Below are 141,610 nucleotides of genomic sequence, written 5' to 3'. Positions count from 1 at the left end.
GCAGAGGAGCAGGTGACGTTTTACTCCCAAGGTTTGTGTGAGTGATTCTTTGGACAGGTCTATGCTACAAAATTTGGTGGGTGTAACTACATTACACAGGGGTGTAAAAAATTCACACACACCCTGAGCAATGCAGTTATATCAACTGAATCCTGATGCAGATTCAGCTGTGTGAACAGGAGGGCTTCTCCCAGCAACACAGCTTGGGGAGGGGCTTGGTTAGTGAAGACCCAGAGAGGTGGCCCGTGACTCTTGCATGTGGGGAGGCTGGACGTGAGCGCTGGAAGCTCCCTAGAAGCTAGTCCGCCTCTTGCTTGCTCCTCTCCTCCCCTGAGGCCTCCTGCCTGCTGCTCGTGCCTCTACACCCTCTGCCCCAAAGTCTGCCCACCACCCGCACCTCTTTGTCCCCTGTCCTGCCCACCACCCACACCTCTTTGTCCCCTGTCCTGCCCACCACCCACACCTCTCTGCCCCTCCCCTGAGACCTGCACTGTCCACTACTCACACCTCTCTGCCCCTCCCACGACACCCATCCTGCCTGCCACCCACACCTCTCTGCCCCTCCCCTGACACCTGCTCTGCCCACCACCCACACCTCTTTGTCCCCTGTCCTGCTCACCACCCACACCTCTCTGCTCCTCCTGTGCATCCATCCTGCCTGCCACCCACACCTCTCTGCCCCTCACCTGAGACCTGATCTGCCTACTACTCGCACCTCTCTTCCCCTCCCCTGACCTGCACTGCCCACCACCCACAGCTCTCTGCACCTCCCCTGCCCAGCCCAGCCCAGCCCACCGCTTGCACCTCTCTGCCCCTCCCCTGAGACCCGCTGTGCCCACCACTTTCTTCATGCTGCTGTTGTTATTCCATGAAACATCAAGGATGGAATAAAGAGCTGAGTTTACTCCAGGGTGAGGAAAGAAAGGAGCCACCAACCCCCTGGCAAAGCTCAGTGCCTCAGAGAAAACCTGCCCCCTGCTATTGCAATCACTGATGTGCTAGGGATATGATGGGAAAGGGACTGTCTGAATTAAGGCAGGCCCCAGGGGATGGGGGGAGCAGGGGGGAGCACTGGGGGCGGGCAGAGAAGTGACTCTTCTCAAGTAGCCCCTCCTCAGCCCATCTCTGCCCCCCTGTGTCTGTGGCTCCCAGCGCTGCTGGCCTCACTGACATCTCCCCCCCTCCCCGGCTCTGGTTCCCCTCAGGAGCAGCCGACCAAGCTCCAGGAGAGCACGAGCCCCCTGGGAATGGGACAGGGGTCAAGTGTCCCAGCCAGAGCGGGAAGGGGGCAGCCCAGGAGTTCTCAGACTGGGGATTACAGCCCCTCGTGGGGGGGGTGACGTTATTATGTGGGGGGTCACAAACCGCCCAGCTCTGCAGGCAGCAGAAATGAGGGTGGCAATGGAGCAAATTCTGCTGTGAAAAGTGATATTGACAAATGTCTTCACATCCCCAGTACTGAACAGTAACTATTTTAAAAACCCTTTTCTGCTTATAACAATAATTCAATCGAAGTGTGTTCTAGGCTGAATTTAAAAGTGGTGAGAAAAGTTAAACTCATTTTAAAGAATTGGGTTATAAATTAAGCATTTAAAATAATATTAAATATGAAAAAATGTGTTTTGAATTGATGGGGGGGGTCGCACTCAGCACCTTGCTTTGTGCAAGGGGTCACCAGTTCAAAAAGTTTGAGAACCACTGGGTTACACAGGGAAAGAGCAAAAAGAGACCCTGAAACAGGACTGCAGGGGAACTATCTGGGGAGAGGAGTTCCCAGCTCACAAATCTTCCCCGCTCCATTTATTGCCCCATCCCTGGGCTGTATCGCCAGTGCCGAGGACATCACAGATCCCCCTCTCTGCCAAGGGTGCTTGCACAGGTAGTTCCTTCCTGCCAGGCCTCTGCCTCACGGAATAATTGCATAAATTAATTGGTGCTCCTCCCCTCCCCCTGCTTCTTTCTGTGACCCTTCTGCCAATTGGAGTCAGCAGCAACATGGCCCAGGGTTCAATATCTTGGGGATCCTTTTTAACAACACAACACAGAACCCGCTCGAGCCCACACCACCCCTGGGTGACTCTAGAGGCAATATTTCCCCTCCCCAGCACCGAGTCTGAGGCTGTGTCTACACTACCAGTGCCAACAATGGGTTCCGCTTGACAACGATCCACAGCAGTGTGGCCCGACACACATTCATTTTCATTCTCTGAGTCAGGAAACCCACAAAAGCCTCTTCTTTTGTACTGGGGCAGACAAATATAAGGTGACACTAAATTATTCTGATTGCTAAAAGCAGGTTTAGGGGGTTGTGTATTTTTGAAAAAAAAAATCAGTACTGATCCGTGTAACTAGCAGCATGAGCTAAAGAAAAGAACGCAGACAAACCTTGTCAGTAACGGCTAATGTCCTAAATGGGAAATCAGCAGCGGGGAGAACGTACAGTCTGAATGTGCATGACCAGCCCCCAGCCCCCACCCCCACATAGCAGTAGCACTCTCTGTGCATTGGTGTGGTGGTTGAGTGGTTAACCAAGGAGTGACAATCCAAGGAGGTTCCCTGAGTCAGTTTCACTCCTGAGGAGGTTCTGCACCAAAAAAATAAAAATTCTGTGCACAATATTTTAAAATTCTGCAAATTGTATATGCCAATAAATAAATGTGGAGGCTCCAGCATGGTAGAGGGGAGCAGAGGCTCCTGGCTGCACAGAGGTGACAGATCACTCTACAGTCCCCTCTCTCTTCCAGGGAAACAGACTCTGTGATGAGGCTGCACCTCTCTGCCGCCTACTCCAGGAGCCCCAAAAAGACTCCCCAAAGCTGCTCATGAGGGGTGCATGACCACTCCTGTGGCTTCCCTATCAGAAAGTCAGATCAGCTGGCTCTGGGGGCTCCTGCCATTACTATCAGCAGCACAGTGGGGCTAAAACGGATTCCTGCCCACCCTCGCTCTGCACGGCGCACCACTCCCAGAAGCATCTGGCATGTCCCTGCGGGGTGTGTCTCTCACACGCTGCCCCTGTCCCAAGCGCCAACTCTGCCATTGGAACTGCAGCAATGGGAGCTGCAGGGGTGGTGCCTGTGGGTGGTGGTCCCAGGAGATACCCCCCAGCCTCCTCCATGTAGAAGTTGCTGCCAGATGTGGATGCAGGTCACTTTCAGGAGCTGCCCAAGATAGGTGCCACACCCCAACACTCTGCCCCAGCCCAGATCCTGCACCCAAACTCTCTCCCAGAACCTGCCACCGCCTCCCTGGCCCATCCCAGAACCTGCACCTCATGTACCCAAACTCCCTCCCAGCACCTTAGGCAGAGGTTGAGGGAGGGGAAGGGGGAGGGGCAGGACTTGGACCCATTCTGGGCATCACCAAAAGTTACATAAATCTAGCAACTCTGAGCTGGTGCCCCAGTCACTGCACTTTCTTACCTTCCAGGAGGGGACTCTGTGTGGCAGGGGCTTTATTCCTTCCTTTAATCACTGTGGAAGGGTGAACAGGGAGATAATTTGTTCTTTTCTCTGCAGAGCAGACTGCAGGCAACTGGATTATTGCCAGGGCTGTAAATAAAGCCCAAGCTAGCAAAGGACAGTTTTGATCCATCCATCCCTGGGTTATGGGCCCAGCACGCTCCCCCTGCACCACTCTGCTGTTGGGACAGGGGCTTCCTGCAGGATCTATTCCCAGTGTAGCTCCCAAGCGGTGCCCTGGCGAGCTGTGCCCAGGGGATTTAGATGCTTTAGAGGCAGGTGATTGACACGTGCTGGGCCCCATCTCCAGCGCTGAACTGACACGTGCTCGCTGCATTCTCAGCCGGGGGCTCCTTGGGCTGATGGTTCAGCAGCACCAGCCCCTGCCCCTGCTTTTCCCCTGGGGAGCCCCAGCCCCCCTCCTGCCCCCTTCTCAGCTGAGGCGGGTCCCCGCTTCCCCGCCTGTCCCAACCCCCCTGCAAGGGGCCCGGAGGCGGGGGCAGGGCCAGGCCCGGGGAGGAGCCGCCCCTTCCTGCCCCCCCAACCCCCCGCACGGCCCCGCCCCGCCCCTGTGTGCCGGCAGCGGGGCCATGGCCGGGGCAGGGAGCGCAGCGCGGAGGCTGCTCCAGCCCTGCAGCCCGCGGGGCAGCGCGGTGGGGCCGCGGACAGCGCGGGGCTGGCAGGGCCCAGGGGGCGGGGACACGCGTGGGGGGGACACGCTCCTGTTCCTGCCCCTGCCGGGAGGGGCCGCCCCGAGCTCCCCGCGGCCGGAGCGGGGCTGCCTGGGGCTGCGGGGGGCGAGTGGCCCTGGCGGAGCGGAGCGGCCCCTGCTGCGGGGCCGGGGAGACGGAGCCCGGGAGCGGCTGGGCCGGGAGCTGCAGGAGGGGCCCGGAGCGCGGCTCGGCTGCAGAGCTCGGAGCCCAGGCTGGGCCCGGGAGGGGGAGAGGGAGCCGGGGGGGATCTGGGGTGTCGGAGCCGGGCTGGGGGGTGACTGTGGGGGAGCTTGGAGTGTATTGGGGGGTCAGGACTAGGAGTTCGGGATGTTGGGGGCTCCATGTTCAGACATGGCTCTGCGGGAGCTTTGGGGTGTATTGGGGGGTCAGGACTAGGAGTTCGGGATGTTGGGGGCTCCATGTTCAGATATGGCTCTGCGGGAGCTTTGGGGTGTATTGGGGGTCAGGACTAGGGGATGGGGATGTTGGGGGCTCCATGTTCAGACATGGCTCTGCGGGAGCTTTGGGGTGTATTGGGGGGTCAGGACTAGGGGATGGGGATGTTGGGGGGCTCCATGTTCAGATATGGCTCTGTGGGAGCTTTGGGGTGTATTGGGGGGTCAGGACTAGGGGTTGGGGATGTTGGGGGGCTCCATGTTCAGACATGGCTCTGCGGGAGCTTTGGGATGTATTGGGGGGTCAGGACTAGGGCATGGGGATGTTGGGGGGCTCCATGTTCAGATATGGCTCTGCGGGAGCTTTGGGGTGTATTGGGGGGTCAGGACTAGGGGATGGGGATGTTGGGGGGCTCCATGTTCAGATATGGCTCTGCGGGAGCTTTGGGATGTATTGGGGGGTCAGGACTAGGGGATGGGGATGTTGGGGGGCTCCATGTTCAGATATGGCTCTGCGGGAGCTTTGGGGTGTATTGAGGGGTCAGGACTAGGGGATGGGGACGTTGGGGGGCTCCATGTTCAGACATGGCTCTGCGGGAGCTTTGGGGGCTGGAGCTGGGGAAAGTTGGGGACTGTCTGAAGTTGGCTGCCTGGGATGTGGGTGAGGCCCCGGGGAGCAGGGGGTTGGGCTGCAGCCCTGTCACTGCAGCCTGGGGCCCTGTGTTTTCTCTGGAAAAGCTTCTCCCTGTTTCACCATCTCCTCTCAGTCTGAGTCCCAGGGACCCTGCACAGGCGTCTGCAGGGCAGGAGGGGCCCTGAAATCTGGCAGCTGGGAGGTTTGCAGCAGTTTCTAACCCTTCCTCCCCTGCTTCTTCCAGGAGGTACCACAAAAGTATCTGGCCCCTCTGGGAAAAGAGGGAGAAGCAGCTAAAGCCGAGGAGGAGCGACAAAGTGAGGAGCTGCTGGTAGGTGCCCAGAGACCCCAGCCACTGAGGTTTGCCTGGCATAAGAATGATCTGGTGAATGCAGGGCCCACCCTGCCAGCCTCAGCCAGGGACCCATCCCCACTGGAGTCCAGGGAACCTGCAGGGTCAGACACGGGGATAACATGATGCCCTTAGGATGCAGGAGGCTGCTGGGCAGGAGAGGGTCAGTCTGTGTTAGCCAGAGCCCCTGCCCACGGACTGTCTGGATGTCACAGTGACCAGGGATCCTTTCTAGCTCCTGGGGGGTTGGGGAGGAAGGAGATGAAATGTGGGCTGCAGAGATGGAGGATTTGGCTCAGTGCAAGTTGATGAGGTTTTGGGGAGAAGTGTCCCTCCTGTTGGTGATGTACAGCTCACCCCGGCCCTGATCCCTCCTCCCTTCCTGGGATAAATGAACTTCCCATCACTCACTGCAAGCGATCTTGTGTTCTGGTAAATAACTCTGCCACCCGCCTCGAGGCGCATTTATGATGTTCCCCATTTACCGAGCAGATGAATTTCGGTGTTGATAAATGCAAAGTAATGCACATAGGAAAAGATAATATCAAATGGACATAAAATGATGGGGTCTAAATTAGCTGTTACCACTCAAAAAAGAGATTTTGGAGTCGCTGTGGATAGTTCTCTGGAAACATCCACTCAATGTGCAGCGCCAGTCAAAAAAGCAAACAGAATGTGGGGAATCATTAGGAAAGGGATAGACAATAAAACAGAAAATATCCTATTGCCTCTATATAAATCTATGGTACCTCTACATCTTGAATACTGTGTGCAGATCTGGTCACCTCATTTCAAAAAAATACATTGGAATTGGAAAAGGCTCAGAGAAGGCCAACAAAATGATGAAGGGTCCAGAACAGCTTCCGTATGAGGAGAGATTAATAAGACTGAGGCTATGGCTACACGCCGCAGCTTTTAGCGACACGTCTGTGCCACTACAGCCGTGCTGCTAACAGGCACGCAGCGTAGCTGCTGTTTGTCAGCAGGAGAGATGTGCCAGTGTAGACAAAGCCTGAGACTGTTCAGCTTGGAAAAGAGACTACTATTGGGGGGAGGGGAATATGGTAGAGGTCTATAAAATCATGACTTGTGTGGTGAAAGTAAATAAGGAAGTGTTGTTTCTGCCTCATAACACAAGAACTAGGGGTCACTCAGTGAAATGAATAGGCAGCAGATTTAAAACAAACAAAAGGAAGTATTTCTTCACAAAACGCACAGTCAACCTGTGGAACTCCTTGCCAGAGGATGTTGTGAAGCCAAGACACTAACAGGGTTCTAAAAAGAACTGGAGAAGTGCATGGAAGATAGGTCCATTAGTGGCTATTAGCCAGGATGAGCAGGAATGGTGTCCCTAACCTCTGTTTGCCAGAAGCTGGGAATGGGCGGCAGGGGATGATCACTTCATGATTCCCTGCTCTGTTCATTCCCTCTGGGGCACCTGGCATTGGCACTGTCAGAAGACAGGGTACTGGGCTAGATGGACCTTTGGTCTGACTCAGTCTGGCTATTCTTATGTTCTGTGTTCCCCTGTTACTGAGCCGCCCTCTCCCTGTTGCAGAAACAGACGGCAGCCGAGAGGCAGAAGATCGTCAGGGAGTGGCAGGAGCTGCGAGGGTGTCTGGAGGAGCAGGAACAGCATCTGCTGGCCCGGCTGGAAGAGCTAGAGAGAGCCATTGTCCAGAGAAGGGATGAGGGCGTTTGCAGCCTGTTGTGGGAGATTTCCCTGCTCAGCGAGAGGGGAGGAGAGAAGGGGCAGCAGCCGCTGAGCCAACCCCTGCAGGTCAGGCTGTCATTGCAATGATCATACGCAGCATTTCTATGGGCGCTTCTGAGCTCTAGACCACAAAGCACTTTACAGAGTGGGGTCAGGGGCATTATCCCTATGAGACAAATGGGGAAAGTGAGGCAGAGGGAGGGGCAGAGCCCTGCCCAACATCACACAGTGAGTCTGGCAGCGGCGCCATGGATGGGTCCTGGGAGTCCTGGATGCTGCAGCCCCAAGACCTTCTCTCCTGGAAATTACTCTCTGCATTGGCACTTGGAGGGTGAATCCCCTCGACCACCATGCTGAGGTCGCAAGCCAGGCCCAAGGCCCTTGCACTGCAGGTTAATGGGTTTAGTGGGGCCAGGGGTCTTCTGGATCTCTCAGCACTGGGTGAAATTTGATTCTCAATGCAGAGAAATATCTTCTGCCTGTAAAGTGCCTGGGGAGAAGATTCCTGCAGTGGTGACCTACCCACAGGGATTGCTGGGGCTGCGTAGGGGAAAGTCCCTGGTGAGGGGGGCAGCTGCTCTGGGAATGTCAACCTGAAATTCCCCTATTTCCCAAGGCCTCAGTAGTGACCCCTGCAGAGCAGGAGGCTTCCCCACCCAGGAACCCCCACTTACAGCCTCCTCTTTCTCTCCCTCTTTAGGGTGTTGGGAGCACTGGGGGCAGGTAAGTCCTGGGCTCCATTTCGCTCCCCCTCATGGGCCGTTAGGTTTGATAACTGCACTGAATAGGAAGCTGCCCCCTGCCCTTGGAGCGTGTGATTCTGTCTCCCCTAGCGGCTGACTCAGGTAGGAGAAGAACCGTTTACTGTCCGATCGCTAATGAGGTCACAGCAGGGCTGCTAGACACAGGGCCGATGGGACAGATCAGGCCCGTCTCCTGGACTGATGTGGCCACCTCATGTATTCCAAGGGTGCAGAATCTCAGCTTTCACATTTGTTAAAGTGAGTTGCTGGCCCTCAGCACCTCCCTAGTGTAAACAGAGACAGCGTTGCCTTGCTGGGGTTGCCAGCAGCCTGAAACCATAGCTCTGAGAGCGTGAACTCTCCAGTCTCCTGTTAATGTCATCGGGGTGTCAACTGAAATGATGACACTTTGATGTCAACATTGAATGTTCCCTGGTGATCACCTGAGCAGGTGGATCAGGGAGAGGACGGGAGTGAAACCTTTGCAGGGTGGGAATAGGGGGTTGCTGTAGGGAGGGAAGAACAGAGGAGAGACACAATGACAAGGAAGCAAGAGAGAAATGGAGAAAGGAGGGTGGGAAAGGAAGGGAAGAACCAGCAGGGCCCTACAGGGTGTCCGGGAAGGGGCTGTTTTCCTCCCGAGTGACACTGAGTGTGACAGAGAGAGACTTGGCAAAATACTAAGAAGTAAAATTTTTTTCTGATACGAAGGGCAGATTCTCCCCTTGTTCCTTGTATATGAGTGTCCCATGGAGAGCAGTGGGTGTTCTGCTGTGAATGGAGCAGGGCACAGAGTCCTAACCGGATGCCCTGGCCACTGGCCGTAACGGACAGGGCAGTCTGGCCCTCTCTGCGAAATGAGCTGGACAGCCCAGGGTTACTGCTTCAGCTGAAGGGCTTGAGGGTTTTGGTGTTTAAGGGCCCATGTTCATTCTCTGCTGGAGACCTGAGCTCGGTCTGTGGCCACTGTCAGCATGTAGGACCTGTCCACTCTTTGGTCTGTGTCTCCTCTTTTTCCACATAATCCCAGTGCTGGTGGCCCTTGTTACTGCAGTAAACCAGGTAAGGGGGTGGCTCTGCCCCCCACAGAACCAGAGCATCCCTGAGAAAGCTCCTGAACAATGTCTCTGTTCCTTGCTCTAGTGTCTCCCCACTTCCCGTCTCTCTGGGGAGCACAGGGCTGAGGTGACTCACCATGACAACGACCATCTCAGGCTACAAAGCGCAGATCCAGGTTTCCTGGAGTTTGGGGGTTGCTGGGCTCAGGATCTGGGGCTCAGGCCTATTTCTCACCCCTCCTTTCCCCAGCAGGGAGGACAGGACATTTTGGAAGCTAGAGCCGTCGTTTGCGGAGCTGGAGAAGAGACTCAGCGATTTTTCTCTGAAAAGTGCCATGCTGCAGGAGGTGGTGCTGAGATTGAAAGGTGAATTGGAGTCTGGGGGTGGCGTCTCCTCTGGTTAGAGTGACCCTGGCCCTTGGGAGGAGCTGGGGACTCTAGTGATGTCACTGATCCTCGGCTCTATCTCACAGCCCAGCTCAGCGAGTCGCTCCTTCCCCATGGAGCAGCCCTCGGAGGCTGGCTCTGTCTGCAGCGGCTGCCTTGTTGGCCTCTGATCTCTGTCACCATCTCTTAGTTAACAGCAGTTCCATTAATAAGCAATGGGGATTTCTCCATGAATGCGAGGGCCTGAATTCTCACCTCTTCCATCTTCTCCTTCCCCTAGAGACGCTGCGACGGGGGCTGGGGAGCGACACAGGTACGTGTCTGTCTCTGACTGGCCATGGGGAGATTTCAGACCAATAACCATATTAACGACAGGGAATCACAGCCTCCAGCACCTGGAAGCTGTGTAACAATGGGAAGGGATGTTACTTTCTTCTTGCACCACTATATTTTCAACTGACTTGTCTCTTAAATATTTTAGCTCAACAATATCACATAAGCATTTAAAGTGTTTTTCAGTTTTTTTTAGTACTCATTTTTTTGCCTTTGCTTTCTTTAATTATTGCATTTTTAACACTACATTAAATTTAAGAATTTTATTTTGCAGTTTTAATTGCAGTAATATTAATAGTGTTTTTAATTAAGTTTACATAGTCTGATTTTAAAGCTTTTTTTTAAAGACCACTAAGGTCTTTGACAACTTTTCCTGTGTTTGAGTGGTTGCTTGACACTTTTTGAAAAAAAATACAAAGGCTGAGGTTTTTTTAAACATATTTATTTGAAAGTTTGTTAGTATAGTTAGAGTTTTTAAAAAAAATACAGACTTTTTTTGTTGTGACTCTAAATTGGTAATGTATTCACATTTTTAACCTATAATTATTTTAGTGCACTATTTACCTCTTGTGAGACAGGTTGTAGCTGATTTTTACACTTTAAATAAATAAAACAGCTATTAGCATCTAATTTGGTTAAAACAGCAATTCAATATATATATAAATATTGGTATAACCTGCACTACTTTAAGAATGCAACGTTTGTTTGGTTCTTTTAATTAACTTTTTGCTCTAACCTTTTTTTTTTATGCTTACATTATGCCTTACATTAATTTATATTTCTTGGAATTATTTTATTCATTTAAGATAGAATCTTAATTTTTTTTCTCCCAATACATTTCTAGCCATCCTGATGATAATTAATTTCTGGGAAACATCCTCAGCAGAATTATTTGAAGGTGTTGTACCAGACAGTAAAGGCACAGATGCAGTGGCTTGTGGGAAAGAGGGTAAGTTTCACTACTAATCCTGCTCTTAAAAAGAGGCTCTTTTTAGAAAACTAGTTTAACTTACAAGCACTGAGAGACTTTAAGAAAGTCACTAATCACAGGAGCAATGGGTCCCTTTGGAACGTATTTTAACTGACAAGCCCTTAGAGCCTTTCTGAGAAACAGGATAGAACTATGGTCAAAATGAAGTGCAAACTAATGAACGTGCATCACGAGGAGAAAGAGAAGGGAACACAAATTAAAATATAATGAAAACAAAGCCTCTCAGAAAGGAACTGTATCAGTTTAGTAGCAGTGTTGCCATGTCAGGGGTGAGGTGGGAGATGATTTTCTCCCCCCACCCCATCTCTTTTTAAAAGTCCCAAAAGGAATAAAAGTAGGTGGCATAGTTAATTTTTTATTATTTTGTTTACTAATTAAATCCATGTCCCTAAGGCCAAATTTGGCCTAGGTAACTTTATTGCCACATTTTCTTGTTTACCAAGCAGAGGGCTTAGTACTGGCCCTGAACTACATCATTAGCCCCCTTTTGTTTGGACTAATTTAATTTTCTGTAGTTGGTCATCTTGCACCTGTGCATGGCATTCATGGCTGAAAAGAATTTAACCTACTTTTCATCAACTTGTTGCTATAGGGTATTGTAAGATCTTATGAACTTTTGTCGTCTTTTTACAGTGAAGTAAGGCAGAGAGTTCAAAACGTGGGTGTTACTGGAATTACCAGTTCCCAGGGTTGGTCCATGTATGCCATTGCACTGGGCTCATTCACGCTTTGTCCGGGTACCATGTAGCACTCTCTTCCCACGCGTAGTCAATGCTGATACAAAAGAATGCTCTAGGCTTGTGTTTCTCAGCTGGTGGTTTGTGACCCTCAGGGGCTCAGGAAAGGCAGTCAGGAGGCTGTGAGATGTTGAGTATTTCATTATGATCTAAAGCAAAGAAAATCTCACTCCCCCACTCCTGCACTCCCCTGTTCATTATGATCAATGTTCTCTGTCAGCCTCTTGAAATATACAAGTTATATATAGACTCAGCACGGATACATGTTGTATTCTTACTTTTATAGTAAATGTTCAGGAGTCAGAAAAGATTTGGCTTCCAATAAGTGGTGCTTGCTTACTTATCTCAGCTGTGAAATGAGGCAGTTTGCAGCTGTGCACAGTAACCCTTTCATTGCCTGTATCCCAGCCAGCGAGACTGAAAGCCCTGCGGTGGTTAGTAGAAATGGGGATGAAGCAGAAAGTTTTGATGCAAACCGGCATTGAGTGCGGTCAGCGATCGCAGGAGAGCAAAGGAACCCAGGGATCGTTGGTCACTAAGTCTCCCAGGCAGAGGGAGGGGAGTGGGGGAAAGAGAAGACAGAAAATGAAGGAGAAATAAGTGGGGGGTTGGAAGTTCACAAGCTCCCAATCCTGCGCAAATCCAGTCATAGAGTCTGTCATGGTATAAATCCCCACTCTGAAGCTTAGCGTCCAAAAGATGGGGTACCAGCATGAATTCCTCTAAGCTCAATTACCAGCTTAGTACTTGTAGCGCTGCCACCAACCAGGAATTCCAGTGCCTGGTACACTCTGGTCCCCCCAAAACCTTGCCTGGGGACCCCCCAAAACCCAGTCCCTCTGGATCTTAACACAAGGAAAGTAAACCCTTTCCCTCACTGTTGCCTTTCCCAGGCTTCCCCTCCCTGGATTACCCTGGAAGATCACTGTGATTCAAACTCCTTGAATCTTAAAACAGAGAGGAAAATTCACCTTCCCCCCTCCTTCTCTCTCCCCCTCCCAGACTCTCCCTGAGAGAGAAAGTAATCCTAACCCAGAGAGAAATTAACCTTTCTCTCCCCCTTCCCTCCTTTCTCCCCACCAATTCCCCTGGGGTCTCCCACCAGAATAAAAAAACAATCAGGTTCTTCAACAAGAAAAGCTTTTAATTAAAGAAAGAAAAACAGTAAAAATTATTTTTGTAAATTTAAGATGGAATATGTTACAAGGTCTTTCAGCTATAGACACTGGGAATACCCTCCCAGCCTAAGTATACAAGTACAAATTAAAATCCGTTCAGCAAAATACAAATTTGAACTCCTTCCAGCCAAATACACATTTGCAAATAAAGAAAACAAACATAAGCCTAACTCGCCTTATCTAGCTAGTACTTACTATTCTGAGCACATATGAGAGACTATCAGGGAGATTGGAGAGAAACCTGGTTGCTCGTCTGGTCACTCTCAGAACCCAGAGAGAACAACAACCAAACACTAACAGCACAGCACAAAAACTTCCCTCCCTCAAGATTTGAAAGTATCCTGTCCCCTGATTGGTCCTCTGGTCTGGTGACAGCCAGGCTCACTGAACTTGTTAACCCTTTACAGGCAAAAGAGACATGAAGTACTTCTGTTCTATTAACCCTTAACTATCTGTTTATGACAGAGTCATAAAGTCATAAAGTCTAAGGCCAGAAGGGACCACTGGATCATCTGGTCTGACCTCCTGTCTAGCACTGGCTGCCAACACCCCCCAGTACCCGCCCACTAAACTCAACAGCTGGAGTGAGACCATGGGACAGGGAAGGGAACTGGCTGTAGTGGAGCCAGTCCAGGTAGGGATTATTGCGGGTTGGCTAGTGGGTTCCTACTGGAGGGGGAGGGGCAGGAAATACTGAGGGCTGGGATCTGTGGGGAAGCTCAGTGTGGAGGTGGGATGGGGGCAGGAAATACTCAGGGTGGAGAAAGGGAGGGGGACAAGGCATGTGACAAACTTGCTGGGAATTGTTTAACCCAAGTCCTGGATTCTAGGAACAGACCCATGGGGTTTGGGGGAGGAAATTACCCTATTTGTGGAATGGGGCTGGTGGGGGAACCCTGGACAGCACTGGGGAAAACGTGTCAGATTCCCAGTGCAAGAACATGAACCTACTGGCCAGAGGCTGCTAGATTGGAAGGAGGGGTGGGAGGTGACCCACCAGTGGGGCTTAGAGTAGATAACCCCTCCCCTTCCTTCCAGCTGCCGGCAATGGGAAATCTGTTGGGATTCCTACTGGGGAGCTGACCCTGGAGCCTGCTGGGGGCCCCATCCCCCGCATCAGCCTCTGGCTTGTAGGTGTGTGATGGATGAGAAGACCCTTCCCCCTCTGTCTGCTGGGGGGGGTGAGGGGATCTCTATCTCCCCTCCTGTTTTGCCTCCTGGCTGCTCTGAGCAGGGTGGGGGTGGGACCCTGCTGACTGTGAGCCTGCCAGAGCTTCCATTTGATTGGCTACTCTCCCCCATGAGCAGTGGGGCTGTGAGTGGGGCAGCAGGTTGTGAGTGGAGGGCTCTTGCTCTTTCAGGGGCCGGTGACCTTCGAGGAGGTGGCTGTGTATTTCACCAGGGAAGAGTGGGCTCTGCTGGACCCCTGTCAAAGAGCCCTCTGCAGAGACGTCATGCAGGAGAACTTTGAGAATGTGACCTCGCTGGGTAAGGATTCCCATCCCCTCCGTTTTTAGAAGGGGAAATGAAGAGTTAAGGTTCACGCCACCCCCACAATGCCTCCTCTGCTCTTCCCTGTCTCAGCAACAGCCCACTGAGTGCATTGAAATGGGGCAGACTAGGTCTCTCAAGGTTCCTGTGCACCTCCCTTCATATCACAGTCACACCTCTGCCAAGCTGCTCCAACTCCTCCCTTCACCATCCAGTTACAGCTACGGCTGACCCAGTGCACATGGCTGGAGGATGTGGAGAAATGCTGGGATTCCCATCTGTGAACACAACACAAACAATGGCACGTTCTTAGTCCTTCATAGCTATATTGGAATCATAGATTTTATGGCCAGAAAGGACTATTAGGTCATCTAATCTGACCTCCTGTATGACCAGGTCATAGAATTTCATCCAGTTACTGCTGTACTGAGCTGAATACCTTGTGTTGGACTCAATCCGCCCCCAGAAAGGCATCCACTGCGACTTGAAGACTTCAAGAAATGGAGAAACCTCCACTTCCTTTGTTAGTTTGTTAACCTTTGCACCAGACTTACTGAGCCATTCCTAGTGGCTAGTACCAGCTGCAGGGCCAGAGGCAGAGTTAAGGTTGCATTTTTGGGGTGATGTGTATGGTCTGCATGAGAGAGTTTTCCAGCATAATTATATCAATTAAGGATGTGTTCTTTTGCATCCCTAACAAACAGAGCTATGCTGACAAAACTTTGCAGCTCAGAAGAGGCCAGAGTGGATTTTAAAACACTTTCCAAAATTTCAGGGCTGAGAGCAATATTTTAATCAGGGGAAACGTCTAAGAGGAACTCCTTCAGAATGCAAACAAAACGCACAATACACCTAGTCTGAAAGTAAACAGTGGTACGGCTCCGACTCAGATGAATGAGTGTAGCTCAGAGGCAGTGGCCGCAGCATGTCCTCTTGACCCAACCAACCAATGACTATGAGAGCAGTGTGAGGTTCCTATTCAGGAGTTCTTGGGGGGTAGGGGAAAGGAGAGCAGGGAGCAGTGGGAGTGGAGAAGATGATGGGAGCTAGTGCTTGTGGGGTGCCACAATGTAGGGAAGGCTGAGTGTAGTGGGAGGAAAGGGATAGGTATGTGGAAGACTACAGGGAATCAGGGAGGGATGGGTACCATGGAAGGAAGCAGAGGTGAGGAATCAGAGACAGAATCTCCTGGGAACAGGGAGTGTGGTAGTTTGGGGGAGTGGGAGCCTGGGAATGGAGAAAGGTTATGGAGGTCCCAGCAGTGGTGCTGTTGGAGTGGGGGGTATTGGGTAGGAGATGTGGGATACTTGGAAGTGGAAAAGACTGAGGATAGTGGGAAGAGGATGGGGAGTGTTTACTCCAAGGAGCAGGAAGGATCTGGTGGCAGTGGGAAGGGAAGGTGTCAGGGAGGCAGAGATTTGGGGCCTTCCACTGAGAATGCTTTTGCCATAGTCTCTAATGACCTCTCCCTAAGCAAAGCTCAGAACCAATGCTCCACCCTTATTCTTCTTGACCCGTCAGCCGCCTTTAATACCACTGACCATGGTCGTCGTCTTGACATCTTGTCTGCTTCCTGGTTCTCCTCCTACCTCTGTAACCACTACTTCAGCGTGTCCTTAGGAAGATCGTCCTCACCCCCACTCCATTTTTCTGTGGGGGTTCTACAGGGCTCAGTCTTTGGTCACTTCCTCTGTACTTTATCTCTGGGAAATCTCACCCCCAAACACAAATTCAGCTACTGTCCGTATGCTGATGAATCACAGATCTACCGCTCTACTCCAGACCTGTCTTCCTCTGTCCAAACTGAAATCTCTGCCTCTCTCTAATGACTCCTCATGGATGGCAGGCATCAACTCAAGCTCAACAGCTCAAATGTTGATAACAGAGCTCTTAATCCCCCAAGCCAGCCCCCCATCTCCTTTCTTGCTGTTCAGCCTAGAATTAGCTGATGAAATCTCAGAGCCTCTGGCAATATTTGCAAACTCAGATGACAGAAGGGGTCCCAGAAGACTGGAGAAGGGTTAACATAGTGCCCATCTTCACAAAGGGGAAAAAGGAGAAGCTGGAGCCTAGTCAGCCTGACCTCAGTACCAGGGAAGCTACTAGAGCAATGTATAAAACATTCAATTTGCGAATACCCAGAGGATGAAGGGGTAACCGATAGCAGCCAGCATGGATTTACTAGGAACATAGCATGACAAACCAGCCTGATATCCTTCTTTGATAGGGCAGCTGGTTTGGTGGCTAAAATGGACCTGGACTTCAGAAAGGCTTTTGACACAGTCCCATGAGTAAGCTGGAGAAATGCAGGCTCAACAGAACTCCCATTAAGTGGATATATAATTGGTTACACAACCGCAAACAAAGAATAACTATTATTGGAATGATGTCACATTGCAGGGATTTCTCAAATGGGGTTTCACAGGGATCTGTTTTGTGTCTGTTGCTATTTAACATCTTCATTAATGGCCTGGATGTAGGAATAGAGAGCATACTGATCAAATTTGCAGATGACACTAAGCTGGGTGGGCAGTTGTTAACACTTTGGAGGATAGAGCAAAACTTGAAAGAGGTTGTGATAAACTGGTGACCTGGGCTATAGACGTCAATGACATTCAACAAAGACAAGTGTAAGGTGCTACACTTCGGGAAGAAAAACCCAGTGCACAAATCCTGACTGGGAGATAACTGGCATGGCAGCAGCACCGCTGAGAAGGATCTGGAAGTTGTGGTGGATCACAGCCTCAACATGAAGTCAACAGCGTGATGGTAATGCAAAAAGAAGCAAATGCATTAAGAGAAACATAGCATGCAAATCACAGGTGGTGATAGTACTGCTCTACTCAGCACTGGTTAGGCCTCAGGGGGAGTCCTGCATCCAGTTTTGGTCACCAGTAACTAGACAGGATGTAGAGAAACTGGAAAGAATCCAGAGGCAAATGACAAAGATGATCAAAGGGATGGAACACAAACCAGTGAGCAAAGGCTGATGGAATTGGATGTGTTTAGTTTGGAAATGAGTTAATCAGCGATCTTCAAATACTCAAAAGGCTGTGTGAGCGTGTGGCCGTTCCTCCTGGTCTGTCTCAGGACAGAGCTGCAAAGTCTCCAAGCCCAGGCCCTCAGACAGGGTGGAGTAGCAAACAATTAGGGGCATTGCCCAGGTCAAGCACCAAACAGTCTAGCATCCTTGCTTGGCGGCTAGTCGACCAACACAGGCCTCCTGGCCAAAGGCGGGTGGCAGGAGGTAGGGGGATCCTGTCCCACCTGACTCCACTGGGTCCCAGCCCCTGGTCCTAACAGTGGCAGTGTAATCTGCCACTGGATCAGGAGGGGTCCACCACAACACCCTTACTTAGTGTCAGGCCAACACTCAGCCAGACGATTGTCTAATTTCCCTGGGCTACTTCCTACAATCCCCAAGGTTTGGTACCTCTGGCCTCCATTTCCCCAGGGATTGGTGGTCTGTGGCAGCCCCATCAGCTCATTGGCACCTCGACTGGCTGGTGATCCTGGGAGCTTTGGCCAGTCCTCTGGTGGCAGCCCTAGTGGGTCGTCAGTGTCCCACTCTGGCAGCAGGTGATAAGCGTCTCTCTCCTTCTGCAGCTCCAGCCCAACTGAGCTGCAGGGCCCCCTCTTGTACTTCTGCTTCCTGTCCTCATCTTCCAGAGGGGTAGAGGTGGCTTTCCTGGCTCTGTAGCCCAACAGGCAGGTTGTGCTCCCTACTGGTCTTCCCCGCTACAGGCTGCCATACAGAGGATGGAGAACAGTTCTTCTTTCTTGTCACAGAGGGCAGGAGAAGAAGCAGGGGGTTCAAACTACAGCACAGCAGATTTAGATTAAATCTCAGGAACAACTTCCTAACTGGAAGAACAGTAGGACTATGGAACAGACGCCTAGGGCGGTGGTGGAAAGTTATTCACTGGAGGCTTTCAAAAGGAGGCTGGTTTAGTCACAGCAAATCCTGCACCTTGGCAGGGGGTTAGACTAGATGACCTTTGCGGTCCCTTTTAACTCTATGGTTCTAAGAGGAACCAGGGTTCACCCTTGGAAAAAGCTAAAGCGAGCGTGTCACTCATTAAGGGTATGTCTGCACTGCGTCTGGAAGCTGCCTCCCAGCCAGAGTCCATGCTGACTCACTACAAATAACGATGTAGGCGCTGTTGGTTGGGTTGTAGCTTGGGTTCTAAAGCCAGAGGTTGAGGGGGGTGTGTGGGCTGGATGGTCTGAACTCCAAGCAGAGCGCTAACATCAAAGCAATGTCTCCACAGCCATTTTTAATGCACTAGCATGAGACTCAGCCTGGAAGGCGGCCGACTCCCTGATGCACCTTAGACGTATCCTAAAGAGGGCGGTCCCAAGGGAGACTGTATGAACGTTGGGTCACCTAACCCTGTAAATCCATGACCCAGCCCCCTCCCTTGGCACCCTGTCACCGAGCCTTAGCGAGTCACAACTGAGGATGCCAAATTCAGGACGAACTGCTGAGAAATAGGGCAAACACAACCCGTAACTGGTGGTTATTCTTTTATAAGTTTCAGAGTAGCAGCCGTGTTAGTCTGTATCCACAAAAAGAACAGGAGTACTTGTGGCACCTAAGAAACTAACATTTATTTGAGCATAAGCATGCATCCGATAAAGTGGGCTGTAGCCTATGAAAGCTTATGCTTAAATAAATTTCTTAGTCTCTAAGGTGCCACAAGTACTCCTTTTATAAGATAGATCAAACCAGCCACAAAAGTAACTTCTGTTTCACCACACTGGCTAACAAGAAAACATAAAGGCAGTTTTCTCAGGCATTCTGGTTCTTATAACACCACCAAACACACTGGATTCAGAGATGAGTGGTTCTTTACAACCAGTGTCATTAAATGATAGTTTCTTCTGATCCCAAAGGGCCAGCCACTCCCACGTCAATATACAACTTAAAACTCACCCAAAAATCATGCTGGTGCCAATCCTTTAGTATGTAATATCTAAAGGTTTATTCATAAAAAGAAAGAAAGATGAGAGTTAGAATTGGCTAAGGGAATCAATTACATCCAGTAATGGCAAAGTTCTTGGTTCAGGGTTATAGCAGTGGTGGAATAAATTGTTGGCTTAAGTCAAGTCTCTGGAGTACATGCACAGCTGCGATGGGTCATTCAGTCCTTTGCTCAGAGCTTCAATCTGTAGCAAAGTTCTTCCAGAGGTAAGAAGCAGGATTGAAGACAAAATGGAGGTGTTTCCAGGACCTTTTATAGCTTTTGCCATGTGGAAGGCATCCCATGGTTCTTATTGTGGAAAATTAGAACAACAGGATGGAGTTTGGAGTCACATGGGCAAGTCACATGTTCATGCCCAGTTTCCCTCAGTCATTGCAGGAGGCCATTACCTAGATTCCAGACAGCACATTTCCATGACGGTCCACTCAGTGTAGATGAGCTTCTCCCATGATCCGCTGTCAACCAAGTGTGTCTTGATGAACCACTTAATTTGAAAGTCCCTCCAAGATGTGCTGGCTAGCTGCCTTGTGGGCATTACCCCTTTATGCTTATAAGAAGCATACAGCATCTTTTACAGGGGAAAAGGCAATACGCCGCATTTATTGAAAATAGAACAATTTGCATAAGTGTTCAGTCACACACCACACACACTGTCCTGCCAGTCAGTATTACAGTTACCAGTCCAGAGTCTAGAGCAACCTAGTGGCCAGCTAGGTTGATCATGGGTAGGAGGAGCTGGGTTCCGTTGGTCATGACACGATGCTCCGGGGAAGTCTTGGCAGGATGAACCCAAAGTTTCATGGCAAGGCACCTTGTTTATATAGTGATTTTCCTTCATTGGGAGCAATGAGTTTTGCACCATCATGCTGTATTCAATTGTTTGACGAGTGCTTGTTATCTTAAATTGTCCTTCTCATCCTTTATCTTATTCTTTCATTAAGTCCCTCAGGGAGTTCTCCCAGGCTGGTTTTGATCACTGATAGGTGCCTGTCTCATCTTTAGAATCATCAGTCTGCCCTCCTCTGACATTTCAATAGGAGCGTGTTGCAGCCTCCTGGTGCCCTTGCGTCTTTCTTCAGTTCTTCCCTCATACATATGGTTCAGCGATGACCTTCACACTTATCTCTTAACATGTACATTCCTTATTCACACATAAAACAGAATTAATTTACACAGAACATTTTACACAGGAACATCAAATTGCCATGCAAAAGAAAACAACCATGGCATTCTTTTACTTATTTTAAAATGCTAAACCTACAACAAATTGGTGACCCTCAAAGGTCTGTTACTGCCTTGAAATCAGTCCAGACACAGATTCTGGCTGATGTATCTCTACCCACTGGCCCATTAGCTATTCCTTTCTGTTACTCAAAAAGAGTGGCTGGCAGGATGTGCTCAGATCATACACCAATACACTTAATGCACGCTACATAATTATTAGTTATCCTTCATTCCAAATTATATAAAATACAAACATAAAATCCTACTACAACATTTGGGGGAAGAGTTTGGGGGAGTTCAGTTCCTGATTTTTATTTGACCTCTCTCCAGTACTTGTTTTGGTTTGGCCTTCCCCTTTCCATCCCTGTCTGAGGTTTCTGTCTCTATCACAGCAGGTGATGCAATGGTACGTGAGAAAGAGGAGCAGAATTCTCTGCAGGAAAATGTTGAGCAAGTGGATAAACACAGAGAATTATCGCAACGATCGAAAAGGAATGTGTCCAGGAGTCATGAGCAGGGAAACTCCTGTGAGAGTCAGCACAGACCAGAAAGAGAGTGGGGAAACCAGCCAGGGGAGAAAGTGGGTAAATTAATTTCACGAGAAGGAACTCAGAATGACCTCAAGGAAACCACAACACAGCAGGAAATCCTTATGGGAAAGAGCAAAAATACATGCACTGTGTGTGGGAAAAACTTACGTGACTATTCAGCCCGTAAAGAGCATCATAGAATCCACACAGGTGAGAAACCCTGTGAATGCAGTGTGTGTGGGAAAACCTTCAAGCGCAGCTCACATCTTATTTCCCATCAGAGAATCCACACAGGAGAGCGACCCTATGAATGCAGTGAGTGTGGGAAAACCTTCGCTTGGCACTCAGCCCATGTTAGTCATCAGAGAATCTGCCAGGGAGCTCAACACCATAAAACCCTCTAGGGCAGGGCTGCACAACTCGTAAAGCAGTGAGGGCCATATTACTCCAAAGAAAACATCTGAAGGCTGAACTCCCCTCCCCGCTCAGCACCGACAGAACACCACCCCCACCAAAACACACACACACCCAGTGCTGCCTGCACTGTGGAAACAGACCGTCCTTCTCCAGTGCCACCCTGCTGAAACAGCTGTGGGCCAAAAAGGAAGATTGGGGGGGATACTTTATTAAGAATTTTTCAATTAAAGCAAACAATTTTTTAATTTTTTTTTAATGAATCAGGGAAAAATGAAAAACACCTGTTTTGTTGAAAGAAAACTTTGTACTTTTCATAATTACCTTGCAAATTTAATGAGAGATATTACATCTCTTTTGGGCAACAAGCTTGTCGTATTCAGGGGTCATATCTGAAGTGGATATTTTCATTATGTCTTCCAAATGGTCGTCAGTCAGAGAAGAACATTGCTTGTTTTTATTCATGTTCGTGGTGGAAAATGATTTTTCACATATGTCGGTGCTTCCGAAAATGCTGAATGTTTTCAGTGCAACTTCAATAAGATTCTTGTATTTTTCATCATCCAGACTTTTGTAGAAGTCCCACAGGCTGCTTTGTGCTTATATCGGTAAACTGCCGAACATTGAAGTTCAGTAACCTCCAAATGCAAATCTACTGGCACTTCCTCTGGATCCACAGAAAAGGGATCTTCAATCAGCTTCAACTGGACATCGTCGTCTTTAGACAAAGTAAGTCTTCTGTCAAATTCTTCAATCAAAAGATTGATGTGCTTTGCATATTTTTCACCTAACTCAGCGTGTTTGTGCTGAGGGATACACTGTGCACAAGTGGGAAAGTGACACATTTCACCTTTTGACAGCCGACTTCTGAAAAGTTTCAATTTCATTTTGAAAGCTTTCACTGCTGCACACATTTGAAATATAAGTTGATTTTTTCCCTCTGAAGTTGAATGTTGAGATCATTCAGGTGTGCTGTAATATCACAAAAGAAAAAGAGATCTTGATTCCAGGACTCATTTTCAAGCTCTGGGAATTTTATTGGCCCATTTTCTACGAATTTTGCTACCTCCTCTTTCAAAGGAATGAAACGGCGGAGCACTTTTCCTCGACTCAACCACCTCACTTCCGTATGACTGCACTCAGTGTTTACCCCTTCAAGAAGGGCTCGGAATGTCCTATGTTTTAGTCCTCTAGAACGGGTGTAGTTTACAATGGAAACTATCACTGACGTTACATGCTCAGATTTTAAGACTTTCTACACAAAACCTGCTGATGTAAATGCAGTGATGTTTGGTTATTTGTCTCCCAATAAATTCTTCAAGAAGAGTAACTGCTCCAACATTTTTTTTCCACACATAGCTGGGGCACTATCAGTACAAATGGCCATCAAGTTTGTGAAATCTAAGGCCTGACATATCATTCATGCACTTTATCACTTCACTGGAGATTTCTTTTCCGGTTGTGTGACCTGTCATGGAGCACATGCCAGCAAGTTCTTCAGTAATTTCAAAGTTATTATCAATATCTCTAATAAAAATAAGAAGTTGGGCGGTGTCTTTTAAATTGGAGCTTTCATCCCTAGCTAGGGAGTAAAAGCAGAATTCACTGACTCTCTGCTTTAACTGATCACTTAGATTGGTAGAAATGTCAGCTATTCTTCTCTGTACAGTCATGCGTGCTAGACTGACATTCTCAAATATTTTCCTCTTTTCTGGACATAACTCAGATACAGCAATCAAGATACACTTTTTTAAAAACTCACCTTCTGTGAAGCATTTCCCAACAGCAGCAATTTCTTTAGACATTTGAAAGCTTACTTTAGTAACTGTATCATTCTCAGTATGTACGTATTTCTTCGTCCATTCAGTGTTGAAGACGCTGTGCTCTGATTCTCTTTTTCTCTTTTTCTTTTCACTCGTGGTAGCCATTATGAAGCTCAAGATTTTATTGAATAAATTCACGCACAAGGGAAACGCTCACAGTCACACACAAAGAGAAGAGATCTCTCACGGTGTATGGCCCACTAGCAAGGCACTGACTGTGTGTGGAAGCCTGTAGTGGGGGAAAGAAACAGCGCGCTTAGGGTGACCAGATCACAGCAGTAAAATAGGACCCACCCCCTCCCCTCTCAACCCCACCATCACATCCCTCTTCACTCCCTAACCCCCCGCTGGCTTGCTGCGTCCCTCCTAGTCAGTGCCCCACTCACCTCTTTTCACCTCCTCTCTCCCCTGCCAGAAACCCCCATGCCCGCCCCTAGAATCCCTGCTGCCTCACTGCTCGCCTCTTTGCCCACTCGCCCGCCTCCGACTTGCTGCTCACCCCAGCTCGCCCCCCCCCTCGAAGTATAAAGCCTCATTCAAAGACCCAGGGATCACTATATTACTGCACACAGCAGTCAATCAATGCAGTTGTAGATACATCTCTGCATTATCTATTTTTGTATAACTTGTATATCACTTTGCATTGAACCTTGGTAGTATGTTATAGCGAGCCCTAAGGTAGTATAATTAAAGTAAAAGAAAAATGTCTTTTTGCTAGAAGTAGAATAAGATCTTCCCTCCACTTGGTAATCAGTTGCCCTGTTGAATGAATGAGGTGTGAATGAGAAAGGCATGGAAGGCAGCACTTCCAGACAGCTGCAACTCTTGTAGAGGGGCTGGGAGCCAGAGCAAGGGTTCATATTACAAATAAGGCATAAATAGTCAACAGCGAGGATGATTCACCACAGGAACAAGCTACCAAGGAAAGTGGTGGATTTGCCATTTCCTGATGTCATTTAATGAAGACTAGATGCCTTCTGGAATATGTTTGCCCCCAAAGTAGCTCTTGTGTCATACAGGAGGCCTGTGATATGCAGGGGATCAGATTAGATACTGTAATGGTCTCTTCTGGCCATAAAGTTGACTAATGTCTGAGAAAACAGTGTAGCATTGAGAGCAGTGTCTGATGTTTTCCTGTCTAGCCAGCTTGCTTCCTAGAACGAATGCTCCTTGAGTGGGGTGATCCACAGGGAGTAGCTCAAACCTCCAAAGTGCCTGGCCAGGGGCAGGACATTAGCACAGCAAGGGAGGGGTGTGGCAGTGACATCACAAAGGCCTTTTGCAGGACCTCAGAATATTGGTCAAAGGTGGTGGGGAGGTGGTGACCTCACAGAGAGATGCTGACATCAGCCAGGCAGGACAGGGGCGAAGGGCCAGGGAAACCTCAGAGACCCCTGTGGCTTTGCTTCAGCAAGTCTCCTTCTCCAGGTCTCTCTTTGAGGACTGAGAGAGTATTCGGGTCCACGGATGTGAGTGCCAGGAGGAACCTCTTTTAAATTTTCTCCTTCCCTTTTGTCAAGGTATGATTCCCCACTCTGAACCTTAGTGTCCAAAAGATGGGGTACCTGCATAAACCCCCCTAAGCTTAATTACTAGCTTAGAAATGGTAGAGCTGCCACCCCCAAAAATATAGTGTTTTGGGACACTTTCTGACCCCCAAACCCTTCCCTGGGGACCCCAAGACCCCAAACCCCTTGGATCTCAAAACAAAGGGAAATAAACCAATTCCCTCCTTTCTTCTTCCCAGATTCACCCCTCCCTGGGTTACACTGGGAGATCACTGTGATTCAAACTCCTTGAATCCAAAAACAGAGAGGAAATTCACCCTCCCTCCCTCCCAGACTCTCCCTGAGAGAGAGACAGTGATCCTAACACAGAGAGAAATCAGGCTTTTCCTCCCCCCTTCTTTTCTTTCTCCCACCAATTCCCTGGTGAGTCCAGACCCCGTCCTCTGGGGTCTTACACAAGAATAGAAAAAACAATCAGGTTCTTTAAAAGGGAAAAACTTTTAATTAAAGAAAGAAAAAAAGTAAAAATTATCTCTGTAAAATCAAGATGGAAAATGTTACAGGGTGTCTCAGCTTATAGACACCAGAGAGAATTCCCCCAGCACAAATACAAACTGCAGCAAACAGAGATACAATCCTTTCAGCAAAATACACATTTGCAAATAAAGAAAACAAAATACTAAACCGTCTTTCTAACTGGTACTTACTGAATTGACCAGAAGAGACTGTATCAGAGAGATTGGAGAGAAACCTGGTTGCACATCTGGTCCCTCTGAGCCCCCAGAGTGAACAAGAACCAAACACTAACAGCACACACGAAGACTTCCCTCCCTCAAGATTTGAAAGTGTCCTGTCCCCTGATTGGTCTTCTGGTCAGGTGACAGCCAGGCTCACTGAGCTTGTTAACCCTTTACAGGCAAAAGAGACATGAAGTACTCCTGTTCTATTAACCCTTAACTATCTGTTTATGACACCTTTTAGTGATTTTACTAGAAAACAACCGTCCCTGTTTAGAAGGTAAGAGCTTCCTCAAGGTTTGAAACCTGTTCAGTCTGATCCATCAGGTGACAGTTGAATTCTAGGCATGGAAAACACGAGCTTAAGGAGGCAGAATTTTATTCTGCACCTGGGATTTTGTCCCTCAGAGTCACTGGGGACATTAGGGTTTGTCCTTTTTGTTTCACCTTTTTCTCCATCCATGCCTTCCTCCTTTCTCTTTGTCTCTTGCTTCTAGTGTCCTTTCACCTGTTCCCCTCCCAACACCAAGAGTGAGGTGTGTGTGTGCGTGTTTGTGTGTTGCGGGGGAGTGCTCTGCAGCTCCCACTGTGGGACATCCACCCAAAAATGTGGGGCTGAAATAGTGCTCGGGTAGTGATCCCCACCGGTGACCTGGGCCATCCTTTGGGCTCTCTGGTGAGAACCCTCGGCCTCCCGTCCTCAGTCTCTACCCTGACTGGCTGAGCAGGGGGTTATTGACAGGGAGGAGACTCAAGTCCTTGTTGTTCTCTTTTAAGACCAAGTAAATAAGTCATAACCACTTATATGTTTGATGAATTTTGCTGCTTCTCTGCATTAATGGTCTCTGATCAGTTCATGATTCTCTCTAACATTGCAGTTCTCCTAAAATACTTGCTGAATAATTAGTATGCATTGTTGTTGGTATGCAGCTCATTCGAGAACATTTCATTCAGGTTGTTCAATGTATGAAATTCAAGATCCGATGGTTAGTTTGTGAATCAGGGGTCCTATTCCCTCTTGGGTCCTATTCCTAACTCTGCCAGTGACTGGCTGTGTGACCTAAGACAAGTCAATTCTTCTTTCTCAGCCTTAGCTTCTCCCTCTTTCAAATAGGGATAATAATGATCCGCTCCTACCTACCTCACGGTGGTTGAAGTGCGGGGATCCATTGGAGAGTGTCACTAATGTAACCCTTCTGCCCCTCTGAGTTGGCAGCAACAAGGGCCGGGTTCAGTATCCAGGGGTTCAGTTTCAATAACACAATGCATAACCGGCTCGAGCCCCCACCCAGTGACCTGGGACAATTACATACCACCCCCCCGGGTGCCTCTAGGAGGCAATACTTCCCCACTCGCAAGCACGAAGTCCGAGTGTAGCAAAATCCTTTTAATAAAGGAGAGAAACAATGCAGCATCCTATTGGAGAAACACCACAAACAGGATAACATAAACCATGAGCAAAAAAACCCCACCTCGAAGTACATTTGGCAATGTCTAAAATCCAAATCACCTCAGAGTTCAAAAGTTCATCTACAGGGTTCTGCCCCACCCCCAGCCTGGGTGGAAATGGGGGGGTACACAGGGTGTAAAAGGGGCACCTTACGTGGGCCGAGGCCGACTGCCCCGCCTCTCCGTGGAGATCTGCTGCAGCCTTCACCACGATCAGCTCTGCTCTGCTCCTCCAGCCATCCCCGCAAACTGCTCTGCTCCACTTGCTGTTCCACAAGCTGCTCTACCATATGCTCCACTCCACCAGCCGTCCCATGAACTACTCCAGCTGGCCCTACACATTGCTCAGTTCTTCTCTGCTGCACTAGGCCACTCCAACCATCCTGCAAACTGCTCTGCTCCACTTGCTGTTCAACAAGCTGCTCCAACCATTCCACACACTGCTCCGGTCCACCATATGCTCCACTCCACCAGCCATCCCATGAACTACTCCAGCTGTCCCCACACATTGCTCAGTTCTTCTCTGCTGCACTAGGCCACTCCAACCATCCTGCAAACTGCTCTGCCAGCCACTTAGCAATATATCTCTTAAGCTCCCCCACTAGTTAACACAGCACTCAGTGATCTCAGCTCTTACTGATTTCAGCTTGTAGTAGTGGAGCCCCAGTGCTGGTGCAAAGTGAATTCAGCTCAGCAGCCTCGAGCTAGGTTCCAGAGAGAAGGAGGTGCAATTGGTATGCCAGGCACTCAAAGGTGCCCCATACCTATCCCCAACCTCTCTCAATTCACTGGGTTTTGGCATCCATGTCCCTTGTGTAGCGAGTGCTACTTAATTGATGTTGAGACTTTCTGTCATAAAGCAGTCTCACAGTTCCTCATTCACGTAATCAGGGTGACAACACTTTATTCCTCCTGCCCCAGTAGTGAAGAAATTGGGGATCTTAGAGCTGTCAAAATAACCATCTCAGGCTGCCATGGGCTATGCTAGGCAGGGTGGGTGTGCCAATGCAAACCCCTGAAATTCCTTTCCACACTCCCTGAAATTCTTTCCACACTCCCCATAGTTCACCACCAGATGTCAGGGTAGAGCTCATCCTGACTCTGCTCACTTCCTCCCCCCAGTCGAGAATTTGTCGTCCCGACAAATCACATTCCCTAATATACCAACTCACTGGTCACCTCCAAAGGGCCTCAGATAGCCCACTTTAGCTTCCACAAACCTGTGTGCTAAATGTATTGGCTCTTCACTAGTCACCCCAGGTGCATCGTAAGTTAACCGTTTCACTGGTCTTATTACCCTGTCTCGCCTATTGAGAATCCCTGTTGATGTGATAGGGGGGACATCCTCTTGAGTGATGGATGGAGAGGTTTCCCGTGAGGTCCCCTCAGATACTGGCATAGGCCCCTGCATTTCTAGTTCTAACAGTGGAGGGTCAAAGGTGCTCAGGACATCCTCCATCTGTATGTCACCACTGTCCAATAACCTGTGTATGTCATCACACGGGGGTCCCACCAGTGGCTCAGGAGTGTCAGGAATGGGCCTAAATACTTCTGCCATGGGGTTTAGGGTGAAAGAGGAGGTGCTCTCTTTTGATTCAGCTTATCGAGACTGAAGTCTTGTCTTCATCCCAGGTTACACCACTGTTGTGTCTTCCTCCTCAGACTCACTCTCAGATGTGCTGAGTAGGTGTAGGTTAGCTGCAGGGGGCCATCTGTCACGTTGGAAGGCGGCTTTGGTACAGCACCTTCGTTCTGCCCAGTTGCCCTCTTGTGGCCCATCTCATAAGGGGTGCCTACCAATTCCCCCACAGGGAGCAAAAGGTTTCTATGAACGGTCTTTGTCTGCTCTGGACCCTCTTCAGGTTTGATCTTGTAGACCGGCAGGTCTAGCTTTTCCATCAGCAAGTAAGGTATTGCCTTCCATCTTGCAGACACACCCTAGCATCATGTTGATGTTTGTTGCAGTCTGTGTACTTCCAGGCTGCAGATATAGCTAAGTGATAAGCATCCCGCAGCTTTTCTCGTAGTCGGGATACATATTGCTGATGAGTTTCATAGCTGTCGCCATCCTCTGATACACCAAAGCACAGGTATATGGGTAGTCTTGCTTCTCGCCCAAACATCAAGAGATATGGGGTGACTCCCGTAGCATCGTTCTTTGTGGCGTTGTAGGCGTGCCCCAGAAATGCGACATGTTGGCTTCCGGTTGCCTTCTGCTCTGGCCGCAAAGTCCCTAACATATCTAATAGGGTTTGGTTGAAACTTTCGGGTTGAGGTTCACCTTGTGGGTGATAAGGCATTGTCCTCAACTTTTTAATTCCTGCTGTCCTAGCACCTTCTAGTGCATAATATGAGGTATCCTATCACATTTACTCAGAGCAGATTATGACATAATAGACTAGCTGAAATAGTCTATTATATTTGTATTTTTTTATTTTGAAATTAAGAGCATCAACTACTTAGCTCAGATCGAAGCATCTTAGCTAATGTTTGTGATCTAAGTGTCTCCTCTTTGTGTGCGACGAGACAATTTAACACACTCTGACAAACAGGAGATGCTTTTGTTTTGCAACAAAATATTTTTGCAAAGAACTTTCATCCCACTTGTTTTGATTTCGAGAAACAAACTGGTTTAGTCTGAAGGGGATTTTCTGACAAAAATGGTTTCAATGAAATTTCCCCACCATCTCGATTCCTGGGCTCTATCCCTGCCTCTGGGGGGGTTTGCTGTTTGTTAGAACAGGAGTCAGGACTGGTGGCTTCTCTTTCTGACTCTGCCACCGCCTTGCTGTGTAGGCCCTTGGGTAGGTCACTTCCCTTCTCTGTACCTCAGGCTCCTCCCCATCTGTCCAATGGGAACAGGGACAATTCTCAAACTCTGGGCAGTCATGAGCTTGAGTGAGATAAGGGGCATTAAAACCCTCTGTGAAGGAGAAAGGGGAGTTTCACGGTGTTTAGCACCAAGGAATTCTAAAGTTTGCTAAAAGGTCTAGTCTGTGGAAACAAGAAATGGTCGGGACCAAACTTTTTAACCACTGCCTTTTTTAAGTCCATTCAGGGATGTGAGTCCCTGTCTCTTAGGTACCTGGGGTTCCTTGCCAGCAGGAGAGAAGAGGTTCCTGCCTCTGTTTTTGTGGCCTAAACAAACCAGGTGTTGTGCCCCAGGTCTCCTCTGAGATACCTGAAAAAGAACATCTTCCCATCCATGAACGGGACAGGACCTATCTTAGAAAGGGGAACAAAGAGACCCCTGAGACTTACAGACTAGCTAGCCTTACTTCCATAGCTTGAGAGATACTGGAATACATTCTTAAACAATCAGTTTGTCAGTAGCATCTACAGGATACTTTGGTACTTAGGATTAGTGAGCGTGGATTTGTCAAGAACAAATCATTCCAAACCAATCCTCTTTCCTTCTTTGGCAGGGCTCCGGGCCTAGCAGAGGCCGGTAAACAGTAGATGGGATCTAGCTCGGTGTTATTAAGGCTTTTGACAGAGTCCCGTAGGACATTCTCACAAGTAAACGAGGGAAATGTGGTCTAGATGCAATCAGTGTGATGTGGGTGCAGAGCTGTTGAAAGCTTAGATTCCAAGAGCACTTCTCCATGTCTGGCTGTCCAACAGAGAGGGTGTACCTAGTGGATCCGGCAGGGATCAGTCCAGGGTCGGGTACTATTCAATATTTTCATTACTGATTTGGAAAATGGAGTGGAGAGCATGCTTCTAAAATTTGCAAATGACACCAAGCACTTTGGAGCACAGGACTGGAATTCAAAACGCCTTTAACAAATTGGAGAATTGGTCTTCTTGAGCCAAACTCCATAGCTGGGCCCCACTCTCTAAACTGGGATGAAGTGAAACCCCAGAGCCAAACACTCCTCTTCCTGGACAGTGCGCTCGCCCTTGAATGGTCAGTTGTTACTTAGCACTGTCAGAGCAGCTTTGGCTGGGGGATTCTCCCAGCAATTTCCAATAGCGAGAAAGTATGAAATCCCCATCAATGAAACTCAGGAGTCTTGACTCCCAGTCCCCTGCTCCATTAACTCCAGCAGAGCACACTCCCTCTCAAAGGCAGGGGGAGCGGCCATGAGGGCCTGCTTGTAATTGCCAGCTGTGAGAGGGAGTGTGCAGCAGTGGTTAGCAAAGGGGCCTGGAAAGAAGGACTGCTGGGTCCCATCCATCCTTCTGACACTTGGTGTGACCCTGAGCCAGTAGCTTCCCCTCCCCAGGCCTGTTTCTCATCAGTAGGGTTGGGGTCGCAGTTCCAACAGCCCAGGGGGGTTGGGAGGCTCCATGAAGGTGTGTAAAGTGCTGGGATTTCAGGATCCCAGAGGCGCTGTCACCCCCACGCTAGGGTGATGTTCTGCACCCCCTGCTGCTGGCCAAGTTTCTCCTTTCCCTGGCAAAAAGACAGACTCTTGTTTTCCCAAACAGCCGATCACCCAGTGTCATCACCCTGCCTAAGGAGTAGCTCAAACCTCCAAAGTGCCTGGGCAGGGGCAGGACATTAGCACAGCAAGGGAGGGGTGTGGCAGTGACATCACAAAGGCCTTTTGCAGGACCTCAGACTATTGGTCAAAGGTGGTGGGGAGGTGATGACCTCACAGAAAGATGCTGACATCAGCCAGGCAGGACAGGGGCGAGGAACCAAGGAAACCTCAGAGACCCCTGTGGCTTTGCTTCAGCAAGTCTCCATCTCCAGGTCTCTCTCTGAGGACTGAGAGAGTATTTGGGATCACGTATGTGAGCACCAGGAGGAACCTCTTTTGAGTTTTCTCCTTCCCTTTTAGTGATTTTACTAGAAAACAGCCGTCCCTGTTTAGAAGGTAAGAGCCTCCTCGAGGGAATGGATGTCCTGGGCGTGTCACAGTTCGGGTGCCAGTGGCTCCCCCACACTGTAAGGAAGCTCCCGCCATCTGCTCTGTGTTCGCAGTGCAGGAGAGAGCAGCATTCCACGGCAGTGATTTGCTCCTGGCTGCCGGAGCAGAGCAGCAGGCTCAGCTGTCAGAACTTCCCAGAGCAATGAAAGGGGAGGGGCCCATGGCTCTGTAGCAGGAATGCAGGGCAGGCGAGTTCACGGCGAGCATTGTGGGATACTGGAGGAGTCCAGTTATGGTGATATAATGAACAGCAGCGTCTACTCTGTCACTTCAAGTTTGCTTCAAAAAGCTCTAGACCTCTCATCGAAGTTGTTTTATTTTGTCAGCAAAACAGGGCAGTTTTGTCGCCAGACGTGGCATTGCAGTGTGTGCACCAGCCACAAGCTGCCGACTGAGGTACTGTTGTGTGTTTTTCACACACCTGAGCAACATAATTCTGCTGAAACAACTTTGTAGTGCAGACCTGGCCAAAGATTCACTCACAAACAACTTGTAAGGAAAACGTCACCTGCTCCTCTGCTTTGCAGAATCCAAATACAAGCAAAGCTTGTCAGGCCCCAGTGGTGATGGCAGGGAGTCAGGTGTGGGCAAACACTGTGTTTTAGCCGCCCATGGGTTAGCTGGCTAAAGCATCTGTTTTGTAAACAGGAGATCCTGGGTTCAACTCCTGGTGGTGCCTTGCTGACTGGTTGTTGGGGCACCTGCTATTGGCTACTGTTAGAAGAGAGGATTCAGAGCTAGATGGGCCTTTGGTCTAGCCCAGTGTGGTTTTTCTTATGGTTTAAATAACACTCACAGGCACTGATAATAGAGTTACTGAAAGTTTGGGAGATAGCAGCGGGTAGGTCACTGCTCCAGTCCCCACACAGATGACACTCTCCCTCTGGGACAGGGGCAGGTCTGAGCTCTCACCCGAACGCTCATTGTGGCTGTCAGAATCTGTGAGCAGCTTGTTAGTTTATGCCAAAGGTTGAGTCCTGCTTTGTGCACTGTGTGTGAGAATGAAAATCCTAAACTGCCTCTTGAAATAACGAATGCAGCAGGACGTGTTATTGTCCCTGCTCCAAGGCAGACAGACCAATGGAGAAATGCCATCAACTCCAAGGTAATAATCCACTGCCGTTTTACATTTTTTGCTTGCTAAACTCCTTATCTGCCTGGCCCAGGCTGTCCTCTGCCTCAGCTGCTGCTCCCAGCCTGCTCTAGAGTCAAACATGGAGGGCTCCCAGAGGAACAGAGACTGGGACGGGGCAGCAGCCTGGGTTGGGCTGGGAAGATGCTTGGAGTTCTGGTTCCCTGAGAACTGGCCCGGCTTCCTTCTCTACAGCGAACAAATCAATTCCACGTCCCCTCCCCAGAAAAATCAGCCTAGAGCCAAGGGCAGCCGGTGACGATTCCCTCTAGTTCCCACCGAGGCAGGAGAGAACCCAGGGTGTTTCTAGGAGAGCTTATGGAACTGACGTGGGGAAACCAGCCTTTAATAACGGCAGTTCCAGTTTAAGATAAGTGTTTTTAACAATTTCTACAACATTAAAAAACCCTTCAATCGTAGTGTCACCACCCATAAAATTGCTTCAGCCTTATAGGTTCCTAAGTGCACAACTAAACATCTCTTCAAATCCAAGGGAGTGGAGATCAGTCAATGTTCAGAGTCATCCCACATAAAAGAACCATGTTGTGGTACATACTGGCCCCACCATGTGGTCGTCGCCTTTCCCTCCTCTCTGTTAAAAGTTTTAGTATTTTGCACAGAAACTTTCTTCCCTCAGGAGAGACCTGGGAACCAGGGCTGCCAGCCAGACAAACACCTTTAAGAGGAGGCGTAATCTGTCAAAAAATGATCTCCCTCCTTCAGTTCAGTGACACCCTGAAATGTTACTTATCAGGGCAGAGCCGGAGGACTGAAAGCAGCTACATCAAACCGCTGTGTAGCTAACAGGAATGAACACAAACACTCCCTTGTATCTGAAGAGATGTTTAGTTTTACCCTTGGCAAACTACAAGGCTAAAGGAAAAGGTGATGGTGGTATCAGATATAAAGAGTGAAACATAAAACAATCATCATAGTTATGCCCATAGCAACTGTAAATATTTCTAAATTCTTCTTATTATCATCAGTGTATTATTTTCTCTGTCATCTAGACATTGACTAGATCTTGACCAAGAAATTTGGATCTTGACAAAATAATCAACTACCCCTCGTTAAGGTAACGGACTTGACACCCACTCGGGTGTCTCCACGCAGGTTCAAGTACTAACAACAGTGGCACCTTACAGCCATAGCTTTTAATCAGGGCAATACATTGATACAAATTCCTGTTAAATCATTCCTCAGCCAGAGTCCATCGCCCACATTCCTTAAGGCACTGGGCCACCATGTGGACGTTTCATTTCCCTCCTCAATTTCACACAGAGGCACAATTTCCTTTGCACAGATCCAATAACAGTAAAACCTCCCTGTGTCTCTTGTCTGAGCCAGGGCATTCGATTGCAGTGAACCCTTCTCTCCTGCAATGGCAATGGTCAGACAGAGGGGACGTGGTCACCTGCATCCCTGCCAGGGAGATATTGGCTCGGCTCTTTCTTTCTGCTGCTGTTGTTAGTCCATGAAAGATCAGGGATGGAATGCAAGGCTGAGCTCACACACCAATCCCCTGAAACATTTCAGTGCCCCAGAGAAATCCTGCCCCCGGCTATTGGAATGATATGGTGGAGATTCGAATTGGAAAGGGACTGTCTGAATTGTCAGTGTGGGGAATGAACAACAATCTATAGCAATGTCGTTAGCCACAAACACACTAATCATGCTCCAGCTGGAAGGGAAATGGGCAGGAACTGTTGCTGTTCACCATGGACACACTTACACTAATGCACAGCAGTGAGTGTGCTGGGGAAGCTGGTCTGAGCCATTTGAAGTGACAATTCTGTGAGAACAGAATCATTGTGTAGTGCAGTAGCTGTACATCAAGTAGTTGTGGCCGAGTGGTTAAGGTGATGGACTAGAAATCAATTGGGGTCTTCCCACGCAGGTTTGAATCCTGCTAACTATGGTGGCATTAGTGTGTTGTCAGTACTGTTGTCTTAATGCTGGAGCCAGATCTGGTCTCACTCTGAGGCTGTCTGCACTTAAAATGCTGCTGTGACACTGCTCTAGCACTGCAGAGTAGACAGCTGCTACAGTGACTGGAGGGGTTTTCCATCCCTGTAATAGCTACATTGACAGAACAATCTTTCCTTTTGTTTAGAACTATCTAACTATGGTTTAGGTCAGCTTAATTATACTGGTTCTGGGGTTTTTCACACCCTGAAAGACGTGCTTGTTAGAGGGTTTATCCCATCACCTTCCCATTCCCTGGTCCTTCTCACGTGACCAGAGAGCAGCAATGCACGAAGTTCAAAGGTGCAAACAATTCAATGTTTATTGGCGTAAACTTCCAGCAAGCAATGATTCCAGTTTCCTTCCTCAGTATCCCCCTTCCCAGCTCTGACACCACAGAGACTTGCCTGTGTCCCTGTTCCCCTTCCCTGTTCCTATTTCCCCCCTTAGCAAAACATAATTCCAATTCCCCTACCCCTACCGCTACCCCCATTCCCATTCCCATTCCCCCCTTACTTCCTGATTGACTGCAGACTATATAGTAAAACTTGAGTTCTGCTTAGCTATACCCTAACCAATCATTTTACAGAAATTTAACTAACCAATCCTAATATAGTGTAACATGATTATCTAACCAATTATACCCCACCACCTTAATTGGTTTACACCCAACACATTAATTATACAGCAGACAGAAATAGTCACAGAACCAGACAGAGATTATACAGACACGTAATAGGAAAGTGGGGACTACAGTGATAGAACAACAAAGAAATGAGGATTTCACACCTCAGCTATTGGTAAGTGAATTATTCCCAGACAGGATGCTATCATGGTAGAGGTTGTGGGTGCTGCTTGCTTAACTGTCTGGCCCCCAGGGTAGGATTTTGAGGTTCACCAGTACTCTCTCAGAATGCCAGCACCCATCTTTTGTTCACTTAAAACGTGAGCAGGGAGATTACAACACCGCAGAACTCATGGAGCTCCAGGAAATGTGTAACTTTAGGGCCAGGTGAGTGTGTCTAAAAATCAGCTGTGCTGTAGAAGGTCTCTAGGAGTTGAAAGAGATGTGCCATCTCGACCGCCCTAAAGAGTTCATCAACTATTAATGAAAACTAGGGTTCATAAGTCATATTCTTTGTAGTATCAGGATGGTGGACTGGTCTAAAGTGCTAGTTATAAAAAATTTTTTTTCCAATCCCTTGGCTGTTCTGGTCTCTGCATAGAGATGTGATTTCACATCCCACTCCTGATATTACCATTAATTCTATCCAGAGAAAATGGCCTCACTTCAATTTCCTTTGGAACAATAGAACACCATTTGCTTAGCTTTTCTATTCCAGTAGCTGTGAGAGAAGTTCCAAACCAGGGGGAAACAGGGCCTGTTCTCTCGACCCATCAGTTTTTGTCTTCCTTCATTCCAAGCCATTTCCTCAGATACATCCGTATTTCCCACACTTTTATGAAACTTTAGAGTCATCATTTAATTGCCACACAACTGTACTTATGAAGTGAAGTGAAACACAACATTTTTTGGATATTCTTGCAGAAGAGTTTTGTTTTCTGACCTGGAATTGAACAGGGGCTACCCGAGGGGGACAATGCTACTCCCTTTTCTTTGCTCATCCAAAAAACATAAGTTTGTGGTGCCCTTTGTTTCCTTGTTCTTCAAACACCTGTCGGGGTGGCCTAGGGAGACTTGGTCCTGACTCTCAGGGTCCCTCCCTGCCCTACCTTTCTATATGATTCTGTTGTGTGGGTTTGTGCTGTGTCGTTGTCCCACGCTGAGCTGTTTTGCACAGCGTCACTTTGCACTCTGATGCATTGTTTCATGTTGTATGGTTTTTGCACTGGCTTGTGTTGCGTTGGTTTGAGCTGAGCTCTTTTGCAGTGCATCATTTTGCTCTATGGGGCGTTCATTTATATGGTGCTGAATTGTCGGGCTTTGCACTCCTACGTGTTGTCACTTTGTGCTGTGGAATGTCAGTTCACGCTGAATTGTTAGATGTTAGATTGGGGTGTTTCCACTTTTGTTGTTGTTTATATTGTATTGCGATGGCATCGAATTATAGAGCTGTACGGCTGCAAGAGCCCTGGAGAGGTCATGAAATCCAGCCCTCTCTGCTGAAGCAGGGCCAAGCAGAGACGATGCATTGGGGCCATGTGGGGTCAAGTGCCCACAGCAGTTGGCCCAGGCAGGGAGCAGAAGGAGAGAACCAGAGCCAGAGCAGGTTGTCTATGGGACCAAGTATATGTAGAGTATCCTTGACAGAGGTTTGTTTAACCTGTTCTTAAAAATATCCGAGGACAGTGACTCCACAGACACCCTTGAGAGCCTATTCCAGAGCTTAACTACCCTCAGAGTTAGAAAGCTGTTCCCAACATCTAACGTGAATCTCCCTGGCTGCAAATTAAGCCCATTACTTCTTGTCCTACTGTCAGTGGACATGGAGAACAATTGATCATCGTCCTATTAATAATGACCAAACTTTTCTCTTTGCAGACATCTGTAAAATGGTTCATTATCCCCTCTTCTTGCCTGAGGTAGAATGGAAGAGGAGAAAATACTCTCTTAACAGAGGATGCAAATGTCAGTTTGGTCTCTCTTCATGTTTGACTGAAGCTCAGAGAGAGGAAGAAACATGACCTGCCGAAGAGCATAGAGAGTTTGTTTCATTTTGATCTGTGACTATTAGCAGAAGAGTGACACCCTAAGGGCTGTCGCTACCACCCTCCATGGGCCTTGGATTTATGATGATGGGATTAAGATCATCATGCTCTACCAACTGAGCTAGCTAGATTTAAAGTCAGTCAACTGCCCAGTCGCAGTGTAGAAGGAGCCTGAGGGTGTTTATTTGTGAACTGAGGTTCCCTGTCTGACATTTGCCTTCTTTCCTGGTTTGTTATGTCTCCAGCTAGCAAACCGGAGCTGTCACAAGGCTGGTTAGATGCTGCTTTCTAGCCCAGAGAGCTTGCGTTGATTTAGTATGCTGCCGCCATCAGCTGGTCAGAATAACCAGGGTGAGAGGGTGGAATTTAGGATTCTCCCACCAAGGGGAGGTGCTGTTGGACTCATCTACTGGGGGAGAGTCTGAGTTTGAGTTCCCCATGTGCCACACACACATTTTCACAGGCCATCAGGTCTCCTGGGGAAAAACTCAAAAGAAGCCCAGGCTCAGGAGTGTCAGAGAAGGGAATCTCTGTTTGCCTTAAGAGGTGGGTGAGGGAAACCTGCAGGTGCTTAGATCCCTCCAGCACCTGATAGAACCATTTGTGGGAAAGGTCTGGGGAAGCCGAGGAAGACAAGGAGACAGGAAAGGGGCTTGCAGCTGTTATGCAATCACCATGCTCCCAGCAGAAGGGTCTGGGGGGCTCAGCACTCAGAACTCACAAGATGGCAAAGCTCAGAGCCCCATTACACAGAGTGAGAACGTGATCAGATCACATCAAGCGGTAGCAACACCCCTCCCTTGGTCTCTATGCCAGAGCTCCTATCAGCTCAGTTCTTCCCACAAGAGTCGGCTGCTGAGAGAGTTGCGATGGGGTAAATGAAGGCAGAGGAGGATTGTTCCTCATGGAGTTTTTTTGTGTGGCTCTGTGGTCCTGCTGGAGGAAGCATCATTTGAGTTTGTTTCAGTGACTTGGGTTGGGCTCAGATTGTGCCCCTGAGCACAGGGATTCCTGCACTCTGCTCCTATCCCCTCAGGGAGCAGACAATGGAGTGGTTTCAGAAAGTGGATAGAAAATAGTCTAAGAAAGTGTAGCATAAGTGAGAAGAAAAAGTATATCATTGCTCCCTGGTGGTCTAGTGGTTAGGATTTGGCCCTTTCACTGCCAAGGCCTGGGTTCAATTCCCAGTCAGGGAAAAGTGGCTTTAAACCAAAAAAGCTTCAGTTATTCTTCACTTGCAATGTAAACAAATCTGTGTCTTTTTCCTGATTCCCCCATCATCCCAGCGTCTCCATGGCAGGGCTGGCTCCAGGCACTAGCGCAGCAAGCAGGTACCTGGGATGGCCAATGGAATGGGGAGGCTTCTGTGGCAATTTGGCCCTCTGAGTCCCTCTTGGAGGGAAAGACTCACTGCCAAAAGTGGCAGAGGTAGAGCTGCCGCTGATTGCAGCTTTTTTATTTTTTTTTTTCCGCTTGGAGTGGCAAAAACACTGGAACTGGCCCTGCTCCATGGAAGACAATTTGTTAAATCCCAGATGAGTGGAGTTCTATCAGTTCTCAGCCTGAGTCCTTAGGGCTTAATCCTGAGGATATTGTCCCATCATGGGGCCATTTCCCTCCTCTCTTTCATACAGAAACACAATTTTCCTTGCACAGCCACAGGAACAGCAAGATCTTTCTCCGTCCCTTGTGCAACGCAGGGGGCCAAATTCCATGGAAACAATGGACAGGCAGGGGGCCCTGGGCACATCCAGCCCTGGCAGTGAGATGTTCCCTCCCCTCTTACTTTATGCCCCTGTTGTTATTTCATGGATTGTCTGGGATGCGGGAAAAGCTGAGTTCACTCCAGGTGGACGGTAAAAAGGACCCTCAAAATCTCAGGACCCAACCCCTGCTACCAAGATGCTGGGGATTTGAATAGGAAAGGGACTGTGTGAATTGTCAAGGTGGGGAATGAATAACAATCTACAACTAGATCCACCTCATTAACCACTGACACAGGCTAATCCTGCTGCAGCTAGAAGGGAAACTGGGAGTGATTCTTTGCTGTTCAGCCATGGAAACAGTGACCCAATTGCACCATAGTGAATGTGCTGGGGAAAGCTGGACTTCACAGGCAGGTGGAAAGAGCAGATCCTAGAAATACCTGGAGCTTCCCACACCACTGCTGCCACCAGAGTCAGGTGTTGAGCAACTCACAGCGCCCCTCCCCTCCCATTACCTTCCAGCAGGAGGTGGCCGCACCCCCCACCCAATGCAGGGGAGAGGGCTTAGTGTATCTCTGCACCCTGAGTCCAGGGCACCCACTCTCTCTGCCCCACACATAGAATCTGGCCCTGCTGAAAAGTGACCCTAAGAACCAGCAGCCTCCAGGACAGCAGGTTTGGCCTCAGAAAAGGGAATGTGTCCCCCATGCTGCTCTTAGGCCACTGGATGCTCTGGAAATAGGACAGCTCTGAGTGCAACATGCAACTCATCTAGGGATGTAGCTCAGTGGTAGAACATATGCTTTGCATGTATAAGGTTCTGTGTTCAATTCTCAGCATTTCCATGTTTTTTTTTCACTTTGCTCATGCCCAGCTGGGATGTGGCCCAGCGGTCTCCCTGCAGGAGTTTTAATCCTGTTGAGTGAGGGGCAAGTGCCAACTGAATGCAAGGTCTGGGAGGGTTTCTGCTCCTAAGTCACCTTGGTACATTTAAGATTCCCACCCGCTGTGCTGCTTGAGACAATGGTAGATGAGAAGGGCGAATCCTCCAGCACTGGAGGGAAAGGTCCCATCTGCACATACTGAGAGGCAAGGAAAAGAGCGGCAGTCAGTGCTCAGAGAGGAGAGAGGTCAGTGATTTACACCCACCAGGGGACACTGTCTTTTTGAGTATCACAGGGGCAGCTGTGTTAGTCAGGATCTAAAAAAAGAGACAAGAGTCCTGTGGCACCTTATAGACTAACAGACATCCAGGAGCATAAGCTTTCATGGGTGAATCGCCACTTCGTCAGATGAATGTAGTGGGAATTCTGTGCCTGGCTAGCCAACTACAAAAGCAGTTTCTCTTCCCTTGGTGTTCACACCTCAGCTGCTAGAAGAGGGCCTCATCCTCCCTGACTGAACTAACCTCCTTATCTCTAGCTGGATTCTTGCCTGCATATTTATACCTGCCCCTGGAAATTTCCACTACATTCATCTGACGAAGTGGGGATTCACCCACAAAAGCTTATGCTCCAATATGTCTGTTTCTCTGTAAGGTGCCACAGGACTCTTTGTCTTTTTGAGGTGAGTGCAGTTTACTTCGGATGGTGCTGATGATGGATAGAAAAAAGGCTGGAGTCAATGACAGATGAGACCACAGAAGGGGAAGGGGAATGGCAGCCCCACAGAAGGTCCTGGGTGCTCAGATGCCCCAGTTATTGCACCCTGGCCTGTCATAGAGAGAGAAAAGATACTGAGGGACCCAGCCTCCCTAACAGTGATCCCATGGACAAGAACCTGGTTGGGAGTGGGGTGAAGGTTCCCTGTGGGCAAAGTGGAGTTGAAATCCCTCAGTGTCCTGGAATTTAAGCAATGGAAGCTTCAAACCCTGCACGGGTGTGGGCTGAGGTGCATCAGCAGAAGGTTGGGCTGGACAGGGGTGGCAGGTTTTTATAATTTTTGGTGGTGCCCAGAATGGGACTAAGTCCTGCCCCATCCCCCACACACACCTGCCTAAGGCTCTGGGAGGGAGTTTGGGTGTGGGAAGGAGAGGGGTTGGAGTCTGGGAAAGCGTTCGGGTGCAGGGTCTGGGCTCAGTCAGGGGGTTGTGCTGCAGGAGGGTGTGCAGGGGGAAGGAGCTTGGAGGGAGTTTGGGTGCAGGTGTGGGGTCTGGGTTGGGGTTGGGGGTGCAGGAGAGGGTGAGAGGTGCAGCATTTACCTCGGGCATCTCCCGAAAGCAACCTGCACCCCCTTCTGGCAGCAGCCCCTAAGCAGGAGGGCTGGGGGCTTCTCTGAGCATGGCTGCCCAAAGACTCCACCCTTGCAGGTCCTATTGGCCCAGTTGGCAGAGTTGGCACTTGGGGTGGGGGCAGCACGTGGAGACCCCCCCATCCCAGGGGCCGCAGAGACATACCAGCCGCTTTCGGGAGTGGTGTGTGACATGGAGCAAGGGTGGGCAGGATGCCGCCTTAGTTCCTTTGTGCTGCTGCTGGTGGTGGCAGGGGTCCCCGGGCCAGGGCCGGTGCTTCCATTTAGGTGACCTAGGCAGTCACCTAGGGTGCCAGGATTATGGGGGTCGGCATTTTGCCGGGGGGACGGCAGGCGACTCCGGTGGACCTGCCACAGGCGTGCCTGGGGAGGGTCCGCTGGTCCCGCGGCTCCGGTGGAGTATCCACAGGCACGACTGCGGCAGGTCCATCGGAACCGCAGAACCAGCGGACCCTCCACAGGAATGCCTGTGGCAGGTCCACTGGAGCCATGGGACTGGCGCACGGGGTGGCAAAATAGCCATGAGCCTAGGTCACCAAAAAGCCTGGCGCCGCTCCTGCCCCGGGCCATTTTAAATTGCCCAGAGGTGGCAGGCAGGACCAGGGGGGACACTCCGAAAGGCCTAACGTTGCTTTTCACATCAATAAATCTTGGAACAGGACAGAAATGAAATGGCAGCAGAACCTAAGAAATTAAAAGCCTCCAGATTCATGTGTGTGCGCTGACTCCAAACAGAAACTGTAATTTGACTCGCTTTGTGTCTGGCCAGTAAAAAATCAGGACAAAATCATTCTAGTGATCGTCACCCTGGGTTTGAGGAGGCTCTGGTCTTATTAAAATATAACTAGCATGTTACACTTGTGTTTTTAAAGGTGGCTTCCCCAAGCAATCCCAAGTTGTTCTTCCCACAGCTGGCTGATGGGGGGCAGCAGGGCATCTCCGCAGTCTGGGGGAATCTCTCTGGGTCCCACTGTTAATTCTCCATCCTTTCTCCCCCTAATCACAGACACCCCTCCCCTCTCTATTATCAGTGTTTTAGAGAGATCCCTCCCTCCCTTTATGGGACACACACTCTCTGTGACAGAGACTGAGTGGGGCTCCTCTCTGCATGGCCCCAATGGGGAAGGAAAGAGACTGGGGGGGAGGGGGAGAAGACAGGCAGAAGGAGTCAAATGGGGCTAAACCAGAAAGGAGGAGATTTTCTTCCTGTTAAAATGTCCTGGAGTCTCATGGCTGAAAAGCCACATCTTGAGTTAGGTTTGATGCGTCAGCCTTACAATCGCCAGGCAAAGGTGTGACCCACAGAGCCTGATAACTGCCTGCATCCCAACTTTGTCTAAGAAGCACCTGCAGTGGTGCAACTGGTTAGTGCAGAGGGGGATACTACTGGGGTTATGAATTCAACATTTCTCTGGAGCCCTGGTTTCTATTCCTTGTGTAATTTCCCCTGCTTGTTTTGCTTAATTCACATGGAAAGTGCCGTGCTAGGAAAAGGAGAGTAAGTTCTAAAATGTGGAAGTAGGTGCATAGCTTGGAAACATCCCCCCTGTGCTGCCATTAGTTCCAGTAGATTGGTTACTGGCAGCATGAATTGATTTCTTTGCTGCTGTGAAAGCTGCCAGGAAGTGTCTCTGGTCACCAGAGCTCTCTGCTTCTTCCAGCACATCTCTGGCTCCTTTTCTGTCCCAGTCACTGCTGTAGCAGGGTCCTATATATGTAACCCTTCTTCTGCCCCTCTGAGATGGCAGCAACAAGGGCCGGGTTCAGTATCCAAGGGTTCTGTTTCAATAACACAATGCATAACCGGCTCGAGCCCCCACCCAGTGACCTGGGACACTTACATACCACACCCCCTGGGCACCTCTAGGAGGCAATACTTCCCCTCTCTCAAGCACAGAGTCCAAGTGTAGCAAAATCCTTTTAATAAAGGAAGGAAACAATGCAGCATCCCATTGGAGAAACATCACAAACAGGATTATAACACAAACCATAAACAAAAACCCACCTCCAAGTACGTTTGGCAATGTCCTTTTCCCTTAAGGGTCTTAAGTCCAATCACCCCAAAGTCCAACAACCCAAAAGTCCCTGGTCCATGCCACCCCAGAATTCAAGAGTTTATCTGCAGAGTTTTACCCCCCCAGCCTGGGTGGAAATGTGAGGGAGTCCACACAGAGTGTTAAGGGGCACCTTACATGGGCCAGGGACAACTGCTCTGCCTCTCCATGGAGTTCTGTTGCAGCCTTCACCACGAACAGATCCACCACACCAGCTGTGCTGCTCCTCCAGCTGTCCCTGCAAACCACTTCACTCCACTCACTGTTCTATGGGCTGCTCCAACACACTGAAAAACTGCTCTGCTCTGCCAGCCACTTAGTGATAGGTCTTCAGGCTCCCCTACTAGTTAACACAGCATTCAGGAAGCTCAGTTCTTAGTAGGGGAACCCTGGGATTGATGCATTATTGGCCCAACATGAACTCAGCTCAGCAGTCTCTAGATGGACTCCTAATGGAATCAAAATTAGCTATACTCTTCAACAGTGGAGAGACAAGAATATGTAAAAAATGTTCATGGCCCTACAAAAGATGACCATCCCATCAGGTACACACACACCAATCACCAACCCCACTCAAGTCACTAGGTTTTGGAACCCATGCCCCTTGTCTAGCAAGTGTCATTTAATTTATATGGAGACATTTCTGTTCTAAAGCAGTCTTGTAGTTCCTCATTCACATAATCACGTGGCAACACTTTATTTATCCTGTCCCAATAACAAAGAAATTGGGGATCCCAGAGCTGTCAAAATAACCATCCCAGGCTGCCTTGCTGAGTGTGCCCATGCAAATATTTGAGATTTCACACTTCTTGACATTCTTTCCGCACTTCCCATAATTCACCACCAGATATCAGGGTAGAGGGCATCCTGACTCTGCTTACATATACACTGAGCCTAAAGCTTTTCCAAGCCTTCTTAATGAAGTTGGCAGCGTGTCAGTCTCATAACCTGAAGGTCTTGAGTTCAGACCTCAGAAAAAGCAATGGGTTTCATAGACTCATAGACTTTAGGGTCAGAAGGGACCAATATGATCATCTAGTCTGACCTCCTGCACAAAGCAGGCCACAGAACTCTACCCATCCACTTCTATAACAAACCGCTAACCTATGTCTGAGTTATTGAAGTCCTCAAATTGTGGTTTGAAGACCTCAAGCTGCAGAGAATCCTGCAGCAAGTGACCCATGCCCCACGCTGCAGAGGAAAGCAAAAAACCTCCAGGGCCTCTGCCAATCTGCCCTGGAGGAAAATTCCGTCCCAACCCCAAATATGGCAATCAGCTAAACCTTGAGCATGTGGGCAAGACTCACTAGCCAGAACTCAGGAAAGAATTCTCTGCAGTAACTCAGATCCCATCCCATTGCAGACCACTGGGCATACTTATCTGTTGATAATCAAAGATCAATTGCCAAAATTAAGCTATATCATCCCTTCCATAGTCTTTTGCCCCCACTACTCCCCTTGGAAGGTTGTTCCAGAACTTCACTCCTCTAATGGTTAGAAACCTTCATCTAATTTCAAGTCTAAACTTCCTAGTGTCCAGTTTATACCCATTTGTTCTTGTGTTTACATTGGTACTAAGCTTAAATAATTCCTCTCCCTCCCTAATATTAATCCCTCTGATATATTTATAAAGAGCAAGCATATCCCACCACAGCCTTCTTTTGGCTAGGCTAAACAAGCCAAGCTCTTTGAGTCTCCTTTCATAAGGCAGGTTTTCCATTCCTCGGATCATCCTAGTAGCCCGTCTCTGAACCTGTTCCAGTTTGAATTCATCCTTCTTAAACATGGGAGACCAGAACTGCACACAGTATTCCAGATGAGGTCTCACCAGCGCCTTATATAACGGTACTAACACCTCCTTATCTTTGCTGGAAGTACCTCGCCTGATGCATCCTAAAACCGCATTAGCTTTTTTAATGGCCATATCACATTGGCGGCTCATAGTCATCATGTGATCAACCAATACTCCAAGGTCCTTCTCCTCCTCTGTTGCTTCCAACTGATGTGTCCCCAATTTATAACTAAAATTCTTATTATTAATCCCTAAATGCATGACCTTGCACTTTTCACTATTAAATTTCATCCTATTACTATTACTCCAGTTTACAAGGTCATCCAGATCTTCCTGTATGATATCCCGGTCCTTCTCTGTGTTAGCAATACCCCCCAGCTTCGTGTTATCCACAAACTTTATTAACACATTCCCGCTTTTTGTGCCAAGGTCAGTACTAAAAAGGTTAAATAAGATTGGTCCCAAAACTAAGCCTTGAGGAACTCCACTAGTAACCTCCTTCTAGCCTGACAGTTCACCATTCAGTACGACCAGTTGGAGTCTCTCCTTTAACCAGTTCCTTACCCACCTTTCAATTTTCATATTGATCCCCATCTTTTCCAATTTAACTAATAATTCCCCATGTGGAACCGTGTCAAATGCCTTACTGAAATTGAGGTAAATTAGATCTACCACATTTCCTTTGTCTAAATAATCTGTCACCTTCTCAAAGAAGGAGATCAGGTTGGTTTGGCATGATCTACCTTTAGTAAAACCATGTTGTAATTTGTCCCAATTACCATTGACCTCAATGTCCTTAACTACTTTCTCCTTCAAAAATTTTTCCAAGACCTTACATACTACAGATGTCAAACAGACAGGCCTATAGTTACTCGGATCACGTTTTTTTCCCTTTCTTAAAGATAGGAACTATATTAGCAATTCTCCTGTCATACGGTACAACCCCTGAGTTTACCGATTCATTAAAAATTCTTGCTAATGGGCTTGCAATTTCATGTGCCAGTTCCTTTAATATTCTTGGATGAAGATTATCTGGGCCCTCCGATTTTGTCCCATTAAGCTGTTCAAGTTTGGCTTCTACCTCAGATATGGTAATATCTACCTCCATATCCTCATTCCCGTTTGTCATCCTTCCATTATCCCTAAGCTCCTCATTAGCCTTATTAAAGACTGAGGCAAAGTACTTATTTAGATATTGGGCCATGCCTAGGTTATCCTTAACCTCCATTCCATCCTCAGTGTTTAGCGGTCCCACTTCCTCTTTCTTTGTTTTCTTCTTATTTATATGGCTATAGAACCTTTTACTATTGGTTTTAATTCCCTTTGCAAGGTCCAACTCTACATGGCTTTTAGTCTTTCTCACTTTATCCCTACATGTTCTGACCTCACTAAGGTAGCTTTCCTTGCTAATTCCACCCTTCTTCCACTTCTTGTAGGCTTTCTGCTTTTTCTTAATCACCTTTCTGAGATGCTTACTCATCCAGCTTTGTCTACAACTCCTGTCTATGGTTTTTTTCCCCTTTCTTGGGATGCAGGCTTCCGATAGATTCTGCAGCTGTGACTTAAAGTAATTCCAGGCCTCCTCCACATTTAGATCCACAAGTTCTTCAGTCCAATCCACTTCCCTAACTAATTTCCTTAATTCCTTAAAGTTAGCCCTTGAGAAGTCAAAACCCCTAGTCCCAGATCCATTTTTGATTATCCTTCCATCTAGTTTGAACTGAATTAGCTCATGATCACTCGAACCAAGGTTGTCCCCTACAACCATTTCTTCTATGAGATTTTCACTACTCACCAAAACCAATCTAAAATGGCATCCCCTCTTGTTGGTTCTTCAACTACTTGGTGAAGAAATCCATCTGCTATCACATCCAGAAAAATCTGAGCCCTATTATTCTTGCTAGCACTTGTACTTCAGTCTACATCTGGGAAGTTAAAGTCTCCCATGATTACACAATTCCCATTAGTGTTTATTTCATTAAAAACATTAAAGTGGTCTCTATCCATATCCAAATCAGATCCCGGCGGTCTGTAGCACACCCCAAGCACTATCTCAGGGGAGTATCTAGTAGCTTTCTTTCCCAGTGTGATTTTTGCCCAAACAGACTCTGTCCTGTCCATTCCATTACTTCTTATTTCTTTACAGTTAACCTCATCATTGACATACAACGCTACTCCACCACCTTTGCCTTTATTTCTGTCTTTCCTAAACAGCACATAGCCTTCAATATCTGTACTCCAGATAACAGAAACATGGTGGAATAGTAGTCATGACTACTATTCCACCATGTTTCTGTTATCCCTTTAATATCCGGTTTCACTTCCTGCACCAGTAGCTCTAGTTCCTCCATTTTGTTACCTAGGCTCCTCGCATTAGTGTACAGACATCTTAATTTTTGCCGTTTGGCTTCACTGACATTCTTTACCCTGTTAGGCACAGACATTCCACCACCAGCATCACCTGTTAGTCTGGTATCTACACTACCCTTCCTCCTTATGCCAATTCTTCTGTCCATGGCTGTATCCCCTCTTACTTTGTTTTCTTCACTCTCAAGGTTAAATTCCAGCATGGAGATCACCTGGACATCTCCCAACCATCTCCCCCAAATTCCTAGTTTAAAACTCTCTTAATCAGTTGGGCAAGCCTTCATCCTAGAAGTCTATTTCCCTCCTTACTCAGGTGAAGTCCATCCCGAGAGAACAGTCTTCTGTCCATAAATGCTTCCCAGTGGCCGTACATCCCAAAGCCCTCCTTATAGCACCACTGCCTGAGCCATCTGTTGATCGCCATAATCTTGTCACACCTTTGTTGCCCTTCTCTAGGAACCGGCAGAATCCCACTGCAGATCACCTGAGCCTCGATTTCCTTAAGCGTCTTCCCCAGTCTGGCATAGTCTCCCTTGATACGTTCCAGTGAGAATCTAGCCGTATCATTCGTTCCCACATGAAGGACAATCAACAGATTCTTTCCCGCTCCCGCTAGGATCCTTTTCAGCCTCAGGTCCACATCCCGTATCTTAGCACCCGGCAGACAGCACACCCTTCTGTTCCCCCGATCAGCTCTAGTTACAGGCCTGTCTATTCTTCTCAGTAAGGAGTCTCCAATCACGTAGACCTGCCTTTTCCTGGTGACAGTGTGATTCTCTGATCTAACCCCTGCACCCACTGGCTGCAAGTCCTCTCGATTCCTATTCCCCCTTGCAATCCTCCTGGGGCTCATATCTGGTGTTGCCTCCATTGACTCCTCCCCTCCTCCTGTAGGACTAACAGCTCTTCTCTTTTTCCTTGCCCTTTCTCCTTCAGCGACCACCTGCTGTGCCCCTTCTTTATTTTCCAACTCTACAAACCTGTTCCTGAGTTCTATTTCTCCTTCACTGGCCCGTCTTTTCCTCTGCCTGGTTCTCTTAGTCACATGCTTCCACCGTCCACTTTCCTCACCCAGCAGTCTCTCCTCTGAATTCTTTGGTCCTGCTTCAGATTTTCTACAGGAAATCAGAGAAAAGAAACTAGAGGAGAGTGGTTTCTAGACATCATCTCACACACATAAACACAGAGACTTTTCTAGGGCATTAACTTTTCCTTCTTTATGGAGCTTGTATTCTTCACAGAGCAAAATAAAACAAAAACATGAAAGTCTAAACCTAATACAGTATGAAACTCAGTACAGATCAAATCTCACCCTCAGAGATCTCCCAATAAGCTTCTTTCGCAGACTAGACTTATTTCTTGTCTGGGCCCAATCTTTTCACCAGGTATAGTCCTTGTTCCAGCTCAGGTGGTAGCTAGGGGATTTATCATGACTGCACCCACCTTTCTTCTGTTCCACCCCCTTATACAGCTTTGGTACAGGGTAGGAATCTTTTGTCTCTCTCCTGGGGAAAAGCCCCAGATTTAAGATGGATTCCTGTAGTAGGTGACATGGTCATATGTCCTGGGAGACTCCAAGCCTTCATTCTCCCTGGCCTGACTCACAGATGGTGCAGGACAGAGCCATCTCCAGTCTATTGTCCTGGTTGATGGGAGCCATCAAGAGTCCAAACTACTATTAATGGCCCACACTTTGCATCATTACAACAGGACCTCAGTTATAGTTCATATTTCTAGTTTCAGATCCAAGAATGATCTGTTTATGCAAATAGGATGAACACACACAGTAGATAATAAGCTTTGTAATGATACCTTACAAGAGACCTTTTGCATGGAGCATATTCCAGTTACATTATATTCACACTCATTAGCATATTTTCATAAAATCCTATGGAGTGCAACGTCACAGCAGGGAAAGGGTTTTACTGCAGCACCTGGGAGCAGTTGAGTTTCATGTTCAGGCCGTGGTATGAGTTCCTCCAGGTTTCTCGTAAGCACACAGGGACCTTAGTGGGTGCTCTCAATACAGGAATGGCCCAGACATGATAAAGTGATGGGGATTGCATTTCCTTTTTTATTTTTGTATTTCCAACAACATTTCTGTTTGTGATTTCGCTTTGCTTTGTATAAGTGTGTTTTCTCCTGGATCTGATATTTAACTAAAAAAGACTAATGCCTCAGGGCGCCAGATGGAGGATCAGGCTGGGGCTAGGACTGCTAAGAGAGCAAGAGTAGCAGGTTTTCTGTATTGTTTCCTGCCCTCATTTTCATTTTCTCTTCTGTACAAAATTTGCCTCAGCTGTATATGAGCCTGACTAGCTCAGTTGGTGGAGCATCAAGCTTTTAATGTGAGGGTCCAGGGTTCAAACTCCTCTTCAGGTGAAAAAAGAACTGTTCCTCTCAAAATGAAAGAAGACATCTCTCCAGGCTGTTATTTGACAGTGTGTCTTTTCCCCAGGACTAGGATTTTCACTAGGGAGGGCCATGTGCTGCCTGTGACTGAAGGGGCAACTTCCTCACATGCCCACTGGCCTCTCAATCTGGATTAAGAAAAGTTTCTGGGAGCTGCAGCAAACTGCTGCATGACAACTTGGTGAGCAAATGCAGGGCTGCCTGCACAGGGTCATCCTCAGCAGAGGTCAGGGGGTTCCTTATTGGTCCCATGGTGTAAGGGCCAGCACTTGGGACTTTGAATCCTGCAATCTGACCTGAAATCTCAATAGGCTCTGTGAACAATTCCTTCGCCACAAACCCTGCTGGGACTTCCAAGGCTCTACTTTGCTTTCTCAAATGCCATGAAAGCCTGTCTTTTGCCCGCTAGCTGTTGTGACTTGAGCACAAGAGGGGACGTTTGATTCAGAAGCCTGGCCATGCCTGGAGTCCTGTAGGTAGGGATGCGAGCTGCATTTCCTCTGAGTCCTGAAGCTGGGCTGCAGCCTGGCCTAGGAGGCAGCCCTATTGGTTGACCTACTGGCCCAAAGTCACTTGGGCGGTGTTGGTGTTCCCCAGGAATGCTGAAGGGTCTAAGGAAGGGAGGCTTAATACTCCTTCCTATCAGTCAGGGTGGAAGAAGAGGGCTGCAAGAGTGGGTAGGTTGATGGCTGGGCATTCGGTTGGGGACGAGGTGGGAAACGCAAACTGGAAGAAATGGTTGCAGGCCTGTGAGGAATGGTTTGGCAAGTGTGTAAGTGGACTTTGTCATTACCTACAAGGTTGTCATGCTCAAGACCCATCTGTGGGGAATTTCCTCAGCCATGTATTTCCCCCTGCTCCACGAGTTCTGCTGAGACTGAACACGATGGCCTTCCACTTCTTGTGGGGCAATAGGACGTCCCTACCTAGTCAGGAGAAGTGTGGCTTTTCTGCTGTATTAGAAGGGGGGTTGGGCCTGCTGGGCTTTGAAGCCTTGTACAGCTCTACTTTTTTGTGTTTCAATTTTCAGTGGGTGGCTGAGCTGGAGGGCAGGTCAGTCCCAAGGGGAATGGTGGGGCAACCACAAAGAACCCAACTGACTTTTCCGATATGGTTGTATTTTTTTTACCCCACCCGGTGCAGCACTGGGTATGGGATGGCTGATGGTGGGGGAAGGGGGAGCCCCCCTCAGTGTTCTTCTATTCCCACCTTACACCCTACACAATTTTCAGTGGCTGGCTAGGTGGAAGGTGCTTGCAGGATGGATTCATCCACCACAGTGGCCACCCTCACAGCAGCAGCGGCCATAGGAGCAAGGCCCCCCCCACTTTGGCTCAGTCTGAACAGAGGTCAATGTACCACTGGGTGAGACAGGCCAATTTTAGGGAGCTTCCTCTGATGGTGACCAACTGTCCATAGAACTTACTGACAGGAGCTTTCAAGTATTTGCAAATATGCATGGCCGGCATGTGCAGAGCAAAGGCGGCCCAGGGCACTGTGTCAGGCTCTGGCACCGCTTGAGACAGTGGACCATCTTCAGCCACCAGGTGACCCAGGATCTAAGGCAGGAATAGGGTGAGGAAGAAAGTCAAGCTGAGCAAGGCAGGCAAAAATTCATCTCGCCTTTGTGGGTGCTTGCAATGATGCCCTTTTTGTGTGCCAGGGCTGACAAAAACATCCAGACAGAGAAGCAGTAGGCAAAAAAAGCAGTTGGGGTATTCTATCTGCTATCCAAGATCAATAAACCTGGAAATCCTGGATGCCCCATCATTTCAGGCAATGGCACCCTGACAGAAGGATTGTCTGGCTGTGTAGACTACCTTCTCAGGCCCTATGCTACCAGCACTCCCAGCTATCTTTGAGATGCCACTGACTTCCTGAGGAAACTACAATCCATTGGTGATCTTCCAGAAAACACGATCCTGGCCACTATGGAGGTAGAAGCCCTCTTCACCAAAGTTCCACAGAAAGATGGACTACAAGGGAAATAAAAACAACCCAGGAAACTACAGTCCAGTTAGTTTAACTTCTGTGCCAGGGAAGATAATGGAGCAGATAATTAAAGAAATCATCTGCAAACACTTGGAAGGTGGTAAGGTGATAGGGAATAGCCAGCATGGATTTGTAAAGAACAAATCGTGTCAGACTAATCTGATAGCATTCTTTGATATGGCTCCTAGCTCCTACTGGCCTGTCTATGCTGTTGTAGGAGCAGCAGTAATTTCTATGCTATGTATAACCTGTATGCTCAATAGGTGTGCTATACTTCCCTCCCTCCTGCTTTTGTCTCCTCTCCCTCTCTGAATACCTGTGAAGTGGTTTTCCCTCTCCCCCTCCTGGAATGCTTGTGGGTTGAATGGGCTGGTTGACTAGTTAGAAGAGCTCCCAGGTAGACAAGATGACTGGGACACTAATTAGGCAGCATTCACACACCCAGAGCATGGACAATGCCCAAAGTGGAGCGTGACCAACCAGATGCAGCCAAGTCATCTCTAGTCGCAGGCCATTAGGTGCAGTTCCTTAAAAGGGGAAGGGGCAATGTGCTCAGGAGTCACTCACAAGCTTGTACCTCCAGTGAATGCCCTTTGCCTGGACCACCTGGCCAGTGGTTCTCTGCGTTGTATTTCATTGTGCCTCCGAAAGACATACTTTCCTCGTGCCGTCCATAGCTGCACTGTGGGACACTTACCTTGCAGAATCCAGACATCTCCAGTGCTGTGCCTGTCCTGGGAGCATGAGTATGCAAGTGTGAGTGTGACACCCCCGCTTCTTCTTTTGAACTTAGCTATCAGATAATAAATGTGCTGCTTTCTGCCAAACTCTGGTGGGTCATTAGTCCTCCCTACACTTACTAGCTGGCCCAATTTTGGGTAACAGCTGCGATAAATCAACCCCTGCAGGACAGAGGGTGATGAAATGAGCTGGGAAAAAGCCTTAGCATCAGCAGGTGAAAGCTAGAGGACCTTGGCCAGTCACCTTTTGAAGCCTTGTGGCTTGGTCTCCTCTGCCCTTGGAGATTGGCCTATGGCAGTGGGCTCTTCCTGTTGGCTTCCTTTGTGTGACTTGCCAAAGGAGGGAATGAGGCAGGAATGGGGAAAAAGAGGAAAGTCTAGCTGAGGAAGGCAGGGCAGAAGCTAAGCCCATTTGTTCTGCAAAGCCTGAAAAGCCTGGGGAGGTGCGCTTGGCTGCTGGGAGATAGAATCCTGTGCCTACCTCTTGGCTTCCCAGGAATGGCTACTTGCATCCCAGGAGAAGAAGGATGGTTCTGGGTGAAAGGAAAACAAGCAAAGCTCTGGGAGGAAATTTGGGTGTGAGATGCAGGCTCTGCGCTGGGGGAGCGGGTTCGGGTGCAGGAGGGGTGGCGCTTACTCCGGGCACTGCATCTCCCAAAGTGACTGGTACACACAACCCTGGGGAGCAGGTCCTAGGTGGGCTGTGCCAGGGGGTCTCTGTGTGCCACTGCCTGCAGGCGCTGCCCCCAGAGCTCCCGTTGGCTGCAGTTCCTGGCCAATGGGGGCTGCGGAGTTGGTACATGGGGCAGGGGCAATGAATGGAGACACTCCCCCTCGCCCCAGGGGATGCCGGGACATGCTGGCAATTTCTGGGAGTGACACGGAGGAACAGAGGCAGAGTGGGGAGGGAGCCACTTTAGTGCTGCTGGCACATCTCTGCACATCCATTAGAGGAGGGGGGCAGAGGTCGTCCATGTGCTGCCTGGGGTAGGGGCAGTGCACAGAGCTGCCTCCCCTCCTGGGTCTATTACAGGACGGGAGGGGGGTCTTTTGGCCTGCAAGGTGCAGCAGGTCGGACTAGATGATCACATTGGTCCTTTCTGACCTTAAAGGCTCTGAGTCTAAAAGTGAGAGGGAAGTAAAGGAAGTTTTTAAAAAAAGTAAACCAAACATGTTAATACCAGGATAACTCCACCTGCTCATTGTCTAGTCCCACCCCTTTCTTCCTCCATTGTGTGTTGAATAACCTGCAGAACATTGATTCTCTCATTCCATTGATAAACTGATACAATGTGACTGAAAGTAAATTAGTTCTCACCAGAGGAAACATCACACCACTGCATTGGCTGGGAATTGAACCCAGGTCAACTGCTTGGAAGGCAGCTATGCTCACCACTATACCACCAATGCCTCTGGTGAAAGCACCACTTATGCTTGCCCAACGAGGCTAGACAAGCATTGAGGAGATTTTTAGCCTATTAAAATGAACTGGATTCTCATCACTAAAAAAAACACCTCCATCTTCACTTGGGTTTGAACCATCAGCATTTCAATTAGCCATCAAAGTTGTTAATCACAGGGTATGTCTACACTATGGGATTATTCTGATTTTACAGAAACCAGTTTTTGGAAACAGATTGTATAAAGTCGAGTGCATGCGGACACACTAAGCACATTAGTTGAGCGGTGTGCGTCCATATACCGAGGCTACTGTCAATTTCCGGAGTGTTGCACTGTAGATAGCTATCCCATAGCTCATAGACTCATAGACTCATAGACTCTAGGACTGGAAGGGACCTCGAGAGGTCATCGAGTCCAGTCCCCTGCCCTCATGGCAGGACCAAATACTGTCTAGACCATCCCTGATAGACATTTATCTAACCTACTCTTAAATATCTCCAGAGATGGAGATTCCACAACTTCCCTAGGCAATCTATTCCAATGTTTAACTGCCCTGACAGTTAGGAACTTTTTCCTAATGTCCAACCTAAATCTCCCTTGCTGCAGTTTAAGCCCATTGCTTCTTGTTCTATCATTGGAGGCTAAGGTGAACAAGTTTTCTCCCTCCTCCTGATGACACCCTTTTAGATACCTGAAAACTGCTATCATGTCCCCTCTCAGTCTTCTCTTTTCCAAACTAAACAAACCCAATTCCTTCAGCCTTCCTTCATAGGTCATGTTCTCAAGACCTTTAATCATTCTTGTTGCTCTTCTCTGGACCCTCTCCAATTTCTCCACATCTTTCTTGAAATGCGGTGCCCAGAACTGGACACAATACTCCAGTTGAGGCCTAACCAGCGCAGAGTAAAGCGGAAGAATGACTTCTCGTGTCTTGTTTACAACACACCTGTTAATGCATCCCAGAATCACGTTTGCTTTTTTTGCAACAGTATCACACTGTTGACTCATATTAAGCTTGTGGTCCACTATGACCCCTAGATCTCTTTCTGCCATACTCCTTCCTAGACAGTCTCCTCCCATTCTGTATGTGTGAAACTGATTGTTCCTTCCTAAGTGGAGCACTTTGCATTTATCTTTATTGAACTTCATCCTGTTTACCTCAGACCATTTCTCCAACTTGTCCAGATCATTTTGAATTTTGACCCTGTCCTCCAAAGCAGTTGCAATCCCTCCCAGTTTGGTATCATCTGCAAACTTAATAAGCGTACTTTCTATGCCAACATCTAAATCGTTGATGAAGATATTGAACAGAACCGGTCCCAAAACAGAACCCTGCGGAACCCCACTTGTTATACCTTTCCAGCAGGATTGGGAGCCATTAACAACTACTCTCTGAGTACGGTTATCCAGCCAGTTATGCACCCACCTTATAGTAGCCCCATCTAAATTGTACTTTCCTAGCTTATCTATAAGAATATCATGCGAGACTGTATCAAATGCCTTACTGAAGTCTAGATATATCACATCCACCGCTTCTCCCTTATCCACAAGGCTCGTTATCCTATCAAAGAATGTTATCAGATTAGTTTGACATGATTTGTTCTTTACAAATCCATGCTGGCTATTCCCTATCACCTTACCACCTTCCAAGTGTTTGCAGATGATTTCTTTGATTACCTGCTCCATTATCTTCCCTGGCACAGAAGTTAAACTAACTGGTCTGTAGTTTCCTGGGTTGTTTTTATTTCCCTTTTTATAGATGGGCACTATATTTGCCCCCTTCCAGTCTTCTGGAATCTCCCCCGTCTCCCATGATTTCCCAAAGATAATAGCTAGAGGCTCAGATACCTCTTCTATTAACTCCTTCAGTATTCTAGGATGCATTTCATCAGGCCCTGGTGACTTGCAGGCATCTAACTTTTCTAAGTGATTTTTTACTTGCTCTTTGCTTATTTTCTCTTCTAAATCTACCCTCTTCCCGTAAGCATTCACTATACTAGACATGCCTTCAGACTTCTCAGTGAAGACCGAAACAAAGAAGTCATTAAGCATCTCTGCCATTTCCAAGTCTCCCGTTACTGTTACCCCCTCCTCATTGAGCAGTGGGCCTACCCTGTCCTTAGTCTTCCTCTTGCTTCGAATGTATTGATAAAAAGTCTTCTTGTTTCCCTTTATTCCCATAGCTAGTTTGAGTTCATTTTGTGCCTTTGCTTTTCTAATCTTGCCTCTGCATTCCTGTGTTATTTGCCTATATTCATCCTTCGTGATCTGCCCTAGTTTCCATTTTTTATATGACGCCTTTTTATTTTGTAGGTCACGCAAGATCTCAAGGGTAAGCCAAGGTGGTCTTTTGCCACATTTTCTATCTTTCCTAACCATCGGAATAACTTGCTTTTGGGCCCTTAATAGCGTCCCTTTGAAAAACTGCCAACTTTCCTCAGTTGTTTTTCCCCTCAGTCTTAATTCCCATGGGACCTTGCCTATCAGCTCTCTGAGCTTACCAAAATCCGCCTTCCTGAAATCCATTGTCTCTATTCTGCTGTACTCCCTTCTACCCTTACTTAGAATTGCAAATTCTATGATTTCATGATCACTTTCACCCAAGCTTCCTTCTACTTTCAAATTCTCAACAAGTTCCTCCCTATTTGTTAAAATCAAGTCTAGAACAGCTTCCCCCCTAGTAGCTTTTTCAACTTTCTGAAATAAAAAGTTGTCTGCAATGCAGTCCAGGAACTTATTGGATAGTCTGTGCCCCGCGGTGTTATTGTCCCAACATATATCTGGATAGTTGAAGTCCCCCATCACCACCAAATCTTGGGCTTTGGATGATTTTGTTAGTTGTTTGAAAAAAGCCTCATCCACCTCTTCCGCCTGATTAGGTGGCCTGTAGTAGACTCCCAGCACGACATCACATGTGTTTTTTACCCCTTTTAGCCTAACCCAGAGACTCTCCACCCTTCTGTCTCCTATGTCCATCTCCACCTCAGTCCAAGTGTGTACATTTTTAATATATAAGGCAACACCTCCTCCCTTTTTCCCCTGTCTATCCTTCCTGAGCAAACTATACCCATCCACACCAACATTCCAGTCGTGTGTATTATCCCACCAAGTTTCAGTAATGCCAATAATGTCATAGTTGTATTTGTTTATTAGCACTTCCAGTTCTTCCTGCTTATTACCCATACTTCTTGCATTTGTATAAAGGCATCTAAGATACTGGTTTGATTTTGCCTCCCAGCTTTGCCCTGACCCTCCTTCCTCTCTGCCATTATAGCCCGTGCTCCCTCCTGCTTCCAACCCATCTCCCAGGTCTTGTTCCCCACTTTCCTGTGGGCTTTGCTCACCTGTCCCCGTCGAACCTAGTTTAAAGCCCTCCTTACCAGGTTAGCCAGTCTGTGCGCGAATAAGGCCTTTCCTCTCTTCGAAAGGTGAACGCCATCTGTTCCTAGCAGTCCTTCCTCAAGTAGCATCCCGTGGTCGAGGAAGCCAAAGCCCTCCTGGCGACACCATCTTCGCAGCCAGGCATTCACCTCCACAATGCATCTGTCTCTGCCCGGACCCCTACCTTCAACAGGAAGAATCGAAGAGAATACCACCTGCGCTCCAAACTCCTTAACCCGTACTCCCAGAGCCCTGTAGTCACTCTTGATCTGCTCAGCATCACACCTCGCAGTATCATTTGTGCCCACATGGATGAGTAGCATGGGATAGTAGTCAGAAGGCCGGATAATCCTCGACAAAGCCTCTGTAACGTCTCGGATACGGGCCCCTGGCAGGCAGCATACCTCCCGGGATGAACGGTCAGGGCGACAGATGGGTGTCTCCGTCCCCCTCAGCAGAGAGTCTCCAACCACCACCACCCTACGTTTCTTATCAGTGGTGGCAGCAGACCTCCCAGCCTTAGGGGTACGAGGCTTCACCCCCTTAACTGTTGGGGGTGATTTCTTCTCTCCTGTGTCTTTTACCAGAACAGGAGGGTTCGCAGCAGTGGTGGAGCACTGCCCGCTGCTAGAAGTAACCAGCTGGCTGTGTCCACCCTGAGCCTCCTCCTCCACTGGTGTGTCAGGTACACCCTGAGGCATCTCCTCTTCCACTGCAGTGTCAGTAGTCCCGTCAACTGGGACAGCACCATCAGCTGTCTCCACATGGATACTGTCCAGGAATTGCTCATGGATATAGATGTTCCTCAGCCAGGCCACCTCCTCCTGTAGCTCTCCCACCTGCTGCCTGAGAGATTCCACCAGTAGGCACCTTTCACATTGGATGCCACCCCCAGCCTGGATATCAGTAAGTGGAAATTGCGAATTACAGTCTTTGCAAGCCCACACCAGAATCTGGGTAAAAGCATCCATGCTTTGGTGCTCTGTCTGGCTACAGGCGCAGGTGGAGGAGACAGAAGCAGTGCTGGCACAGGTGTTACGGGTCCTCCTCACCATTTTAAGCCTCCCTCTGTCAAAGTCTCAAATTCCTGTCTACAGCTCTCTGTCCGCTCCTCTTTGCTGTGAACAGAAAGGTTTTCGATGTGGCTCAGGTTATGGGTTCAAGGGACCAATGGGTCACAGATGAGACCGACGAGGGACCCCCCCTCCCTTCCTACTCCCCTTGCAAAACTCCCTGTTAGCAGCTCCTGTTCGCTAAGCTCCCTGGTCGCTTGTGCGCAGCTTTATAAAGCCCTGGCCTGAGTGAATGCCCCGCCCACTGGTTAAGGCTCAGCCAATTACCAGAGGCTTCTAGCTTTCAAACCTTCCTAGTAGCTCCACCTCCAACTGCCAGCTACAGCACACGGTCCTTCAAACAAACAAACCAAACAGACTGACAAACACAAGCTCAGCACACAGCAAGTAACCCCCAAACACACACACAAACCCAAACACTGCAGACAGTCACTTACCCCACAGATGCTGTCTGTGCTCCTCCTTCACCTGGAGAACTCCCTTGCAAAACTCCCTGTTAGCAGCTCCTGTTCGCTAAGCTATCCCATAGTTTCTGCAGTCTCTCCCACCCATTGGAATTCTGGGTTGAGGTCCCAATGCCTGATGGGGCAAAAACAGTGTAGTGGGTGATTCTGGGTAAATGTCGTCACTCAGCCCTTCCTCCTTGAAAGCAATGGCAGACAATCATTTTGCTCCCTTTTCCTTGGTTTGCCTGGGCAGACGCCATAGCACGGCAACCATGGAGCCCGTTCAGCCTTTTTTCACCGTCACCATATGACTACTGGATAGTGCTGACAGACGCAGTACTGCAGCATTACACAACAGCATCCCGTTGCCTTTTCAAGTTAGCAAAGATGGTTACCAGCCATAACGTCCCGTCTGCTGCTTTGCAAGTTGACAATGACAGTTACCAGTTATACTGTACGCTGCTGTCATGGGTGCTCCTGGCCGGCCTCGGTGAGACTGGCCATGGGCGCATGGACAAAAATGGGAATGACTCCCCAGGTCCATTCCCTTCTTTGAGTTTTGTCTAAAGGGAGAGTCAGTCCTGTCTAGACTATCAGGCAAGCTTGCTAAAGAACCAGAGAGGCAAACGTCCGCTCTAGGTCAGAGCCCCAGACATCCCGCAGAAATGATGAGCTGCATGCCATTCCAGGGGGTGCCCCTGCAACAACCCCACCCTTTGCTTCCCTCCTCCTCCACCCCTCCTGGGCTACTGTGGCAGTGTCCCCTTGTTTGTGTGATGAAGTAATAAAGAATGCATTAATTTGAAACAACACTGACTTTATTGCCTCTGCAAGCAGAGCTCAAAGGAGGCCAATACTGCTGAATTGCGGCCACACTAACCCTAATCCAACATGGCAAGTACCGATTTCAGCAATACTCCCCTAGTCGGGGAGGAGTACAGATATCGGTATTAAGAGCCCTTTATATCGATATAAAGGGCTTCATTGTGTGGATGGGTGCAGGGTTAATATGATTTAATGCTGCTAAATTAGATATAAACTTGTAGTGTTGACCAGGCCAGAGAGAGCAGCAGGTTTTCCCTACTGTTTCCCACTCTTATTTTCTTGACTAGTTCTCCTCTGCACCAAGTTGCTCTTTCTCTTTGTGAGTCTGGCAAGCTCAGTTGGCAGAGCATCCGACTTTTAATCTGAAGGTCCAGGGGTCAAGTCCCTGGTCAAGTGATAAACTGTTCCCCAAGATCTTAAACTGTCTCTCTGGAGTCTTCTTTAACATTATTTTTTCTCTTTTCTCAGAAGGGCCTTTTTGTGTGTGGGTTTGAAGGGGCAACTTCCTGACAGCCCCTCTGTCCTTGCAACCTGGAAGAATAAAGGCCACTGGGCATATAGCATGTTCCTTCCCTGCACACACACACACACAAACACACAGAATATCCCTAGGAATTAGAATCACCTGCTGCTTTCCCCTTTCCTGCTGAATCCCCAAACAAGGATGCTCTTCAGCTTAAACCCATGTCCCCTCTTTTCCCAGTGCCCCTCAATCCCAGCCCTCAGTCCCTCCTATGCACACTGCTCCTCACTCCCAACCAGAGCCTGCTCCTCTTCACCCTTCTCCTCTGTCCCTAACCACAGCCCTCTCCTATTCCCAATGCCCCTCAATCCCAACCCACAGGCCCCTCCTCCTCATGCTGCTCCTCAATCCCAACTCATAGGTCCCTCCTATTCCCGGTGCCCCTAAATCCCAACCCACAGCTCCCTGCTTCCCTCCAGTAGCAGGTGCTTCAGACTCCCTCAGGAAGATTTTCTTGCAAGGTTTCGTATATGAGTCTGCATGTGGATTTTACAGTATGTTGGAAATATGTTGGATTGCTTGCTGAAATGATCACTTTTGCCTGGTGTTGGATTCCCAGCCTCCTTGTTATTGGGGCAGGACAAATAAAGCGTTGTTATCCTTGTTGTGTAAATTGAGGGCAGCACAACTGAGCTCGGTAGACCCCGACTGAGGGATTCACCCTTAATTCAATAGCACTTGCTAGGCAGGGGACAGGGGTTCGAAAGCCAAATGGGCCCGCGCCTGGGTCCTAATATTAAAATTTAGAGGTTAGATCAGTGTTAGGACAGGGTGGCTGTGGAGGAATGCGTGAGTCCCTAGACAACATAGTGAGTATAGTGTCTTCTTATTTTCCCCCCTTTCCACCCAGTATGGCAGGTGAAACCATTTAACCTTTTTATTACTGACCTTGGCACAAAAAGCGGGAATGTGCTAATAAAGTCTGCGGATGACACAAAGCTGGGGGGTATTGCTAACACGGAGAAGAACCAGGATATCATACAGGAAGATCTGGATGACCTTGTAAACTGGAGTAACAGTAATAGGATGAAATTTAATAGTGAAAAGTGCAAGGTCATGCACTTAGGAATTAATAATAAGAACTTTAGATATACATTGGGACACATCAGTTGGAAGCAACAGAGGAGAAGAAGGACCTTGGGGTATTGGTTGATCACAGGATGACTATGAGCACCCAATGTGATATGGCCGTTAAAAAAGCTAATGTGGTTTTAGGATGCATCAGGCGAGGTATTTCCAGCAAAGATAAGGAGGTGTTAGTACCGTTATATAAGGCACTGGTGAGACCCCACCTGGAATACAGTGTGCAGTTCTGGTCTCCCATATTTAAGAAGGATGAATTCAAACTGGAACAGGTTCAGAGAAGGGCTACTAGGATGATCCGAAGAATGGAAAACCTGTCATATGAAAGGAGACTCAAAGAGCTTGGCTTGTTTAGCCTAGCCAAAAGAAGGCTGAGGGGGGATATGCTTACTCTTCATAAATATATCAGAGGGATTAATATTATGGAGGGAGAGAAATTATTTAAGCTTAGTACCAATGTAGATACAAGAACAAATGGGTATAAACTGGACACTAGGAAGTTTAGACTTGAAATTAGAAGAAGGTTTCTAACCATTAGAGGAGTGAAGTTCTGGAACAGCCTTCAAAGGGGAGTAGTGGGGGCAAAAGACATATCTGGCTTTAAGACTAAGCTTGATAAGTTTATGGAAGGGATGGTATGATGGGATAACCTAATTTTGGCAATTGATCTTTGATTATCAGCAGATAAGTGTGCCCGTTGGTAGGTGATGGGATGTTGGATGGAATGGGATCTGGGTTACTGTAGAAAATTCTTTTCTCAGTGCTGGCTGGTGAGTCTTGCCCACATGCTCAGGGTTTAGCTGATCGCCATATTTGGGGTCGGGAAGGAATTTTCCTCTGGGGCAGATTGGCAGAGGCCCTGGAGGTTTTTCGCCTTCCTCTGCAGCATGGGGCATGGGTCACTTGCTGGTGGATTCTCTGCAGCTTGAGGTCTTCAAACACAATTTGAAGACTTCAATAACTCAGGCATAGGTTAGGGGTTTGTTATAGAAGTGGATGGGTAGGGTTCTGTGGCCTGCTTTGTGCCGGGGGTTGGACTAGATGATCACATTGGTCCCTTCTGACCTAGAATCTATAAGTCTATGAGTCTATGAGTCAACTCTAGAGAGGCATCTATGGGCTTGCACTGACTAAGGACAACAGCTGTGAGTGGGGTGCAGAGAGGGGATGGCTCATGTTAAAGGACTTTTGGTTGCTGGACTTATGAACCGTAGGGAGAAGGACACTGCCCAGCTTATTTGTGGGTGGGTCTTTTCCTCGTGGTTTATGTTTATGCGTTGGGGCTGCTGACATGACTTCTGCTAACCCTGGGCTTACACTGCAATGCAGACATACCCTGAGAGGGCATCTATAACGTAATAAAAGCAGTGTGGCCCAGCTGGCCTGGATCATCTGAGTTGGACTCCTGGGGCTCAGGTTGTGAGGCTAAAAACTGCAGTGTAGACATTTAGGCTCAGACTGGAGCCCATGTTAGAAGACCCTCACCCCTTGTGGGGTCTCGGAGGCTGGGCTCAAGCCCAAGTGTCTACACTGTAATTTTATAACCCTGTAGCAAAAGCCTCACAAGCCTGAATCAACTGACCCAGGGTTTGAGAATAGTGACTTGGGTGTGTTTATGACAGTGCAGACATAATGCTACCCTATGTCCACGTTGCAATGAAACATCCAGGGCTGCCCAATGCCAGCTCAGGCTCCCGAGGCTTTGGCCGTGGGGTGGTAAATTTGCAGTGTAGATGTCTCAGCTCAGGCTCAATACTGGGCTCTGGGCCCCCTCAAAGTTGGGAGAGAGTTTAGCAAGCAAAAAAGGTAAAACCGCAATGAAGTATTACCCTGGACTCAATGGCATTTCTCCATTGGTCTGTCTGCTTTGGGGCAGGGACAATAGCACATCCTGCTGCATTCATTATTTCATAGGGTGGTTTAGGATTTTCATTCTCAGACACTGGGCACAAAGCAGGACTCAACCTTCGGCATAAACTAGGTGAGCTGCCCACAGATTCTGGCAGGCACAATGAGCATTTGGTGTGAGAGCTCAGACCTGCCCCTGTCCCAGAGGGAGGGGGTCATCTATGAGGGGACTGGACCACTGACCTACCAGCTCTTAACTCCCAAACGTTCAGTAACTCTGTTATCAGTGCCTGTATGTGTAATTTAAACCATAAGGAAACCCACACTGGGCTAGACCAAAAGGACCAAAGTCCTTCTGACAAAAGCCAAGAGCAGGTGCTCCAAAAGCCACTCAACAGGGCACCACTGGCAGTTGTTATCCCTGCCTCAAAAGCAGACAGACCAATGGAGAACTGCCCTGAGTCCAGGGTAATACTTCCCTGCGGTTTTACCATTTCCACTTGCTAAACTCCCTCCCAAACTTCTGGGCTCCTAGACCTATCCTAGTGTTATGTCTACACTATGATTAAAACACCCAGGTCACCTGTCTCAAAGCCCAGGTCAGCTGACTCAGGGTTATGGGACTTGGACTGCAAGACTATAAAATTACAGTGCAGACATATGGACTCAAAGCCAACCTCTGAGACCCCACAAGGGGTGAGGGTTTCTGAACCCAGGCTTCAGTGTGAACACAAATATCTGCACCACAGTTTTTAGCCTCTCAGCTTTAGCTCCATGAGCCCAAGTCAGATGACCCAGGTCAGCCATGCTGGCATCTTTATCCCGGGAGAGATGGATTCTAAGGGTACGTTCCCATTGCAATGGAAGCCCAGGTGTGGCACGCTGTGCTTAAAGCGGCACCCTGCAAACCCCATATTCACCACTCTCATATAGTGATGATATGTTTTCAACAAAGTCTGCCCGGTGAGGGATCATTTTAAAAATCTTGAACTGTTCATCTGTTGAACCTTAATGTCTTCTTGCATTCTATGGGCTCACATTGGTTTGGGACGTTATGAAGTTTGCTTTGTGTGCATTACAGAAATATGTTATGAGGTTGGGAAATGCCCCCCACCAGCCTTTCAGGTGCAAAAATGGAGGAGCCAGACTCACTGCTGGCCCATTAAAGGTGGCTACAGAGACATCATGACTTGGCATCTCTCCCCCACAACTCAACAGCTGGAAATACACCTGGATGACAAAACTGATTCATAAATCAGAAGATAATAATACGTTCAAACCAAAGTCCCCAAATAGCTAGTATTGGTTTTTCAGCAGAAAATTTTCAGTTTGGGGAATTTTGTTATCGCAGTCAGACCTTGCCAAGACAAAATGTTTTGAGTTGCCTCCTTCAGAACAGCTTGGCCTAGGCACTCTAGCTGTGGGTCACTGTCATGGCCTTGCTGAGAACTGGGGTATTTTAATAATTTTGGGAGGTCCCAGGGTGTTTGGGGGAGATTATGAGGCTGTTACCTTTTGAGATAAAAACTAAAAACTAAGACATACAGGACTAGATAATTTTTTTTTAGAAATCTGAGATTTAGATGCTTTATTTAAAGCAAGGGGGTTTCTGAGCAGGTTATTGTTTTCAGGAAGCAACATTGTTTGAACTGTCATTGTACCAAAGGGGGAGATAGTTGTCTATAAAGAAGGGGTGAAGACTAAATGCATCTGATGAGGATGGTATTCAATCCCATGCATGCAGAGCACAATGGATTAGCAGTCTATCACTGTAACCACTCAGCCACCTCATCTGAGCTGTCAGGAAAGGGACAGGAGGAGAAATCTAAGGCCAGCAGAGATAGGGACACTAAGGTGTTTTTAAATACTAAGCGGAAGCAGGGGCTGAATGAGCTCCCCCCTCACACCTACTGACCAGCTGTGGGAAAGGCTTCAGGAACAAACCATGTTTGCATAGTCACACCTGCTCTGCCTAGGTATGCAGCATGATGGGGCCGCTTCCCCAAAATGACCGGTTTTGGCTGGTGGCGGGTTACAAATCACTTTAGCACTGAGTGGTATGAAATGTTATTATCCTTCCTGCATGAGTGAAAGGCAGCAGAACATACCTAGTCCATCCTGATGGAGGGGTAGGTGGGTGAGGAATAGATTTTATTGGACTGCATAGAAGTGATTGAGGACATCATCCTAAACCAGTTGTCCCCAAACATTTCACACTGTGCCCTATTATCCATGGCTGTGGCCCCTCGGAAGCCACAGTTGAGAACCGAGGTTGGGAGGGGGGCTGTTGCTTGCTGGGGAGAGAGGTGTGGACAGGGGTAAGGAGGTTGAGGCCGGGCTGGAAGTCAGGGGCCCAGGCTGAGGGTGGGGTTGGGGAAGAGCTGGGATAGAATGGGGTTGAGTGTTGTTCCCTCCATGGGGGCTGGCTCAGGCCCTGAGGTGCCTCCATGAAATTTCCTCTGTGTCCCCCTAGGAGTCATGCCCCACATTTTGGGGACCACTGAACCCTACTCGCTAATCAGGGGCTAGTGATGCCAAGGCCCAGGGAAAGGGAGAACAAGTGCAGGGGTCCCAGCACCAGAACCATGCCCCCCCCACTTCTGTCTGTGGCTCCTCCCCCTTCCGCACCTTCCACCCATGGCCCCGTCCACTGTCACCTCTGTTCCACCACTTCCCCCAGTAGCCCCACCCTGTCACTCCTTTACCCCTGCCCTGCTGTGGCCCCGAGACCAGAGAAGCTCTGTGCCCCTGCTGCAGCCCCCGGGCCGTAGCACGGAGTGAGAGCTCCTCCACCCCTGGGGCTGACCTAGGGGAGACTTTTCCAGGGGGGCCTAATTTCTCCAGGGCCCCTAGTCATGGGCTCCACTGTCCCTGAGCCTCCATTATGAGCTGCCCAGGCTACCACTGCTCAGTGTGTGGCCAGTCTCCCTGTGTTCTCTGCTCTTTGTGCTGGGGAGCCTGGCCGGCCTTAGGGGTGGGGCCCCCGGCAGGGAGTCAAAAGGCACCGTGTGCCAGTGCAAAGGTGCTCACTGCTCTCCTCTGCCCCAGTGCTGCTCCGTAGCCCCATAGAGGGTTGGGAGGGAGCGAGGAGCAACACTATGTGCTCCATGTGTCCTGGTCACTTTCCCCACCTGGGCTGTGCTGTGAGGGGAGCATCAGAAGCTGCTGCTCTCTGCCCTCCCCTTATGCAGCCTGACTGAGGAAAGTGACCTGGATGCAGGGAGCTCGAATGATGTTGCTTCTCGCCCCCACAGCCCCTAGGGGTGCCCGTAGGAGCAGCGTTCCAGGGAGGAGCGGGTAGCAATGCCAGCTGCTCCATGCACACAGGTCACTGTCCTCAGGTGGGTGCAGGAGGGGGTGCAGGGGTTAGCGGTGAAGGGGATGCAGCAAAGGGGCAGTGACTGGTAGCACAGGAAGGGAGTGTGGGACTTAAGGGCAAAGGGGACACAGTGTAGGGGTTAGGGCACAGGAGGGGGCAGGAGTTAGGGGTGAAGGAGGTGCAAGGGTTGGGAGTGCAGGAGCTAGCAGTAAATGGGGAGGGGGATTGTCTAGGGGCAATGGGGAAGTGCTAAAGTACAAGTTTTGCCCAGGACACCATTTCCCCTAATGCTGATCCTTGATAACATTTCTTGCTGGGATGGGGAGGTGACATAACCTTAGTCCCAGATTTGGACCTTAGCGTCCAAAATATGGGGGTTAGCATGAAAACCTCCAAGCTTAGTTACCTGCTTGGACCTGGTACCTGCTGCCACCACCCAAAAATTTAGAGTGTTTTGGGGCACTCTGGTCCCTCTGAAAAACCTTCCCTGGGGACCCCAAGACCCAAATCCCTTGAGTCTCACAACAAAGGGAAATAATCCTTTTTCCCTTCCCCCCTCCAGGTGCTCCTGGAGAGATACACAGACACAAGCTCTGTGAATCCAAACAGAGTGAATCTCCCTCTCTGTTCCCAATCCTGGAAACAAAAAGTACTTTCCTATTCCCCCAGAGGGAATGTAAAATCAGGCTAGCAATCCAACACACAGATCTCCCCGATTCCTTCCTCCCACCAATTCCCTGGTGAGTACAGACTCAATTTCCCTGAAGTAAAGAAAAATTTCAACAGGTCTTAAAAGAAAGCTTTATATAAAAAGAAAGAAAAATACATACAAATGTTCTCTCTGTATTAAGATGATACAACACAGGGTCGATTGCTTAAAAGAATATTGAATAAACAGCCTTATTCAAAAAGAATACAAATCAAAGCACTCCAGCACTTATATTCATGCAAATACCAAAGAAAAGAAACCATATAACTTACTATCTGATCTCTTTGTCCTTACACTTAGAAACAGAAGATTAGAAAGTAGAACTACTTCTCCAAAGCTCAGAGAAAGCAGGCAGGCAGACAAAAACTCAGACACTCAATTCCCTCCACCCAAAGTTGAAAAAATCCGGTTTCCTGATTGGTCCTCTGGTCAGGTGCTTCAGGTGAAAGAGACATTAACCCTTAGCTATCTGTTTATGACACGCCCCCCAAATTGCAGACAGTGGGGAAGCTCACTGGCGGCGATTTCCTTCTAGAACTTGAAAATAAACAGATTAATACAACACATACACCTTTACATATACTCCTAAGTATATAACTAACAGACTTTTACATTTTAAGAACACTTTTTAACTACTGAATTCTGGGAAACTCTCACGGGAGAGTGCATCAGCTACTTTGTTAGAAGCTCCTGTGATGTGTTGAATTTCAAAATCAAAATCTTGGAGAGCTAAACTCCAACGAAGAAGTTTCTTGTTGTTCCCCTTGGCAGTATGAAGCCACTTTAGTGCAGCATGGTCAGTTTGTAGTTGGAACCGCCGTCCCCAAACATATGGGCGTAGCTTTTCCAGGGCATACACAATGGCATAGCATTCCTTTTCACTGACTGACCAGTGACTTTCCCTCTCAGACAGTTTCTTGCTGAGAAACACGACAGGATGGAAGTTGTGATCTGTTGCTTCCTGCATGAGCACTGCTCCTATACCACGCTCAGATGCATCCGTGGTTACTAGGAATGGCTTGTCAAAGTCCGGGGCCCTGAGCACAGGGTCAGACATGAGCATCGCCTTAAGCTGGGTAAAGGCCTTTTGACACTCATCAGTCCACTTAACGGCATTTGGCTGGGTCTTTTTGGTCAGGTCAGTCAATGCGGCAGCGATTTGGCTGTAGTGTGGTACAAATCGCCTGTAGTATCCGGCCAAGCCTAAGAAGGATTGGACCTGCTTCTTGGACCGTGGGACAGGCCACTTTTGGATAGCATCCACCTTGGCCTGTAGGGGGTTTATGGTTCCTCGACCCACCTGGTGCCCCAGGTAAGTCACTCTGTTTTGGCCTATTTGACACTTTTTGGCCTTAACAGTTAGTCCTGCCTGCCTGATGCGCTCAAAGACCTTTTCCAGGTGTAGTAGGTGTTCGGGCCAGGAGTCTGAAAAAATGGCCACATCATCGAGGTAGGCAACTGCAAATTCTCCCAGTCCAGCTAGTAGACCATCTACCAGCCTCTGGAAGGTGGCGGGTGCATTTCGAAGGCCGAAAGGAAGGACATTGAATTCATACACCCCCGCATGGGTGACGAATGCTGACCTCTCCTTGGCAGGTTCATCTAGCGGTACTTGCCAGTACCCCTTGGTTAAGTCTATTGTAGAGATGAACTGGGCACGTCCCAACTTCTCCAATAGCTCATCGGTACGTGGCATTGGATAGTTGTCCGGACGAGTTACAGCATTTAGCTTACGGTAGTCCACGCAAAAGCGTATTTCCCCATCTGGTTTGGGTACCAGAACCACTGGAGATGCCCATGCACTGGTAGATGGGCGGATTATACCCATCTGTAGCATGTTCTGGATCTCCCGTTCTATAGCAGCTTGGGCATGAGGAGACACTCGGTAGGGTGGGGTTCTGATTGGGTGAGCATTACCTGTATCAATGGAGTGGTGTGCCCGTTCAGTCCGTCCTGGGGTGGCTGAGAACAATGGGGCGAAGCTAGTGCACAGCTCCTTGATTTGTTGCCGCTGCAGACGTTTCAGGGTGGTTGAGAGGTTGACCTCTTCCACGCCACCGTCTTTTTTCCCGTCTTAGTAGACACCGTCAGGCCACTCAGCATCATCTCCCTGGACTGTAAACTGACAAACCTGTAAGTCTCTGGAATAGAAAGGCTTGAGAGAATTAACATGGTACACTTTAGGCTTTAGTGAGGAATTGGGAAATGCTATGAGGTAGTTTACAGCTCCCAGGCGCTCTTGGACCGTGAATGGCCCTTCCCATGATGCTTCCATCTTATGGGCCTGTTGCGCCTTCAAGACCATAACCTGGTCTCCTACCTTGAAGGAACGTTCTCTGGCATGTCTGTCATACCAGGCCTTTTGCTCTTCTTGAGCATCCTTTAGGTTCTCTCTAGCAAGGGCTAAAGAGTGTCGGAGGGTGCTTTGTAGGTTGCTTACAAAGTCCAGAATGTTAGTTCCTGGAGAAGGCGTAAACCCCTCCCATTGCTGCTTCACCAACTGTAATGGCCCCTTAACCTCGTGACCATACACAAGTTCAAACGGTGAAAACCCTAAACTGGGATGTGGTACAGCCCTGTAGGCAAACAGCAACTGCTGCAACACTAGGTCCCAATTATTGGAGAATTCGTTGATGAATTTTCGTATCATGGCCCCCAAAGTTCCATTGAACCTTTCCACCAGGCCATTGGTTTGATGGTGTTATGGGGTGGCAACCAAGTGATTCACCCCATGAGTTTCCCACAGTTTTTCCATGGTCCCTGCCAGGAAATTAGACCCTGAATCTGTAAGGATGTCAGAGGGCCAACCTACCCTGGCAAAGATGTCTGTTAGGGCCAGGCACACAGTGTTAGCCCTGGTGTTGCCTAGAGCTACTGCTTCTGGCCATCGGGTAGCAAAGTCCACTAAAGTCAGTACGTACTGCTTTCCTCTGGGCGTTTTTTTGGGGAAAGGGCCCAGAATATCCACAGCTACTCGCTGAAATGGGACCTCAATTATGGGGAGTGGCTGGAGAGGGGCCTTGACCTGGTCTTGAGGCTTTCCCACTCTTTGGCATACCTCACAAGACCGGACATACTTGGCAACGTCCTTGCCCATCCCCTCCCAGTGGAAGGACTTCCCCAACCGGTCCTTGGTTCTGTTCACCCCAGCGTGGCCACCATGACATAACCTTAGTCCCAGATTTGGACCTTAGCGTCCAAAATATGGGGGTTAGCATGAAAACCTCCAAGCTTAGTTACCTGCTTGGACCTGGTACCTGCTGCCACCACCCAAAAATTTAGAGTGTTTTGGGGCACTCTGGTCCCTCTGAAAAACCTTCCCTGGGGACCCCAAGTCCCAAATCCCTTGAGTCTCACAACAAAGGGAAATAATCCTTTTTCCCTTCCCCCCTCCAGGTGCTCCTGGAGAGATACACAGACACAAGCTCTGTGAATCCAATCAGAGTGAATCTCCCTCTCTGTTCCCAATCCTGGAAACAAAAAGTACTTTCCTATTCCCCCAGAGGGAATGTAAAATCAGGCTAGCAATCCAACACACAGATCTCCCCGATTCCTTCCTCCCACCAATTCCCTGGTGAGTACAGACTCAATTTCCCTGAAGTAAAGAAAAATTTCAACAGGTCTTAAAAGAAAGCTTTATATAAAAAGAAAGAAAAATACATACAAATGTTCTCTCTGTATTAAGATGATACAACACAGGGTCGATTGCTTAAAAGAATATTGAATAAACAGCCTTATTCAAAAAGAATACAAATCAAAGCACTCCAGCACTTATATTCATGCAAATACCAAAGAAAAGAAACCATATAACTTACTATCTGATCTCTTTGTCCTTACACTTAGAAACAGAAGATTAGAAAGTAGAACTACTTCTCCAAAGCTCAGAGAAAGCAGGCAGGCAGACAAAAACTCAGACACTCAATTCCCTCCACCCAAAGTTGAAAAAATCCGGTTTCCTGATTGGTCCTCTGGTCAGGTGCTTCAGGTGAAAGAGACATTAACCCTTAGCTATCTGTTTATGACAGGAGGGGACAGAGATGAGGCGTTTTCTCTCTGTTTCTTTCCTCTCCATTTTCTGCTCCTTCCTTCAATTCCAGAAACCTCCCTTGTGTTTCAGACTGTGCAGTGACGCCCTCCCCACCCCAGGCCTCTGGAGCCTTTGGAGCAGAAAGATCCCAGGAGCTGAGGAGGAATCCAGGGGTGAGTAGCTGGCAGAAAGGAGTCCTAGCAGCTCTTCTGGGAGTGCAGGGGAGAAATGACTCCCCCTTCTCTAGATTCTCCCCATGGGGCTCTGGGGAGCAGGGAGTGTTGTGTGATAAATTCCATCCAACATCCCCCTTTGATCCAAGCCGAGGTACATCTCAGCTCTGCAAGATCCCTTTGGCAGCATCAAACAATGGATGTTTTCCACTGCCCAGGAGACCCCAGCCAGGGACTAAAGGCAGCCCCAGACGTTCCCTTTCTCCTTTCTGGGAAATCAAGTTTAAGTTTTACAAGCAGCTAAAGAAGCCTCAACCCCACATCTAAATTAATGTCACATTTCTCACTACCTGACAGAAACAAATGTCATTTTAATCCCACATGAGTCCACTTCAGTCATTCCTCAGCCCGATTCCTTCACCCTCCTGCCTTAGCTTAGGGCATTGCGCCACCCTGTGGGCATTTCATTTCCTGCCTCAGTTTCACACAGAGACACAATTTCCTTTGCACAGATCCATGAACAGGAAAACCTCCCTGTGTCTCCAGTCTGAGCCAGGGCATTCAATTCCATTGAACCTTTCTCTCCTGCAATGATGATGGTCAGACAGAGGGGTTGTAGCCACCTTCACCTCTGACAGTGAGATATTCGCTCTCCTCTTTCTTCAGACTGCTGTTTTTATTCTATAAAACATGAACCTTGGAATAAAAAGTTGAGTTTACTCCAGGGTGAGGAAAGAAAGGAGTCTGTTGGTGTAGATAATCAACTTCCCCAAGACGTGCCAGCTATGTCAGTGGGAGAAGCTACATCAGTGGGTGTGCAAGCTGTGATGTTTACCACATTTAAGAAGTTTAATCAAACCCCATTTTTAAAATCACCTGCGGTCTTGGAATGGCAAAGGAGCTCAGTGAAGCAGGGTCTGTCCTTCAAAGTCCTGGATATCACAATTCCATACTCCTGTTGTTGTGAGGGTATATATCAGGGGTAGACTGCTTGATTGCCGATCAAGTGATCCTTGGTTCAAACCCAAGTACCCTCTTATAACCTTCCTTCTTTCTTATTTTTTAAAAAGAAAAAAGAAAACATTTTCATTTCCATTCTCCATTATGTTCAGGAGCTCCACCATAGGGGGATGCTTGAAATGAATTTAAACACTCAACATTTCACTGTCCAAATGCATAAAAATCTAGCAAACCTGTCCATCAGCTGAAATCAGTTCCAATCCTCTAAGTGTCTAGTTTATGTTTTCATCAATTAAACAAAGGGATCATAGGAATGTGCATTTGCAGATCCCTCTTCTCCAGGGGCTCTTCTGTGCAGAAGAACAAGAACCATGTCCAGTTGGGGTTCAGGAGTCGGATGAGCAAAGGCAACTTGGTGCAGGCTAAAATCACCAGCACTTTGGCTCCTTCTCAGTCAGCCAGCAGCTGGGCCCCCAGGACAAGGCATGAGAAGAAGACAGTGGCTGTGAGCAGGAAAATAGCCACCAAGAAGCTGGCTAAAGCTGTCAAGATCCCCAGGAAGGTCGCCATGCCCATGTCTAGAATGTGGTTGTGGAGATTAATGGAAGGAGGAGGCACACGTCAGAGCCCCGGGGGGGGGGGCTCCCGTCAGAGCCCTAGTGGGGCTCTGGGTGATCGCTACTTCCCACCACCCAACACAGATGGAATGAGGTTGAGTAGTGTCCGCAAAAGAGAAGCGAAACAGCTAATTATTCTGCCAGGAAGGTTTTTAATGACTTATGACTATAAAGCAACACAGACAGAAAAAGAAAAGCAGAATTAAAGACCAGCACTGAGTGAGGATTAATACAAATGGCAAGTTATGCTGGAGACAAGCACAAGTCCTAGTAATATTATGCATTAATTGCCTGTTCCTATAAGTGCACAGATAAAAGGTAAATAATATTGAGAATAGTCAGAAGCACATGCAACACTACTATTACTGATTGCCCAGCAACTTTACAGGTACTTTAACCACCCCCAACAAATACAATTCTATATGTAATGCTAATACACTGATTCACTATATTTTACTAACCTTAACCTACCTATAACCTTATATAACAATTGATAAACTTTAATTTACTTTTATGATAAACTTGATGATAACTTATACTGAAGACAGGCACAGCGACTTGTAAAGCTATTATGGTTTATAAACTACTAGCTTCACCAGTGAAGGCCATAAATCCACACCGTGTAAAGGTCAAGCTTAGGAGTTCATTACACATAGCACTGGTGGAGTGTCACCTTGCTTATTAGGCTTGGAGACACTGTCAATCAATTGGTTACAATAGAATATATAGATTTTCCATGGGCGGGGGAAAGTGACAGAGTAGGCAGTTCTACACCCAGAGATAGGTTTTGCAGCAAGACCAGATAGCACATTAGCCAATGGTTCACAGGTTATATAATGTCTCCACCCATGGTCTCAAGTTAGCAAGTTAACAGTTAATGAATACTTTGATAAAATGTTATTAGTATAAAATATACATGTTGAATTCTGATTTGGGGTCCATAGGAATGGAGCAACTCCTTTGATTGTCCACCAGGTACATTCCTAGGGGTTAAAGCAAAGAAATAGTGAAAGTATATGGCAATAAAGATTGTTTTCTGTGTGTCTAAAGACAAGGCATTGGTCCCTGGGAAGGGAGGTGGAAGGATGCCATATCTTATACTGACATGTGCCAATTTCTCATAAACTCAAGGTTGAATCTGTGGGAAGAACATCTCCCTACAGAAAAGACTAACACAGTAGAAACAGGGATTCTTTGTTCAATCTGCAACTCTGAATAAGACACAATTCTTTAGTTCTTAGCTCCAGCACCTGGCAATTTGCTGACCAGGCCTATCTTAGCAAGCAAGGCTTTCTGTTTACCCCAGCTTTCTCTTAGCTGATCACTGTTTGCTAGGCCTCTGGTCCCTTGACCATGCTCTGGACTTTGGTTCTGGAAAAGAGCTGGCACAATCCATAGACCAGGTTGTTATATAAAATGCACATGGATTTGAACCTTTCACATCCAGTAATGGCAAAGTTCTTGGTTCAGGCTTGTAGCAGTCATGGAATAAACTGCAGGTTGAAATCAAGTCTCTGAAGTCCATCCACAGCTGGGATGGGTCATTCAGTCCTTTGTACAGAGCTTCAGTTTGTGGCAAAGCCCCTCCAGAGGTATGAAGCAGGATTGAAGACAAGATGGAGACAAGGCATCAGCCTTTTATAGTCTCTTGCCATGTGGTCTTTGCTTTCTTTGTCCCAGGGACACTCTATCCAGCACCTGGCATAGAAAAACTTGAGTTCTGTCCATAGGCAGGTCCTGCAAACTTTCCTGAGTCACAAGGCGAATCTGCCTTCTCTCAATGGGTCGATTGTATAGCTGATGGTCCTTAATGGGCGATCAAGCAGGCTAGGCAGAAATGACACCAAATTATCTGGGGTGTTTCCCGGAAGCATAGCACAAGTTTGAAATAAGGACAGTATAGAGCCAATATTCATAACATCAACTACAAAACTGATACAGATCTAGCAATAGCATAATTATAATCAGCCAATCAGAACCTCTCCATAGACCCCTTAAACAACAACCTTTCTACCATATTGGCTGCAAATATAGAACAGTAGTTGCAACGGTGATCCATGCAGTTACAGATTATGTCAATAACGTCACAGGAGGTGACATGGCATCAGTGAGACAGATACTGGAATATGGCCTCCAGTTTTGGTGTCCTCATTTGAAAAAGATGTGAAATTGGAACTGGGGCAGCAAAGAGCCACCAAATGTTCTGAGGGCTGGAGAAAAATGCCTTCTAGTGAGCTATTGAAAGAGCTCAACCTGTTTAGCTTATCAAAAGAAGATTGAAAGGTGACTTCATTGAAGCGTTGAAGTGCCTTAATGGAAAGAAAAGATTGGGTATGAAAGGGCTCTTTAATCTAGCAAAGAAAGGAATAACAAGACCCAATGCTGGAAGGTGAAAAGAGACAAATTCTTATTACAAATAAGGCACAAAAATTCAAGAGTGCAGATGTTTCACCACAGGAACAAGCTACCAAGCAAAGTGGTGGATTCATCATCTCTTGATGTCATTTAATGAAGACTAGATGCCTTTCTGGAATGTGTTTGCCCCAAAAGTAGATAGTGTGTCAAAAGTAGATAGTGTGTGATATGCAGGGGATCAGATTAGATGCTCTAATGGCCTTTTCTGGCCATAAAGTCGACTAATTTCTGAAAAATTGAGTGTAGCATTGGGAGCAGCATCTGATGTTTTCTTATCTAGCTGGCTTGCTTCCTAGAACAAATGCTCCTTGAGTGGGGCGATCCACAGGGAGTAGCTCAAACCTCCAAAGTGCCAGGTCTGGGGCAGGACATTAGCACAGCAAGAGAGGGGTGTGGCAGTGACATCACAAAGGCCTTTTGCAGGACCTCAGACTATTGGTCAAAGGTGGTGGGGAAGTGGTGACCTCACAGAGAGATGCTGACATCAGCCAGGCAGAACAGGGGCGAGGGGCCAGAGAAGCCTCAGAGGCCTCTGTGGCTTTGCTTCAGCAAGTCTCCTTCTCCAGGTCTCTCTTTGAGGACTGAGAGAGTATTCGGCTTCACTTATGTGAGCACCAGGAGGAACCTTTTTCAAGTTTTCTCCTGCCCTTTTAATGATCTTACTAGAAAACAGCCGTCCCTGTTTAGAAGGTAAGAGCCTCCTTGAGGGAAGGGGTGTCATGAAGGCATCACAGTTCAGATGCCGGTGCCCCTCCAATGTAAGGAAGTTCCTGCCACCCTGCTCTGTGTTCACAGTGGGGGAGAGAGCAGCATTCCACGGCAGTGATTTGCTCCTGGCTGCCAGAGCAGAGCAGCAGGCTCAGCTGTCAGAACTTCCCAGACCTATGAAAGGGGAGGGGCCCATGGCTTTGTAGCAGGAATGCAGGGCAGATGAGTTCACGGCAGGCATTGTGGGATACTGGAGGAGGCCAGTTATGGTGATATAATGAACAGCAGCGTCCACACTGACACTCTCTCACTTTAAGTTTGCTGCAAAAAGCTCTAGACCTCGCATCAAATTCATTTTATTTTGTCACCTAAACAGGGCAGTTTTGTCGCCAGATGTGGCATTGCAGTGTGTACACCAGCCACAAGCTGCCAACTGAGGTAGTGTAGCGTGTTTTTCACATACCTGAGAAATATAATTCTGCTGAAACAACTTTGTAGTGCAGACCTGGCCAAAGATTCACTCAAACACAACTTGTAAGGAAAAAGTCACCTGCTCCTCTGCTTTGCAGAATCCAAACACAAGTAAAGCTTGTCAGGCCCTAGTGGCGATGGCAGGGAGTCAGGTGTAGGCAGACACTATGTTTCAGCCACCCACAGGCACCATGGTTTAGCGGGCTAAGGTGTCTGTTTTGTAAACAGGAGATCCTGGGTTCAACTCCCAGTGGTGCCTTATTGACTGGTTGTTGGGGCACCTGCTATTGGCTACTGTCAGAAGACAAGGTTCCTCTCTTTGCCTGGGAGCAATATGACCCCCTGGATGGACTGACCAAACCCAGGATTTCTTCAGCCTGAAAGCAGGGGGGAGCCTTCACCCGCTCCCTCCCTAAATTTCCTGCCAAAACACAAAAATCCACACTGAGCCCAACTCCTCTCTCGGTGGTGGTTTCCTTTCTCCCACAAATCTGTCTTGAGGACACAGCCCTGGGAACAGGTGAACACAACCCCTGAGATTTCCCTTCACAGCCTGCAAGGGGCAGTTCGCCCTATTATACAGCTGGGGAATATCGTCTTTTTCTTTTCTCCTTTCAAAAGTAATTTCTTGTATTTCTAGTCTCTTTATATGACCCCCCGAGTTGCCGCTTCCAATTCTCTGCTGTACATGCCAGCACTGGATCAGGTGAGGTGCCTGGAGCCATCCTGTACTGGGTACATGGGGGACTTGCAGGATCAGACCCTAAAATCGCTTTGGAGGGAAATTCTAACCCCACCCAACCCCGACCTGTTCCTGGGAGGTGTTGGTATGGACCCAGGCCGCTGAGCACCATGGAGTGAAGAGACCAATTTTATCAGTAAGTCAGACCCCCTGGCTGCCCACTGCCTAGATCATATCCCCCCAGGTGATGCGAGTCGCCCTCCAGAGCCATTGCTGGGCCCCGGGGGGCAGCCACACAAACCATGGGGATGGGCAGCTCCCAGGAATCTCGGCAACGAATCTCCAGGCCGGAGGGTTACCCCTAGTGCCTGATCCACCCTCAGGGTCCAGCCAGCTAGCAGCTTCCACCCAAGGCTAGTGTGCTAACAGCAGCAGCGTGGCTGGGGGGCTCGGCCGGTGACTGAGGCCGGTCGCCTGAGCATGAACCCAGCCGACCCCAGGAGATGGACCCAGGTCACCAGCCCAACCCACCACGCAGCTGCTGCCGCTACCCATTAGTGCGCGAGCTCCCATGGACCACGCTGGGGAGATCCCCCAGCTGCAGGGTAGATGCCCCAGCTGCAGGGTAGATGCCCCTGAGCACCTGGCAGGGCACAGCTCCTGGCTGACCTGCCCTGCTGAGTTCTCTACTAGGCTGGGTGGATCCGGGGCCAAGGGTGCTGGGTGACAGGGGGGCGTTGGCTCTGGGCTGGGACTGTCACTTCCCCCCCTGCCCATCCAACAGGATCACAGCAAACGAAACCAGCTCAGCCTGCAGGGGAAGAGTTCAGTCCAGGGCCTGGTGCATTCTGGGAGCAGGGACGGTGCAGAGAAAGGGCAGATACAGGGCACCTCTGAACACTCCGCGCAGAACTGCTTGTCCTGACCCACAGCCCCTGTTATCCCAGCCCTGGGCTCCCCTCTCACTGCTCTGCCAGTGCCCCTCACTCCCGATCCACAGACCTCCCCCACTGTATCTGTGACTTCTGCTACTGAACCACCAATGCGCTGACTCCTCTTGTGAGACATTTCTCTGCACAATACTGCTGCTATTCCGGTTACTGACTCCAGGAAACATTTTCCTTAGCCTGGTTCCACATGTCACTGGTTTCTATAGCAAAGATCAGTCCCTGGACCTGTGGCCCAGACATCCTCATTCACATCAAGCTTCAAGTTGAGAATCATTTCCCATTCCCGCTCTGTGGGAGGGGAGACTTTTAAACATGCTCTCTGTGCGACTGCGCATGGCTAAGCAAAGAGAACAAACCCCAAATCCCCCCTGTGCTTTGGGAGCCAGGTTTGCGGTGGGAATTCTGTAGTTCAGATGACTTCATGCCTGGGCATTGTGATTCTTTACCAGTTTCTCTGGCAGTGGGGCAGTTTTGTGCTCACAGCTGTGATGGCTGAGTGGTTAAGGCGTTGGAGTCGAAATCCAATAGGGTTCCCCTGCGCAGGTTCAAATCCTGCTCACAGCGAGGCCTGTGTTTCAGCCAGTCTCTAACCGGGGCAATACCTCTCTACAACCCCCTGAGACACTCTCAATTCTCTCCCCACCCCAAGTAAATCCTGTTCTGCTCCTTTCATAGAGATTCCTGGGACACCACTTCTCAGCACCTGAAGCCTCTGGCACTCACCTAGTGCCCCATAGATCAGCCATAGCCCTGGTTCTGCTCCTCTCTCTAGCATGCGAAAGGAGCAAAGTCAGCGACTCCATGGGTGCTACAGGACTGCAGAACCAACAGACAGAAAATAAAAAAAAGGAAACCAGCAGCCATCTCTGCCCCTGCACCTCCCACCTGCTAGCAGGCCTGGCTGATAAGCTCCTCCTCTTCTCCTTCAGTGCCTCCTGCTGGCAGCTGATGGGGTGTGCTGGAGGACTGAGGAGAGAAAGAGGTGGGGTGGGAAGAGATTTGATGGTTTGGGGGCAGGGCCTGTGGTGGAGCAGGCATTGAGCACTGCGGGGGAACTCTCAAAGTCAGCACCTCTGAGTGCAGAAGCCTTCCCTGAGTCTGAGCTGCCAGGATCCCTGCCTCAGAGCAAGTGCCACAAGTCTCAGCCTCTGTCCCACACATGGCTCTGGGCACCACCAGGAATCATTTGGCTCCTGGCACACAAGGCAACTTAAAAGCTGAGTCCCTGGACAGCAGCTCAAAACCTGGCCCCTCCCATTAAGAGCCTGATGCTCTACTGACTGAGCTAGCCAGGCTTGCTAGGAGCCTCCACCCCTCCTCTTCTTCTCCACGGCCACTGCCAATTCCTCCTTCTCTTCCTCTCTCCTGCACCTGAGGGTCACTAAATCTCCTCACCTAGACAGCCAGCCTATCCACTGCACCCCAATCCCCCATGCCTGAGCCTCCCTGCTAAAGTCCTGCACCTCGCTCCATAGAATTAATTCTCTCATGTCGCTGGGATCTCTACTTCTTGTGCCCAGAGAGTCTCGACCCCACTCAGTAGAAGACCTGAGAAACACAGTGTCTGCCTTTTCTAAAGAAGTGTTTGGAGGGGCTTTTCTTACATGTCCTAATGGATAAGATGTCGGACTTCAAATCAGGAGATTGAAGGTTTAAGTCTCTTCATGGTTGTGTTGCTGCAGTTTTACCTTCGTGCTGAAAGTCCTGCTCCCTTCAGGGCTGGAACCTCTTCTTGGCCACTCAGGCCAATGCTCTGGCTTCAGCTAGAGCCGTGGGAAGGAGTTGGGGGTTGGGTGTCACAAAGGCTGGGGCTTGAGCCGCAGGTGCTTCCAGTCAAGCCCTTGCCATTCCTGACTTGCCAAAGATAATGGGCGGCTGCCCGGGCTGGCGTGTAGAGCAGTTTCCCTCTTCCAAGTGTGCACCTGCCCCTGTGCTTGAGGGGGCTTGGTAAATAGCACCTTGGGAGCCTGGGTGTTTCTTTGCTTCTCGCCAGCTGGGGAAAAGCCTCTTGGGGTAAAATCTTCTGCCCCACTGCAAAAGTGAGCACTGTGAGTGGGAACAGACAGAGGCCACACCAGGGGCTGGCCCTGCTTTCCTACCTTCTTCTGATGTTGGCCACAGAGCATCAGCAGCTGCCCTTCATGCTGGTCTGTGGGTCGCTTTCAGTGGGTGTTTGGCATGGCAGGAAGCAGCCTGGCCGGGGGTCTTTGTGGCTGTCTGCTGGCCATGCATAGGCATGGGGTTCTCCCCTCCTCTTGCCCTGCCTTCAGTTGCTCTGTGGCTTATAAACCTTCCCTTTGAGTTGTCAGCACCAGCCGCCTTTGCTCTAGCTGTGCGGAGGAGGGAAGGTGTGAGGGGGTTCAGGCTGGGCTCCACCTCCCTCCTGCCAAGCCCTGACTATTAATCCCAGCCCTGGCACTCCTTTCGTCAAGCGCCATGTGGGTCAGAGGAAAGGTATGGCAGGAAGCACAAGGGCTAAACTTGTGGGCATTAGGTGAAGCAGCAACAATCCCAACCAGGTCAAACCACAAGACTATAGGCAGCCATAGCCACCTCTGCACCCCAATCCATTGCAGCCATCTCAACCAAAGACCTGGCTCTAGTTTGTGTGAGTCACCCAGCAGGAGGGAAAAGACTCACTCTTAAACAACTGGAGACAGAAAAATTGAGCACTTTGAGCTCCAGGGCTTTACCACAATCCAACACAATGTCCCACTGATATTTGAACTCAGACTGCAGGATTCAGAGGGCTGCCCATTACATCACGGGACCAGCTTGCACTGCCTTCTCTGGCCATCGATGACCCTCATGGGGCTGGCTCGTCTAAGGGACTGTTGGCCCTTTACTGAAATTTAGTGGAGTTTTTGGTTGGCTAGTTCCCAGTCCCAATAAAAGGGGGAAGGGTCAATGGGAAATCAGGCCCCTGAGACTGACGTGCCCCTGGGGCAATGGTCACCAACTGGTAGAGAACACATTAGAATTTGTTAATGGAGAAAAATTCCCGGTGAAAGTTGGCAAAGCTGTGAAGATTTTGAAAAATTCCAGTGAATTTACACATGAAGATACAAACAGACAGACAAACACACAGAGAGAAAGAGAAAATCACAGACTGCACAGGCCCACACAGACATAAACAAAAACCAAACCCACACAGCACACAGAGGCATATACACAAAAGGGAAAGCCACACAAAATATAGAAAGAACAAATCCACACCAAAAAATACAGCAAAAGCCCACAACAAGAAAGCACAAAACCCACATACCAAAAGAATACTAAGCAAAAAAACAATCTGTATGCAAAAATCATACACACACACACCCAAAACTATGCCAGGCATCCACCAAAATCACACAGGACCCACATGCACATCAACACAACAGATGAAAACCACATCAACATACAGAAAGCCAGGCAGGGTTTGAGTCTCACAGCGAAGACAGTGAACACACAGCTGGTTTGGGGAGCAAAGACTGAGGGGGAGTCAGGGGCAGTGCTCTGGGCTCTACCTGACCCCTCCCTGAGGCAGGTGAAGAGCAGAGCCTGGTAGATCTGTGGAATCTGCCCTGCTCTCTGTAAAGCAAGGGGACCTCAGTGTCTTCTGAGCTGCAATTGTATTTTCTGCAGGGCAAACTGATTGGCAGAACCCATTTGTTTAAAGAAAACTAGTTCTTCAGGTGAGGTTTGAACTCACAACCTCAGCATTGCTGTACTCAGCACTGCTATATAAGCCCTGTATACTAACCCATTGCCCCTCTGAGGGTTTTGCCTTCTTGATTCATTGATGAATTAGGGGTTGAGGAGGGTTGCATTAACTAAAACAAATCCATATTAATGGCTGCTGAATGGCAGCAGCAATGGTGGGGAGCCTCCTTCTGTGTGTTAGAGCTGGTTCCCACCTTCTGTTGCTGAGAGGAAGGTTGGTGCTTTGAACCCACCCAGTGCTGGAACGTCCCATGGGTGTGATTAACAGAACTCAAGAGGAGAGAAGGAAAGAGAAGGGAAGTCTTTTATAGTCCTGCCTAGCTCCATTGGTCTCCTGGGGCCCTTTCGGCTCTCTGCTCCCCTGTTGGGGAGATGCAGAGACAAGCCCCCATCTGGGTGAGTCACCGAGAGGCTGTGTCCCATGGAGTGTGTGTGGGAGAGGGGGAGGGTTGGATTGGGCTGAAGGGGAGAAGGTTGTGTGTGACAGTGTGTGGAGGAGGGGGAGGGTGTGTTCCTTAGGATATAAATGATGGAAAACACAGGGGCAGTGACAGCGAAGCCCCGTGTCTCAGTGTTATGACCCTGTGTGGTGCTGCCGTTCACCTTCCCCTCCTATGGTCTCATCTTTCATTGAATCCAGCATTTTTTCACCTGTCATCACCACAGAGGTGTCCCACATGCCTCAGATACAGAGTGTCCCTCTTAGAGACGCCGAGGTCTGGAACTGATTTCAGCTGCTGGACAGCTCTGCTAGGTCTTCATTCATTTGCATAGGAAAATGCTGAGTGTTTAAATTCATTTCAAGTCCGCCCCCCCCCGACATTCAGCGAACTCCTGAACATACTGGAGATGGGTCTGGAAATCTATTTTCATTTGAAAAAGTTTTTCAAGGGAATCACTTGGATTGGAACTAGGAACCTATTATCCTGCAGGGAAACATTCACCCTCTGATCTATACTCGCAACAAAAAGTGTCATGTATAGCTCAGAGCAGGAACAGTTTTTAACCTAGGGGTTACTAAATTTTCTCTCTATACAAACACCACAGCTTACAAACTTCCCACCCCCGCTCTGTGTCCCCAGAGCACAACAACAACTCTCCTTGGAGCACACACAGCTCCCCAGCTCCATGCCCGTCAGTCTCTCCAGCATTGCTCCAATCCCTTAAAGCAGGGTCTCAACCTCAATTTACCTTAGGGCCAGTGCCAATCCTCCAGTCCTCCCAGTGGGCCAATAATGTCACTCATACCGCTCAAAACCCGCCCCCCAAAACTCTGCCTCTCATCTGCCTAAGGCTCTGGGAGGGAGTTTGGGTGGGGGGAGGAGGTCTAGGGTTCAGACCCTGGGTTGGGGCTGGGGATTGAGGTGCAGGAGGGGTGCAGGCTCTGGGGGGAGTTTGGGTGCAGAAGGGGTGAGAGGCTGGTCTCTGGGAGGGAGTTTGGGTGGGGGAGGGGTTCTAGGGTGCAGGCTCTGGGATGGAGTTTGGGTGCTGGGTGCAGGCTCTGGGCTGGGACACGGGTAGGGGGAATAGGAGGAGGGATGAGGGTGCAGGCTCTGGGAGGGAGATTGGAGCGAGTGGGAGGGGGTGTGTGGAGGGAGGGGGTGCAGGCTCTGGGAGGGAGTCAGTGGTGCAGCGCTTACTTGGGGCTCCAAGGCGGGGCAGGCTGGGGGTCCTTCGCATGCTGCTGCCCCCAGGAATCACCCCCACAGCGTCCCATTGGCTGCAGGGGCTTGGAGTGGGGGCAGCGCGTAGAGGCACAGCTCTGCCCCGCCCTGCCATGGGGAGGGGCCGGCAGCCACTGGAGCGAGCAGGCAGATACTGCACTGCCAGGGCCCCCGGGGGAGGGGAGCGCCTGGGGGCAGCAGGTGGGGCCAAAGGAGTGAACTGGTCCCAAAACTGCTGAAGCCCCATGGGCAAGACCTGGGAACCAGGACTGCCAGCCAGACAAACACCTTTAAGAAGAGGCGTCCCCCTCCCTGTCAAAAAATGATCTTCCTCCTTCAGTTCAGTGACAGCCTGAATTGTTCCTTATCCTGGCAGAGCCAGAGGACTGAAAGCAGCAACATCAAACCCCTGTGTAGCTCGCAGGGATAGACATAAACACTCCCTGGTATCTGAAGAGATGTTCAGCTTTGCCCTTGGTCAACTACAAGGCGAAAGGGAAAGGAGGTGGCGCCAGGTATAAAAAGTGAAACACAACACATCATAGTTATGCCCATGGTGGCTGCAAAATCTTTTTATGTACTTCTTCTTATCATCAGTGTATTGTTTTCTCTGTGTTCTAGGCCTTCACAAGAAATTTGTACCTTGATAAAATAATCAACTGCTCTTGGTGAAGGCAATGGACTTAACACCCACTGGGATGTCCCTACACAGGTACAAGTACTAACAACAGTAGCTGCCTTTTAGCCATGGTTTTTAATCAGGGCAAATAATTGAAACAAACCCCGTTAAATCATTTCTCAGCCCGAGTCCTTCACCCACATTCCTTAGGGCACTGGACCATCATGTGGACATTTCATTTCCCACCTCAATTTCACACAGAGACACAATTTCCTTTGCACAAATCCGTGAACAGCAAAACCTCCCTGTGTCTCTGGTCTGAGCCAGGGTATTCGATTCCAGTGAACCCTTCTCTCCTGCGATGGTGATGGGCAGACAGAGGGGTCGTGGCACCTGCATCCCTGCCAGGGAGATATTGGCTCGGCTCTTTCTTTCTGCTGCTGTTGTTAGTCCATGAAACATCGAGGGTGAAATGCAAGGCTGAGTTCATGCACCAGCCCCCGGAAATATTTCAGTGCCTCAGAGAAATCCTGCCCCCTGCTATTGGAACGATGTGCTGGAGATTTGACTAGGAAAGGGACGGTCTGAATTGTCAGAGTGGGGAATGAACAACAATCTACAGCAATGTCGTTAACACAAACACACTCTCATCCTGCTCCAGCCGGAAGGGAAATGGGCAGGAATTCTCGCTGTTCAGCCAAGGACACATTTACACTGATGCGCAGCCGTGAATGTGCTGGGAAAGCTGGTCTGAGCAAACAATGGGAATGACAATTCAGTGAGAACAGAATCATCATGTAGTTAAGCAAGTGTATGTTAAGTAGTTGTGGCTGAGTGGTTAAGGTGATGAATTAGAAATCCATTGGGGTTTCTCTGCACAGGTTCAAATCCTGCCTACTGTGCTGTTGTTGTTGTTGTTGTTGTTGTTGTTATTATTGCACTCTTAGTGTCTGAGCATCCACAGTGTGAACTGGAGCCAGATCTAGTTTCACTCTGTCTATACTTAAAACACTGCTGTGGCGCTGCTATAGCTTTCTGGAGCAGACAGTGACTGGAGGGGTTTTCCCATCCCTATAATAGCTACTTTGACAGAACAGTTCTTTCTTTTCTTTAGCACTATCTAACCAGGGCTTAGGTCACCTTAACTCTATGGGTTGAGGGGTAGGTCACACCCTGAGAGACGTCACTCTGCCAGTTAAGTCCCCAGTGTACACCAGCCCTTAAATTCCTCTTGTTATTTCAGTGCAGGCACCGACCTGTGAGAGGAGAACATCAGCTCACAAACACAGAGACTGAATTCCCTGCATTTAATCTTGCTGCACTTTCCAGAAAGTCACAAAATTCAATTCATTCTTGCTAGGACAGAGAAAAAATGTGACACTAAGTTTTTGGCTTGGTTAAATAAAATTAAGTGTTTAATTAATATAGTAAAATATCTGTACTGATTCCTCTAACTAACACCACAGCGTAAAATAGGAACAGAGACAAATCTTGTCCGTGGCGGCTAATTTCGCAAATGATCTTCCGATTATTAATTGCCACGCTGCCCCCATTGGAGGTCTGGGCATCTCCAGTGTCATAGCTCTGCATTCACCTTCCCCTTAGAATTGTTTTCAGACATTCGCCTTCCTCTGCAGCATGGGGCACGGGGTCACTTGCTGGAGGATGAATCTATGAATCTATTCCCAAATTTGGAAAATTGTGCAGTTCAGAATGTGAATAGTGACCCCGTCACCTTCCTGCAGCTGCTCTACATTGCTCCCCAGCAGCTTCTCCCCCTGCAGAGTAACCCCAGCTCTGCAATGCAGCCGCCCAGGGTTCAGCAAGGGCCCCTGGCAAGGACAGTGGGTGCAGCTAACAGCCCGGTGTGCCTGGCAGCGAGGCAGTTTAAAAAAGCAACACTCCCCCAGAAGTACAGAGACTGAATTCCCCAACTTTAACATCATGACCCCCTGTAGAAAGCCACACGTGCCAGTTGTATTTTCACAGGGAGATGCAAAAATCAAGTGACACCCATTTTTAAGTTGAGTAAATAAAGTTGAGGAGATAGTTATTAACCTCACAATAAAAAGGCTCATTTCCCAAACAATCCTCAAAATGTTATCAATTCCCACCCTTCCTCCATAGCAGCTCTGTGCAGTGTAATTGTTCTGCAGGCAGCTTCCCATTAAATGCTGTTGTGGGATATTCCCCGGCCTGGAAATTTATGAACAACAGAATTTGAAGCGCAAACCTGGCTCCCTGCACCAGGTGGGATTTGAGTGTTTTGTCCCTGTCACTTAGTGTTTGTCAATAGTACAGATGCCATGAGTAGGACTCCAGGCTCTGCTGGAGGGATCCTGGCACAGGGGCTGGTGTGGGAGAAAGGATTGTAGATTCTGACCTGCACTCTGGAGAAGAGCTAATAAGTGAAGGGGGCATTTTTAACTTCTCCCCTGCCTCAGTGTCCCCTGGGCTGGAATTGTACATTCTACAGGGCCAAACAAGGGGGTGATGGCACTTGGTTAATGAAAACCAGTGCTCCAGGTGAGGTTTGAACTCACAACCTCAGTATAGGTCCTCTCAGCACTGCCCTATAAGTACTGTGCGCTAACCAGTTGTGCCACTGGAGCACCTGTTAATTGTTATTCTCCCTAGGTTGATAAATGCAAGGAGTGACCCCAAAACATTCTCAGTGGAGTTGAGAGCAGGTTGCGACAAGCGTTGTACTTGGTGGAGTGGATTCTTCTTAAGGCTTCCAGGCACCATTTCACCCTTTTGTTCGTCCCTGTGTAATAACAGAGCTCATTAAGACTCACTGTAGAGTCTTGCTGCAGACCAACAGATCTGAAATCACTGATCACCAGGTCTAAGCATTAGTCCTGCTTTGGGACAGTGTCTCTCATCCAACAAACTACTCAGTCTGCGCTAGAAGTGAGGCTCCCTCACTAACAGCTGAAATCAGGGAGAGTTGCATGAAGTGCAGGGCCCCAGGGGTGCCTGAACAGGGGGAAACAACACCCCAGAACTTTTAAAAATGGGAGGGCTCTGCCTTGCCACTTTGTAATGACCATAAGGGCTAGTGAAGGGGGAGGGGGGGAGAGCAGTGAGCAGGAGGTGGGGCCTTGGGGGGAAGGGGTGGTGCAGGGGCGTGGCCTCAAGGGGAAGGGATGGAGCTACTGTTCGGGCTCTGGTGGCCACTACTTTTAGGGAGCCTGTTCCGCTCCTGGTGGGACCACAAGACGTCCCAGAGCAGAGAGGGGCCAGCAGAGCAGTGACAGGGAGGAACGGCAAGTGGCCGGCAATGTGGCCAGACAGTGGAGGGAGAAAGGGGCTTTCCCCCCAGGAGGTAAGAGGTGAACTCTGGGTTTTCATTGATCCAGAGCAGCAGCTGTGGGTGAGGTGCAGTGAAGGGAGGGGCACATCCACAGAGCTTTTGGTGTCTGGATTTAAGAGCCGGAGGCAAAAGGCCACTGCCCAGAGGGCTGTGGGTGGGTGTTCTGCTCATAGTGTTGTGTTATGAATCCTCATTGTGATGTTTTCCCAAGTTAATACAAGGTGAGTTTCCTCCTTTTTCTTAAAGTTTCTTTTCTACACTCAGTGCTTGTAGGTGGGGAAAATGTCATCTCTTAGAGGCACCCAGTGGCCAGGGCTAGTTTTCGCAGGTTACTGGGTGGGAGATTAAGCAGATTGTGTGTTGTATTGTTGAAGAGGAGCCCCAAGCACCCAGACAGGGAATTGTAACTTCAACCTTCAGAGTAAGAGGCAGAAGTGCTGCCAGCTGAGCTAACCAGGCCGCCTAAACATATTAACCCCTTTCACTGCAAGAGCAAACACCGGGTACTTCTGTGCTTCTCAGCAGCTGGGAAAGAGCCTCTTGGGGGAAATCGTCCCCTCCTCTTGCCCCACCCTCAGTTGCTCTGTGGCTTTTAAGCCTTCCTTTGGAGCTGTCAGCACCAGCTGCCTCTGCTCTAGGTGCCCAGAGGAGGAGAGGTGTACTGGGGTCCAGCCTGAGACTCTTCCTCCCTCCTGCCTATCCATGACTATTAAACCTGGGCAAGAGGAAGAGGGTGGCAACTGGGCTGTCGACGTGCTCTCTTTCACATAAGTCAGTGTGACTCCTGGCCTATCCCTGCAGAAAGGTGCACCGCATCTGTGTCTGGTGTGAGCTCAGATCAGAGGAACTGGAGGCTACCTCCTGCCCTCCACTGGTTCCACTATGGAGAGACATGTCCTCTAAACCGACCTCACTACAATCCTGCACCAGGGAGTGGTCATGATAGAAGAGTTTCCTCTGACAGTTGGGAAAATGGGACCAGCGGTTCTCAGGCCATCTGAAACAATGAAAATCCAACTCCTACACCAAACACTGTGTAGCCCAGAGGAAGGGAGCCAGTTCCTTTCACACCTTAACTGGGGACCATAAACACTAATCTAGCGGTAACAAGTGCCATGGAGCACTGCAAATGTGAAGAACAAGACTCCAACCTCATCATTCTTCCCTGGCCAGGAGGGCCAGAAAGACAGGCCCTTCCTCCAATCACCCTCTGCCCATCAAGCCACCCTAAAGCTGTTAATGTGCATTTCCTGAATGCACACCATGTCCAAGTCCAGCTTCTCCAAGTCACTGGACATCCTACAATCTCCTCCTGGGCCCTCCAATCCCTGCCACCTTCCACGTGGACACTTTTACAGATGCTCCTTCCCCAGTACTGCCCTCGCTCAGCTGTGGAGAGGAGCTTTTGTCCCCAGTCCCTGCCCCCTCTGGCACCATCTCCGAGGGCCACCCTGCCTCATTCTCTTCCCACCATATTGGGTCAACCAATAAGTCACATGGGAAATACAGCTCCTATCTCTGATTTTAAAAGGTCAGGTGGGCCAACTGGGGCAGAAGTCCATGCTCCATTGTCTTGCTGGGGATCTCAAAATCAGGGATTCACCTCAGGTAAAGGTGCTGCTGCGTTCCCAGAAAACAAGCCACCTCCACACAAAGAAAGATAAAAGGGCTGTTAAAGCCAGGGATTGAACCAGGTACCTTTAGATTTTCATGCTAATGCTTGCTCAACTGAGCTACTTTGGCACCTGCATACTGCTTTTTCAGCCTGCTGCTTCTCTGTCTGGGATGTTTTTATCAGCCATGGCCATGGCACACAAAAAGGACGTCATTGTGAGTGGCCCACGAAGACAAGACTCGCTTTTGCCTGCCATGCTCAGCTTGACTTGCTTCCTCACACCATTCCTGCCTTAGTTCCCGGGTTGACCTGGTGGCAGAAGGGGACTGGGGGCCAGTGATGCGGGGAGGAAGTTGAGCTGGACCATGAGCTAGACTAGACCCTGACAGTAAGAGTCTGGCCACCACTTGCTGCCCCACCTTGTTGTCCTGGCTTCCCCCACTGGATGTCATTTAGGAAGGGAAGTGGGGCTTCTACCTCCCCTCCCCGATTTTCACATCACAGAGGAGCACACACAGGAAAACAAATGGCTGCTCCATACTTCTCCCATGAGAGGAACCAGACGACCTTAGCTGTGGTGAGTAAGAAGTGTCTGTTGGCTGACAGGGCCTGTCCTCGAGGAGCTGGAACAGCAGCTGACACCTCCCCCTTGGCTCCACGCTGTGGTAAATGCCCATTGCCTGGCTGCGTGGGTGAATGCTGCTCTGGGCTCTGGAGAGCGTCTGTATTGGTCTGTCAACCCCCCGTCTTCACTGAGCCAGTCTGGTAAGGTCCCGAGTGCCCCCTCCGGCCTGGCAGCTGAGAGTCTGTGCAGACATCAACCCCCCTGCCAGCCCCACAGGCAGCAGCAGCGCCAGCCCCCCCAGCACCACAGGGGCACTCAATGCACTTCCTGTGGGGAAATGGCTCCTTGGCGTCCAGCTGCTAGAGTGAGAGCCAGGAGAGAGCAGTGTCTGGCTCACCTTGGGGGAGAGAAGAGACCTGATGAGTGCGGATCTCCCTCTGTCTCCCCCGCAATGCTGGTCAGTTTTCTTGCCACTGTAATAGTCAGTGCTTCCCTTCAGGGCTGGCCCTAGAGGGGTGCAGGACCTGGGACAAATCCCCCCCTTTCTGCCCTTCCCCACTCCAACCCTTCCCTCAAGTCCCACCCCTTCCTGCCCTGCATCTTCCTGCTCCATTCCTCTCCCTCCTCTTCCTGCACCCCACTGAACAGCTGATCACTGGCAGGGGGAGGTGCTGAAGGGGAAGAGCAGGAGCTTGTCCACAAGGCCCGAAGCAGGGGCAGAGCTGGCTGCCAGTGGGTGCTGAGCACCATTTTTTCCCCCCTGTTGGTTCTGCAGCCCCATAGCACCCCTGCATTCACTGACTCGGCTCCTTTCATGCTCTAAAGAGAGGAGCAGAACCAGGTGAGTGGCAGAGACTTCAGGTGCTGAGAGTTTGCCTGACACCTCAGGGATACAGTGTGAGGTGGTGTCCCAGGCATCTCTATGAAAGGAGCAGAGCAGGATTTACTTGGGGTGGGGAGAGAATTGAGAGCATCAGTTTGTATAAAGGTATTGCGTGGGTGAAAGGCTGTGAGCAGGATTCAATCCTACAGAGAGGAATACTATTGGATTTATCAATTCTAACACTTTAACCACTCAGCCATCAGCATAATAAGGTTTCAGTACCACAGAATAAATAATCACGATGAACTGGTCAATAATCACAATGCCCAGGCCTGAAGATTTCCCACAGCAAACCTGGCTCCCAAAGCACAGGGGGGATTTGAGGTTAGTTCTCTTTGCTTAGCCATGTGCAGTTGCACAGAGAGCACCTTCAAAAGTCTCCCCTCCCACAGAGCGGGAATGGGAAATGATTCTCAACTTGAAGCCTGATGTGAATGTGAATGTCTGGACCAAGGGGCCAGGGACTGGCCTTTGCTAGAGAAACCACTGTCAAGTTTTAGCCAATTAGGACAAGTCAGCAAATAAAAACAACCTCAGGTATCAGTAACTGCTACAGGTTGCAAATTCCTACATGCAGCAGTTTCTGGCACTACACCTGTGCAGCTCTGCTCCCTGATCTTCTTGGGCTCCTGCTCTCTCCTTAGCTTCGCCCCACTCTGGCCCAGACAGTTGCAGCTCACACAGAGGATGGGACTCTCTCATTTGATTGCTTGGCCTGTCAGTCCGGCTAACTTTGAGCTTTGGCCTCTCCCCATTGCCCCTGGGGTCTGTCAGTCTCAGGGTCCTGATTTCCCATTGGCCCTTCCCCCTTCTATTGGGACTGGGAACTAGCCAACCAACCCGCCCCCCACCAAGTTTTAATAAAGGGCCAAGAGCAGGCCCATTACACAAACCAGCCCTGTGAGGGTCACCGATGGGCAGAGAAGGCCACATAAGCTGGTCCCATGATGTAACAGTCAGCAACCAGGATTCTGAATCCGGCAATCTGAGTTCAAATCTCAGTCAGACCTTGTGTTGGTTTGCAGTAAAGCCCTGGAGCTCAAAGTGCTCCTCTTTCCTGTCTCCAGTTGTACAAGAGTGAGTCTTTTCCCTGCTGCTGGGTGACTCACACCCGCTGGAGCCAGGTCTCTGGTCAGGATGGCTGCAGTGGGTTGGGGCTCCAGAACTTGCTACCCTGGCTACTGCTGTCTGCAGTCCTGCAGTTTGACTTAATGGTTGTGATTCTTGCTGCTTCACCTAATGCCCACAAGTTTGGCCATTGTGCTTCCAACCACACTTTTCCTCTGGCCCACATGGCGCTTGAAGAAAGGAGTGCCTGGGCTGGGATTAATAGTCAGGCCTTGGCAGGAGGGAGGAAGAGTCCCAGGCTGGAGCCCCACACACCTTCCCTCCTCCAGGCACTTAGAGCAGAGGCAGCACAGCTCTGTTCGCTGCATACCTCAGCAGAATAGGTGAGTTCATGTAAATACAGTCTGGTCCCAAAGCCTCGCCCTAACCCTGGCTCATCACTAGCTGTCAGGGGAGAGCTCATTCATACCTTGCTTGCAAATCATAATGCACCAACATTGTTAGCAAACACAACAGCTGGGTGATGAAACCAGTCTTTGTCCAGACTTTTAAAAAAACCTGTTATACTTTCTCAGGTACAAGTATTTTTCATACGTTGTATCTGCTTTTAAAGTGTGTGTTAACGTTTCAATTTCCATTCAAATTTGCAACCAATGACAAAATTGGCAGCGCTGTATGTAACTACCTTAACACCTGGGAGTGGGGAAGTGTTAGGGAAATTCGGGGAAGGGGGTGCACAGCCCCCTGGCTGGGGGGCGTATAGGGAATGCCCAGTTTCACTGAATTGAGTTTCCTACTGCAGCACCTCAGTAGGTTATTCAGAGAGGAGCTGCAGTGTCTAGGCAGTGGGATGCCTGTGCCTGTGCCTTTAAGAGCCCAGCCCTGGGAAGCCCATGCTGAGACGTGCTGCCTGTGGGAGGGGAAATAAAAAAGCCCCTCTGCTCCCCCATCCTATTTTTGCAAACACTGTAGTTGCAGCCCCCCAGGGTTACTGTTACCCTCTTCCCCTGCCTGTGCTGGGGTTTAACCCTCAGGCAGCGCCTCATCCCTGGGCCTAACTCTGGCTCCTTTCCCCCCTTTCTGATTTTGCTCTTCAGTCCCTCTCCTAACTCTGCCTCCAACTGCTTGATACTCCTGACCAGTCAATTCCCCCCTGCCCCGTTCAGAGCCTGGCCACCCCTTCTCCTCTGATTTGCCATCCTTTGCCCCTTTTTAATCCCTGTAAAAAGTAGGGGGTGCTGGGTCCCATTCTGGCGGGGGGGAAGGGCTTGATGCCTGGCCCCTGCCTGCCCAATGCTCAAAGTGCCCCACAATCTTGCGGATGTTTGCTGAGTGCTGCAGGGTCACCTGCAGGACGGAGAGGGACATGGTTAGGAAGTGATGCAGCCAAGGATGCCTCACCCAACACTGAGATGCAGCCATCTCTGAGGTGGGTTGCATAAGTCAGCAAATTAATTTGGAACAGGAAACGCACTGAAAGGACTGAGGCAACTGCAGGAGAAAAGCAGAAAACGCAGGAGCCCTGGATCCCAGCCCTGCCCTTCCCCCGTATTTCCATATGACTCCATCCAACAGCTGCCTCCCCCACAATTGCAGGGCAGTGCCATGGAGCACACCGAGGCCTGCCTGTTTGCACAGGACAGCTGATATCAGTGCCCCGGGTGGAGAGAGATGATGCTAAGGGAGAAGCAGGCAGCAGACAGTCCCCGCAACAAGGAAGAAATGCTAGGGGGTGCTATGCTGCAAGGAGTGAGGGGGGTTGGCAGGGAATGGGTGGTGTGTCTGTCTCTTCCCCCCACAATTCCTCCCCAGCCCTACCCTGGCCCAGGCTAATCCCAGCCTAGCTACCAGGGTTACATTTGGCCTGTATTTCCCAGTTGCTGGTGGCATGGGAGCTGAGGAGCATGAACCTCTACTCCTCCTTCCCCAGACACAGTTGCATGGGAACTGACCAAAGGAGCCTGCAGCACTGCTGCCTAGAGGAAACTGAGTCACCAGCCAGTGACAGACACATCATGGCTCTCCTCATCCTCATCCTCTTTTCCATATACAACCTGGCCAGGGGAAGGGGGGTAAACTCAGGGCAGTTGCATAGTCAACCAGAGGATGTTGTGAAGGCCAAGACTATAACAGGGTTCAAAAAAGAACTAGATAAGTTTATGGTGGATAGATCCATCAAGGGCTCTTAGCCTGGGTGGCAGGGATGGTGCCTGTAGCCTCTGTTTGCCAGAAGCTGGGAATGGGCAATAGGGGATGGATCACTTGATGATTCCCTGCTCTGTTCATTCCCTCTGGTGCACCTGGCACTGGCCACTGTCAGAAGACAGGAGGATACTGGGCTAGATGGACTTTGTGTCTGAACCAGTCTGGCCGTTCTTCTGTCTCCCTTGGAGCAGCAGTGACACCTCGTGGTCATTCAGGGTAATGCACAGAAGGTGTTTTCCTTGGCGCAGCAGTGACACCCAGTGGCCAGGTGGCGTAATGCACAGCGTGTGTCTGCCTTCTAGGAGCAGTGACACCCACAGACCAGTCACGGTAATGCACAGAGTGTGTTTCCCACAAATCTGGGTAATGCACAGAGCATGTTTCCCATGGAGCAGCAGTGACACCCAGTGACCAGCAGGGGTGGCATCAGCCTCTTCCCATTTGATGGGGGACTGAGGTGGGCTACACAAAAAAATTGGGGGGCTGGGCCCCTCATCACCTGGCCCCACTCTTCATGGGGGCTATACCTCTGCTCCTTCTCAGTTAAAGACCAGGCTCATCTCCTCGCCAGGGTTGACAGCAATACAACCTTTATTAAAATCAAATAGCAAACAGAGCTTACTCTAAAAAAAAAATCTAAATCTGTCCAAGTTTTAGTATTAAATTCAAAATCCTCTTAAAGATCCCATCAGAAACCAAAACCTAAATGAAAAATTGAAACCAAAAACAATGCTTAATTTAAAACCCAAACATTAAGAAAAACTTTGTTTGTAAAAATAAAAACTAACAAATGCCATAAATTAATTATTTCAAAAATTTTATCAAAAAAGTGTGCTACAGCAGGATGATAAAATAATATAAAATAAAAAGCCCGACCACTAAAACCTCCTATAAAGGAATTGAATCCTTGAATACTAGCCAAATCTGTAAAATATGTAGAACTATGTCAAAACTGGTATTGCAGGTCAGCCATTCCATCCAGCAAATGGCAATGAAAAGCTCCACTCCAACTAAAAAAAAAAAATTCCTAAACCAATAAATCAAAACAGTCACAGCCTAAAAAAAAACCTACACAGAAGCAAAATTAAACCTGTACCAACATTGGAACAAACGATGTAAATTTCTAATTCTAACTTCTTGTTTCTCCCAGGAGGAAAGTGTTTTGCACCCCAGTAACCAGGCTGTTACTACAGATTTTTTCCAATGCCACCTACTGGTGCGCAGAGGGAATTGACCGAGTGATCTCCCTGCTAATTTAACTACCACCTTGTTCTCTGGCAGCAGCTCCATTGACGAGCTGGGGAGTGATCTGACCGTGGCAACACCCTATTTGCATATTAAAAGCCGGTGAGTACGTTTGGGGTGGGGACCCACATGCAAAGGGATGTGAACAAATTGGGGAGTCCAGCGGCAGGCAACAAAAATGGTTAGGGGGCTGGGGCACATGATTTATGAGGAGAGGCTGAGGGAACTGGGGTTATTTAGTCTGCAGAAGAGAAGAGCGAGGGGGGATTTGAGAGCAGCCTTCCTGAAGGGGGGTTCTGAAGAGGATGGAGCTCGGCTGTTCTCAGTGGTGGCAGATGACAGAACAAGGAGCAATGGTCTCAAGTTGCAATGGGGGACATCTAGGTTGGTTGGATATTAGGAAACACTATTTCACTAGGAGAGTGATGAAGCACTGGAATGGGTTACCTAGGGAGGTGATGGAATAGCCATCCTTAGAGGTTTTTTAAGGTCAGGCTTGAGAAAGCTTTGGCTGGGATGATTTAGTTGGTGTTGGTCCTGCTTTGAGCAGGGTGTTGAACTAGATGACCTCCTGAGATCTCTTCCAACCCCGATATTCTATGATTTACAAATGGGCCCTGAGCAGTGTTCTCTTTAATTTGTTTCGTCCATGTGTGGAATTAAATGTTTTAGGTGTGCCAATATAGAGGTGATGTGTGGTGGGATGTGGCTCAGGGGTTTGGACTGTGGGAGGGGGCTCAGGACTGGGGCAGAGGGTTGGTTTGTGGGAGGGTGAGGGCTCTGGCTGGGGGTGTGGGCACAGGGGGCTTGGGATGAGGGGTTCAGGATACAGGAGGGGACTAAGGGCTGGGTGTAGCCTATAGGACTAACCTGCTTGCTTGCATATATATATCTTTTCTTAGAGTTTAAGTATTTGGCTTATTGTAAGAGGTTTATAGATTTATATGAAAGTAAGTTTGGCTGTAATGCACAGGATCTACTACAGGCCATATCCTGTATGTTAAGCTAAAGCAAAGTTAGCATATCTATATTATGACCTTTTCCTCAGAAAGCAAAGTTGACCTTTATCTTGTTACTTAAATAGATAAGTACCCACGCCTGCCTAAGACCTTTACCTAGACCAATCGACAATGGAGAATGGCATGGGGGGGGTTCAGTCTTGTACCCACAGACTTAATAGGTACACCACAAGGGAACTTCTGTGTGTATGCACATATCATCAATATGAACAAACATACTAGCCTGTGAAGTAAGCGTACCCTAATGTTTTGCGGGTGAGGAATGAAATGTGGGCATAGGAGGAAGGATTTCTGGCACTTGTGCCCTATAAAAGAGGTGACCCACCTCACTAGAGCACTTCACTCTATCATTCTGACTTCCCTCCTCCACTTTCTTTCTCTGTAATATCTATCTACTATCAGTAGGCTCTACTTGGTCTTCTTAACCTTTAAGTTTCAAGGGAACTAGGCTAAGTTCGGTTTCCCAAAGTTTTTAGTCTTTGTTTATTAGGTTTTGATTTTAAGTTTAACTTAGTCAAGTAAACCCTACGTAACATTCGCTTTTTCTAAGCACTACATCTTTCACTCAAGAATTGAGAAACCTGAACTGCAAGGCTGGTCCTGTGTCTCTTACCGCCAGATTATCAGGGAAGGGTGTGAGTATATTAACCAAAACTTTGTTGCATAGAATGCCATATGTATCTTCTGAATAGCAGTAATGCAACTGTAACTTTTTACCTCTGGTTATTTTACCATTTACTTACTATTTCACTGATTTTAATAAAAAGGTCTTTAAGGCTATAATCTGTCTCAGTGTGAGTTTCCTGTCATATCCCCAAGGGTCCTTTGTAAATTCTGTGGAGCCTGATTCGGGATAAGAACTTTCATCTTCTGGTCAAACAGACTGGCAAGCCTAAAACCCATATTAATAATATTGATAATTAATTAGTATTCATATTACTAATTAAATTAAATACAATTAAAATTAAACTAATACATTAAATTTCCACCATATTATCCTAATTAATATTATTAGTATACCCTAAATCAAGCTACATGGGGCAGAGAGTTGGGGTGCAGAGGGATAAAGGCACTGGCTCTGGGGGTGCAGCTCCAGGGTGGGGTTGGAATGAGAGGTTCGGGATGCAGGAGAGGGCTCAGGGTTAGGGCAGAGGGTTGGGCTGAGGGGGGTGAGGGCTCTGGTTGGGGGTGCGGTTCTGGGATGAGGCCAGGGAGGAGGGGATTGAGGTACAAGAGGGGAGTCAGGCTAGGGCAGAGGGTTGTGGTGGGGGAGTGAGGGGTTGGGGTGCCGGCTGCCCCAGGGCTGCAGTGGGGAGAGAGGACTTCTCCCATCCCCCTCTCACCAGAGCAGCTAGGGGCCAGGTGAAATGCACCTCTCCCCTCCTGCAGGAGCTCCGGTGGGCCTGGGTTGAGGGAGGGGCTCCTCTGGAGGGCCTCGGCTGGGCCAGGCTGGGCCATGGACTCCTCTCTCCCACAGCTCTTGTGTGCCTGGGCTGGGACAGGGGAGGGGCTCCTCTCCTAGCCTGCACTGCCCTTGAGAGCCTGCTGCATGGCTGCGCAGCTTACAGGGAACTGAGGTCTTAAACCCAGAAAGTTTGAGATCCACTGGTCTCATCTGGAGATGGCTCCTTTCTGAGCTCCCTGCAGTGCCCAGCTCAGAGAGGAGTGGCTAGCTGGATGGCTGGTGGAGAGGAGCAGCTAGCTGGAAGGCTGGCGGAGAGGAGCAGCTAGCAGGAAGGCTGGTGGAGAGGAGCGGCTAGCTGGATGGCTGACGGAGAAGAGCAGCCGGTGGTGGAGACTGCAGCAGAACCCCATGGAGAGGTGTGGCAATCAGCCATCAACACAAGCAGCAGAACATATAAGATGCCTCCCCATGCCTCCCCCCGGTTCCACTCAGGCTGGGAGGTAAAGTCTGCAGATGAACTTCTGAACTCTGGGGCTGCACTGACCAAGGACAGAAACTGTGGGTGGGGTGACTGTTGGGTTGCTGGACTTAAGACCCTGAGGGGAAAAAGACACTGACAAACTTACTTGGGGTGGATCTTTTGCTCACGGTTTTTGTTATGGAGCCTGTTTGTGGTGTTTCCCCACATAACGCCACATTGGTTCCCTCCTTTATTAAAAGGCTTTTGCTACACTCAGACTCTGCGCTTGCGAGAGGGGAAGTATTGCCTCTTAGAGGCACCCAGGGGATGGTGTATAATTGTCCGGAGTCAGCGGGTGGAGGCTCAAGCCAGTTTTGCATTGTGTTATTGAAACAGAACCCCTAGATACTGACCCCGGCACTTGTTGCTGCCAACTCTGATGGGCAGAAGGGTTCCATTTTGGGGGGCTCGTCCGTGATCCCTGGGTCAGTATCCCTGTCAAGCACCTGTTGAGCAATCCACTACATTGGGAAACTATCGTGTTTATATTTTGAGGAAATGACTGTTTGTGTAATGGCTAATATGTTAGGTTTGTTGGACCCTGGCTCAACAGCCTCTAGCTCAGGAGCCGCAGCCTCAGCCAACGATTGGGCAAAAGCACTGGGGAAAACATTGGAAAAGGTTGTGCTGTCCCATGCTACATCAAACTCTTGTAGTATGTTCAGGTTATTTGCTGGTGAAGAGGAGTTTGAACCCTGGTTAGAGCACACCACTGAAATGGTGCAGGAGTGGGCCATACCCGATGCAGATGCCCAATGCAGAAAAGCACAGACGTCTACTAGAGAGCCTTATGGGCCCAGCATTAGATGCGATTTGCCCCCTGAAGCTCATTGACCCTGGGGTCAGTGTGAAAGAATGCCTAGAGGCCCTTGATCACACCTTTGGGAGCATAGAGGGCTCTGAAGACAGCTACTGTAAGTTCCTTAATTCCCAACAGCTAAGGGGCGAGAAGGCTTCCGCCTATATACAGAGGCTGGAGAGATCGCTTCCGAGAGCTGTCATGAGGTGAGCAGTGACTGCTGAGCAGATGGATCAGACAAGACTGGCTCAAATTGTAAGAGGAACTCAGTATCAGAACCAGATTTTACTTCATCTCCGGCTAAGAGAACAACAGTAACATTCCCCAAGAAATGAGCCATCACTGAGAAATTTCAAGAGTACTTATATGGTGCTCAGTTTCAAGTATGGACAGACAACAGATAACAATCCACTGACTTACTTGTTAACAAGGGCTAAGCTGGATGCTACAGGGCAGAGATGGGTGTCCACTTTTGCTAGCTGTGACTTCAGCATTCAATATCAATGAGGTGGCATACAGAGTGTGATTTGTGGGAACCACAGATCCTTGGCTGGGGAGAGGATGTAAGCAAGGTCAGTTTGAACTCTACTCTGACATCTGTTGGTGATCTGTTGTAAAGGACATTTGGGGCTGATGTAATTTGCATGGTCACATCCACGCTGCATTGCATGATTGCTTGTCCAAATCATGACTTCAGCTGCTGTGGGATCCCTAGTCTCTTCGTTATTAGGGCAGGAGCAATAAAGTGTAGTTATAGTGGTTATATGAATGAAGGACAGCAGAAAGGTACTTGGCATTTCATGATTGATGGACTAACCGTAGCCTAAATCATTCTTGCTAGACAAGGCTCATGAGTTCTAAAGCATAATGAATAGAAAGGCTGGCTAATCTATTGCTCTCATTTCCTACTTTAGAAACCTGCTATTTATTCTTTTCAGTTGTAAAAATAGACTATTGATTCCTAGTTTTTCTTTCCTATCTGCTAAAGGGTTACTGATCCAGGAGAAGGAGAGATCTGAGTTCTCTGAAATAGCTCTTGACTGTGAGTTATAATCTTAGACCAGACTGTTGCGAAGCAGGGCACAGCCCCCGAATCAGTGGTGGGTTCCAGACTTAGATTTCACCAAGTGTCAGATTCTGGAGGATGTGCCTTTTATGACTTTTTAAACCAAAAGTTGCTATTTGGGGATAATGTAAATGTTCTGTGCAAAGGACTAGGAGTCTTTCTATTAACTTGTATTTTAGATCATTTTAACATTCGCTGGAATCCAAGTTTTACATCGGTTCTTATCACTTTAAGAACTGATACTTCCTCTATCTCAGGACTAGCTATGAAACTGATTTTTTGGAAGCAGGAGATGGATCAGCAGCTTCCCGCACCCACTGCACTCAGCGCCCTGTTATTGCGGCACTGAACCTCCAGGAACGGTGGCCCTCCCTTTGTGGAGAATATCGTGGTTGAAGAGCAGTGAAGAAAAGTGGTGGTGTCTGTCTTACCATTTGGTTTGTACTAAGAGTATGGTTTGAGTCATTTGTAACTCTTTCTTCAGTTACGTCTCATACATACCTTCATACATACCCAGCCCTCTGCTTGACTCCTTCATCCCCCCACCACCACCCGCAAACATATCCCTGACTCTTGCACCCCCACCCATACCCAGCACCCCCTCTGCCCTGACACCTACACCCCCTCACATACCCAGCCCTGATTCCAGCCCTCTGCCCCCAGCCCTCTGCGTCCTGGCCGCCAGCCCCGCACAGCCCACTGCTGGTCTGGGGTTCTGGCTGAGGGCCCTTGCCAGCCGGGGTCCCGGCCGCAGGCCCCGCTCAGCCCGCTGCCAGCCTAGGTCAACAGAACCCCAGACCAGCAGCAGGCTGAGCGGGCCAGCAGCATGAGATTAACATTTTAATTTCATTTTAAATGAAGCTTCTTAAACATTTTGAAAACCCTGTTTATTTTACTATACAACACTATTTTAGTTATATAATATATAGACTTATAGAGAGAGACCTTCTAAAAAACGTTAACGTATTATCGGCACACAAATCCTTACATTAGAGTGAATAACTGAAGACTCGGCACACCGCTTCTGAAAGGTTGCCGACCCCTGAGCTAATGTTACTTAGGGTTCATTTGACTATGTTCAACCTAAAATCAAAACCTAATAAACAAAGAATAAAAACTTAGGGAAACCGAACTTAGCCTAGTTCCCTTGAAACTTAAAGTTTAAGAACAAGTACAGCCTGCTGATAGTACATAGAGAGAGAGTGGAGGAAGTAAGTCACAATGATAGAGCAAAGTGCTCTAGCGAGGTGGGTTACCTCTTTTATAGGGCACAAGGGCCGGAAATCCTTCCTCCTATGCCCAAATTTCATTCCTCACCCACAAAAAATTAGGGTACGTTTACTTCATAGGCTAGTATGTTTGTGCTTGGTGATGACATGTACATATGCACATAAGTTCCCTTGTGGTGTACCTGTTAAATCTGTGGGTACAACACTGAAAAAAACCCTATGCCATTCTCCATTGTCGATTGGTCTAGGTAAAGGTCTTAGACAGGAATGGGTACTTATCAAGGTCAATTTTCCTTTCTTAGTAAAAGGTCACAACATAGGTATGCTAACTTTGCCTTAGCTTAACATACAGGATATGGCCTGTAGTTCCTTGTAAGTCATGTGCCCCAGTTCCCTAATCATTTTTATTGCCCTCTGCTGGACTCTCTCCAGTTTGTCCACATCCCTTCTCATGTGGGTCCCAACCCCAAAAGTACTCACATTTCACCCCATTGGCCCCAAAATGCCAGCTTTTAATATGTAAATAGGGTGCTGCCATGGTCAAGTCACTCCTGAGTTCTCCAGTGGAGCCTGCTGGCCCAGAACAAGGTGAAAATTAGCCAGGACATCACTCAGTCAATTCTCTGCGCTCCCAGCACGTGGTATCAGAAAGCTCCAAGATCGCTCACTTCCCTTTCTCTCATCAGCTTCAGGCCCCAGGGTTACAAATGCACAAACCAGCTGGGATTCTCCCCTGGCCTCAGGGTGTGGGGCTGCTCTGAGGGGATGGACTTGCACACTTGGGCTATTAGTGGAAAGATACAATTTCAATTTCTCTTAGAGAAATTGGTAAAAAATCTTATTTAGTGAAAGGAAAGCTGCAGTGACAGTCTGGTTACTGGGGTGCAAAACACCTTCCTCCTGGGAGAAACAAGAAGTTAGAATTAGAAATTTACATCGTTTGTTGGTACAGGTTTAATTTTGCTTCTGTGTAGGTTTGTTTCAGGCTGTGACCATTTTGGTTTATTGGGTTGTTTTGGTTTTTTTAGTTGGACTGGAGCTTTTAACTGACATTTGCTGGATCGAATGGCTGTCCTGCAACACCAGTTTTGACATATTCTGCATATTTTATACAGATTTGACCAGTATTCAAGGAATCAGTTCCTTTATAGGAGGTTTTAGTGGTCATGCTTATTTATCTGATGTTATTTTATCATTCTGCTGTAGCACACTTTTTTGATAAAATGTTGAAATTATTAATTTACAGCATTTGTTAGTTTTTATTTTTACAAACAAAGTTTTTCTTAATGTTTGGGTTTTAAAATAAGCCTTGTTTTTGGTTTTCATTTAGGTTTTGGTTACTGATGGGATCTTTAAGAGAACTTTGGATTCAGTACTAAAATTTGGACAGATTTAGAATATTTAAAGTAAACTCTGTTTACTATTTTATTGTAATAAAGTTTGTATTGCTGTAAACCCTGGCCCGGGGGAGAGGAGATGAGCCTGGCCTTTAACTGAGAAGGAGCAGAGTCATGGCCCCCGTGAAGGGTGGGGCCAGGTGATGGGGGGCACAGCCCCTCAATTTTTTTTGTCTAGCCCATCTCAGTCCCCCACTAAAAGAGAAGAGTCTGATGCCACTCCTGCTGGTCACTGGGTGTCACTGCTGCTCCATGGGAAACATGCTCTGTGCCTTACCCAGATTGGTGGGAAACACACTATGTGCCATACCGTGACTGGTCCGTGGGTGTCACTGCTAGTGGAGCGCAGACACACGCTGTGCATTACGCCATCTGACCAGTGGGTGTCACTGCTGTATCAAGGGAAACACATTCTGTGCATTACCTTGAATGACCACGAGGTGTCACTGCTGCTCCAAGGGAGACATGCTCTGTATGTTACCCTGATTGGCCACTTGGTGTCACTGCTGCGCCAAGGAAAACACCTTCTGTGCATTACTCTGACTGCCCACTAGGTGTCACTGCTGCTCCAAGGGAGACATAAGAACGGCCAGACTGGTTCAGACGCAAAGTCCATCTAGCCCAGGATCCTCCTGTCTTCTGACAGTGGCCAGTGCCAGGTGCCCCAGAGGGACTGAACAGAGCAGGGAATCATCAAGTGATCCATCCCCTATTGCCCATTCCCAGCTTCTGGCAAACAGAGGCTACAGGCACCATCCCTGCCCACCCTGGCTAACAGCCCTTGATGGATCTATCCACCATAAACTTATCTAGTTCTTTTTTGAACCCTGTTATAGTCTTGGCCTTCACAACATCCTCTTGCAAGGAGTTCCACAGGTTAACTATGCAACTGCCCTGAGTTTACCCCCCCTCCCCTGGCCAGGTTGTATATGGAAAAGAGGATGAGGATGAGGAGAGCCATGATGTATCTGTCACTGGCTGGTGCCTCAGTTTCCTCTAGGCAGCAGTGCTGCAGGCTCCTTTGGTCTGTGCCCATGCAACTGTGTCTGGGGAAGGGGGAGTAGAGGCTCATTCTTCCCAGCCCCACGCCCCACCCCCAGCAACTGGGGAATCCAGGCCAAATTTAACCCTGGTAGCTGGGCCGGGATTAGCCTGGGCTGGGGTAGGGCTGGGGAGGAATTGGGAAGGAGACAGACACACCTGGTGTGAGAGAAGATCCTCCCATTCCCTGCCAACCCCCTTCACTCCTTGCAGCATAGCACTCCCTAGCATTTCTTTCTCTGTCATGGGAGCTGTCTGCTGCCTGCTTCTCCCTTAGCATGGTCTCTCCCCATCCTGGGGCACTGGCATTGCCCATCCTGTGCAAACAGGCAGGCCCCGGTGTACCCCATGGCACTGCTCTGCAATTGTAGGGGCAGCTCTTGGATGGAGCCATATCAAAATATGGGAGTGGGCAAGGCTGGGGACCAGGACTCCTGGGTTCTCCCCTCACATGTGGGAAGGGAGTGGAGGTTAGGGGGTAGATTAGGGGAGGGGCAGGGCTGGGATCCAGGGATACTGCTTTTTCTGGTTTTCTCCACCTCCTGCAGCTGCCTCAGTCCTTTCAGTGCGTTTCTTGTTCCAAATTCATTTGCTGACTTGTGTAACTCACCCCAGAGGTGGCTGCATCTCAGTGTTGGGTGAGGCACCCTTGGCTGTATCACCTCCTAACTGCGTCTCTCTCTCCCTTCGGGTGACCCTGCAGCACTCAGCAAACATCCACAAGATCATGGGGCACTTTGAGCACTGGGCAGGCAGGGTTCAGGCCCCCAGCCCTCCCTCCAGAGAATGGGACCCAGCACCACCTACTTTTTACAGGGATTAAAAAGAGGCAAAGGAGGGCAAATCAGAGGAGGGGGTGGCCGGGGTCTGAGCAGGGAGTGGAAATTGACTGGTCAGGGGGTCAAGCAGCTGGAGGCAGAGTTAGGAGAGGGACTGAAGGGCAAAGTCAGGGAGGGGGGAAGGAGCCGGAATTAAGCCCAGGGGGAGGTGCTGCCAGAGGGTTAAACCCTGGCACAGGCAGGGGTAGAGGGGTAACAGTTATCCCGGTGGGCTGAGACTCCAGTGTTTGCAAACATGGGTGGGGGGAGCAGAGGACTTTTTTATTTCCCTTCTCACAGGCAGCACCTCTCAGCATGGGCTTCCCAGGGCTGGGCTCTTAAAGGCACAGGCATCCCACTGCCTCGACACTGCAGCTCCTCTCTGATGTAACCTACTGAGGTGCTGCAGTAGGAGACTCAATTCAGTGAAACTGGGCATTCCCTATACGCCCCCCAGCCAGGCGGCTGTGCACCCCCTTCCCCAAATTTCCCCAACACCCCCTCCCTCAGTGGTCAGGTAGTTACATGCAGCGCTGCCAATGTTGTCATTGGTTGCAAATTTGAATGGAAATTGAAACATTAACTCACACTTTAAAAGCAGATACAACGTATGAAAACTACTTGTACCTGAGAAAGTAAAATAGGTTTGGAAAGTCTGGACAAAGCCAGGTTTCCTCACCCAGCTCTTGTGTTTGCTGACAATGTTGGTGCATTGGCTTCGGCAGTGTTGGCCAACCTTAGAATTTCAAATGATGATTTGTAAGCGAGGTGTGAATGAGCTCTTCTCTGACAGCTACTGATGACCAGGGTTGGGAGGAGGCTTTGGGACCAGACTGTATTTACATGAACTTACCTACTCTGCTGAAGTATCCAGCGGACAGAGCTGGGCTGCCTCTGCTCTAGGTGCCCAGAGGAGGAGGGAAGGTGTGTGGGGCTCCAGCCTGGGACTCTTTCTCCCTCCTGCCAAGCCCTGACTATTAATCCCAGCGCTGGCACTCCTTTCTTCAAGCGCCATGTGGGCTAGAGGAAAAGTGTGGTAGGAAGCACAAGGGCCAAGCTTGTGAACATCAGGTGCAGCAGCAAGAATCCTAACTATCAGGGTAGCAAGTTCTAGAGCCCTAACCCATTGTAGCCATCCCAGCCAAAGACCTGGCTCCAGGAGGTGTGAGTCACCCAGCAGGAGGGGAAAGATTCACTCTTACACAGCTGGAGACAGGGAAGTTGAGCTCTGGGGCTTTACCACAAGCATGGGTGGCAAGTTTGTAGAAATTTTGGTGGTGTCCAGAACCCGCCCCCAACTCCGCCCCCACCTGCCTAAGGCTCTGGGAGGGGGGTTGAAGGGGAAGTCTAGGGTGCAGATCCTGGGCTGGGGATTAGGGTGCAGGATGCAGGCTTTGGGATAGAGTTTGGGTGCTGGGTGCAGGCTCCAGGCTGGGGTTGTAGGAAGGGGTGAGAGGTGCAGGCTCTGGGACGGAGTGCAGAGCTGAGGATGAGGGATTCCTGATGCAGGAGGGGGCTCAGGATTGGGACACAGGATCAGGGTGCAGAGGGAGCTCAGGGCAGCCTGCCTTGCCATTACTGGTGGGTGGGCACTAGGCCCCTGGCGGAAGCAGACAGCAGTTCTGCCCAATATCCCTCTACTCCAGCAGCAGGAGCAGGCAGGGGACAGGCACATGCTGCTTTTTGTCAGGCAGGGACGCAACGCAGCAGAGGGGGACATGGCAGGCAGGGGCCAGGGCCAGGGGAAAAGACCCAGCTCCAAATATTGCTGGAGCAGGGCCCCCAGCCCTGAATATTCCTGGAGCCCGAGCACTGCAAATGTATATAACCTGCCGCCTATGACCACAAGCCAACACAAGGTCCCACTGAGATTTGAACTCAGATTACAGGATTCAGAGTCCTGAGTGCTGCCCATTACACCATGGGACCAGTTTGTGCTGCCTTCTCTGCACATTGGTGACCCTCATGGGGCTGCTCGTGTAAGGGGGCTCTTGGCCGTTTACTAAAACTTAGTGTGTGTGTGTGTGGGGGGCGGGGTTGGTTGGCTAGTTCCCAGCACCAGTAGAAGGGGGAAGGATCAATGGGAAATCAGGACCCTGAGACTGACAGTCCCCAGGGACAACGGGGAGAGGCCAAAGCTCCAAGTTAGCTGCACTGACAGGCCAGGCAGTGTAATGAGGGAGTCACCAGGCCAGGGGGTCCCATCCTCCATGTGAGCTGGAACTGCCTGGGTGAGAGTGGGACAGAGCTAAGGAGAGAGCAGGAGCCCGAGAAGAGCCGGGGAGCAGAGCTGTGCAGGTGTAGTGCCAGAAACTGCTGCATGTAGGAATTTGCAACCTGTAGCAGTTACTGATACCTGAGGTTGTTCTTATTTGCTGACTTGTCCTAATTGGCTAAAACTTGACAGTGGTTTCTCTAGCAAAGGCCAGTTCCTGGCCCCTTGGTCCAGATATCCCCCTTCATATCAGGCTAGGGTGACCAGATGTCAAAGCTGAAATATTGGGACGCGGGGGGCGGAGCAAAAATAAAAGCCGGAGGGCCCCCCCGCCGCCAAGCGGCAGTGGCACAGCCCCATCTCCAACCAACTCTCGGCTCCAACCGCCACTACACCCCCAGCTCCCCCATCCCCTCACTCCTTGGCCCAGCCTGGGCGCCGAGCTCTGCAGCCGAGCCATGATCTGGGCCCCTCCTGCAGCTCCCGGGCAAGGGGTGAACCAGGCAGCTCCCGGCAGGAGCGTGTCCGCCCCACTTGTATCTCCGCCCCCTGCCCACCTGGGCCCTGCCTGCTCCATGCTGCCCCCAGCCCCACTGCGCTGTCCCACAGGCTGCAGGGCTGGAGTCGCTTCCGCGCTGCGCTCCCGGCCGTGGCCATGGCCCGTGTGCAAACCTGGGAGGAAGGAAGAATGCCGCGTGCTTGGGGAAGAGGCAGGGCCAGGGCAAGGATTTGGGGAGGGATCCATTGGGGGAATGAGGGGGAGGAGTTGGTGGGGGCAAGTATCCCTCCAGACTATGCCTGTGTGCTAGAGAAGAGGACAAAGTTATCTGTTTGTCCAGGGTCCCGATTGGTCGGGACGTGGGACAAACAAGCAAATATAGGGACAGTCCCGATAAAATCGGGACGTCTGGTCACCCTACATCAGGCTTCAAGTTGAGAATCATTTCCCATTCCCGCTCTGTGGGAGGGGAGACTTTTAAACTCGCTCTCTGTGCGACTGCACATGGCTAAGCAAAGAGAACAAACCCCAAATCCCCCCCGTGCTTTGGGAGCCAGGTTTGTGGTGGGAATTCTGTAGTTCAGATGACTTCACCCCTGGTCATTGTGATTCTTTACCAGTTTCTCTGGCATTGGGGCATTTTTTTTCACTCCCAGCTGTGATGGCCGAGTGGTTAAGATGTTGGAGTTGAAATCCAATAGGGTTCTCCTGTGCAGGTGTAAATACTGCTCACAGCATGGCCTGTGTTTTAGCCAGTCTCTCACCCAGGCAACACCTCTGTACAACCCCCTGAGACACTCTCAATTCTCTCCCCACCCCAAGGAAATCCTGTTCTGCTCCTTTCATAGAGATCCCTGGGGCACCACCTCACACTGTGTCCCTGAGGGGTCAGGCAAACTCTCAGCACCTGAAGCCTCTGCCACTCACCTGGTGCCCCATAGATCAGCCGTAGCCCTGGTTCTGCTCCTCTCTCTAGAGTACGAAGGAAGCCAAGTCAGCGACTCCATGGGAGCTATGGGGCTGCAGAACCAATAGAGAAAAAATAGTTGCTCGGGGCCCACTGACAGCCACCTCCCCCTCCACACACACACACTACAGGCCTTGCTGACAAGCTCCTCCTCTTCCCTTTCAGTGCCTCCCACTTGCCAGTGATCAGCTGTTCAGTGGGGTACAGGAGGCACTAGGTGGGGAGGGGAAGGAGCAGGGATGGGAAGAGGTGGGGGTGGGAGAGGAATGGGGCAGGAAGTGAAGAGAAATGACGGGACAGGGTGGGGGCTTAGGGGAAGGGGTGGAGTGGGGGCAGGGCTTGGGGAGGAAAGGGGGGATTTGTCCCAGACCCCTCTAGGGCCGGCCCTGAAGGGAAGCACTGACTATTACAGTGACAATACAACTGACCAGCATTGCGGGGGAGGCTGAGGGAGATCCGCACTCATCAGGTCTCTTCTCTCCCCCAAGGTGAGCCAGACACTGCTTTCTCCTGGCTCTCACTCTAGCAGCTGGATGCCAAGGAGCCATTTCCCCACAGGAAGTGCATTGAGTGCCCCTGTGGTGCTGGGGGGGCTGGCGCTGCTGCTGCCTGTGGGGCTGGCAGGGGGGTTGATGTCTGCACAGACTCTCAGCTGCCAGGCCGGAGGGGGCACTTGGGACCTTACCAGACTGGCTCAGTGAAGATGGGGGGTTGACAGAGCAATACAGACGCTCTCCAGAGCATGGAGCAGCATCCGCCCATGCAGCCAGGAAATGAGCATTTCCCACAGCCTGGAGCCGAGGGGGAGGCAGCAGCTGCTGTTCCAGCTGCTCGGGGACAAGCCCTGCCAGCCAACAGACACTTCTTACTCACCACAGCTAAAGGTGCCCGGTTCCTCCGGTGCGGGTATGAAGCAGCCGTTTGTTTTCCTCTCCTTTTTGTGTGCAACTGCTGACAAAAACATCCCAGACAGAGAAGCAACAGGCCAAAATGCTATCATGCAGCTGCCAAAGTAGCTCAGTTGGGAGAGTATTAGACTGAAGATTTAAAGGTCCCTGGTTCAATCCCAGGCTTTGGCAGGCTCTTTCATTCTTCTTTGTGCAGGGGTGCCTTGTTTTCTGGGAGCACAGCAGTGCTTGCACCCAAGATAAGTTACTGATCTTGGGCTCTGCAGTAGGAAAACATTGAATGGGCTTCTGCCCCTAGTTGGCCCACCTGACCTTTAATAATGAGAACTGTCTTTCCCAATATGGTAGGAAGAAAGTGAGGCAGGGTAGCCCTCAGGAATGGTGCCAGAGGGCTGCTAGGCAGGGATTGGGGATGGAAGCTCCTCTGGGCAGCTGAGCCAGGGCAGTACCAGGGAAGGGGCATCTGTAAAAGTGACCCCACACACCTCTCCTCCTCTGGGCACCTAGAGCAGAGGCAGCTGGTGCTGACAGCTCCAAGGGAAGGCTTAAAAGCCACAGAGCAACTGAGGTCAGGGCTAGAGGAGGGCAGGACCATGCCTAGGTGTGGCCTTCAAACATGCACAAAAACACCCAGCCAGCCTTCTCCCTGCCATGCTGAACACCCACTGAAGGTCACCAGCACACGGGGCAGCTGCTGATCCTCTGTGGCCAACATCACAAGATGGTAGGAAGGCAGGGCCAGACTCCATGGTGGGGCCTCTGACTGGTCCCACTCAAGGTGCTCACTTTTGCAGTGGGGCAGGAGATTTTTCCCCAAGAGGCTTTTCCCCAGCTGGCGAGAAGCAGAGAAACACCCAGGCTCCGAAGGTGCTATATAGCAAACCCCCTCAAACACAGGGACTGGCACACATTTGGAAGGGGGAAACTGCTCTACACACTAGCCCGGGCAGCCGCCCATTTTCTTTGGCGAGTCAGGAAGAGCAAAGGCTAGACTGGAAGCACCTGAGACTTCTGCCCCAGCCTTTGTGACACCCAACCCCCAACTCCTTCCCAGGGCTCTAGCTGAAGGCAGAGCATTGGTCTGAGCAGCCAAGAAGAGGATCCAGCCCTGAAGGGAGCAGGACTTTCAGCACGAAGGTAAAAGTGCACCAGCACAACCATGAAGGGACTCAAACCCTCATCTGAGGTCAGAAGCCTTATCCATTAGGCCACGTGATCACACAAGAAAAGGCCCTCCAGGCATTTCTTTGGAAAAGGCAGACACTAATACACCCGACAAAGTGGGGATTCACCCATGAAAGCTCATGCTCCAGTTCGTCTGTTAGTCTATAAGGTGCCACACGACTCTTTGCTGCTTATGGAGACATTGTGTTTCTCAGGTCAGCTCCTGAGGGGGGCCGAGACTCTCTGGGCACAAGAAGTGGAGTTCCCAGTGAGATGTGAGACTTAATTATCTGGAGCCGAGTGCAGGGCTTTGGCAGGGAGTCTCAGGCATGAGGGATTGTGGTGCAGCAGATGGACTGGCTCTTTAGGTGCGGAGATTTAGTCTCACTGAGGAGGAGGAGAAATCCTGCTGACAGGCAGTGTCTAGGGCCGGTGCAACCGCTAGGTGAACTAGTCAGCCGCCTATGGTGCTAAGTGGTTGGGGGCACTAAAAATCGCATTCAGGGGAGGCGGTGGAGTGGAGGTGAGCTGGGGCAGGGGGCTGTGGAGGGGGAGTTGGGTGACCTGGCCCCAGCCTGCACCGCTCTGCCAGCTCGGGCTGGGGGACGGGGTGCTGTGTAGGGAACCAAAATGTCTGGAGACAACCCCGAATAGATCATTTTTCCACAGTTACCGATGGCTGTTAGAATAGAGCTATTCAGGCTGCTTGTACAGGCCTAGACTTTAAGAATTTAGGTGTATTTTTATCACTTAGCTAGTGACAAGGGTATAAACCAAAGAACCAAAATCCCAGTCTGCCTGTGTCTGGGCCTTGTCTCCCTAGGAGAGTCTGAGCCATTGTTCGTAGGTGTCATAAACAGATAGTTAAGGGTTAATGTCTCTTTTACTTGTAAAGGGTTAAGAAGCTCCATAAACCTAGCTGACACCTGACCAGATGACCAATAGGGGGACAAGATACTTTCAAATCTTGGTGGAGGGAAGTCTTTGTTTGTGCTCTTTGTTTTGGGGGTTGTTCGCTCTTGGGACTAAGAGGGACCAGACGTCCATCCAGGCTCTCCAAATCTTTCTGAATCAGTCTCTCATGTTTCAAACTTGTAAGTAATTAGCCAGGCAAGGCGTGTTAGTCTTATTTTTGTTTTCTCAACTTGTAAATGATCCTTGTTTGCTGAGAGGATTTTACCTCTGCTTGCTGTAACTTTGAACCTAAGGCTAGAGGGGTTTCCTCTGGGCTATATAAATCTGAGTACCCTGTAAAGTATTTTCCATCCTGATTTTACAGAGATGATTTTTATCTTTCTTTCTTTAATTACAAGTTTTTTCTTTTAAGAACCTGATTGATTTTTCCTTGTTTTAAGATCCAAGGGGATTGGGTCTGGACTCACCAGGGAATTGCTGAAGCCTCTCAAGGCTGCCCAGGGAGGGGAATGTTTTGGGGGGACAGTGAGTGATCCAGACAATAACTTCTGGATGGTGGCAGTGTTGCCAGATCTAAGCTAGTAATTAAGCTTTGAAGAGTCCATGCAGGTCCCCCACGTCTGTACCCTAAAGTTCAGAGTTGGGAAAAAACCTTGACAGTAGGCTAAGGCCTTTGGCTAAACAGCAGGGGCAGCCATATGCTGGGAAGTGAAGGGTCACATCCTCACCTCCCAAACCCGTCACACTGAACTAATGTGGGGTTGGGCTGTTAGGAAGACGATCCTGTCCCAATAGTGCCCATCACCACCAGATAAAGAACCAGATCTTAAGGGAGCATCCGGTCTGGCAAGAAATCCCTTCTCAATGGTTGTGGTTGTGAAACCGTCATTTCTGTAGGGTTTATCTTTATGGCCCCAGCTTTTCTGTTGTCAATCTGTCTGGTCCTCTTATTCTTTCTGTCTGCAGCAGAATTAATTTTGCTGGGTGTAAGTTAATTAGGGGAGTGGGATGTAATTGGTTAGAGAATTCTGTTACAATAGGTTAGAAGTGGTTAATTACATTTCAGTAAAATGATTGGTTAAGGTCTCGCTGAGAATATTACTGTATAAACTGGGGTCAAAGAGGCAGTGGGTGGGGAAATTGGCATCATGCTTGCTAACGGGGGGTAGGAATAGGGAACGGGGAACAGGGACACAGGCAAGGCTCTGCAGTGTCGGAGCTGGGAAGGGGGACGTGAGGTAAACACTCTGCAGTGTCAGAGCTCATAGTCTCATAGATTTTAAGGTCAGAAGGGACCGTTATGATCATCTAGTCTGACCTCCTGCACAACGCAGGCCACAGACTCTCACCCACCCACTCCTGTAACAAACCCCTGACCTATGTCTGAGCTATTGAAGTCCTCAACTCGTTGTTTAAAGACTTCAGGGTGCAGAGAATCCTCCAGCAAGTGACCCGTGCCCCACGCTGCAGAGAAAGGTGAAACCCCCCCAGGGTCTCTGCCAATCTGCCCTGGAGGAAAATTTCTTCCTGACCCCAAATATGGTGATCAGCTAAACCCTGAGCATGTGGGAAAGACTCACCAGCCAGACACCCAGGAAAGAATTGTCTGTAGGGATGTGGGGTAAACGCTCTGTGGTGTCAGAGCTGGGAAGGGAACACAGGGGAACAGACTCTGTCCCTGTATAGAGATAAGCCTGACTGGTGTGAAGGGCTTTGGAATCTGCTTGCTTGGAAACTAACCCCAGTAAACATCCCTTTGTCTGCGCTTCGGACTTCTGGTCTTTTGCTGCTTGCTGTCTGCGTGACAAGAGCCAGGGAAGTGGGCAGGGGAAGGGAAAGCCCTCTAACAATGGCTCCTTGCTCCTCTCCCTCCAGGCTCAGTGGTCAAGGATGGGCAGGACTCCAGGCTCTGCTTGAGGGATCCTGGCACAGGGGCTGGTGGGGGAGAAATGATTGTAGATTCTGACCTGCACTCTGGAGAGGAGCTAATAAGTGAAGGGGGTATTTTTGATTCCTACCCTGCTTCAATGTCCCCAGGGCTGGAATTCTACATTCCCTAGGGCCAAATGAGGGGGTGAAGCCATTTGGCTGATGAAAACCAGTGCTCCAGGTGAGGCTTGAACTCATAACCTCAGCATAGTTCCTCTTAGCACTGCCCTATAAGTACCGTGCACTAACCAACTACACCACTGTTAACTGCTGGTCTCTTAGTCCCCTAGGTTGATAAAGGCAAGGAGTGACCCCAAAACATTCTCAGTGGGATTAAGAGCCGGTATCAGCAAGCGTTGTACTCGGTGGGGTGGATTCTTCTTAAGGATTCCAGGCACCATTTGACCCTTTTGTTCTTCCCTGTGTAATAACAGAGCTTACTGAGACTCACTGTAGAGTCTTGCTGCAGACCAACAGATCTGAAATCACTGATCACCAAGTCTAAGCATTAGTCCTGCTTTGGGACAGTGTCTCTCATCCAAGAAACTGCCGAGTCTGCGCTAGCAGTGAGGCTCCCTCACTAACAGCTGAAATCAGGGAGAGCAGTGTGAAGTGCTGGGACCCAGGGGTGCCTGAACAGGGGCGAACAACACCCCAGGACTTTTAAAAATGGGAGGGCTCTGCCTTGCCACTCTGTAATGACCGTAAGGGTGAGTGAGGGTGGGGAGGGGGCCGAGAGCAGCGAGCAGGAGGATGGGTCTTGGGGGAAGAGGCAGTGTAGGAGTGGAGGTGAGCTGGGGCAGGGGGCTGGGGGGTGCAGGGAGAGGGCTGCCCGCAGCAAGTAACGGGGGTGGGGGCATGCAGGGGAACCGCTCCCTGTCCCAGCTCACCTCTGCTCCGTCTTCTCCCCTGAGCACGCTGCCCCCGCTCTAATTCTCCTCCCCTCCCAGGCTTGCCGCACTAAACAGCTGATTAGCACCACAAGTCTGGGAGGCAGGAGAAGTGGAGTGGCGCCAGCGTGCTCAGGGGAGAAGGCAGAGCGGAGGTGAGCTGAGGTGGGGAGCTGCTGCAGGGGGGGCTGCCTGGCTCTTTGCCATGGCCCCCGCCCCTGCTCCGCCCCAGCCCTGCCCCCCCCCCCGCACTCACTGCATGGTCCACTTCTCTGGCTCCCAGCCACGCTGCCGGCGAGTGCTGTGGGGCGGTTCCCCCCTCCCCTCAAACTTGGGAACCAGGGGAGCTGTCATAAACAGATAAGTAAGAGTTAATAGAACAGAAGTGCTTCATATCTCTTTGCCTGGAAAGGGTTAACAAGAACAGTGAGCGTGGCTGTCACCTGACCAGAGGACCGATCAGAGAACAGGATACTTTCAAACCTTGAAGGAGGGAAGTTTTTGTGCTGTGCTGTTAGTTTTGGTTGTTGTTCACTCTGGGGGCTCAGAGGGACCAGACGTGCAACTAGGTTTCTCTCCAATCTCCCTGATACCGGTTCTTATAGATTCCAAGTAGTGAGTACTAGATAGATAAAGCGAGTTAGGCTTATGGTTGTTTTCTTTATTTGCAAATGTGTATTTGGCTGGAAGGAGTTCAAATGGTATTTTGCTGAAAAGGTTTTAATTTGTACTTGTATACTTAGGCTGGGAGGGTGTTCCCAGTGTCTACAGTTGAAAGACCCTGCACCTATTTCATTTTTTAAATTTACAAAGATAATTTTTACTGTTTTTTCTTTCTTTAATTAAAAGCTTTTCTTGTTTAAGAACCTGATTGTTTTTTATTCTGGTGAGACCCCAGGGGACGGGGTCTGGCTTCACCAGGGAATTGGTGGGGAGAAAGGAGGGAAGGGGGAGAGAGAGGCTGATTTCTCTCTGTGCCAGGATTACTTTCTCTCAGGAAGAGTCTGGGAGGGGGAAGAGAAGGAGGGAGGAAGGTGAATTTTCCTCTCTGTTTTGTGATTCAAGGAGTTTGAATCACAGTGATCTTCTAGGGTAACCCAGGGAGGGGAAGTCTGGGAGAGGCAATGGTGAGGGAAAGGGTTTACTTTCCTTGTGTTAAGATCCAGAGGATCTGGGTCTTGGGGGTCCCCGGGCAAGGTTTTGTGGGGACCAGAGTGTACCAGGCACTGGAATTCCTGGTTGGTGGCAGCGCTACAGGTGCTAAGCTGGTAATTGAGCTTAGAGGAATTCATGCTGGTACCCCATCTTTGGGACGCTAAGGTTCAAAGTGGGGATTATACCATGACAGATGGTTACCAGCCATACCGTCCCATCTGCTGCTTTGCAAGTTGACAATGACAGTTACCAGTTATACTGTACCGTCTGCTGCTGTCATGGATGCTCCTGGCCGGCCTCGGTGAGGCTGGCCAGGGGCGCATGGACAAAAATGGGAATGACTCCCCAGGTCATTCCCTTCTTTGAGTTTTGTCTAAAGGGAGAGTCAGTCCTGTCTAGACTATCAGGCAAGCCTACTAAAGAACAAGAGAGTCAAACAGCCACTCTGGGTGAGAGCCCCAGGCATCCCGCAGAAATGATGAGCTGCATGCCATTCCAGGGGGGTCCCCTGCAATAACCCCACCCATAACTTCCCTCATCCCCCACCCTTCCTGGGCTACTGTGGCAGTGATCCCCCTGTTTATATGATGAAGTAATAAAGAATGCAGGAATTTGAAACAACACTGACTTTATTGCCTCTGCAAGCAGAGCTCAAAGGGGACCAAAGCCGCAGAATTGCAGCCACACTAACCCTAATCCGACATGGCAAATACCGATTTCAACGCTACTCCCCTCGTCGGTACAGATATCGGTATTAAGAGCCCTTTATATCGATATAAAGGGCTTCGTTGTGTGGACGGGTGCAGGGTTAATGCGATTTTATGCTGCTAAATTAGATATAAACTTGTAGTGTTGACCAGGCCAGAGAGAGCAGCAGGTTTTCCCTACTATTTCCTGCTCTTGTTTTCTTGACTAGTTCTCCTCCACACCAAGTTGCTCTTTTACTTTGTGAGTCTGGCAAACTCAGTTGGCAGAGCATCAGACTTTTAATTGGATGGTCCAGGGTTCAAGTCCCTGGTCAGGTGATAAACTACTCCCCAAGATCTTAAACTGTCTTTCTGGAGTCCTCTTTGACATAACTTTCTCTCGTTAGGATTTTCCCTTTCCTCAGAAGGGCCTTTTTCTGTGTGTGTTTGAAGGGGCAACTTCCTGACAGCCCCTCTGTCCTTGCAGCCTGGAGGAATAAAGGCCTCTGGGCATATAGCATGTTCCTTCCCTGCACACACACACACACATACAAACACATAGAATATCCCTAGGAATTAGAATCACCTGCTGCTTTCCCCTTTCCTGCTGGATCCCCAAATGACGATGCTCTTCAGCCTAAACCCATATCCCCTCTTTTCCGAGTGCCCCTCAGTCCCAAACTTCAGTCCCTTCTATGCACACTGCTTCTCACTCCAAACCAGAGCCTACTCCTCTTCACCCTTCTCCTCTGTCCCTACTCACAGCCCCCTCAATCCCAACCCACAAGCCCCTCCTCCTCACGCTGCTCCTCACTCCCAACCCACAGCCCCCTCCTATTCCCAGTGCCTCTCAATCCCAACCCACAGCTCCCTCCTTCCCTCCAGCAGCAGGTGCTTCAGACCCCCTCAGGAAGATTTTCTTGCAAGGTTTCGTGTATGAGTCTGCATGTGGATTTTACAGTATATTGGAAATATGCTGGGTTGCTTGCTGAAATGATCACTTTTGCCTGGTGTTGGATTCCCAGTCTCCTTGTTATTGGGGTAGGAGAAATAAAGCGTTGTTATCCTTGTTGTGTAAATTGAGGGCAGCACAACTGTGCTCGGCAGACCCCGACTGAGGGACTCACGCTCAGTTCAATAGCACTTGCTAGGCAGGGGACAGGGGTTTGAAAGCCAAATTGGCTGGCGCATGGGTCCTAATACTAAAATTTAGGGGTTAGATCAGTGTTAGGATAGGGTGGCTGTGGAGGGATGAGTGAGTCCCTAGACAACATAGTGAGTACGGTGTCTTCTTATTTTCCCCCCTTTCCACTCAGGATGGCAGGTGAACTCTACAGAGGCACCTCTGGGCTTGCACTGACTAAGGACAACAGCTGTGAGTGGGGTGCAGAGAGGGGATGGCTCATGTTAAAGGACTTGTGGTTGCTGGACTTATGAACCGTAGGGAGAAGGACACTGCCCAGCTTATTTGGGGGGTGGGTCTTTTCCTCTTGGTTTATATTTATGCGTTGGGGCTGCTGACATGACTTCTGCTAACCCTGGGCTTACATTGCAATGCAGACATACCCTGAGAGGGCATCTATAACGTAATAAAAGCAGTGTGGCCCGGCTGGCCTGGATCATCTGACTTTTACTCCTGGGGCTCAGGTTGTGAGGCTATAAAGTGCAGAGTAGACATTTAGGCTCAGACTGGAGCCCAGGTTAGGAGACCCTCACCCTTTGTGGGGTCTTGTAGGGTGGGTTCAAGCCCAAGTGTCTACACTGTAATTTTATAACCCTGCAGCACAAGCCCGAATCAACTGACCCAGGGTTTGAGAATAGTGACTTGGGTGTGTTTATGACAGTGCAGACATAATACTGCACTATGTCCACACTGCAATGAAACACCCAGGGCTGCCCCATTCCAGCTCAGGCTCCCGAGGCTTTGGCCATGAGGTGGTAAATTTGCAGTGTAGATGTCTCAGCTCAGGCTCAATACTGGGCTCTGGGCCCCCTCAAAGTTGGGAGGGAGTTTAGCAAGCAAAAAAGGTAAAACCGCAATGAAGTGCTACCCTGGACTCAATGGCATTTCTCCATTGGTCTGCCTGCTTTGGGGCAGGGACAATAGCACATCCTGCTGCATTCATTATTTCATAGGGTGGTTTAGGATTTTCATTCTCAGACACTGGGCACAAAGCAGGACTCAACCTTCGGCATAAACTAAATGAGCTGGCCATAGATTCTGGCAGCCACAATGAGCATTTGGCGTGAGAGCTCAGACTTGCCCCTGTCCCAGAGGGAGGGGGTCATCCATGAGGGGACTGGACCGCTGACTTACCAGCTCCTAACTCCCAAACGTTCAGTAACTCTGTTATCAGTGCCTGTGTGTGTAATTTAAACCATAAGAAAACCCACACTGGGCTAGACCAAAGGTCCTTCTGACAACAGCCAAGAGCAGGTACCCCAAAAGCCACTCAACAGGGCACCACTGGCAGTTATTATCCCTGCCTCAAAAGCAGACAGACCAATGGAGAACTGCCATGAGTCCAGGGTAATACTTCCCTGCGGTTTTACCATTTCCACTTGCTAAACTCCTTCCCAGGCTTCTGGGCTCCTAGACCTATCCTAATGTTATGTCTACACTATGATTAAAACACCCAGGTCACCTGTCTCAAAGCCCAGGTCAGCCGACTCAGGGTTATGGGACTTGGACTGCAAGACTATAAAATTACAGTGCAGACATATGGACTCAAAGCCAACCTCTGAGACCCCACAAGGGGTGAGGGTTTCTGAACCCAGGCTTCAGTGTGAACACAAATATCTGCACCACAGTTTTTAGCCTCTCAGTTCTAGCTACATGAGCCCAAGTCAGATGACCTAGGCCAGCCATGCTGCCATCTTTATCCCGGAGAGATGGATTCTATGGGTACGTTCCCATTGCAATGGAAGCCCAGGTGTGGCACCCTGTGCTTAAAGCAGGACTCTGGAGGCCCCATATTCACCACTCTCATATAGTGATGATACGTTTTGAACAAAGTCTGCCTGGTGAGGTATCATTTTAAAAATCTTGAACTGTTCATCTGTTGAACCTTAATGTCTTCTTGCATTCTATGTGCTCACATTGGTTTGGTAGTTATGAAGTTTGCTCTGTGTGCATTACAGAAATATGTTATGAAGTTGGGAAATGCCCCCTACCAGCCTATCAGGTGCGACAAGGGAAGAGCCAGACTCACTGCTGGCCTATTAAAGGTGGCTACAGTCCCAAGGACTATCCCAGGAACCGTGTACAATGCAGACTTCGCCGAGATAACACAGCAACAATGGACATTGCTTGACTCACATCATAGCAAAGGAGCTTTCTAGAAAGTTGGAAGAAACTATGAAAGGGGGGAAGAGACATCATGACTTGGCATCTCTCCCCCACAAATCAACAGCTGGAAACACACCTGGATGACAAAACTGATTCATAAATCAGAAGAGAATAATAATAATACATTCAAACCAAAGTCCCCAAATAGCTAGTACTGGTTTTTCAGCCGAAAATTTTCAGTTTGGGGAATTTTGTTTTCGCAGTCAGACCTTGCCAAGGGAAGCAGGGAGAAAATGTTTGAGTTGCCTCCTTCAGAACAGCTTAGCCTAGACACTCTAGCTTTGGGTCACTGTCATGGCTTTGCTGAGAACTGGGGTATTTTAATAATTTGGGGAGTTCTCAGGGTGTTTGGGGGAGATTATGAGGCTGTTACCTTTTGAGATAAAACAAAGACATACAGGACTAGAGAATTTTTTTTTAGAAATCTGAGACTTAGACATTTTATTTAAAGCAAGGGAGTTTCTGAGCAGGGTTTTGTTTGCAAGAAGCAACATTGTTTGATCTGTCATTGTACCAAAGGGGAGATGGTTGTCTACAAAGGAAGAGTGAAGACTAAATGCATCCGATGAGGATGGGATTCAAACCCATGCATGCAAAGCACAATGGATTAGCAGTCCATCGCCTTAACCACTCGGCCACCTCATCTGAGTTGTCAGGAAATGGACAGGACGAGAAATCTAAGGTCAGCAGAGACAGGGACACTAAGGTGTTCTTAAATACTAAGCGGAAGCAGGGGCTGAATGAGCTCCCCCCTCACACGTACTGACCAGCTGTGGGAAAGGCTTCAGGAACAGACCATGTTTGCATAGACACACCTACTCTGCCTAGGTATGCAGCATCATGGAGCCGCTTCCCCAAAATGACCAGTTTTAGCTGGTGGCGGGTTACAAATCACTTTAGCACTGAGTGGTACGAAATGTTATTATCCTTCCTGCATGAGTGAAGGGCAGCAGAACATACTTAGTCAGTCCTGATGGGTGAGGAATAGCATTTATTGGACTGCATAGAAGTGATTCAGAACGTCACCCTAAAGCAGTGGTCCCCAAACATTTCACACTGTGCCCTCTTATCCATGGCTGTGGGCCCTCGGAGCCACACTTGAAAACTGGGGCTGGGAGTGGGGTGTTGCTTGCTGAAGAAAGGGGTGCAGACAGGGGCAAGTGGGTCGAGGCCGAGCTGGCAGTCAGGGGCCCAGGCTGAGGGTGGGGTTGGAAAAGAGCTGGGACAGAGTTGGGCTGACTGGTGCTCCCTCCATGGGGGCTGGCTCAGCCCCTGAGGTGCCCCTATGAATCTTCCTCTTTGTTCCCCTAGGAGTCATGCCCCACATTTTGGGGACCACTGAACCCTACACGTTAAGCAGGGGCTAGTGATGCCAAAGCCCAGGGAAAGGGAGAACAAGTGCAGGGCCCCCAGCACTGGAACTAGGCCCCCTCACTTCTGTCTGTGGCTCTGCCCCCTGCTAAACCTTCCACCCACAGCCCCATCTACTATGTCACATCTGTTCCACCCCTTCCCTCACTAGCCCCACCCTGTCACTCCTTTACCCCTGCCCCGCTGTGGCCCCAAGACCAGAGAAGCTCTGTGCCCCTCCTGCAGCCCCCGGGCCATAGCACGGAGTGAGAGCTCCTCCAGCCCTGGGGCTGACATGGGGGAGACTTTTCCAGGGGGACCTAATTTCTCCAGGGCCCCTAGTCATGGGCTCCACTGCCCCTTGGTGACACAAGGTTTGGGGAGGCTGAGCCCGCCCGAGCCTCCATTATGTGCTGCCCAGGCTACCGCTGCTCAGTGTGTGGCCAGTCTCTCTGTGTTCTTGTTTGTGCTGGGGAGCCTGGCTGGCCTTAGGGGTGGGGTCCCCCGGCAGCTGCCCAGGGCTCCAGGGGGTCAAAGGGCACTGTGTGCCAGTGCAAAGGTGCTCACTGCTCTCCCCTGCCCCAGTGTTCCTCTATGGCCCCATAGAGGGTTGGGGGGAGAGAGGAGCAACACTATGTGCTCCATGCGTCCTGGTCACTTTCCCCACCTGGGCTGTGCTGTGAGGGGAGCATCAGAAGCTGCTGCTCTCTGCCCTCCCCTTATGCAGCCTGGCTGAGGAAAGTGACCTGGATGCAGGGAACTCAGGTGATGTTGCTTCTTACCCCCGCACCCCACCCCCGCAGCTCCTAGGGGTGCCCGGAGGAGCAACCTTCCAGGGAGGAGCGGGCAGCAACGCGAGCTGCTCCATGCACACAGGTCACTGTCCCCATGTGGGTGCAGGAGGGGGTGCAGGGGTTAGGGGTGTAGGGGATGCAGCAGGGGGCAGTGGCTGTTAGCACAGGAAGGGAGTGTGGGACTTACGGGCAAAGTGGATACAGTGTAGGGGTTAGGGCACAGGAGGGGGCAGGAGATAGGGGTGAAGGAGGTGCAAGGATTGGGAGTGCAGGAGCTGGGGGGAAAGGGGGAGGGGGATCGTCCAGGGGCAATGGGGAAGTGTTAAAGTACAAGTTTTGCCCAGGGCACCATTTCCCCTATTGCTGATCCTTGAGAACATTTCTTGCTGGGAGGGGGAGGGGAGAGAGATGAGGCGTTTTCTCTCTGTTTCTTTCCTCTCCATTTTCTGCTCCTTCCTTCAATTCCAGAAACCTCCCTTGTGTTTCAGACTGTGCAGTGACGCCCTCCCTACCCCAGGCCTCTGGAGCCTTTGGAGAAGAAAGATCCCAGGAGCTGAGGAGGAATCCAGGGGTGAGTAGCTGGCAGGAAGGAGTCCTAGCAGCTCTTCTGGGAGTGCAGGGGAGAAATGACTCCCCCTTCTCTGGATTCTCCCCGTGGGGCTCTGGGGAGCAGGGAGCGTTGTGTGATAAATTCCATCTAACATCCCCCTTTGATCCAAGCAGAGGGACATCTCAGCTCTGCACGTTCCCCTTAGCAGCACCAAACAAGGGATGTTTTCCACTACCTAGGAGACCCAGCCAGGGACTGATGTGCTGGAGATATGTTGGGAAAGGGACTGTCTGAATTCCCAAGGCAGTAAACGAACAATCTACAGCGACATCATTAACCACAAACACGCTCTAACCATGATCCAGCCAGTAGGGAAATGGGCAGGATTTCTTGCGGTTCAGCCATGGCCACATGTACAGAGCTGCACAGCAGTGAGTGTGCTGGGGAAGCTGGTCTGAGCAAACAGTTGGAAATGATCCTTCACTGAGAACAGAACCAGAGTGTAGAAAGGCCCCTGTGTTAAATGGTTGTCGCTGAGGGCTTAGGGAGCTGGGGTATGACATCATAGGGCTCTTTCTGTGGAGGTTTGATTTTTGCCAGCTAGGAAAGGCTGGTGTGTGGTGTCTTCATGGCTGTACTTTCAGTGATGCAGGTTTCTCTACCCCATTGTTCCACGGGCATCCACTAGATTGCCAGCTGCCTTTCAACTGCAGTGTGGAGACTGTTTGTGTGTGGGGAGAGACAGTGTGTGTGTTGAGGTACGTAAGACCGGATCATTATTATCCCTACTTGAAAGAGGGAGAAGCTAAGGCTGAGAAAGGAGAATTGACTTGTCTTAGGTCACACAGCCAGTCAGTGGCAGAGTAGGGAAAAGGACTCAAGAGCCCTGATTTTGAAACTAACCATCAGATCTTGAATTTCATACATGGAATGACCTGAGTAAAGTGCTCTCACAAGAGCTCGAGACCAACAACAGTGCACAGTAATTATTCAGCAAGTATCTGAGGAGAACTGCAATGTTAGAGAGAATCACGAATTGCTCAGAGACCATTAATGCAGAGAAGCAGCAAAATTCTTCAAACATATGACTGGTTATGAGTTATTTACTTGGTCTTAAAAGAGAAGAAAAAGGACCTGAGTCTCCTCCTTGTCAATAACCCCCTGCTCAGCCAATCAGGGTAGAGACTGAGGAAGGGAGGCTGAGGGTTCTTACCAGAGAGCCCAAAGGATCTCTCAGGTCACTGGTGGGGATCGCTGCCCGAGCACTATCTCAGCCGCACATTTTTGGGTGGACCTCCCAGAGTGGGAGCTACAGAGCACTCCCCCGCAACACACACACGCACACACGCACGCACACACACACACAAACACCTCACTCTTGGTGTTGGGAGGGGAACAGGTGAAAGGACAAAAGAAGCAAGAGACAAAGAGAAAGGAGGGAGGGATGGATGGAGGAAAAGGTGAAACAAAAAGGACAAACCCTAATGTCCCCAGTGATTCTAAAGGACAAAATCTCAGGTGTAGAATAAAATTCAGCCTCTGTAAGCTCGTGTTTTCCATGCCTAGAATTAAACTGTCACCAAATGTATCAGACTGAACAGGTTTCAAACCATGAGGAGGCTCTTACCTTCTAAACAGGGATGGCTGTTTTCTAGTAAAATCAGGCAAAGGGAAGGAGAAAACTTGAAAGAGGTTCCTCCTGGTGCTCAAGTACGTGAACCCGAATACTCTCTCAGTCCTCAAAGAGAGACCTGGAGAAGGAGACTTGCTGAAGCAAAGCCACAGAGGTCTTTGAGGTTTCCCTGGCCTCTTGCTCCTGGCCTGCCTGGCTGATGTCAGCATGTCTTTGTGAGGTCACCACCTCCCTACCACCTTTGACCAATAGTCCGAGGTCCTGCAAAAGGCTTTTGTGATGTCACTGCCACACCCCTCCCTTGCTGTGCTAATGTCCTGCCCCTGGCCAGGCACTTTGGAGGTTTGAGCTACTCCCTGTGGATCACCCCACTCAAGGAGCGTTCATTCTAGGAAGCAAGTCAGTAGTTTTGGATCATCTGCAAATTTTGTCACCTCACTGTTCAGCAGATCATTTATTAATATGTTGACTAGTCCTGGTCCCAGTAGAGACACCACCAGATACCTGTTTCCATCCTGAAAACTGACCATTTAGTCCTACCCTTTGTTTCCTATCTTTTAACCAGTTATTGACCCACGTGAGGACCTTCCGGAGGTGAAAGTAAGCCGGTATGTTACGGTATGGGGTACTGGCAAGAGCCAGTACGCTGTGCCAGCCCGGCCTGTCTTCCCCAGGCTGGTGATTTAAAGGGTCCATGGCTCCCTGCTGCGGTCGGAGCCCCGGGCCCTTTAAATCACCTCCCAAGCCCCCCTGCCAGAGCCCCATGGAGCAAATCACTGCCGTGGATGCTGCTGTCTCCCGCTCTGCGAACACAAAGGAGGGGCGGCAGAAGCTTCCTTACAGTGGGGGGGGGCACTGTTATCTGAACTGTGGCACCCCCATGACACCCCTTCCTTAAGGACTCCCACTTACAGTACCTCTCCCCTCGAGGCCACACCCACAGAACGCCTCTTCCCCAAGACTGCACCCTTCCCCCCCACATCATTTATCCTAACAGCCAATAAAGAGTGGTGGGGCCATGGCCCTCTAACCCCCCTGTTCCAGCACCCCTGATACAGAGCTAAGCAGGCAGCAGTGTGTACGTGTATGTGTGTGTGTGTGACATAGAGTGCTGTGCTGTGCTGAGCTGAGCCAGTGAGAGAAGGGGGGCTGATGTCGGGGCTGTCCCCTGCCTCAGGACTGGTTGCTTCCAGCAGCTGTCTGAACTTAGAGACAGTGTGCCGACACACTCACTCTTCCGCAACACACACATGATCTCTACCCCACCACGCACATTGCAGTTGAAAAGCAGCTGGCAATCTAGTAGGATGCCCATGGAACAATGGGATAGAAAACTGTTTCATGTGATACTGTACCAGCCCGTGAGGCATTGCAAACCCTTCCCAAAGCACCCTGCAGCCCGTTGCACAGTGGGATAGCTACCACAATGCACTACTCTCTGTGGCCATCCAAGAGATGCTAGCATGGATGTGCTCTGGTGACACAGGATGGACATGCAACAGCTGTTCAATTAAAACATTTTAACTAAAGCCACATTACTCTTTCATGTAGATATAGCTTGAGAGTGAGACAAGACCCAGCTCCATTGATATTGAAGGACCACAACTTCCTCTGTAGTTGGCAGGACTTGAATCTGCACAGGGAGACCACGATGGATTTCTAGTCCATCGCCTTAACCACTTGCTTGATATGCAGCTCGCACTGCGCTCTAGTTCTGCTCTCACTGAGTGATCAATTCCAGTGGTTTCCTCAGACCAGCTTCCACAACGCACACACTGCTGTGCCGTTGTGTAAGTGTGTCCATGGCTGAACAGCAAGAATTCCTGCTCCTTTCCCTTCTGGCTGGAGCATGAGGAGAGTGTGTTCGTGGTTAATGACGTTGCTGTAGCTTGTCCATTTCCTGCCTTGATCATTCAGACAGTCCCCTTCCCGTCATATCCCCAGGGCTTTGCCAGGGGGTTGGTGGCTCCTTTCTTTCCTCACCCTGGAGTAAACTCAGCTTTTTATTCCATCCTTGATGTTTCAAGGAATAACAACAGATGACCAAAGAAAGAGGTGGACAGGGTGGGTCTCAGGGGAGGGGCAGAGAGGTGTGGGTGGTGGGCAGGGCCGGCCTCAGGGGAGGGGTCAGAGAGGTACAAGCAGTGGGCAGGGCAGGTCTCAGGGGAGGGTCAGAGAGGTGCAAGTGGTGGGCTGGGCTAGTCTTAGAGGAGGGGGCAGAGAGGTGTGAGTGATGGCCAGGGTGGGTCTCATGGGAGGGGTCAGAGAGGTATAAGCAGTGGGCAGGGCAGGTCTCATGGGAGGGGTCAGAAAGGTATAAGCAGTGGGCAGGGCAGGTCTCAGGGGAGGGGGCAGAGAGATACGAGCAGTAGGCAGGGCAGGTCTCAGGGGAGGGGCAGAGATGTGTGGGTGGTTGGCAAGGTGAGTCTCGGGGGAGGGGCAGAGAGGTGTGGGCAGTGTGGGTCTCAGGGGAGGGGGCAGAGAGGTGTGGGCAATGGGCAGGGTGAGTCTCAGGGGAGGGGGCAGAGAGGTGTGGGCAACAGGCAGACCTTGGGGTAGAGGGTGGAGAGGCTTGAGGAGGCCTTGGGGGAGGAGAGGAGTGAGCGAAAGGTGGACCAGCAGGCCTCAGCCAAAGAGGAAGAGCAGGTGTGGGAAGTGGCTATCATAGCATTCCTTCTCAGATCTGAACCTTAGGGTTCAGAAAATGAGATACTAGCACCTGAATCCTCTAAGCTTAATTACCAGCTTAGGTCTGATAGCACTGCCACCACCCAAAAATATAGCGTTTTGGGGCACTCTGACCTCCCCAACCTTCCCTGGGGACCCCAAGAACCCAGATCCCTTGGGTTCTTAAAACAAGGAGAAATAAACCATTGCCCCCACTTTTCCTCCTCTCAGGAGTTCCCTCCCTGGGCTATCCTGAGATACTGATCTAACCTCTAAATCACCATACAGAGAAGCATCTCCCTTCCCTTCCACCAAGAGGCAAACAGATTCGAGGAAAACAAAGAGAGATTCTATCTTCCCCCCACCCCCGTCCTTGTGAGTATCCCAATCCACTGGAATAACACAAGGGAAACAAAGAAGAAAATATCAATCAGGTTCTCAAAAAAAAAAAGAAATCTTTTAATAAAAGGAAGGAAAAAGTAAAGATTTATCTCTGTAACTTCAAGATGTAAATATTACAGGGTCCTATAGCTTACAGACACCAGAAAGAGGCTTTCCCCCCAGTACCAATACAAATCAGAATATTCCCAGCAACTACACATATAGAAGTTAACCAGCCAGATCCACAATTGCAAATAGAGTAAAAACAATCAAAAACCTAAACTGCCTGTTTTTACTTACTATATGAAAAGAAACTTAGAGAGCCTGTTGTAATGTCTGGTCTCTCTCAGACCCTCCGAGAGAAGAACCCAAGAACAAAGAACTCACACCCAAACTTCCCTCCACTCAGATTTGAAAGTATTTTGTCTCCTGATTGGTCCTCTGGTCAGGTGTTGCAGGTCACTGTTTGTTAACCCTTTACAGGTACAAGAGACATTAACCCTTAACAATCTGCTTATGACAGTGGCCAAATGGGAGTGAGGGCAGAACACAGGTGGAGCCTCAGAGGGAGGAGAATGAGTGAAGGGGGTGGAGTGGGGGGACAGCACCTTGGTCTGGGCAGGGCTGCCCAGAGGATTCAGGGGGCCTGGGGAAATACAATTTCAGGGACCCCTTACATAAAAAATAGTTGCAATACTATAGAATACTATATTCTCATGGGGGCCCCTGCAGAGCCTGGGGCAAATTGCCCCACCTGCCACCCCTCTGGGCGGCCCTGCCCTCAGCCTCTTCTTGTAACTCCTCTGTCCCCTAATCATTTTTGTTGCCCTCCCCTAGACTCTCTCCAATTTGTTTCTGTATGGGGGGGGGGCGCGAAAACTGGACGCAATGCTCCAGATGTGGCCTCACCAGTGCTGAATGGAGGGGAATAATCACTTCCCTCCATCTGCTTGCAATGCTCCTACTAACCTAGCCCAATTTGACCAGTTCCCCATATTGAATGCAGACACAGCAATATTTGATAAATTGGTTCCTGTCCATTCAGGAGGTTATTTCCCACCTATTTATAAATAATGAAGATGCTCTAAGTGAAGGGGAGAGAGCTGTCCTGTCAGTGTAGTTAACCCATCTCCCCGAGAGGTGGTAGCTATGTCACTGGGGGAAGCTATGCTGGTGTATGTGCAAGCTGTGGTGTCTACATGTATATATAAAGTTTAATCAAACCCCATTTTTAAAACCCCTGTGGTCTGGGAATAGAAAAGGAGCTGTCTGAGGCAGAGCCTGTCCTTCAAAATCCTTAAGATCACTGACTTGCCTTTGTAAATGGCATGGGGGTATAGCTCAGTAGTAGAGTGTTTGACTGCAGATCAAGTGATCCTTGGTTCAAATCCAAGTGCTCCTTTACAAACCTGCTCTTTCAATTAAAAATAATTCTGTTTCCAGTATGTTCAGGAGCTCCACTACATAGGGGTCCCTGAAATGAATAGACACACTCAATGCTTTCCTGTACAAGTGTGTAAAAACTTAGCAAACATGTCCCCCAGCTGAAATCACTTCCAATCCTCTAACTGTCTAGGTTTGTTTTCATCAATTAAATGAAGACACATTTGCATGTCCATGGGCTGCAATGTGCAGAAGAACAAGAACCACATCCACTTGGGAGGAATGGACTAGTTTCTATTACATTTGGTAAATAAGTTGCCATGGGGACTGAAAACTCTACTGGAGATGAATAGGAGCCTGTTACAAAAATAAAATAACCAAGATTTACCAAACTCCCTGTGACACATTCAAACCTCTCTTTGTGCGCACAGAATCATTTGGGGCTCTAACAAATGTTAACCTTCCTGTAACACAGGTCATTGTTCCTTGTAACTTTCAGATGCATTCAAATGGCAGCTGTTTACAGGTCATGGGCTGCTAGTTCATGAGCAGGAGCAGAGTCTCTGTAAGTTTACCAGCCATAGAGCTTGTTATGTCTGCATCTAAGGGCTGGTCCACACTACGGGGGGAAATCGATCTTAGATACGCAATTTCAGCTACGTGAATAACGTAGCTGAAGTCGAATATCTAAGATCGGATTACTCACCCATCCTCACCATGCGGGATCGATGTTCGCGGCTCTCCCTGTCGATTCCACAACTCCGTTGGGGTTGATGGAGTTCCGGAATCAATATAAGCGCGCTCGGGGATCGATATATCGCGTCTAGATGAGACGCGATATATCGATCCCCGAGCAATCGATTTTAACCCGCCGATACGGCGGGTAGTCTGGACGTAGACTTAGTAAGTGCAGAGTTATTTCAATGGCTCCTACACTGACATCTGCTGCCCCTTCTGGCTGGTTAATTGCACTATTTGGAACCTGCTCCTAAAAGTGCACCCTTTCCGGGAGTGAGTCAAAACTGCCCAAGGAAACTCCATTAGGTTTCAAGGGCAGTTCAAGCCAGGAGGTGATGGGACAGCACAGGGGTCTCAGAGCTTCTTTTTCATCGCAGGGAGCAGGGTCAGAGAGTGCTGCTAGCATGACTGTGGGGTTCTATTCCTGGCTGTGGGAGGAAAGGGGTGTGTAGTGGATTAGAGGTGGGGGCCTAGAAGTCAAAGAAAAAACATCTCCCTTTTCAGCTTCAATGCTCATTGAACAAGAACATGGCTTCTCATCTCTTACGTTTCAGAGGAGCAGCTGAGTTAGTCTGTTTCCTCAAAAAGAACAGGAGTAGGTGTGGCACCCTAGAGACTAACAAATTTATTAGATTCTGTTGCCATCATGTGGCCATTTCATTTCACTTCTTATTGTTAAAAGGTTTGAGTACTTCACATTGAAACGTTATTTCCTTGGGAAAGACGGAGAAGTGGAAGCTGCATTGATTTAATCCTCTGAAAATTAAATAAGGATTAAAATATTCTCCAGACAGCTCAGTCCCAACCATTCTCCCTCTCTGCTGCCAGTGAAACTCAGTTCTGTCCCATGGCCCCAAGAACTGCTGGGTGGAAGTCATGGGTCTGATGTGCAGTAATTAAAAAAAAAAGATAATGGATGTACCCTATCTCCTAGCACTGGAAGGAACCATTGAATCCAGCCCCTTCCTTCATTGGCCAGAGCAGACAGTCTCTGCATAAAAGAATAAATGGACACAAATCAGATGTCAAGAATTATAACATTCAAAAGCCAGTCAGAGAACATTTCAATTTCCCTGGTCACTCGATTACAAACCTAAAAGTCGCAATATTACAACAAAAAAACTTCAAAAACAGACTCCAACAAGAGACTGCTGAATTGGAATTAATTTGCAAACTGGACACCATTAAATTAGGCTTGAATAAAGAGTGGGAGTGGATGGGTCATTACACAAAGTAAAACTATTTCCCCATGTTTATTTGCCCCCTACTGTTACTCACACCTTCTTGTCAACTGTTGGAAATGGACCATCCTATCACTGCAAAACGGATTTTTTCTCCTGCTGATAGTAGTTCACCTTAACTGATCCCTCTCTTTATAGTGTGTATGGCAAAACCCATTTTTTCATGTTCTCTGTGTGTGTGTGTGTATATATATTTATATATTTATATCCCTTCCTACTGTATTTTACACTGCATGCATCCAATGAAGTGGGTTTTAGCCCAGGAAAACTTATGCTCAAATAAATGTGTTCATTTTCTAAGGTGCCACAAGTACTCTTCCTTCTTTTTGTAGATAAATTAATGGAGGTTAAGTCCATGAATGGCTATTAGCCAGGATGGGTAAGGAATGGTATCCCTAGCCTCTGTTTGTCAGGGGGTGGTGATGGATGGCAGGAGAGAGATCACTTGATCATTACCTGTTAGGTTCAGTTCTTCTGGGGCACCTGGCATTGGCCACTGTTGGCAGATAGGATGTGGGGTTGGATGGGCCTTTGGTCTGACCCAGTATGGCCATTCTTATGTTTTTATGAAGGGAGGGGCAAAATTCTGTGACAGAGTTTCTCTAGTGTAGTGGTTATCACGTTTGCCTAACATGTAGAAGGTGTCTGGTTTGAAAGCAGGCAGAAACATGAGGGCTTAATTTTCCCAGCTCCTACTGGCCTGTCCCTGCTGTTGTAGGAGCAGCAGTGATTTCTATGATCAGAAGGTCTGTTATACTTCCCCTGCCCCCCCTTTTGTCTCCTCTCCCTCTCTGAATGCCTGTGAAGTGGCTTTTTCCCTCTCGCTCCCTCCTGGACTGCTCGTGGGATGAATGTTCTGGTTGAAGAGCAGAAGAGCTTCCAGGTAGACAAGGTATCTGGGACTTTAATTAGGCAGCACTCACACACCCAGAGCATGGACACTGCCCAAGGTGGAGTGTGACCAACCAGATGCAGCCAAGTCATCTCTAGCTGCAGACCATTAGGTGCAGGTCCTTAAAAGGAGAAGGGGCCATATGCTCACAAGAGCACTCACAAGCTTGTACCTCCAGTGAATGCCCTTTGCCCGGACCGCCTGGCCAGTGGTTCTGTGCGTTGTATTTCACTGTGCCTCAGGAAGACTTACCTTCATCGCACCATCCATAGCTGCGCTGTGGGACACTTACCTTGCAGAATCCTGACGTGTTCAGTGCTGTGCCTGTCCTGGGAGCGTGAGTATGCAAGTGTGAGTGTGACACTCCCCTCCTTCTTCTTTTGAGCTTAGCTGTCAGTATAATAAATGTGCTGCTTTCTGCCAAACTCTGGTGGGTCATTGGTCCTCCCTACACTTACTAGCTAGCCCAATTTTGGGTAACACGTGCGATAAACTCAACCCCAGCAGGATAGAGGGTGGTGAAATGAGCTGAGAAAAAGCCTTAGCTTCAGTATCTCCCATACGGTCCATGCTGGAGCTCTTTTTTGATTCTGGGACTGCATCGTCACCTGTGCTGATTGGCGCTCCACGATGGGCAAACAGGAAATGAAATTCAAAAGTTCATGGGACTTTTCCTGTCTACCTGGTCAGTGCATCCAAGTTCAGATTGCTGTCCAGAGTGGTCACAATGGTGCACTGTGGGATAGTACCCGGAGGCCAATACCGTCAAATTGCAGCCACATTAACTCTAATCCGACATGGCAATACAAATTTCAGGGCTACTCCCCTCGTCGAGGAGGAGTACAGATATCGGTATTAAGAGCCCTTTATATCGATATAAAGGGCTTTGTTGTGTGGACGGGTGCAGGGTTAATGCGATTTAATGCTGCTAAATTCAATATAAACTGGTAGTGTTGACCAGGCCAGTGAGAGCAGCAGGTTTCCCCTATTGTTTCTTGCACGTGTTTTCTTCACTAGCTTTTCCTCTGAACCAAGTTGCCCTTGTTTATTGTGAGCCTGGCTAGCTCAGTTGGCAAAGCATCAGACTTTTAATCTGAGGGTTCAAGTCTCTAGTCAGGTGATAAACTACTCACCAAGCTCTTGACTGTCTTTCTGGAGTCCTCTTTGATGTTCCTTTTTCTCTTCAGGATTTTCCCTTTCCTCAGAAGGGCCTTTTTCTGTGTGGGTTTGAAGGGGCAACTTCCTGACAGCCCTTTTGTCCTTGCAGCCTGGAAGAATAAAGGCCTCTTGGCATATAGAATGTTCCTTCCCTGCACACACACATACAAAGATACAGAATATCCCTAAGGAATTACAATCATCTGCTCCCTTCCCCTGTACTGCTGGATCCCCAAACGAGGATGCTCTACAGCCAAAACCCATATCCCCTCTTTTCCCAGTGCCCCTCAGTCCCAACCCTTAGTCCCTCCTATGCACACTGCTCCTCACTCCCAACCAGAGCCTACTCCTCTTCACCCTTCTCCTCTGTCCCAATCCACAGCCCCCTCCTATTCCCAGTGCCCCTCAATTCCAACCCACAGCTCCCTCCTTCCCTCCAGCAGCAGGTGCTTCAGACTCCCTCAGGAAGATTTTCTTGCAAGGTTTCGTGTATGAGTTTGCATGTGGATTTTACAGTATGTTGGAAATATGTTGGATTGCTTGCCGAAATGATCACTTTTGGCTGGTGTTGGATTCCCAGTCTCCTTGTTATTGGGGCAGGAGAAATAAAGGGTTGTTATCTTTGTTGTGTGAATTGAGGGCAGCACAACTGTACTTGGCAGACCCCGATTGAGGCACTGACTCTCAATTCAATAGCACTTGCTATGCAGTGGACAGGGGTTCCAAAGCCAAGTGGGCTGGGTCTTAATACTAAAATTTAGATGTTAGACCAACTTTAGGATAGAGTGGGTGTGGAGGGATGAGTGAGTCCCTAGACAGCACAGTGAGTATGGTGCCTTCTTATTTTCCCTCTTTTCCACCCAGGATGGTAGGTGAACTGTACAGAGGCACCTCTGGGCTTTCACTGACTAAGGACAACAGCTGTGAGTAGGGTGCAGAGAGGGGATGGCTCATGTTAAAGGACTTTTGGATGCTGGACTTACAAACCGTAGGAGGAAGGACACTGCCCATCTTATTTGGGAGTGGGTCTTTTTATGTTTATGTGTTGGGGCTGCAGACATGACTTCTGCTAACCCTGGGCTTAGGTTGCAATGTAGACATACCCTGAGAGTGCATCTATACTGTGACAAAATCCCTGTGGCCTGTCTGGCCTGGATAATCTGATTTGGATTCTTGGGGCTCAGACTGGAGCCTAGACTCAGAGACCTTCACCCCTCGTGGGGTCTCGGAGGCTGGGCTCAAGCCCAAGGGTCTACACTGTAATTTTATAACCCTGCAGCACAAGCCCCACAAGCGTCAATCAGCTGACCCAGTGTTTGAGAATAGTGACTTGGGTGTGTTAATGGCAGTGTAGACATAATGCTAAGCTATGTCCACACTGCAATGAAACACCCAGGGCTGTCCCATGCAAGCTCAGGCTCCCAGGGCTTGGGCTGTGGGGTGGTAAATTTGCAGTGTAGACATCTTGGCTCAGGCTGAATACCGGGCTCTGGACCCCACAAGGCTGGGAGGGAGTTTAGCAAGCAAAAAAGGTAAAATGGCAGTGGATTATTACCGTGCACTCAATGGCATTTCTCCATTGGTCTGTCTGCTTTGAGGAAGGGACAATAACACGTCCTGCTGCATTCATTATTTCAAAGGGCGGTTTAGGATTTTCATTCTCACACACAGTGCACGAAGCAGGACTCAATCCTCAGTGGAAACTAAATGAGCTGCTCACAGATTCTGGCAGCCACAATGAGCCATTTGGTCTGAGAGCCCAGACCTGCCCCTGTCCCATAGGGTTGGGGTCATCTGCAAGGAGCTTGGAACACTGACCTATCAGCTCTTAACTCCCAAACTTTCAGTAATTCTATTGTCAATGCCTGTGAGTGTAATTTAAACCATGACAACAGCCATACTAGGCTGGACCAAAAGTCCTTCTAGCTCTGTGTTTTATCCTTTGACAGTAGCCAATACCAGGTGCCCTAAGAATTACTCAACAAGGTATCACTGGGAGTTGAACCCAGGATCTCCTCTTTACGAAACATGGGCTTTAACCAGCTAAGCCATGGCACATTCCTACAGCTAGAGTACAGTGTCTGCTCACCTTTGACTCTCTGCCATCCCTACCGGGGCCTGATAAGCTTTGCATGTGTTTGGATTCTGCAAAGCAGAGGAGCAGGTGAGGTTTTCCTTGCAAGTTGTGTGTGTGTGAATCTTTGGCCAGGTCTGCACTACAAAGGTATTTCAGCATAATTATATTGCTCAGATGTGTGAAAAACACACAAGGCTCCCTCAGTTGGCAGCTTGTGGCTGGTGTACACGCTGCAATGCCCACGTCTGGCGACAAAACTGCCCTGTTTTGGTGACAAAATAAAACCACCTCGACAAGAGTCCAAGAGCTTTTTGCAGCAAACTTAAAGTGACAAATTGTCAGTGTAAATGCTGCTGGTCATTATATCACCATAACTGGCCTCCACCAGTATCCCATAATGCCTGCCGTGAACTCTCCTGCCCTGCATTTCTGCTACAGAGGCTGGGCCCCTCCCATTTCATAGCTCCAGAAAGTTCTAACAGCTGAGCCACTATCTACACTGGGATTAGGTTGATAGAACTGCATTGCCAGCCTAAGTAATGTAATTAGACCAACCTAATTTTGTAGTGTAAACCTGTCCAAAGAATCACACACACACCTTGGGAGCAAAACTTCACCTTCTCCACTGCTTTACAGAAGCCAAACACTAGCAACACTTGTCAGGGCCCAGTGGGGATTGGCAGAGAGTCAGCTGTGGCCAAACACAGTGCTTTAAGCCAGAGCAGGCACCATGGCTTAGTTGGTTAAAGTACCTGTTTTGTAAACAGGAGATCCTGGGTTCAACTCCCAGTAGTGCCTTGGGGAGTGGCTTTTAGGGCACCTGGTAGTGGCTACTATCAGAAGACAAGATTCAGAGCTAGATGGACCTATGGTTTAAACTACACTCACAGGCACTGATAATAGAGTTGCTGAAAGTTTGGGTGTTAAGAGCTGATAGGTCAGTGGTCCAGTCCCCTCAATGTGGTTTTACCATATCCACTTGCTAAACTGCCTCCAAACCTCTAGAAAATTACAGTGCAGACATATGGGCTTGAGCCCAACTGCTGAGGCCCCACAAGGGGTGAGGGTTTCTGAACCCAGGCTTCAGTGTGAACACAAATATCTGCACCACAGTTTTTAGCCTCTGAGCTTTATGTCCATGAGCCCAAGTCAGATGACCCAGGCCAGCTATGCTGCCATCTTTATCCCAGGAGAGATGGACTCTAAGGGTACGTTCCCATTGCAATGGAAGCCCAGGTGTGGCACGCTGTGCTCAAAGCAGCACCTGGAAGCCCCATATTCACCACTCTCATATAATGATGACATGGTTAGTACAAAGTCTGCCTGGTGAGGTATCATTTCAAAAGTCTTGATCTGTTGAACATTAATATCTTGTTGGATTGTGTGTGCTCGCATTGGTTGAGAAGTTATGAAGTTTTGCTTTGCGTGCGTTACTGAGATATGTCATGAGGTTGAGAAATGCCCACCACCAGCCTTTCAGGTGCGACAAAGGAGGAGCCAGACTCGCTACTGGCCCATTGAAGGTATCCACACTCCCAAGGACTATCCCAGGAACCTTGTACAATGCAGGCTTCTCTGAGATAGCACAGAGACAATGGACACTGCTTGACTCACATCGTAGCAAAGGAGCTTCCTATCAAGTTAGAAAAAACTATGAAAGAGGGGAAGAGACATAGACTCATAGACTCTAGGACTGGAAGGGACCTCGAGAGGTCATCGAGTCCAGTCCCCTGCCCTCATGACAGGACCAAATACTGTCTAGACCATCCATAATAGACATTTATCTAACCTACTCTTAAATGTCTTCAGAGATGGAGATTCCACAACTTCCCTAGGCAATTTATTCCAGTGTTTAACTACCCTGACAGTTAGGAACTTTTTCCTAATGTCCAACCTAACTCTCCCTTGCTGCAGTTTAAGCCCATTGCTTCTTGTTCTATCATTGGAGGCTAAGGTGAACAAGTTTTCTCCTTCCTCCTGATGACACCCTTTTAGATACCTGAAAACTGCTATCATGTCCCCTCTCAGTCTTCTCTTTTCCAAACTAAACAAACCCAATTCCTTCAGCCTTCCTTCATAGGTCATGTTCTCAAAACCTTTAATCATTCTTGTTGCTCTTCTGTGCACCATCTCCAATTTCTCCACATCTTTCTTGAAATGCGGTGCCCAGAACTGGACACAATACTCCAGTTGAAGCCTAACCAGCGCAGAGTAAAGCGGAAGAATGACTTCTCGTGTCTTGTTTACAACATATCTGTTAATGCATCCCAGAATCACATTTGCTTTTTTTGCAACAGTATCACACTGTTGACTCATATTAAGCTTGTGGTCCACTATGACCCCTAGATCTCTTTCTGCCATACTCCTTCCTAGACAGTCTCTTCCCATTCTGTATGTGTGAAACTGATTATTCCTTTGTAAGTGGAGCACTTTGCATTTATCTTTATTGAACTTCATCCTGTTTACCTCAGACCATTTCTCCAATTTGTCCAGATCATTTTGAATTTTGACCCTGTCCTCCAAAGCAGTTGCAATCCCTCCCAGTTTGGTATCGTCCGCAAACTTAATAAGCGTACTTTCTATGCCAACATCTAAATCGTTGATGAAGATATTGAACAGAGCCGGTCCCAAAACAGACCCCTGCGGAACCCCACTTGTTATACTTTTCCAGCAGGATTGGGAGCCATTAATAACTACTCTCTGAGTATGGTTATCGAGCCAGTTATGCACCCACCTTATAGTAGCCCATCTAAACTGTACTTTCCTAGTTTATCTATAAGAATATCATGCAAGACCGTATCAAATGCCTTACTAAAGTCTAGGTATATCACATCCACCACTTCTCCCTTATCCACAAGACATCATGACTTGGCCTCTCTCATCCACAACTCAGCAGCTGGAAACACACCTGGAGGAGAAAGACTGAACTGATTCAGAAATCAGAAGAGAATAATAACAATAATACTTTCAAATCAAAGTCTCCAAACAAACTAGTATTGGTTTTTCAGCAGAAAATTTTCAGTTTGGGGAATTTAGTTTTCTCAGTCAGACCTTGCCAAGAGAAGCAGGGAGAAAATGTTTGAGTTGCCTCCTTCAGAACAGCTTGGCCTAGACACTAGCTCTGGTTCACTGCTCTGGCCTTGCTCTGGTTGAGGGTATTTTAATAATTTGGGCAGGTCCCAGGGTGTTTGGGGGAGATGATGAGGATGTTACCTTTTGAGATAAAAACTAAGAAATACACCACTAGATAATCTTTTTTTAAAGAAAACTGGGATTTAGACATTTTATTTAAAGGAAGAGTGTTCTGAGTAGGTTTTGTTTGCGAGAAGCAACATTGTTTGATTTGTCATTGTACCAAAGGGGGAAGATGGTTTTCTACAAAGGAAGAGTGAAGACTAAACACATCTGATAAGGAAGGGATTGAAACCTATGCATGCAGAGAACAATGGATTAGTAGCCCATCACCTTAACCATTTGGCCACATCATCTAAGCTATCAAGAAAGAGACAGGAGGAGAAATCTAAGGCTAGGAGAGAGAGAGACAATAAGGAGTTTTTAAATACTAAGCGGAAGTGGGGGCTGAATGAGCTCCCCCCTCACATCTAGTGAGGAGCTAGACTTCAGGAACAGACCGTGTTTGCACAGATACACCTACTCTGCCTAGGTATACAGCATCATGGGGCTGCTTTCCCAAAATGACCAGTTTTGGCTGGTGGTGGGTTACAAATCACTTTAGGATTGAATGGTATGAAATGTTATTATCCTTCCTGTATGAGTGAAGGGCAGCAGAACATACCTAGTCGGTCCTGATGGAGGGGTGGGTGGGTGAGGAATAGCTTTTATTGGACTTTGTAGAAGTGATTGAGGACATCACCCTAAACCAGTGGTCCCCAAACATTTCACACTGTGCCCTCTTATCCATGGCGTTGGACCCTTGGAAGCCGCGGTCAAGAACCGAGGCTGGGAGTGGGGCTGTTGCTTGCTGGAGAGAGAGGTGCAGACGGGTAAGGGGGTCAAGGCCAAGCGGGAAGCCAGAGCCCCAGGATAAGGGTGGGGTTGGGGAAGAGCTGGGACAGAGTGAGGCTGAATGGTGCTTCCTCCATGGGGACTGGCTCAGGCCCTGAGATGCCCCCAAGAATGTTCCTCTGTGTCCCCCTAGGAATCATGCCCCACATTTTGGGAACCACTGAACACTACTTGCTAAGCAGGGCTAGTGATGCCAAAGCCCAGGGAAAGGGAGAACAAGTGCAGGGCCCCCAGCACTGGAACCATGCGAAGGGGCTGCAGAAGAGGGTCACTGGCTGAAGGCACGGGGAGTTAAGGACAAAGGGGGCACAAGAGGGGGCAAGATTAGGGGTGAATGAGGTGCAAGGGTTGGGCATGCAGGAGCTAGCAGTAAAGGGGGAGTGGGGATCATTCAGGGGCAATGGGGAAGTGCCAAAGTACAAGTTTTGCCCAGGGCACCATTTTCCCTGATGATGGTCCTAGCAAACAATTGGAAATGACCCTTCAGTGAGACCAGAACCATAGTGTAGAAAAGTCCCTTTGTTAAGTGGTTGTGGCTGAGTGCTTAGGGAGATGGGTTTAAAAACAACAGGCATCTCTCTGTGGAGGTTTGATTCTTGCCTGCTAGGCAAGGTTGGTTTGTGGTGTCTGCATGGCTGTATTTTCAGTGTCTGATAACCCATGGTGCCACAGGGAGCCAAGTCTAGACACATTCAGAGGCTCTTTGCCAGGGTTTCTCAAACTTCCTTTCACTGCAACCCCCTTCTGCTGAAAAACACCTTACTACATGGCCCTGGAAAGAGGGACCAAGCCCCTCCACACTGAGCAGAGGCAGAGGAGACAAAGCCTGAGCCCTGCCCCAGTTGGGGGAGGGCGAAAACCAGAGCTTGAGGGATTCAGCCCTGGGTGGTGGGACTCAGACTTTTGGCTTCAGCCCCAGGCACCAACAAGTCTAATGCCAGCCCTGGCAACCCCATTAAAACAGGGTCACATCCCACTTTGGGGTCCTGACATAGTTTGAGAATCACTGCTCTATGCTGAGGGGAGGGAGTTTTCCTGTGGGTGTAGTTGATTCACTTCCCCAAGAGGTGGCAGCTATGTCAGTGGGAGAAGCTATATCGGTGGGTGTGCAAGCTGTGGTGTTTACCACATTTAAGAAGTTTAATAAAACCCCATTTTTAAAACCATCTGTGGTCTGGGAATGGTAAAGGATGTCGATGAAGCAGGGTTTGTTCTTCAAAGTCCTGGAGATCACAATTCTATGCACCTGTTGTCATGAGGTTATAAGTCAGTGGTAGAGTGTTTGATTGTAGCTCATGTGGCCCTCCGTTCAAACCCCAGTGTTCTTTTCTTTTATAAATTTCTTTCTTTTTTTTAAAAAAAGGAAAACATTTTCATTTCCATTCTCCATTATGTTCAGGAGCTCCACTATACGAGGGGGCTTGATATGTATGTAAACATTCAACATTTCACTGTCCAAATGCATAAAAACATAGTAAACCAGTCCATCAGCTGAAATCAGTTTTAATCCTCTAAGTGTCTAGTTTATGTTTTCATCAATTAAGCAAAGGTATCATATGAATGTGCATTTGCAGATCCCACTTCTCCAGGAGCTATGTTGTGCAGAAGAACAAGAACCACATCCAGTTGGGGTTCAGGATTCTGATGAGCAAAGAGCCAACAAATGCTCTGAGAGCTGGAGAAAAATGCCTTCTAGTGAGCTATTGAATGAGCTCAACCTGTTTAGCTTATCAAAAGAAGAATGAAAGGTGACTTCATTGAAGTGTTGAAGGGCCTTAATGGAGAGAAAAGATTGGGTATAAAAGGGCTATTTAGTCTAGCAGAGAAAGTCATAACAAGACCCAATGGCTGGAAGGTGAAAAGAGACAAATTCATATTACAAATAAGACACATATATGCAACAGCGAGGATGATTCACCACAGGAACAAGCTACCAAGGAAAGTGGTGGATTTGCCATCTCCTGATGTCATTTAAAGAAAACTAGATGCCTTTGTGGAATGTGTTTGCCCCAAAAGTAGCTATTGTGTCATACAGGAGGCCTGTGATATGCAGGGGGTCAGATTAGATGCTCTAATGGACTCTTCTGGCCATAAAGTTGACTAATTTCTGAAAAACTGAGGGTAGCGTTGGGAGCAGCATCTGATATGTTACTGTCTAGCCGGCTTGCTTCCTAGAATGAATGCTCCTTGAGTGGAGTGATCCACAGGGAGTAGCTCAAACCTGCAAAGTGCTTGGCCAGGGGCACTACATTAGCACAGCAAGGGAGGGGTGTGGCAGTGACATCACAAAGGCCTTTTGCAGGACCTCAGGCTATTGTTCAAAGGTGGTGGGGAGGCGGTGACCTCACAGAGAGATGCTGACATCAGGCAGGAAGGACAGAGGCGAGGGACCAGGGACACCTCAAAGACCCCTGTGGCTTTGCTTCAGCAAGTCTCCTTCTCAGGGTCTCTTTTTGAGGACTAAGAGAGTATTTGGGTTCATGGATGTGAGCGCCAGGAGGAACCTCTTTTGAATTTTCTCCTTCCCTTTTCCTGATTTTACTAGAAAACAGCCATCCCTGTTCAGAAGGTAAGAGCCTCCTCGAGCTTTGAACCCTGTTCAGTCTGATCCATCTGTTGACAGTTGAATTCTAGGCATGGAAAATACAAGTTTAAGGATGCAGAATTTTATTCTGCACCTGGGATTTTGTCCCTTAGAATCACTGGGGACATTAGGGTTTGTCCTTTGTGTTTCACCTTTTCCTCCATCCATCCCTTCTTCCTTTCTCTTTGTCTCTAGCTTCTTTTATCCTTTCACCTGTTCCCCTCCCAACACCAAGAGTGAGGTGTGTGTGTGTGTGTGTGTTGCGGGGCCGTGCTCTGTAGCTCCCACTGTGGGAGGTCCACCCAAAAATGTGCAGCTGAAATAGTGCTCGGGCAGTGAGCCCCACTAGTGACCTGGGCCGTCCTTTGGCCTCTAGTGAGAACCCTCAGCCTCCTGTCCTCAGTCTCTACCTTAATTGGCTGAGCAGGAGGTTATTGACAAGGAGGAGATTCAGGTCCTTTTTCTTCTCTTTTAAGACCGAGTAAATAAGTCATAACCAGTCATATGTTTGAAGAATTTTGCTGCTTCTCTGCATTAATGGTCTCTGAGCAGTTCATGATTCTCTCTAACATTGCAGTTCTCCTCAAAAACTTGCTGAATAATTACTGTGCAGTGTTGGTCTGCAGCTCATTTAAGAACACTTTACTCAAGTCATTCAATGTTTGAAATTCAAGATGTGATGGTTAGTTTGAAAATAAGGCTCTTGGGTCCTATTCCCAACTCTGCCACTTGCTGGCTGTGTGACCTAAGACAAGTCAATTCTCCTTTCTCAGCCTTAGCTTCTCCCTCTTTCAAGTAGGGATAATAATGATCCGCTCCTACCTACCTCACGGTGGGTGGAGGATGGGAATC

At 49.1% G+C, this 141,610-nt stretch overlaps 1 protein-coding gene, 1 long non-coding RNA gene and 12 other non-coding genes across 15 annotated transcripts; 9 read left to right on the top strand and 5 right to left on the bottom strand.

Moving 5' to 3' along the window:
- Positions 1–4,030: 4,030 nt before the first annotated feature.
- On the top strand, positions 4,031–10,420 carry LOC127041342 (E3 ubiquitin-protein ligase TRIM7-like). Of its 2 annotated transcripts, none has more exons than XM_050935583.1 (6): positions 4,031–4,114; positions 5,448–5,534; positions 7,114–7,335; positions 7,970–7,992; positions 9,324–9,436; positions 9,738–10,420. In XM_050935583.1, the coding sequence occupies exons 1-6, from the start codon at positions 4,052–4,054 to the stop codon at positions 9,815–9,817; spliced, it is 588 nt and encodes a 195-aa protein (XP_050791540.1). In that variant the 5' UTR covers positions 4,031–4,051; the 3' UTR covers positions 9,818–10,420. The 2 variants fall into 2 exon arrangements, with proteins under 2 accessions (XP_050791540.1, XP_050791539.1); XM_050935582.1 differs by having other exon boundaries at positions 9,321–9,436.
- A 13,872-nt stretch (positions 10,421–24,292) lies between these two features.
- LOC127041354 (uncharacterized) lies at positions 24,293–141,095 on the bottom strand. The gene is made up of 3 exons (XR_007771638.1): positions 140,518–141,095; positions 31,420–31,457; positions 24,293–24,451 (listed from the first exon to the last, which is right to left on the bottom strand). It is a non-coding gene; the product is annotated as an uncharacterized LOC127041354 (long non-coding RNA).
- On the top strand, positions 34,706–34,787 carry TRNAS-AGA (transfer RNA serine (anticodon AGA)). The gene has a single exon. It is a non-coding gene; the product is annotated as a tRNA-Ser (tRNA).
- On the top strand, positions 38,629–38,700 carry TRNAE-UUC (transfer RNA glutamic acid (anticodon UUC)). The gene has a single exon. It is a non-coding gene; the product is annotated as a tRNA-Glu (tRNA).
- On the bottom strand, positions 54,156–54,227 carry TRNAG-UCC (transfer RNA glycine (anticodon UCC)). The gene has a single exon. It is a non-coding gene; the product is annotated as a tRNA-Gly (tRNA).
- TRNAT-UGU (transfer RNA threonine (anticodon UGU)) lies at positions 76,982–77,055 on the top strand. The gene has a single exon. It is a non-coding gene; the product is annotated as a tRNA-Thr (tRNA).
- TRNAS-CGA (transfer RNA serine (anticodon CGA)) lies at positions 78,911–78,992 on the top strand. The gene has a single exon. It is a non-coding gene; the product is annotated as a tRNA-Ser (tRNA).
- Positions 86,935–87,028, bottom strand: TRNAI-UAU (transfer RNA isoleucine (anticodon UAU)). The gene is made up of 2 exons: positions 86,991–87,028; positions 86,935–86,970 (listed from the first exon to the last, which is right to left on the bottom strand). It is a non-coding gene; the product is annotated as a tRNA-Ile (tRNA).
- Positions 100,302–100,495, top strand: LOC127041369 (U2 spliceosomal RNA). The gene has a single exon (XR_007771653.1). It is a non-coding gene; the product is annotated as a U2 spliceosomal RNA (small nuclear RNA).
- Positions 106,465–106,536, bottom strand: TRNAQ-CUG (transfer RNA glutamine (anticodon CUG)). The gene has a single exon. It is a non-coding gene; the product is annotated as a tRNA-Gln (tRNA).
- Positions 109,295–109,367, top strand: TRNAF-GAA (transfer RNA phenylalanine (anticodon GAA)). The gene has a single exon. It is a non-coding gene; the product is annotated as a tRNA-Phe (tRNA).
- Positions 119,848–119,929, bottom strand: TRNAS-GCU (transfer RNA serine (anticodon GCU)). The gene has a single exon. It is a non-coding gene; the product is annotated as a tRNA-Ser (tRNA).
- On the top strand, positions 127,990–128,061 carry TRNAC-GCA (transfer RNA cysteine (anticodon GCA)). Its single transcript has one exon. It is a non-coding gene; the product is annotated as a tRNA-Cys (tRNA).
- On the top strand, positions 134,873–134,946 carry TRNAT-UGU (transfer RNA threonine (anticodon UGU)). Its single transcript has one exon. It is a non-coding gene; the product is annotated as a tRNA-Thr (tRNA).
- Positions 141,096–141,610: the final 515 nt, after the last annotated feature.

The sequence above is a fragment of the Gopherus flavomarginatus genome (assembly GCF_025201925.1).
Source record: "Gopherus flavomarginatus isolate rGopFla2 chromosome 13 unlocalized genomic scaffold, rGopFla2.mat.asm SUPER_13_unloc_2, whole genome shotgun sequence".
In the NCBI taxonomy this organism is placed as follows: domain Eukaryota; kingdom Metazoa; phylum Chordata; order Testudines; family Testudinidae; genus Gopherus; species Gopherus flavomarginatus.
The sequence above is the reverse complement of the archived record's forward strand: the minus strand, read 5'-3'. Positions and strand labels throughout refer to the sequence as shown.

Bases quoted from the DNA above. Each gene is read 5' to 3' on its own strand.
- LOC127041342 (XM_050935582.1), top strand. From the start codon at position 4,052: ATGGCCGGGGCAGGGAGCGCAGCGCGGAGGCTGCTCCAGCCCTGCAGC. The intron at 4,115-5,447 runs GTGGGGCCGCGG...TGCTTCTTCCAG, and splicing joins GCAGCCCGCGGGGCAGCGCG to GAGGTACCACAAAAGTATCT. The intron at 7,993-9,320 runs GTAAGTCCTGGG...TCCTTTCCCCAG, and splicing joins GTTGGGAGCACTGGGGGCAG to CAGGGAGGACAGGACATTTT.